A 144,179-nucleotide genomic window follows, 5' to 3' on the forward strand; every position below is an offset into this window, starting at 1 on the left:
AATCATTGATCTAAAAAATTTAATGAAAAAAAATAAACAAAAGCAAAACAACTCAATTTACATGTTCGAAAAGGAGTAGGAAGTAGTGTACACTTATTTAATCCTGCCCCTTTTCCACTACTCAAATGAGTACTAATTTAAAACCTTAGAAAACAAATATATATATATGCAAAACAAAAACTATATATGTAAAACATGAACGAAATTAAATAAAAATGTAAACACCCGTGAATGTCAAATCCCTTCCTCATACCTGTACCTCGTGAACACCTCTCAACAGAGACACATGCAGAGCGCGGCTTCTTTTGATTTGATTTATTAGACGATTGTAACAACACACGTCAAGGATAATAACACAATAAAGTCAGAGACTTGTTTCCATTGTGGTCCTTGGTCTGGCACAAACATGACACACCGTATCACAAAAAAACAGACATAGGTACAATGTGGAAATCATCTTAAGAAGAACTAAACTATTTGCATTGCATAAATAAATTAAATATAGCTACCAGAGATAAAATACAATGTGCTATACTGCAACATTTTCTAAGAGCCAGATTTTTACCTTTTTCTTAAAAAGGGTAGTGACTGCTGATGCTCTTAATGGTCAAGGGAAGTTTGTTCCAGTTCAAAGCTCCACTGTACTTAAAGGAGCATTTACCCATGTTGGTTGAAAACCGGGGCAGGTACAAGTCCTCAATACTGCCTCTCATGTTGTGGGCATGTACATCCCTATTCCTCCTAAAAACCCTCCAAAGATACTCAGGGGTCCTGGCACTTGTGAATGTTATGGACGATGTTGAGCTGGAGTTTGTGGAGTTTATCCTTCAGAACTTTGACTTTGGTCAGACCACTGAACCACAAACAGATAGTCAAAGCAACAAACAACAAGTGCATTGGCTAAAAGACGAAGACTAGCCGAATCTAAAAAGGGAGCTTTCCTGTCCAGAAATGTAGTCCTGCCGTTCACCTTGCTCATGGTCTTGAGAGCCATTGTTTCACCGCTCAATCCGTTGTCTAAGTGGCAAGGGATTGAATGCAGAGTGAAACCAATTTACATAGCCTGGGTTGGGACCCAAAGATGATATATTGGGTTTTGCCCAGGTGGAGAGATAGTTTGTTATCGGTGAGCCAAGATTTTATTCTGGAGAATTCTTCACTAAGAGTTGCTTGTATAATAATTATTATATTATGTCTACATCCTTGTCCTACGTACGACATCTGCGTACAAAAACAAGTTGACGTTACAGGCAGCTTGAAGATCATTTATATACATTAAAAATAGCAATGGACCCAGAACACTCCCTTGTGGAACTCCACAAGTTACTGGGGAGGCAGAAGAAAGATGGCCATGTATGTCTATCTTTTGGTCTCTATCTGAGAGATAGGATATATGAATCATTTCATGATTTCCATGATGAGTATTACATCATTCTGACCTCCACAGAATCCATGCAGTGATTCAAGTCTCTAAATTATTTCCGCACGTCGCTCCGTAAAACCACTTCCTTTCATGTCCAACAGCTGATTAAAGTTAATATTTTGTGATTGTGTTTACATTTGTTTATAATACACCTTTTGATTAAAGTGAATAAACGTGGATACAAAGGAAATGGCTTGAAGCGAGGGATGGGGGAGGGGAGGATATATTGTGATTGTTTACATTCAGCATCACCGTATACTGTTCATTAAATTTTATAAGAAATGGATCAAAAGAAAACTGATTGAAAGCCTTTCAGAAACATCAGGTTTATAGGTAAGAAGAACCATAAAAACCACTGAATTATAATACATTCCCTCTCTGCCTTTTTAACAGCATGTACTATGTACTATACTCTCTCTCCCTCTCTCCTCTCTCTGTCTCTCGCTCAATTCAATTCAAATGGGCTTTATTGACATGGGAAACATACGTTTACACTGCCAAAGCCAAACAAAACAGTCAAATGGAGAAATCAGAAGAAATCAGTACAGCACAGAAGGATTTTATTTGTGTGATTGACAGTCTTTTTTTTTTTTTTATTATTATTTTTTAAACAAACACATAAAAAAACATGACAACACACGATTAGATATACAGGCATTGTTAACAGTGCACATCAATTAAATCACAGTTTAGATAAATGTCTTATACAAGATATACCCCTAATACCTGCTATCTATTCCCCTACACACATATGCTCTTGCTCGCACCCCCCCACCCTGGAGCCCCCAATGGATAATCCATCCATTATCATTCGCTCCTAACCAGACACTACCATTATATGCTAGCTTTTATTCTCTCCACCACTTCTAACCACATTGTCAATTTGGATTCATTGAGACCCAAAATTCTTGCTGTAGATATTTCTAGATAAATCACATCGAGATATGTAAGAATCCAGACCTTTCGGCACATTTTTTCCGGTTGAAACCATCGTGATGCTATCAGTTTTTTAGCCACTGTAATACCAGATAAAACCAATCTCTTTAGCTGTATAGGTACTGCATACTCAAAAACATCATTCAGCAATAATACAGAGGGGTGTACAGGTATATTCAGAATTAAGAGATTTGATAATTGCTGGGTCACTTCTTTCCAGAATATCTTAACTGGTGGGCAGTCCCAATACATGTGCATAAATGTCCCCTCGTCCCCATTTGTACATAAGGAGCATTTGGAGTCTTGTTTAAGACCCATTCTGTTCAGTCTTATAGGAGTCAAGTATGTCCTATGAATATAGTTAAGATTGATTTGTTGATGGTCCGGGTTCCTTGATGCAAGTCGAACATTTGCCCAGGCTTCTTGCCAATCAAAATCTTTTTCCAGGTCTGGTATATCCCTCCTCCAAACAGAGTCTTTATGGTGGTTGTATTCCGTTGGATGTCCTTTTCTTGTCACAGCAGCTCACAAATCTTGCTGCTGTGTTCTCTCTTCTCCCGGGGATTGAAGCACTCAACAGAAAGAGCAAGTCCATTAAACAAATTTCGTTATTATACAGGAGACCCAGGGGTGACGCATCACTGAAAAACACTCTCAAAAAACACCTACGGGAGACTGCAATTCGAAACTGGCCCCTGTAAATGTCCTAACACAACCCCCTCCAATGTACAGTAAATTACCAAGTATGGTCTTGTCAATATTCCAATGTACAGTTTTGTTTGTACAGTTGTACAGTGTCCCCCACCCACCCCTCCTACCCAACCTCCCCCCCCCCCCCCACTCCTACCCAACCTCCCCCCACCCACCCAACCACCTCCAATGTACAGTCCCCCCCCCCCACCCCCCCCCACCTACCCAACCTCCTCCGATGTACAGTTTCTACGTCAAATGTATATACTTTTTCTTCTGGACTCTTTCTGTATCACAAACAGTACTGTATTTGCAAATCTGGTATGTCATAAATGTATAGATGTAGCAGTACTGTCTATCTGTATGTCATGTATGTCATATATGTTACGATGAATTGAAAATGGGGGACCCTGATGTAAACAAGACGAAAGCCTTTCTCTGGTCTGCATCCCCTTAACAATTGTATGTATTGAGCTGTACTGTACTGTACCCATTCTGCAATCTGTTAATAAAATGTTCATTCAAGTTTTCAATCAATCAATCTGCACAGTATTGAGCTGTACTGTACTGTACCCATTCTGCAATCTGTTAATAAACTTTTCAATCAATCAATCAATGAATGAACATTTTATTAACAGATTGCAGAATGGGTACAATACAGTACGGCTCAATACACACAATTGTTAAGGGGATGCAGACCAGAGAAAGACTTTCGTCTTGTTTACATCAGGGTCCCCCATTTTCAATTCATAATGAATTGTAAGTAAGGGTGCAACTTGCTCCGTGCAATCCATTCTTTGTTGATCTAGCCCTGGGTGTTGGTGGGTTAAGTGCCCTTTTTGTAGCTTGAGCCCCTGCCCTCCAAATTGTCTGTGCACGCCCCTGATTGTGACCTCTTGATAGTCAGGGTCAGATCTCTACCACACAGTCAGGAGAATTGGTCCTGATGGCGTCCGATATGACCTTTGCCCCCGACTGGCCGACGCCATTTCCCTGTAAGCTGGAGAGAGAGAGAGAGAGGTACGTTTTTACTAAGGCTGTCAAACGTGTTAACGCTAAGGCTGTCAAAGTTAACGCGCTATCGCCCGATTCTATTAACGCCACAATCTTTTTAAACTCACGATTAACAAAAAATTATTATTGTTATTTAATTTTTTATTTCAATTTTTTACTAGACTTCACTCAGGTGTATTATTGATGCTCTCATTGATACTATGTTTGTTTCTGAAGTGTGTGTGTGTGTGTGAGATATATAGAGAGAGGGGGGTGAGAGAGATGAGGAAGGGGCAAGAGAGAAAGAGCTAGGAGTGTGTGTGTGTGAGAGAGAGAGGGGGTGTGTGATTACTCAGCCCTTGTGTGGGTGAATGTAACAAGTTCGTAACATAACTCAGGTGTATTATTGATACTCTCATTGATACTATGTTTGTTTCTGACTCAAAGAGTGTGTGTGTGTGTGTGTGAGAGAGAGAGAGAGAGAGAGAGAGAGAGAGAGAGGGGGGGGGGGGTGAGAGAGATGAGGAAGGGGCAAGAGAGAAAGAGCTGGGAGAGTGTGTGTGAGAGAGAGAGAGAGAGAGAGAGAGAGAGAGGGAGGGGGGGGCGGGGGTGAGTCCTCAGCCCTTGTGTGGGTGAATGTAACAAGTTCCTAACGTGTTCTTTCCCCTATTGCACACGTTATTCATTGTTTTAAATTATTATTTTCTTAAAGTTATTTTGTGCATCACTCTGTTTTGAATTTGATGCAAATTTGCAATGCATGAGGGTCATCCTTTTGTGTTAAATGTCTGCATAAAGAAAGCATTTGTTGACTCTCATGTTGATAAGAGTATTAAAACGTATTACTCACTTTATGTACGTCAGCTGGTGGTTTCCCTTCAGGGCTGTGGCAATGAATATGGCTCCATCCAATTCCATACCCAGAGAGTTCTCCTGTAGACTGCATACACACACACGCACACCTCGTGAAATAAACGACATACTGGTGGCCAGTACAACTTACTACCATAGTGTCTTTATACCTGTATGTATCACTGTACATATTAATACTACAACTCTGTACATACATCTGATTAGCACTATTACTCAGTAGTACTCATTTATATATTGTATACCCAGTTTAATCACCTGTACCATTGTATATTACTACATTTGCACTCTGGTTGGACATCGAACTTATTCACGTTGTACTGTACTTGTTCTGTATGATGAAAATACATTTTAATCTAGGCTAATCTTAATTAAGCTGTGTGCTAAAATGTATTATGCAGAATTAGAATGTGAAATGAGCAGACTGTACGTGGCGCCCCTGGACAAATACGATGGCCCACCAGAGCAACAACCTTAATTAACAGCCTCTCAGTGGACTAGTTGTGAATCATCTGCATACAGTGACAACACACCTCCTGCTCGATGACAATGACACCATGTAACACACCATCAACTACACTCACAGCACACACATCCACACGTACACACTCACTTTAAATAAACACTCACCGTAACACTCACTTTACTCACTTTAGACACTTTAACACACTTTATATTTATTGGTAAAGAGATTTGCACTACAATTCATGCCTCTTTGCACCTTACCCTTGTAGTTGTACCTCATCCCATTTCTGCATTGTAATGTATACTGTATTGTACTGTAACTCACTGTTACTCTTTTTTACTCTGTATTGTACATATGTATATTGACTGAACACTTTTTGTTTACGTACTTTTAACTTTCTATTTTATACTTTTTATCTATTTTTATCCAGCTAGCACACTCCCAGGAGCTCATAACAGAAAAAAGCATTTAATGGAAAACTATTCTGTATTTTACTATGACAACTAATAAATAAACTCGAAACTTGAGGTGATACAGAGACACACCTTCTGAAAGGTGATACAAGAGACACCTTCTGAAAGGTCAAAGGAACTCACTTCAGACTGTGGTTGCTCTTCAGAGCGTTGGCCAAGGGCCTTGGCTCCATCCATCCCCAGAGCGTTGCCACAGAGACTGAGACACAGACACAGGACATGTACCACCTTCTGAAAGGTGATACAGAGACACACCTTCTGAAAGGTCAGAGGAACTCACTTCAAACACCTCAGGCTGCGGTTGCTCTTCAGAGCGTTGGCCAGGGCCTTGGCTCCATCCATCCCCACAGCGTTGCCACGGAGACTGAGACACGGCGGACAGAGAGCAAACGCCGTCAGGGACGATATGGAACGATGATTCACTGTTCATACTTTTAGTAGGTAGTAGGTTTTTAGTACTTTCTTTTCTCAATTGCACAGCCCTGCTAAATATTCCATCCCACTGTTTTGTTCTTTTTTTTATTCTAATTAATGTATATAATTGAGAGAGAGAGAGAGAGAGAGAGAGAGAGAGAGAGAGAGAGAGAGAGAGAGAGAGAGAGAGAGAGAGAGAGAGAGAGAGAGAGAGAGAGAGAGAGAGAGATTAAACTCACTCTAATGTGTTGAGCAGTCGGAGGTCACCTAAGTAGGCATTATGGCTTTTAAAATCAGAGCGAGCAAAGAGAGAGAGACAGAGAGAGAGGCTAAACTCACTCTAATGTGTGTAGAGAGAGAGACAGAGAGAGAGACTAAACTCACTCTAATGTGTGTAGAGAGAGAGAGAGAGACAGAGAGAGAGATTAAACTCACTCTAATGTGTGTAGAGAGAGAGACACACAGAGAGAGAGATTAAACTCACTCTAATGTGTGTAGAGAGAGAGACAGAGAGAGATTAAACTCACTCTAATGTGTGTAGAGAGAGAGACACAGAGAGAGAGACTAAACTCACTCTAATGTGTGTAGAGAGAGAGAGAGAGACAGAGAGATAGATTAAACTCACTCTAATGTGAGCCATTATCAAGCCCTGCAGTGCCAAGAGCTGAGGAGCATCAGGAACCCCCTTACCCAGCTGGTCCTGAGGCTGAGTCCACAAACCTGCTCTCTTAACACACCTCAGGAACAGAACACGTCACCAATCAGAATAAATCAAATTACTACACAGCTAAAACAAAACTACATCACCTATTGGAAAACACAAACAAAAGCACAGAGCAAAATGCAGTGCTATCTGGCTCTAAATCGACAGTACACCATAGCAGATTATTTGAGCATGGTGACTGAAAAGAGAGAGAGAGACTAAACTCACTCTAATGTGTGTAGAGAGAGAGAGAGACAGAGATAGAGATTAAACGCACTCTAATGTGTGTAGAGAGAGAGAGACAGAGAGAGATTAAACTCACTCTAATGTGTGTAGAGAGAGAGAGAGAGACAGAGAGAGAGATTAAACTCACTCTAATGTGTGTAGAGTCTTGTTGACCATTAGAGCTTCTGCCATCGCCATGGCACCTGCTCTACCTGCTGAGACACCCTGGAGACTAGAGAGAGAGAGAGAGAGAGAGAGAGAGAGAGAGAGAGAGAGAGAGAGAGAGAGAGACACACACACACAGACCACTTGTGAACAGGAAACCTTAAAGGAACTCGCCAACTTTTGGGGAAATTCACTTATTTGCCCTCTACCCCGGAGTTATACAAGCAGATACATACCCTTTTCTTCTCTGTGTATGCAGTAGGAGTAGGAAGACCCACACCGTTAGCCTAGCTTAGCATCATTCACTGGAAGTAGGTTGGTCCAGCTAGCCTAGTTTTAACCAGTGGACTTTTTTCTGCCTGGGCACAGTGATTTCACGCATCACCTGAAAAGCCCCAGCCAGGCTGAACATAGCTAATGGAGACACAAACCCAACCATAACATACCAGACCATGGCTAGCCCCAGCCAGGCTGAACATAGCTAATGGAGACACAAACCCAACCATAACATACCATGCTAGACTATGGCTAGCCACAGCCAGGCTGAACATAGTGTTGGATTTTCGGGTCCTCACAGCCATTAATCACCTTGTCACCTGTGGTTCCGTGAAGTTTCTGTGTTGTGTTTATCTCTTACTCATCGTACTGACTGATACCCTCTCTCTCCCCGGTGATGCATTTGACTCAGAAGAATTAACGACACACTGGAAACATGATACCTTTCCTTGAGGGTGATGTTTATTTCCATAAACATAGCCTCTGTACCAGATGTAAAACAGTTCTGAAAGGTCTTTGAAGGTCTATTGAATTCATTATCTCTACCGATCTCTCCTGCTATCTGTTCGAAGATGGTTGAGGCCTAGTGGTTAGCCAAAAGCCTTCCCTGTTAGCCGAAGCTAGCTAACTCCTGGCCTAGTAGGGTGGAGGAGCCCCACCACTCCAGCTCACTGGTGTCTCTCTGTCAACGTGTTTACGCGTCAGCTTCGTTTCCTAGTCTGACTCCAAACCGGAAGAGCTCCCATCTATAAGGTATAGTCCCTAGCAATGGCTGATAGCCCATAGCAACCTCGTCTCTACGTCTCCTGTCACCTCTGACCCACTCTTTCTCTATTTCTCCCCATAGCAACGGTGTTGACACCTCCCCTAACCGCGGCCTGCTATGTTGCCAATGACCTTGGCCCTATCTCTAGCACCCTGCCTGCTGCTCTCCCACCGTCTACCGGGGAAACACACACTCTGGCTGCCTCCACTTTAAGATCTATAGATCCGTCAGAGTAGATGCTGTCATCTACAGATATTTACATTATGTACACATTGAAAAACCAGTCGGATCTCACAATAGCTAATGGAGACACAAACCCAACCATACCATACTATGCTAGACCATGGCTAGCCCCAGCCAGGCTGAACATAGCTAATGGAGACACAAACCCAACCATACCATACCATGCTAGACCATGGCTAGCCCCACCCAGGCTGAACATAGCTAATGGAGACAAGGCACTAGATCAGGGCTGGAGCACGTCTGTCCTTGGAGTTATCAAGCGGGCATCTCCCGTCGCATATTTTGTTGAGTTTGTCTCACAAAGATTTTAGAGACGGTTTCTGTGGAATTGTGTTGCTAGGGAACAGCTTGAACCCTGGTTTATTTCCTGTCAGCTTTGATAGCAAACACTGCAACAGGATATAATGTTTTTGTTGTTGTCAAGTTGAAACCGTCTGCATGCACAGTGAATTCCAGCGTCCTGGAACCAACCTGCTCCCTGCGTACACACTCTGATCAGACCCAGAGTCCTGGAAGAATACCACCTCAACATTTACTTCTCAATCTATCTCAAAGTTATGATAGTTATGATTGGAGGATCAAGAAAAGAGGAGGCGGGGCTAGATATAGGTCAATTCCTACCTCAACACTATTGTACACATAACTATACTATACACACACACACACAAAACAGGGTCAATCTCATTTGGACATATTTAGGAGTATTTTTCTTTTTTTATTATCTTTATTAGTGTTTTTCACAGCTTTTTCTGGCCACACAGGACCGACAGAGGAGAGAGGGAGAACGGGAGGAGAAGCAGGGAGGACATGCGGCAAATGGCCACCGGGACTGGGAATCGAACCCGGGGTGAGCGCTTCGCGGCTCAGCGCGCTATATGGTGTGCTACTGGAGCACCCCAGGGCCCTCATTCATCAACGTGTCTTACGCACAGATATGTGCTTAACCTGTGCGTACGACCATTCCTAAGCAAAGAGTGGGATTCATCAATTTCAACTTGAACTTGACTTCGTGCTTATGTGTACGCACAGCTCGGAGCACACTTAGCTGACGCCCAGTGGTAGAATATATTATTACAACAAGGAAATGAGCTTCTGTGCATTAGTTTCAACACTGGCATGTTCTGTATGAACCGTAATTCATTATAGTTCATTGTAAAATAGCAACAGTAGTGTAATTATGGTCAAAACCCTATAAATAGCATTTGGAATAATAGATCTTTCTCTCAGAATGAATGCAGCATGGTTTATATAGCGTTATCGGAATATACGGGGTGTACTGACTGACTGCGCTCCGCGTAGCTCAACTCGTTATTATTTTGCGCACAGACCGCAGAAACACGGGAACATTTTGATTATATTTAAAAGGCTTTACGTTAAACAAAAACAAGTGGAATTTCGAAGCTGTAAGCAGAATACAAGTCATATGAACACCCACGATATAGTGTTCTTCCTAGGGATGCTCGATATTGGCTTTTTTACCGATACCGATATTCCGATATTGTCCAACTCCAATTTCCGATACCGATACCGATACCGATATCAACCGATACCGATATATGCAGAGTTTCCCCCCCAAAAAACGGAATAATTTCAGGTAACTAATAATTTCACTGGATGCATTCAAAAGGCTTTCTAAATGTAAGCATTATCTGTGCAAAATATGATCATTAAAAAAGTAAAAATGAACATTTTAAACCAACATGCATACTTTTGACAATAAATAAAATAAGAATTGGTTCTTACTTGCTTGCCTGGGTAAATAAAGGTTAAATAAATGTAAAAAAAAAAAAAAAAAAAAAAAAAATGTTATTGTTTTTTTTTTTTTTTTTTACCGATACCGATATTTTCCGATATCACATTTTACTGCCGATATCGGCCGATAATATCGGTCGGCCGATAATATCGGACATCCCTAGTTCTTCCCCCTTTTTACTGTATAAGAAAGAATAAAAAACGCATTGCAATGACACCAGATAGTGGACAGACTATGTATATGATGGGATTCAAGTTCGCGTTTTTGTTGATCATAGGCATGCTGTCAGAGTATGATATCTTAATCAAACATTCTAGAACATTTGTCGTCACAGATCATGTCACAATAGAACATAGGCTATGGCATGGTCCATCGTGATATTGTGTAGACTGTTATTACTGTACCGGTACCACCCATTGTGACAACAGCCTTGTGAGTCCCGCACACAAACATGATGGAATTCAAGTTCATGTATTGAAAGGCAGGCTACATCATACATGCAGTGAGATTCATTGTTCTTGTATATGCTCTCGTATTATTGTTTATATAGGCTACCCAATACTGACATCAAAATAGATTGTAGTATGCCTCTAGAAATCATATGCAGCAGGTAGAAAATTGACGGAGAATCCATCGCGATTTGGAATAAAATTGAGGAGAACTTTAATCCCTGGGTATTAATCAAACAACACGGGAAAAGGCAGTCATATTCCAGCACGGTCTTTATTAGTGTTTGCGCTGCCCAGGCAGCAATGGTTAATAGATATCATATCCGACATCACCGTTCTCATAACACGCTTCCCTCGGCTTAGTCCATTTTTCCACATTTCATGGGGGTATTCCATTACCGTATATGGTTAATCGGGGCGGTTCTGGTATGCAAATACTTAAAACAGTGCACGAGCTCAAACGTAGGATCAAAGTCATATCATCAAGACAGGTGTGCGTAGAACCTGTGTACGCACGTGTGATGAATCCCGTTTCTTTCGTGCGTGCACTGATTCTAAATTCTGTGCTTACGTGTGGAAATAGAACATATTCTATGCCACGTTGATGAATGAGGGCCCTGGAGTATAGCAATATTAACATTTTCCAAATATTAATATCCAAGTGGAGAGACCAACCATAAGGTACATAGAGATGTGTTGGTCTTCAGCGCTTCAGCGAGAGCTGTGACTCCTTCGTCCCCGATAGCATTCTCCTGTAAACTGTAGATGTGCACACACACACACACACACACACACACACACACACACACACACACACACACACACACACACACACACACACACACACACACACACACACACACACACACACACACACACACACACACACACACACACACACACACACACACACACACACACACACACACACACACACACACACACACACAACATGGCGTATATCATGCTAGTTAGGGTACAGATCCTCACCTGCATAGTTTACACTGTTTATTTTTCTCATATTTTTATATTCATATTTTATTTAATTGCCTATATTTATGTCTTTCTACTATTACCCTGCCCATACATGTACCTCCCCTCCCCCCTCCCCCCTCCCCCATGCTGCTATGACACCCGAATTTCCCCAAAGGGATCAATAAAGTAATATCTTATCCTATATTATCTTTTTTTCGAATTATCTTTTCCCCCCTTCTTTTTCCGTTTTTTCTCCCCTCCCAATGTTAGTCGTTATGCCAATTCCCAATCCCCTTCCTGGTCGTTGCGCACTCTACCCCCTACCGTCGGTCCGGGAGGGCGGAGACTATCACATGCTTCCTCCGACACATGTGTACCCAGCCCACCGCTTCTTTTCACCTGGCAGTGCGGACTCTCACTGGGAGAGTGTAACGTGTGAAAGGTCACACTACCTCTCTTAGATCCTTCCCTTGCTGTGCAGGCGCCCCGACCGAACTGTAGGAGTCGCTGTTTACAACGACCAGGACCCACCCTCGCCGGGTTTCCCACCTGCTAACACTGCCAATTGTGTTAGTATGGACGGTCGGCCAACCCGGAAGCACCACAGCTGTATTCGATCCCACTTTCTCTGTGGTGGTAGACAGACGCTTAGTCCGCTGCACTACCCGGCCGCCCTATCCTATATTATCTTAAACACACGCACACACACAACACATCATATGGTGGGCAGTTGGCTGGCAGAAACAGTATAGCTACTCTGAAGCCCAAATACAAAAATACAAAAACAAAACACACAATTTCATTACATTAAACAAGTCAAAGCCAAATACACAATCAAATTCAATTAATCTACACTACAGCATTCCCTTTAGTCCGTCTAATTAATAATCAAATCAAAGATCCATCTGTAAACCCACATTACACATCAGTTTTAACAACTCATCCTATCCTTCCTAGCTTCTATGAGATTCCAATAGAGGCAGACGCCAACCACTTTTTCAAAAGTCTTTCCGTAGCTAGTGCTTTGCAAGAGGTGCATAATTGGTTCCATAGAACTTTTAATCTTTCACACATTATATCCATCTGGCTGCCTCTCGTGGAGTATGTGTGAGTCACTCACCCAACTAAAATAACTGACCAGATATGCAGGGACGGTAGCATTCATTATTTTAAAGGTCAGCCCCAACTTAATCTGAGCCACTCTCTTTTCCACTGGTAACCAGTTCAGACCATCAAAGTGTGAGTCATTGAGTTGTGTACGGGGGAAGGTTAAAGCACTTCCCAAAATCTCTAACTTATTTTGAGATGTCTGTAATCTATGCTTTATTATTTTTGGTGAGCAACTATACCAGGATGTACACGCATAGTCAAAGTGATTGTGTTGGTGGACTTCAGCTCTGCCTTCAACACCATAATGGCGATTAAAGTAATCTGAATCTGAGTCTGCTGGTGTACAGGCAGGGTGTCTGGTGTCTGTCTGGTGGGTGTCTGCCTGGTGTCTGTCTGGTGTCTGTCTGGTGTCTGTCTGGTGTCTGCCTGGTGCCTGGTGTCTGGTGTCTGGTGTCTGTCTGGTGTCTGTCTGGTGTCTGTCTGGTGTCTGTCTGGTGTCTGGTGTCTGCCTGGTGTCTGCCTGGTGTCTGTCTGGTGTCTGGTGTCTGTCTGGTGTCTGTCTGGTGTCTGTCTGGTGTCTGTCTGGTGTCTGGTGTCTGTCTGGTGTCTGGTGTCTGTCTGGTGTCTGTCTGGTGTCTGGTGTCTGGTGTCTGTCTGGTGTCTGTCTGGTGTCTGTCTGGTGTCTGGTGTCTGTCTGGTGTCTGGTGTCTGTCTGGTGTCTGTCTGGTGTCTGGTGTCTGGTGTCTGTCTGGTGTCTGCCTGGTGTCTGTCTGGTGTCTGGTGTCTGTCTGGTGTCTGTCTGGTGTCTGTCTGGTGTCTGTCTGGTGTCTGTCTGGTGTCTGGTGTCTGGTGTCTGTCTGGTGTCTGTCTGGTGTCTGTCTGGTGTCTGGTGTCTGTCTGGTGTCTGTCTGGTGTCTGGTGTCTGTCTGGTGTCTGTCTGGTGTCTGGTGTCTGTCTGGTGTCTGTCTGGTGTCTGGTGTCTGTCTGGTGTCTGTCTGGTGTCTGTCTGGTGTCTGGTGTCTGTCTGGTGTCTGTCTGGTGTCTGGTGTCTGTCTGGTGTCTGTCTGGTGTCTGTCTGGTGTCTGTCTGGTGTCTGGTGTCTGTCTGGTGTCTGTCTGGTGTCTGTCTGGTGTCTGGTGTCTGGTGTCTGTCTGGTGTCTGTCTGGTGTCTGTCTGGTGTCTGGTGTCTGTCTGGTGTCTGGTGTCTGTCTGGTGTCTGGTGTCTGTCTGGTGTCTGTCTGGTGTCTGTCTGGTGTCTGGTGTCTGTCTGGTGTCTGGTGTCTGGTGTCTGTCTGGTGTCTGTCTGGTGTCTGTCTGGTGTCTGGTGTCTGTCTGGTGTCTGTCTGGTGTCTGTCTGGTGTCTGTCTGGTGTCTGTCTGGTGTCTGGTGTCTGTCTGGTGTCTGTCTGGTGTCTGTCTGGTGTCTGTCTGGTGTCTGGTGTCTGTCTGGTGTCTGTCTGGTGTCTGTCTGGTGTCTGTCTGGTGTCTGGTGTCTGTCTGGTGTCTGGTGTCTGTCTGGTGTCTGTCTGGTGTCTGTCTGGTGTCTGTCTGGTGTCTGTCTGGTGTCTGTCTGGTGTCTGTCTGGTGTCTGTCTGGTGTCTGGTGTCTGTCTGGTGTCTGTCTGGTGTCTGGTGTCTGTCTGGTGTCTGTCTGGTGTCTGGTGTCTGTCTGGTGTCTGTCTGGTGTCTGTCTGGTGTCTGTCTGGTATCTGGTGTCTGGTTTCTGGTGTACTACTTGCTCTACTTACTCCAGCAGCTGCATGGTCGAGTTAGACAGCAGGGCGTTGGCCAGAGCCTTGGTGGCAGAAGACTTGATGAAGTTCCACTGGAGACTGTGGTGAAACACAGTCAGTTACAGAGACAAACACAGTCAGTTACAGAGACAGTCAGTTACAGAGACAGACACAGTCAGTTACAGAGACAAACACAGTTAGTTACAGAGACAGTCAGTTACAAACACAGTCAGTTACAGAGACAAACACAGTCAGTTACAGAGACAAACACAGTCAGTTACAGAGACAAACACAGTCAGTTACAGAGACAAACACAGTCAGTTACAGAGACAGTCAGTTACAAACACAGTCAGTTACAGAGACAGACACAGTCAGTTACAGAGACAAACACAGTCAGTTACAGAGACAAACACAGTCAGTTACAGAGACAAACACAGTCAGTTACAGAGACAAACACAGTCAGTTACAGAGACAAACACAGTCAGTTACAGAGACAAACACAGTCAGTTACAGAGACAAACACAGTTAGTTACAGAGACAGTCAGTTACAAACACAGTCAGTTACAGAGACAGACACAGTCAGTTACAGAGACAAACACAGTCAGTTACAGAGACAGACACAGTCAGTTACAGAGACAAACACAGTCAGTTACAGAGACAGACACAGTCAGTTACAGAGACAAACACAGTCAGTTACAGAGACAAACACAGTCAGTTACAGAGACAAACACAGTTAGTTACAGAGACAGTCAGTTACAAACACAGTCAGTTACAGAGACAGACACAGTTAGTTACAGAGACAAACACAGTCAGTTACAGAGACAAACACACAGTCAGTTACAGAGACAGACACAGTCAGTTACAGAGACAAACACACAGTCAGTTACAGAGACAAACACAGTCAGTTACAGAAGCAAACACAGTCAGTTACAGAGACAAACACAGTCAGTTACAGAGACAAGCACAGTCTGGTGTGTGTCTGGTGTCTGGTTTTTTAAGTACGTTTGTGTTTAAAATGCACAATAACGTGTCATATATACTATATAAATCATTGTTTGTGCTTCCTGTTCATCCCCTCTCTCTTCTGGGGCGCTAGAAACCTCGCCCCAGCCAATGGAGAAATTACATAGCAAAATAAATGCACCTAGCAACGCAAACTTTGCCAATCAGCGTCTTTAAATATGATGCCTAAAGGACGATTAATTTAGCGCCCCAAGCACGTGACGTGATGACGACAATGATGAATAAAACAAATTGTCTATTGGCATTCGTGTAACATCACATCCGGGAAATAACTAACACGCGACACGCAACGGTTCTTCCAATTCGTTCTACCGGCAGCAAAAAAAAGTGAGTCTCAGCCTCTGCGTTATGATATTATGATATGAAAATGTAATTGTAGTGCTGTCAGACCCGGATAGATTTCTTCTCTGAGTGCTTCGTATACATGTTAAAATCACAATGATTTTCTTCATGCCCCCACACACACCCTTACAGGGGTTTGGTTTACAAACATGTCACCTTTTTCACCTCTTACAGTATCAGTTTGCAGGTCTGGTTATATACTGTAGTTACTGAAACTGAGTGAATATGGCACAACCCCACCTAGACATTTTTTTCACCATCCGCCAAGTGTATATCTCCAGTACTACTGTATGGCTATGTGTATATCTACAGTACTACTGTATGGCTATGTGTATATCTCCAGTACTACTGTATGGCTATGTGTATATCTCCAGTACTACTGTATGGCTATGTGTATATCTACAGTACTACTATATGGCTATGTGTATATCTACAGTACTACTGTATGGCTATGTGTATATCTCCAGTACTACTGTATGGCTATGTGTATATCTACAGTACTACTGTATTGCTATGTGTATATCTACAGTACTACTGTATGGCTATGTGTATGTCTACAGTACTACTGTATGGCTATATGTATATCTCCAGTACTACTGTATGGCTATGTGTATATCTCCAGTACTACTGTATGGCTATGTGTATATCTCCAGTACTACTGTATGGCTATGTGTATATCTACAGTACTACTGTATGGCTATGTGTATATCTACAGTACTACTGTATGGCTATGTGTATATCTCCAGTACTACTGTATGGCTATGTGTATATCTCCAGTACTACTGTATGGCTTTGTGTATATCTCCAGTACTACTGTATGGCTATGTGTATATCTCCAGTACTACTGTATGGCTATGTGTATATCTCCAGTACTACTGTATGGCTATGTGTATATCTCCAGTACTACTGTATGGCTTTGTGTATATCTCCAGTACTACTGTATGGCTATGTGTATATCTCCAGTACTACTGTATGGCTATGTGTATATCTCCAGTACTACTGTATGGCTATGTGTATATCTCCAGTACTACTGTATGGCTATGTGTATATCTCCAGTACTACTGTATGGCTATGTGTATGTGTAGCGGCTATACAGTATGTACAAGTACATGTGCAGGCTTGAGGAGTATTGGATTATATACATGTACTGTATGCACATGGTAATCAGATTCAGATTACAAGAAAATACTGTACTGCAATCCGTTACAGTAACTGGTGGAAAACCTTTGAAGAACGAGGTGATGTGGCAGCTGTGTCTACAGTGAACAGTGAAGCCAGACGGCATCCTTTTACAATACACACCTGCTCCCTTGAAGTGTGTGTGTGTGTGTGTGTGTGTGTATGTGTATGTGTATGTGTGTGTGTGTGTGTGTGTGTGTGTGTGTGTGTGTGTGTGTGTGTGTGTGTGTGTGTGTGTGTGTGTGTGTGTGTGTGTGACCTACTGTAAGGAGGTGAGGGCTTGATTGACCCCGACTGCTCCAGCTATAGCTCTCACTCCATCATCATGCAGCAGGTTGGCTGTGAGACTGGGAGAGGGAGAGAGAGGGGGGATAGGGGGGGGGGGGGGGGAGAGAGAGAGAGAGGGGAGAGAGGGGAGGGGAGAGAGAGAGGGGGGAGAGATAGGGGGGAGAGAGGGAGACAAAGAGAGAGAGGCAGAGAGAGAGGGAGAGACAGAGAGAGAGCGAGGGAGAGAGACAGAGAGAGACAGAGAGAGGCAGAGACACACAAGAAGAAAGAGTGAAAGAGAGAAAAATAGTGGAGACAGAGAGAGTGAAAGAGAGAGAAAGTGAGAGAGAGTGAAAGAGAGAGAGAGAGATAACTAGTTACTGACTAGTTACTGCTAACTAACTATGCTCACACACTGACACACAGACACACTCAGGTCTCCCAGTCCCTCCACTCTGCAGTAAACACAAAATAAATGTCCTGGTATCCCATTCCCACTTCATCCAATCAGGGAGAGAGATATATTTTATTTATTTCACAAAATCTTGTCAAGCCAAATTAGCTTACTGTACTGGCAGATTATTTGACTTGCACACAATTTTGCTTAACACTAGGTTTTATTTCTTAATTTTGTCAGACCATTCAGACCAGTTCTCTCTTCTGATTGGATAAAGTGGGAAAGGGATACCAGACAATGTATTTAGTGTTTACTGCAGAGTGGAGGGGCTGAGACCCATGTTGCTGACCAGACACTCTATATCAGTGATGGTTGTTGGAATGTTATTAAATAATAATAAAAAAAAATAAAAAATTACATGTACTATAGACCAATTACTTTAACAATAAAATACCACTTACAGCACCTTTAATGTCATTAACTACACCTATGTCAACCTTGCATGGGGGCGACAGTGGCTCGGGAGGTAGAGCAGTTGTCTGGTAATCCAGAGGTTCCCAGTTCGATTCCCGCTCCTCCCGGGCAGTGTGTTGAAGTGTCCTTGAGCAAGACACTTAGCCCCTAATTAGCTCCTGATTGCACCTTGCATGGTTGCCTCTGCCATCGGTGTGTGAATGTGTGAGTGAATGGGTCAAATGCGAGGAACAAATTGTAAAGCACTAGCGCTACTGTATATAAATGCAGCCATTTACCATTTATGTCAAAATGGTTGCTGTGAAAAGGGCCTATTTGATCAACTTTCTCCATAGAAGCACCCGTTACTGGGTTTATATCCCCCCTCCAACACATCACGGCCTGATTGGCCTACTCTTGAGCAGTGATGTGTTTCTGACAGTGCGATACTACCCACACCGCTGTTAGTTCAGATGGAAACATAGGTCCACTTTTTTTTGCATTTTCTTGTCCTGAAATAGAATCAAGATGTGTTTGAATCTTAAAAATAAAAATTTTACTGAATTCATTGGGTCAATATTGTTTAGGGAAATGTTTTAATTTGTCTATGTTGTTAACACTTTGATTGCCAGGAAGCAGGGGGCACTGTGGGCCTTCAGTGCCAGCGTTCTATTCAATGGAGAGAATGGCGTGTTTGCAGTGCTAAAAACTATATTAAATATTATAGCTATGGATCTAATAACGTTTTCGATTGTCAGTGAGTTTCTTCCAGTCAACATGCAAAAAACAGATCATTCTTTCATCCGTACATTTCCGTTTTATACCGTGGTGAGTGAGTGATTCTGAGTAATCCCATGAAAAGACGCGAAAACAGCGTTTTATTGGAATTCACGTATCATGTTGCCATTCCTCGCTTCGATCAACAATCAATCTGAAATCAACTCTAGATTATCGGTATTATCTTTCATCATGCACGGATGAAAGGGGGCTTGCAGCGGGGTGCCCATTCGTGCCGTGATGTGACCAACGGAACACGGCCCACACACATAAAACACAGACACGTTTCGATCGCAGGGGAAAAAATATCAGATCAACGCAAGATCGGTAATATAGAGTCCTTACCTTGTCTCTGATGTAATGCAAAGAGAATAATCCAATTATCTGATCGCCATTCCAGATATCCACAGCGATCCTGTCTCCGACATTATCCGGCATTGCACATGAACGGGCGGGCGGGGTCAGTTGTCCAAGCCATCCCTACAAGCGCTTGTTTTGCCGGAGTGTTTAGGACCCGGCCCCACGCCGCAGCTTGGTAGAGAAAAGAAACTACATTGTTTCAAATGGAGTGCAATAGCGGCCACAAAGGCGGTAGGCGGCGGTATTGACCGTCTGCGATCTCAGACACATTCAGTACAGCATGCACAGGCTGCCCCAATGAATTATGAATGGCAATAGCGAATAAAAGAAATACCGAAACAGAAACGTAGATCTACGCTTCCGGCACTCAACGGTCGGGCCACAGAAACGTAGAACTACGAGAACGGCACAGAAAGTGTTAACTTCAAAAGTTATGCTGTTTTCTTTTTCTTCTTTTTCAGGTTTTGGTTCAGAATAGGTGTAATAAAGGGTTAAAAATAAACCCCATGGGACATTATTTCAACCTGTTACCTGGCAGAATCTTAAAATAGACACTTCAAGGATTAAGAAAAAACAGGTGGTGAAAAGAAATCCATCCTATGCAGGTGGACCTATGTTTCCATCTAAACTATGTGTGGTATTAACGACCGCTAATGCCTAACGAGGTGACTCACTCCAGGTTCCGCAGGGAGCCGTTCTCACGCAGTGCCCGGGCCATGTCCCTCGCCCCCTCCACCCCAATGGAGTTCTCTCGCAGGCTGGGAACAGGGGAAGAATTCAGATAACAAGCTGTTAATTGGGTGCATAGAAATGCGGAGAACAGCGGTTACGTCTAGAACTACACATACAGTAGTTAAACACTTTTTTTTTTTTTTATCCACTTTTTCTCCCATTTTCTATATATTTTCTCCCATCCCAATTTCGTATCATCCAATTCAACCCTCCCCTGTCACGAACGCTGTTTCTTGCCTCCCACAAACCGGCTGCAATGTGGACTAAGTCATACATAGCACAAGTCCCCTCCGATACTTGAGGTAACAGCAGTCGCATCTTTTCACCTGCGCAGCTCGATCTCTCAGTGGCGAGGAGTAACGCGTGGGAGGCTCACGCTGCCCCCGACACTTCCTGATTCTACTGCGCAGGCGCACCAACCGACCTGTAGGAGTCGCTGTCCACAACGCCCGATCCCCACCCATCAGTTTCCCACCCCCTAATACGGCCAATGTGTATTAGTATGAACGACCAGCTAAACTGAAAGCAATGTGGAGCGCTGGGCTCGAACAGGCTAGCCCAGAGTCTCCGTCATTCGTGGCGAGCGCCTTGCCCACTACGCCACGTAGCCGCCCAGTAGTTAAACACTTTTAATGGTGGAAAGGTAAAATGGATGAATAGAATGATAGAATGAGTCATTACTGTTTGGTCAGTATTTCTCAAGTTTCCGTTGGAATCGAAAAAATGTAATACAAATTTATAAATGTCTTAATGGAAAACAATTTGGATAAAAAAAATACATAAATAGATAATAATCATTAAAAGAAGAACAAATATATAATTGTCAAAGGACAATCCTTAAAGATTTATCAGATAAATAAGGGAGAGTTGGTGCCATCCACATATTGTGGGCAGTGAGGGACACAAGCAGATCATTCAGGTGTGTTATTATTAAACACTGTCAGAGTCATAAGTGTGTTATTATTAAACTGTCAGAGTCATAAGTGTGTTATTATTAAACACTGTCAGAGTCATAAGTGTGTTATTATTAAACACTGTCAGAGTCATAAGTGTGTTATTATTAAACACTGTCAGAGTCATAAGTGTGTTATTATTAAACACTGTCAGAGTCATAAGTGTGTTATTATTATTAAACACTGTCAGAGTCATAAGTGTGTTATTATTAAACACTGTCAGAGTCATAAGTGTGTTATTATTAAACACTGTCAGAGTCATAAGTGTGTTATTATTAAACACTGTCAGAGTCATAAGTGTGTTATTATTAAACACTGTCAGAGTCATAAGTGTGTTATTATTAAACAGTCAGAGTCATAAGTGTGTTATTATTAAACTGTCAGAGTCATAAGTGTGTTATTATTATTAAACACTGTCAGTCATAAGTGTGTTATTATTAAACACTGCCAGAGTCATAAGTGTGTTATTATTAAACACTGTCAGAGTCATAAGTGTGTTATTATTAAACAGTCAGAGTCATAAGTGTGTTATTATTAAACTGTCAGAGTCATAAGTGTGTTATTATTAAACACTGTCAGAGTCATAAGTGTGTTATTATTAAACACTGTCAGAGTCATAAGTGTGTTATTATTAAACTGTCAATAGTCATAAGTGTGTTATTATTAAACACTGTCAGAGTCATAAGTGTGTTATTATTATTAAACACTGTCAGAGTCATAAGTGTGTTATTATTAAACACTGTCAGAGTCATAAGTGTGTTATTATTAAACACTGTCAGAGTCATAAGTGTGTTATTATTCAACACTGTCAGAGTCATAAGTGTGTTATTATTAAACACTGTCAGAGTCATAAGTGTGTTATTATTAAACACTGTCAGAGTCATAAGTGTGTTATTATTAAACACTGTCAGAGTCATAAGTGTGTTATTATTAAACAGTCAGAGTCATAAGTGTGTTATTATTAAACTGTCAGAGTCATAAGTGTGTTATTATTATTAAACACTGTCAGAGTCATAAGTGTGTTATTATTAAACACTGCCAGAGTCATAAGTGTGTTATTATTAAACACTGTCAGAGTCATAAGTGTGTTATTATTAAACAGTCAGAGTCATAAGTGTGTTATTATTAAACTGTCAGAGTCATAAGTGTGTTATTATTAAACACTGTCAGAGTCATAAGTGTGTTATTATTAAACACTGTCAGAGTCATAAGTGTGTTATTATTAAACTGTCAATAGTCATAAGTGTGTTATTATTAAACACTGTCAGAGTCATAAGTGTGTTATTATTAAACACTGTCAGAGTCATAAGTGTGTTATTATTAAACACTGTCAGAGGAAGTGTACAGGACGTGTAAAAGAAGTGTACAGGAAGTGTAAAAGAAGTGTACAGGAAGTGTACAGGAAGTGTAAAAGAAGTGTAAAAGAAGTGTACAGGAAGTGTACAGGAAGTGTAAAAGAAGTGTACAGGAAGTGTAAAAGAAGTGTAAAAGAAGTGTACAGGAAGTGTAAAAGAAGTGTAAAAGAAGTGTACAGGAAGTGTACAGGAAGTGTAAAAGAAGTGTACAGGAAGTGTAAAAGAAGTGTAAAAGAAGTGTACAGGAAGTGTAAAAGACGTGTACAGGAAGTGTAAAAGAAGTGTACAGGAAGTGTAAAAGAAGTGTACAGGAAGGTCAACAACGGAAGTAAAGAGGTGCTCACTTCAAGGACACCAGGCCACGGTTGCGTCTCAGGGCTCTTGTTAAAGCTGTCATCCCCCTGTTGCTGATGGCGTTACTCTGAAGGCTGATGACGACAACAACAACAACAACAACAACAACAACAAAAATAAATAAATGTTCTAGCTAGCTTTTGTAGAGATTCTTGTTAGATTCTGATGAAAGCCATGAAACAGAAGCTTTGACATTAGGGGAGGCAGGATGGCCTAGAGGTAAAGAGGCCGGCCAGTTAGCGGAAGGTCGCCGGTTCGATCCCCGCCACTGACCGGAGGTTACATTCCACCTGTGAGCTGGTGAATGAAGGGTTGCTCGTATTACATCTATGGTGCCCACCATCCTGCCTAAGTGCCCTTGAGCAAGGCACTGTAATTGGAGGGATATGAGGACTGTGTGTAACTAGGAGGGATATGAGGACTGTGTGTAACTAGGAAGGATATGAGGACTGTGTGTAACTAGGAAGGATATGAGGACTGTGTGTAACTAGGAGGGATATGATGACTGTGTGTAACTAGGAAGGATATGAGGACTGTGTGTAACTAGGAGGGATATGAGGACTGTGTGTAACTAGGAAGGATATGAGGACTGTGTGAGGAGGAAGTGAAGAGAATGTTTGTTGAGTGGAGGGATGGAATGAAGAAGAGGGGAATGAAGATAAATATCAACAAGACAAAGGTGATGATAGGGAGTGAAGGAGAGAGAATTCAGTCAGGAAGATACCAATGTGGAGTCTGCGGAAGAGGAGTGGGAGTAAACTCTGTGCGGTGTAGAGAATGTGACAAATGGTGTCACCAAAGATGTTCAGGTTTGGAAAATCTGAGGGGAGTGAGGGAAGAGGAGGATGTGGTTGGAGATGGTGGGACGGGAGGCGCTGGAGGAGGTGAAGCAGTTTCGCTATCTGGGAGATGTGATGGACTGTGAGGCGGGAGTGGAAAGGACGGTGAGGGCGAGAGTGGCGGCGGCATGGAGGAAGTGGCGAGAAATTAGTAGGCTACTGGTGAATCGAAACATAGAGGTAAAGATCAGAGGAGGGATATATGAAGCATGTGTGAGATCAGTTCTCCTGTATGGTTCAGAAACGTGGGAAATGACAAAAAGGGTGATGGTGGTGTTAAGGAGCTGCGATCGGAAGATGTTGAAGTATGTGGCGGGAGTCAGATGGCAGGACGGGAGGACCAGTGCCGAGGTGGATGAGATCTGTGGTGTCAGGGAAATTGATTTCAAGGTGAGATATGGACGTGTTTGTGATGGCATCACAAATTATTGTTAAAAAACAGGCATATATGATTAGCAACAATGGATTTTCAGTTTTTTTGTAATGTCAGATTGAAAATAATACAATCTTTTATTCAACTTCAGCCCTGATCATAACACCACATATTCATTTTATAATTCTAACCCTTTAAATGCCAGTGTGTGTGATGGCATATATTTACAATATATCAAATGCAAAGTAGATTTTTCTGGGGGGGATTATTACAGGCTAGCATGTGTCAATGATGAGCAACAACACTGATTTTGATGGATTTTTTGTTTTTTGTAAGGGTCCCGCCTCCACCAATCACATGTGGCTCCCTTTGTGTGTGTGTGTGAGCAAGAGAGAGAGAGAGATAGTTCTCCAACTTGTGTGAGTTGCTGTGATCTCCTGGTTGTTCCCCACCTAGGTTATCTAACTATTGCGCCGCTGCAACTAGAAACACTGGCCTGGCCTGCTTCTAAGTTCAGTGGCCTGACTGCATAAAACATTTTATTTTTTTAATTTCTTTTGGAAATCTTTTTTTTTATTTTTGTTTGGAAATCATCTGGCGACCCCCCCGCGGCGGCTCGCGACCCCCGCTTTGGGAACCACTGATATAGACTAGTATGCCCTCCAGCTGAGAAGCTATACTGACTGCAGGGAGCGGAGTGTGTGGTTATTATAGGGAGGTGTAGTCTGACAAAATGAGTTCCGTTCTATCACTAACATTATTGTCTAAGCATTTTTGGTTGAAATAAAATTCAACTATTTTTTTTTATGATTAATTGCGAATATTTTCATGTTGAGCTATAGATTGTGGATGAATACGGACAGAAAGGTACACAATGCAAATGTGAATGCTTTATTTGTTTTAAACAAGACGATTTAGAAATGGGCAATGGGGAAATACATTGCGTTGGACAGAGGGTGGAACACGGAAAAACCACTACACCTCCCTATATAGACTATACATAGCATAGTATAGAGAAGCTTTACTGACTGCAGGGAGCGGAGTGTGTGGTTGACCGTCAGAGCCCGAGCCAAGGCTGATGTCCCTCTGTCCCCCAGCTGGTTACTGCACAGGCTGCGAGAGAGAGAGAGAGAGAGAGGGAGAGACACAGAGAGAGAGAGAGAGAGAGAGAGAGAGAGAGAGAGAGAGAGAGAGAGAGAGAGAGAGAGAGAGAGAGAGAGAGAGAGAGAGAGAGAGAGAGAGAGAGAGAGAGAGAGAGAGAGAGAGAGAGAGAGAGAGAGAGAGAGAGAGAGAGAGAGAGAGAGAGAGAGAGAGAGAGAGAGAGAGAGAGAGAGAGAGATGATCATCAATGGCTCAGGAGGTAGAGCAGTCGTCTGGTAATCCGGAGGTTCCCGGTTCGATTCTTGCTCCTCCTGCACAGTGTGTCGAAGTGTCCTTTAGCAAGACACTTAACCCCTAACTGCTCCCGATGAGCAGGTCGGCACGTTGCATGGTTGCCTCTGCCGTCGGTGTGTGAATGTGTAAAATGTGAGGAACAAAATTGTAAAGCGCTTTGGATAAAAGTCCTATATAAAATGCATCATTTACCATTTACCAATGGAAATGGCATGTTAAAGACGTTTTACATTCATTGCTGGTCAATAAATCCCCATGACAACCAACTACTGCAGCCTAGTTATGTTGTTTATTACGTGCATTGCTCATGTGAGCTCAGCAAGGGTACATTCTTTACCCTGAACCACTAAGTGAGTCTGACTCTTAACCACCAAAACCTGCACAGACTACAACGTATAGAATAGAATAGACTTTTAATTGTCATTGCACACAAGTATACAATGAAATTTCAGGGGAGTTCCCACAGACCGTAGTACAATATGCATGTAACACATAACACTGTACATATAACAGAATATTTTAAATATTAAAGTGCATCGGGCGGCTGGGTGGCGCAGCGGACATTGCGCTCGTCACCAACGCAAGAGACACCGGTCTCGAATCCGGCTGTCAGCGTTGCCTCCGGCTTGGGCCGGCCGTCATACTGACTCAATTGGCAGAGTCAGCGGGAGGGGAGTCGAAGGGTGGTAGTCTGGTCGTTGTAAACAGCGACTCCTACAGGTCGGTCAGGGCGACTGCACAGCAAAGACAGGAAAATGACGGGGGCAGTGTGAGCCTCCTACACGTTACTCCTCGCCAATGAGAGTCCGCGCTGGCAGGTGAAAAGAAGTGACTGGCTGCCTCCACATGTATCGGAGGGGACATGTGATGGGCTTCTATCCTCCCTACGACCGGCCAGTGGGGGGTACATGCGAGCAACGATCAGGACAGGGGAGAGATAATTGGCACGAGAGGAAATTGGGATGGGAGAAAAATCACAGAAAAAGGGGGAGAAAAAGTAGATAAAAAAAATAATAAAGTGCATGATGAGCGGTAAACATAGTGGTTATCAAGTCCAGGTAAAGTGCATGGTGCACGTGAGGGGACAGTCAATGAGAGTTTAATAGTCTGACTGCTTGGGGGGAAAAAGCTGTTCATGAATCTTGAACTCTTGGCATGTATGGACCGGTATCTCCTCCCTGAGGGAAGGAGCTGAAAGAGGTGATGTGCTGGGTGAGACTGGTCCTTGATGATACACTTGGAGCGGTGTAGGCAGCGGGAGGTGAAGACGGAGGTGATGTTTGGTAGAGGAGTCCCGACGATCCTGCCTGCCGCCTTCACCACCCTCTGTAGAGCCTCTTGCTCTGCCTTTGTGCAGCTGGAGAACCACACTGACACACCGTAGGTCAGCACACTCTCAACCGCACAATGATAGAAGTTGACAAGGAGATTTCGTGGCGTATGACGTGTATCATGTCAGTTAGGGTACCTTGTGTTTACTGCACCGTGTGTATACTGTTTACTTTTACTCCTACTCATAGAATTTATTCAGATTTAAAAATGTTATTGCCTATATTTATTGTAACATATAATACAACCAATAGAGAATACATACCCTCATCTGCACCTTTGTTTACACTGTTTCTTTTTCTCATATTTTTATATTAAAAATGTTAAGACATTTTCTAAATTACATTTTATTGCCTATATTTATGTATTTCTAGTATTACCCTGCCCATACCTGTACCTCCCCTCCCACCTTAACTTTTTTTTGTATCCACTTTTTCTCCTTATTTTCAGCAAAGGTGAATTAATGCTATATAAAATTACATTAGTGTATGATGTCATCCACTTCAGCAAGGTGTATTCATGATATATAATATTACATTAGTAATATTACACGACACGATTGACCATGATATCCTAATAAATCGTCTAGAAAAGTTAGTTGGTCTTTCTGGTTAAACTGGTTCAGAACATATATCAAAGGGAGAAAATATTACGTCAGGCTTGGAGATCATTCTTCTGAGAAACATCCAATCCAATCCAATCCAATCCAACTTTATTTATAGAGCGCTTTAACAGCCACAGGGGCACAAAGTGCTGTACAGAGGGAGCATATTAAAAACTATAAGCAGCACTAAAAATAGATTAAAAAAACAAGAGTAGCAAAACAGAGAAGAAAACAAAATAGGTAAACATAGGCAGCAATACAAATTTAAATAAATCAGAGTACTTAAAAAGAAAAAGAAAAAAAAAAATATATATATATATATATATATATATATATATATATATATATATATATATATATATATATATATATATATATATATATATATATATATATATATATATATATATATATATATATATATATATATATATATTTAAAAGCAAAGGACACAGTAACAGAACGATAAAACAACAACACAATAAGACAATAAGATCATAAAATCAACAAGCTACATGGTGTCGAAAGCCAGAGAGAAAAGGTGGGTCTTAGAGGCCTTTAAAACGGGGCAGTGATGAGGCCTGCCTAATCTGCAGTGGCAGCTCATTCCACATTTTGGGGGCGACAACGGAGAAAGCACGGTCCCCCCATGACACCTACTTCGGAGTTCCACAGGGGAGCTGCCTTGGTTCATTATTATTCTCACTATACATGCTGCCACTCGGAGACATCATTAGAAAACACAATGTATGTTTCCATAGTTACGCAGATGACACACAATTGTACATCTCCGCTGAACCAAATGATCACACAGCTATAAACTCCATTTCCACCTGTCTCTTAGTAATAAACAAATGGATGACGAACAACTTCCTCAAATTAAATGAGGGCAAAACTGAAATCCTACTAGTCAGTCCTATAACAAAAAGAGAAATGTTACAGAGCAATATGGGGCAACTTACTCATTGGATCAAACCCGAAGTTACAAGTCTTGGTGTTATAATAGACTCAGACCTATCACACATCAACAAGGTGACAAAAACATAATTTTTCCACCTTAGAAATATAGCTAAGGTACGGCCCGTTTATAAATCAAAAAGACGCTGAAAAACTGATCCATGCCTTTATCTCAAGCCGACTTGACTACTGTAATGCACTCCTCACTGGCCTCCCAAAAGAAAACACAGAACGACTCCAACTCATTCAAAACTCGGCAGCTAGGCTACTAACTAGAACCAAGAGGAGAGACCACATCAGTCCAGTATTAGCTAACCTACACTGGCTTCCGGTAACATTTAGAATTGATTTCAAGGTCCTCCTCCTTATATACAAAGCACTAAATGGAACAGGACCAAGCTACATTGCAAATTCTCTAGTCAACTATGTGCCTCCTAGAACATTGCGATCATCTACTACTGGTCTATTGAAGGTTCCAAGCCACAGTCTAAGGAAAATCGGGGATGCAGCCTTTGCAAACTATGCACCAAAGTTATGGAACACACTACCTATGGACATTAGGGAAGCTAGATCTCTTAATATTTTCAAAAATAAGCTAAAAACGTACCTCTTCACCATAGCCTTCTAATACACTTCGCTGTTGATTGTACTGTAGCACTATTTTACTCTGTCCATTCTGTAGAGCATTGTGTTAGTCCGATACACAAGCTTGGTACGTGACGGCTTCCGTACTACTCTGACGTCACTCAGGAAGTAAACACCGGTCAGGATAGCAGCAATACGACTAGGCTGTATCGTGTCATCCCCTGTAAGCTATCTATATTAAATCACCATCTATGCTCACCTGCCTACCTCTCGTCTTTTCTACATGGTGTCAGACGTTGTGGACACAGTCGTCAACCCACGTCCGAAAGTGAAAAGTGAAGGTTTAGGAGGTAGCCTATAACTAGGCTATATAACGCGCGAGAGGCTCCCGCCAACCGGAGACTTACATTCAGCATGGCGGAAGGATTCTGCAAACCAGGTCCACTCGTATTTGACAGCCACGTTGCGGAGAACTGGAGAATATTCAAGCAAGAGTATGATATATTCATTGCTGCCGCACACTATGACAAGCCGCCTCGCTCTCAAGCCTTCATCTTGCTAAACCTGGCTGGCTCGGAAGCCATAGAGCGGGAACGGGCATTCATATATGCAGCAGCCGTGCGCGATGGAGAAGTGGGGGAGGGACAAGAAATAGTCCCCGCACAATCAAGAGAAGACCCAGAGTGCCTGAAAAGGAAATTCTGTGAGTTATGTAATCCACAAACAAACGTCACAATGGAAAGGCACAAGTTTAATACAAGGAGCCAGAAACAAGATGAGACAATTGAAGCCTATGTCAGCGATTTAAAAATCAAAGCAAAGAGCTGTCAATTCGGAGATTTGCGCGAAGAGCTAATCAAAGATAGACTTGTGTGTGGCATAATGAATGATGGCATGAGAAAGCTACTACTCCGTGACAGCAAACTAACTTTAACCAAAGCAGTTGAGATATGTCAGATCCACGAAATGACAGAACAACACACTAGGACACTGGCTGCACCAAAGCAAAGCACAACCAACGTAGATAGCCTACGGCACAGAATGAAAGAACGTGTTTACAAGAAAAAGCCAAATACAGAGCATTCAACTCAGTCCATAGCCAGCTGCAGCAACTGTGGAGGCAGCCACGAGGCCAGACGATAAATGTGCCCTGCATTCGGCAAACAGTGTCATGGATGTGAGAAAATGACTCATTTCAAGCAGTACAGCAAATCCACTCCAGGAAGTCACAGAGACAATCAACAGCACCAATACAGAAAAAAGCATGCTGTGAACCAGATTGACAGAACAGTATCGTCAGGCGACAGCGACGATTCGTTCTACTGTGATGGGGTCACAGTAGCGACGAACATAGTCAATACTGTGGGATCACCAGCGACACAAAAGAGTGAAATATTCTGCAGAGTCCAGGTCCACGGAATCCCCGTCGAGCTCAAAGTGGACACCGGAGCCAAGTGCAACGTGATATCTCGCAAAACGTTCAACCAAGTGAAATATAAAGAGAGAGTGGATCGCTCCAGAACAGCGAGGCTGATTGCTTACGGAGGAAATGAAATACACACCTTGGGGACAGCAACCCTAGCATGCTACATAACAGACAAGTCCCACTCCCTACAGTTCCACGTGGTGCAACAAGACGTTCAGATGCTGCTGGGTTTACAAGACAGCCTTAGCATGGGACTGGTCACACTCAGCAAGGAGATACACCAGCTACATCTGACAGACGAGGAACGTTTTTCACACAAGATGTTGTCGGACTATGCAGACCTCTTCAAAGACGAGGTGGGTAGACTCCCCTACACCTACTCCATGAAAATCGACCGAGAGGCCACACCTGTCGTCAGGCCAGCACGCCGGATCCCAGTCGCTATGCGAGAGAAGGTCAAGATGGAACTGGACAGAATGGCAAGCACAGGCATCATAACCCCAGTCTCAGAACCCACTGAGTGGGTATCTTCTATGGTAGCAACCCACAAGAAGAACTCAGACGACATACGCCTCTGCATTGATCCACGAGACATAAACGGCGCTCAAACGCCCACATCACCCAATGCGCACTGTGGAGGAAGTAGCAGCGCATATGCCAAACTCAACCGTGTTCTCAACACTGGATGCCAAGAGCTCTTTTTGGCAAATACCACTGGATCACAAATCATCGCTACTGACCACATTCAGCTCGCCATTCGGACGATTCCGTTTCCTCAGAATGCCCTTTGGCATAAGCAGCGCCAGTAAAGTCTTCCAACACACAATGGAGCAAATCTTCGCAGGATACCCCTGTGCAGTGATAGTCGATGACATCATCGTTGGAGGAAGCAGCGAGAAAGAGCATGACAAAAATCTCAAGAAAGTCCTCGACAGAGCATGTGAAGTCAACTTACGGCTCAACTCCAAGAAATGCAGATTCAGACTGAAGGAAGTCGGCTACGTTGGACACCTGTTCACAAGTCAGGGTCTAAAGCCAGACCCATCAAAGACGCAAGCGATCAGCGAACTGCCTGCACCAGAAGATGTAACGGCTCTGCAGCGGTTCCTCGGCATGGTAAACTACTTGGCCAGGTTCGTCCCAAACTTCAGTGAAATATCAGCCCCCTTGCGACACCTAACGCACCATGACACAGAATGGTGTTGGTACAAGCAGCACCAAGATGCATTTGACGCGCTGAAACAGTGTCTCTCAAACCCACCCACGCTGATGTACTACGACGTCCGCAAGCCTGTCACACTCACGTGCGACGCTTCCCAGTATGGCCTAGGCGCGGCATGTCTACAGGACGGTGTCCCAGTCGCTTATGCATCCCGCACCTTGACGGAGACGGAAAGGCGATACGCGCAGATCAAGAAGGAGCTTCTCGCAGTGGTGTTTGCGTGCTCCAAATTCAACGACTACATATACGGAAGGCACATCCAAATTGAAACGGATCATCAACCGCTGGTCACCATCCTGTCAAAGCCCCTACACACGGCTCCAGCCAGACTGCAGCGTATGATGCTTAGACTCCAAAGGTACGATTTCGAGCTGAGATACAAGAAGGGAAAGGACATGTATCTTGCGGACACGTTGTCACGTGCTCCCAGACAAACCACAGACCGGCTTAGTGGTGAAAAGACAGACTTTGAGGTCATGGCAGTGAGACACATTTCCTCATCACGCCTGAACGAGCTCAAGGAACACACAGAAAGGGACCCAACCCTGCAGAAAATATGCAACATCATCAACCATGGATGGCCTGCGAGGGAGTCAACGCTACCGGCAGGGGCTCGCCAATACTTTGCATTTAGAGATGAGCTCACAATCGACGATGGCGTCATCATGAAGGGCTCAAGAGCCGTCATTCCCAAATCGCTGCAAATGGACTACATCACGATCCTGCACAGAGGCCACCCTGGCACAGAGTCAACCAAGCGCAGGGCGAGGGACATTGTGTTTTGGCCTGCCATGGCAAAGGATATCGAGGAGAAAACGGCATCATGCCACGTCTGCAACAGCACAAAACAACACCAACAAAGTGAGCCACTCAAGCTGCATCCCATTCCAGACTTACCGTGGCGACCGACATCTTCGAGTGGAATGGACGGCACCACCTGGTGCTGGTCGACTCATACTCAGGTTGGTTCGAGGTGGACCTGCTGCGTGACATCACATCCAACACTGATAACAAAACTGAAAAGACACTTCGCTGTGCATGGAGCCCCACACAAAGTAATATCGGAAACGGGGCCCAGTACACTAGCCAGCGCATCAAGGAGTTCGCCTCGGCCTGGGACTTCGACCATGTGACCAGTAGCCCGGAGTTCCCGCAGGCGAATGGACTAGCGGAGAGAGCTGTGCGCAGCGCGAAGCAACTCATGGATAGGTCCAGACGGGACGGAACAGACGTCTTCCTAAATCTGCTCAACCTCCGTAACGTTCCACGTGACCAGTCACTTGGGTCACCGGCTGAGCGGCTCATGTCAAGACAGACACGTACCACCCTACCCATCTGCAAGACACTACTGGTTCCTAAGGCGAAGGACAACAAGATGATCAAAGCACAGCTCGAGAAGAAACGCAGCGTTCAGAAGTCGTGCTATGACAGATCAAGCAGGCCCCTCCAGCCACTGGCCCAGGGACATTGAGGTTACAGACTCCACATGGATTCGACCGGATGGGCACAATCAAGAGCATCTGTAAGGAACCAAGGTCCTACGTCGTGGAGTCAGAAGGAGGAGAGTACAGAAGGAACCGGAGACACCTTCTTCCCGTCTCGGAATCGGAACCGCCACAGGGTGACCTCAGCGACCCCTGTGACCCCAACATCACTCTCCAACCTCCGACTGGCCAACCCGAAGGCAACAGTCACCCCGTCACCAAGGAGGCAGACGCTCAACAACATGCCCGAATACAAGAGACTGTTCAAAAGACTCACCCGAGGGGAGCTCCCGTAGCTCACCGCATATCTCGGCGCTATTTCTGCGTCGGGGAAAACCGTGCTCGTCACGGATCTGGGGGACACGAGTTCGATTCCCGGACCCGCCGTCATTTCTCAGAATGTCTTCCCCTGCTCTACATCCCATTTCAACCTGTTTCTGTCGGTCATGCTTGACCAGAAAAAGCGATAAACGCTAAAAAATTAAGTAAAAAAAAATAAATAAAGACTCACCCGCACACTCAGTCTCCGCACATCTCACGGGCAGGCCGCGTCTGCAGGCCAAACAGTAGATATATGTAGTGTTTGCACAAGGACTGTTCAAACAAATAAAAATTTATAAAAAATTAATAAAAAAGAAGGAGTAATGATGTTCATACTATACACCTGTTGTGTATTACCACTTGAAGTACAGTTAACCTATGGTTTGTTCAAATAGCCACATGCTAGATATTAGTAGTAATCACTTTCATGGATTAATTTGTTATAGCCTACTAGCCTGTAGAGTATTGTTAGTATTTGCATTAGAGCACAACTTAAGAGGAAGGAAGTAGAGCATTGTGTTAGTCCGATACACAAGCTTGGTACGTGACGGCCTCCGTACTACTCTGACGTCACTCAGGAAGTAAACACCGGTCAGGATAGCAGCAATACGACTAGGCTGTATCGTGTCATCCCCTGTAAGCTATCTATATTAAATCACCATCTATGCTTTGCTTTTACTTTGCTCCCGACTATTGTCAGCGACTTCGGGTCATTGAGAAGCGCTATATAAATTAAATGAATTATTATTAGTGTGGGTGACCTGGCGAAGCCAGGTTGCCACCCACACTGTTGTTCTTGTTACTCTTTTTATTATTTCTTTCTTTATTCCACCGATTTTGCAAACACCGCTCGTGCCAGAGCGTTCGCGCCCCATACACGTGAAAGGTATCAAAACGGGCGGCTCGCCTATGGCAACAGCGGTCTCCGAACTCGTAAAGTTTCACCGCACCGTCTGGCTACGAATTGACTTTAAACGGTAAAATTTCGGAAATGCGTTGCAATTTAGAGTGCGAGATCCACCGAATTTTTCAAACACCGCTCGTGCCAGAGCGTTCGCGCACCATACACGTGAAAGGTATCAAAACGAGCGGCTTGCCTATGGCAACAGCGGTCTTTGAACTCGTAAAAGTTTCACTGCACCGTCTGGCTACGAATCGACTTTAAACGGTAAAATTTCGGTCCCATTGGAAATGCATTGCAATTTAGAGTGTAGCAGCTGAAATAATCTTTTTTCCCCTACCTTGGGTGAATTGCGAGTGTGATCTCAATTTTGGACGTAGAAATAAAACAAACACATCAAAACGATGACACGGCTGTCAGTCCGCTCACAAAAGAAAAATAAATGGAATTGGACATTTCTATCTCAACTGACGACCATTTGTTTGAAGGTTCTCCTCTCCATTGACCGCCATGCAATCGCACTCTAGAAATCACATTTTTCACACTATTTTTTAGCCTTCTGTTCCGATCGCCGAAGGAGTGCCACAATATCGCACGAATGCCACAATATTGCACACAACCCTTCGCCTACTCATTGTAGTGCTTCTGTGCGCGTCACAACGCTTCATCTCTTATAGTTTTCTTTTAATCAACGTGACAATGCAGTCATGCATCTGCCTCCATAGAAATGCATTGGATAGAAAAAGCAAGTCATAGTGATCACCTGTGTGGCTCGTGGCTGAGCTGCCAATGACCTCATCCACTTAACCCATCATTGCCCATCACTGTGTTGCAGTACTGAATTGCTGGACAGCGCCAGCTGTCTTGCGGGTTGTGTCATTGTACTCAGTAGGGATATCCTCTTTCATTTTTCATTGGTCGATGTTGACCACCTTTCATTGGTCGATGTTGACCACTCCCCCGATCCTTAGACCACGCCCCCTTAGGCCACACCCCCTCAGTGTATCTCTTGAACCGTTTGTCATAGAGACTTGCGGATTGTGCCATTGGTCGATGTTGACCACCTTTCATTGGTTGATGTTGACCACTCCCCCGATCCTTAGACCACGCCCCCTTAGGCCACACCCCCTCAGTGTATCTCTTGAACCGTTTGTCGTAGAGACTTGCGGATTGTGCCATTGTACTCAGTAGGGATATCCTCTTTCATTTTTCATTGGTCGATGTTGACCACCTTTCATTGGTCGATGTTGACCACTCCCCCGATCCTTAGACCACGCCCCCTTAGGCCACACCCCCTCAGTGTATCTCTTGAACCGTTTGTCGTAGAGACTTGCGGATTGTGCCATTGGTCGATGTTGACCACCTTTCATTGGTTGATGTTGACCACTCCCCCGATCCTTAGACCACGCCCCCTTAGGCCACACCCCCTCAGTGTATCTCTTGAACCGTTTGTCGTAGAGACTTGCGGATTGTGCCATTGTACTCAGTAGGGATATCCTCTTTCATTTTTCATTGGTCGATGTTGACCACCTTTCATTGGTCGATGTTGACCACTCCCCCGATCCGTAGACCACGCCCCCTTAGGCCACACCCCCTCAGTGTATCTCTTGAACCGTTTGTCGTAGAGACTTGCGGATTGTGCCATTGGTTGATGTTGACCACCTTTTATTGGTCGATGTTGACCACTCCCCCGATCCTTAGACCACGCCCCCTTAGGCCACACCCCCTTTCAAAAACTCGGAAAAATCCGAAAACTCGAAAAAATCCGAAAACTCTGAAAAATCTAAAATCCGAAAAAGTTCAAAAACTCGGAAAAATCCCAAAACCCGAAAACTCGGAAAAATCCGAAAAATCCGAAAACTCAGAAAACTCGGAAAAATTGAAAAAGTTCAAAAAGTTCTTGTTACTCTTTTTATTATTTCTTTCTTTATTCCACCGATTTTGCAAACACCGCTCGTGCCAGAGCGTTCGCGCCCCATACACGTGAAAGGTATCAAAACGGGCGGCTTGCCTATGGCAACAGCGGTCTCCGAACTCGTAAAGTTTCACCGCACCGTCTGGCTACGAATTGACTTTAAACGGTAAAATTTCGGAAATGCATTGCAATTTAGAGTGCGAGATCCACCGAATTTTTCAAACACCGCTCGTGCCAGAGCGTTCGCGCACCATACACGTGAAAGGTATCAAAACGAGCGGCTTGCCTATGGCAACAGCGGTCTTTGAACTCGTAAAAGTTTCACTGCACCGTCTGGCTACGAATCGACTTTAAACGGTAAAATTTCGGTCCCATTGGAAATGCATTGCAATTTAGAGTGTAGCAGCTGAAATAATCTTTTTTCCCCTACCTTGGGTGAATTGCGAGTGTGATCTCAATTTTGGACGTAGAAATAAAACAAACACATCAAAACGATGACACGGCTGTCAGTCCGCTCACAAAAGAAAAATAAATGGAATTGGACATTTCTATCTCAACTGACGACCATTTGTTTGAAGGTTCTCCTCTCCATTGACCGCCATGCAATCGCACTCTAGAAATCACATTTTTCACACTATTTTTTAGCCTTCTGTTCCGATCGCCGAAGGAGTGCCACAATATCGCACGAATGCCACAATATTGCACACAACCCTTCGCCTACTCATTGTAGTGCTTCTGTGCGCGTCACAACGCTTCATCTCTTATAGTTTTCTTTTAATCAACGTGACAATGCAGTCATGCATCTGCCTCCATAGAAATGCATTGGATAGAAAAAGCAAGTCATAGTGATCACCTGTGTGGCTCGTGGCTGAGCTGCCAATGACCTCATCCACTTAACCCATCATTGCCCATCACTGTGTTGCAGTACTGAATTGCTGGACAGCGCCAGCTGTCTTGCGGGTTGTGTCATTGTACTCAGTAGGGATATCCTCTTTCATTTTTCATTGGTCGATGTTGACCACCTTTCATTGGTCGATGTTGACCACTCCCCCGATCCTTAGACCACGCCCCCTTAGGCCACACCCCCTCAGTGTATCTCTTGAACCGTTTGTCATAGAGACTTGCGGATTGTGCCATTGGTCGATGTTGACCACCTTTCATTGGTTGATGTTGACCACTCCCCCGATCCTTAGACCACGCCCCCTTAGGCCACACCCCCTCAGTGTATCTCTTGAACCGTTTGTTGTAGAGACTTGCGGATTGTGCCATTGTACTCAGTAGGGATATCCTCTTTCATTTTTCATTGGTCGATGTTGACCACCTTTCATTGGTCGATGTTGACCACTCCCCCGATCCTTAGACCACGCCCCCTTAGGCCACACCCCCTCAGTGTATCTCTTGAACCGTTTGTCGTAGAGACTTGCGGATTGTGCCATTGGTCGATGTTGACCACCTTTCATTGGTTGATGTTGACCACTCCCCCGATCCTTAGACCACGCCCCCTTAGGCCACACCCCCTCAGTGTATCTCTTGAACCGTTTGTCGTAGAGACTTGCGGATTGTGCCATTGTACTCAGTAGGGATATCCTCTTTCATTTTTCATTGGTCGATGTTGACCACCTTTCATTGGTCGATGTTGACCACTCCCCCGATCCGTAGACCACGCCCCCTTAGGCCACACCCCCTCAGTGTATCTCTTGAACCGTTTGTCGTAGAGACTTGCGGATTGTGCCATTGGTTGATGTTGACCACCTTTTATTGGTCGATGTTGACCACTCCCCCGATCCTTAGACCACGCCCCCTTAGGCCACACCCCCTTTCAAAAACTCGGAAAAATCCGAAAACTCGGAAAAATCCGAAAACTCTGAAAAATCTAAAATCCGAAAAAGTTCAAAAACTCGGAAAAATCCCAAAACCCGAAAACTCGGAAAAATCCGAAAAATCCGAAAACTCAGAAAACTCGGAAAAATTGAAAAAGTTCAAAAACTCGGAAAAAATCCCAAAACTCGGAAAAATCCGAAAACTCGGAAACATCAAAAATCCGAAAAAGTTCAAAAACTCGGAAAAGTCCGAAAACCCGAAAACTCGGAAAAATCCAAAAACTCGGAAAATTCCGAAAACTCTGAAACATCAAAATCCAAAAAAGTTCAAAAACTCGGAAAAGTCCGAAAACCCGAAAACCCGGAAAAATCCAAAAACTCGGAAAATTCCGAAAACTAGGAAACATCAAAAATCCCAAAAAGTTCAAAAACTTGGAAAAATCCGAAAACTGAAACATCAAAAATCCGAAAAAGTTCAAAAACTCGGAAAAGTCAGAAAACCCGAAAACTCGGAAAAATCCAAAAACTCGGAAAATTCCAAAAACTCGGAAAATTCCGAAAATCCGAAAAAGTTCAAAAACTCGGAAAAGTCTGAAAACCCGAAAACCCGGAAAAATCCAAAAACTCTGAACATTCCGAAAACTCGGAAACATCAAAAATCCGAAAAAGTTCAAAAACTCGGAAAAGTCCGAAAAAAAATGTAAACTCGGAAAAGTCCGATCTTCAAATGGTCTATGTTGACCACTCCCCCGATCCTTAGGCCGCGCCCCCTTTTTGTATCCTTTGAACCGTTTGTCATAGAGACTCGCGAGAGACCCTCTCCCCCGTTGGCCGGCGGTGCACAGGCGTCACCCACACTTTCACAATTTCCCCCGTGCGGAATTGTCTAGTTATTATTATTATGCTCACCTGCCTACCTCTCGTCTTTTCATTCATTGCATAATTTTACTATCTATTCTATTCTACTATTCTATTATTGCACTGTATTATTTTACTCTGTCTATTGCTTTTTATTACAGGTTCAAAACTGTCAGGTATTAAACTGTGTGGGTATCAAACAAGAGACTGTCAGGCTTTAAAACTGTGTAGGACCCAGGCCTAGAACTGCACCCTGAGAGAGGGAACTGCACCCTGAGAGGGAGGTTTGCCCTGGGTGGGAGGTTCAAAGGGTCAAAGTGGGTATAAAACAGGAGGGAAGGCTGTCAAGTTTTAAACTGTGGATACCAAACAGAGAAGGTAAAGACGACTTTGACCTGTTGAACAGTAATCCAGAACTATTTTATTGCACTGTAAAATATATATATTTTTTAATCTATTCTATTCTACAACTTTATTGCACTGCACTATACCACTACCATAAACAAGGTGGCCTGTTGGGATGTTAGATCCTAATGTGAAAAACTGATTTTATATGTCTGCACTTTATGTGCTCATTTTATGCCTGTCTTTTTTCTGTTGTGAAGCACTTTGAGCTGCAGTTTCTGTATGAAAGGTGCTATACAAATAAAGTGTATTATTATATTATTATTATTATTATTATTAGTGTATGGTGTCATCCACTTCATCAAGGTGTATTAATGATATATAATATTACATTAGTGTATGATGTCATACACTTCAACAATGTGTATTAATGATATATAATATTACATTAGTGTATGATGTCATACACTTCAACAAGGTGTATTAATGATAATATTACATTAGTGTATGGTGTCATCCACTTCAACAAGGTGTATTAATGATAATATTACATTAGTGTATGATGTCATTCACTTCAACAAGGTGTATTAATGATATATAATATTACATTAGTGTATGATGTCATACACTTCAACAATGTGTATTAATGATATATAATATATTACATTAGTGTATGATGTCATACACTTCAACAAGGTGTATTAATGATAATATTACATTAGTGTATGGTGTCATCCACTTCAACAAGGTGTATTAATGATAATATTACATTAGTGTATGATGTCATCCACTTCAACAAGGTGTATTCATGATATATAATATTACATTAGTGTATGATGTCATACACTTCAACAAGGTGTATTAATGATAATATTACATTAGTGTATGATGTCATACACTTCAACAAGGTGTATTAATGATAATATTACATTAGTGTATGATGTCATCCACTTCAACAAGGTGTATTAATGATATATAATATTACATTAGTGTATGATGTCATCCACTTCAGCAAGGTGTATTCATGATATATAATATTACATTAGTGTATGATGTCATCCACTTCAACAAGGTGTATTAATGATAATATTACATTAGTGTATGATGTCATCCACTTCAACAAGGTGTATTCATGATATATAATATTACATTAGTGTATGATGTCATCCACTTCAACAAGGTGTATTCATGATATATAATATTACATTAGTGTATGATGTCATCCACTTCAACAAGGTGTATTCATGATATATAATATTACATTAGTGTATGATGTCATACACTTCAACAAGGTGTATTAATGATAATATTACATTAGTGTATGATGTCATCCACTTCAACAAGGTGTATTCATGATATATAATATTACATTAGTGTATGATGTCATACACTTCAACAAGGTGTATTCATGATATATAATATTACATTAGTGTATGATGTCATCCACTTCAGCAAGGTGTATTAATGATATATAATATTACATTAGTGTATGATGTCATCCACTTCAACAAGGTGTATTCATGATATATAATATCACATTAGTGTATGGTGTCATCCACTTCAACAAGGTGTATTCATGATATATAATATTACATTAGTGTATGGTGTCATACACTTCAACAAGGTGTATTCATGATATATAATATTACATTAGTGTGTATGGTGTCATCCACTTCAACAAGGTGTATTCATGATATATAATATCACATTAGTGTATGATGTCATCCACTTCAACAAGGTGTATTCATGATATATAATATCACATTAGTGTATGATGTCATACACTTCAACAATGTGTATTCATGATATATAATATTACATTAGTGTATGATGTCATCCACTTCAACAAGGTGTATTCATGATATATAATATTACATTAGTGTATGATGTCATCCACTTCAACAAGGTGTATTCATGATATATAATATTACATTAGTGTATGATGTCATCCACTTCAACAAGGTGTATTCATGATATATAATATTACATTAGTGTATGATGTCATCCACTTCAACAAGGTGTATTCATGATATATAATATTACATTAGTGTATGGTACTGAAGATGATATAATCATTACATCAACTCTGTCAGCGTGCGGTTGGTCTTCAGCGCTTCAGCGATCCTCCTGGCCCCGTCCGCTCCCACCGAGTTCTTCCGCACACTGAAGCAGCACACAACAGGTAAGAGAATGAACACACACACACACACAGACGTACAGTACATGTACACTCTATTTGTGGCAGATCTCACCCCCCCTCCCATGGATATATGTGAAGGATGGGAGATCCTTTTGCCACGGAAGGAGTAGAGTCAATTAGGTAGCTGATTAGTACCGACAGAACACACCTGCGCATCATTAGTCCACCCACATCTCACGTGCACACACCCAGACCCACACACTACAAAGCCACACGGTTAGTGAGGAGGTAAGTTGAGCGGAGGTGAGGTGAATACCACGACCTCAACACCAGAGGGAGTTCCACAAATCATGTTAAACCCAGATTCGGCTCAAACAAGGGACTAAACACGTTTCGCAATTATGCCACAACAAGGTGGAACGCCCTACCCACAGCCGTAAAAAAATGTGAATCCCTGGTGCCGTGTTGATTGGTGCTTTCCCCAACACACGCTTCTGGAGCAAGTATCAATTTCATCCCGCAGCTGTCACAGCTTGTAATCAGCGCCCTGTGGCTTTATATACTCTGATCCCCCCACTATCGATGTTGGATCGTTTTGAATATTCCTGCATTTGCCTCTCTTCCCCGTCGCTGTTCCCTGTCTGTTGCTCTCCAGGACTTTCGTGAAGAATCCCTGTGGAGAACCTGATTTCCCGTTCGGAGCTGCGCCTCGTTATCTGCCCGCTTTACGCGTTGCGCTCTAGTGAGTTTTTGGAAACAGTTCTTTTTGGATCACCAGTTTTTTGTGTGTTTGTGAAACACCGAAGGGATCCCGTTTTTGTTTATACTGTTCTCACCTATTTTTTGTGTTGGATTTACACTTTGGATTACCGTATTGTTTTTTCTCTGGACTCTGCTAACTGTGTGTGGAACACCGAAGATCAAGTCACTTGGATATTTATTGGATCAGTCACCTCTCTGTTTCTGTTGTGCGCTGGGCTAACTCAGATTTCTCTCTCTCTCCGTTTCCACCGGGAGTGAAAGCTGGGAGGATCTGCAGAGCGGCTTCAGACGTCACAAGCTAATTCCTCACCACCACCTACTGGGAGAATCTGCAGAGCCGCAACAATCTTCTCATGCCAGATTCCCCGTTTGTTCGGTTGCTCAACTTAATTCAATCTTGTAACTCTGAAAATAAATACGCCCTTGCTTTGGCTAACTCTGAAACAACTCTCTCTGTGCCGTTGCGCTTGAGGTCGGTTACAAACCCTAACACCTTACCTACTCTTACTAGTTACGCTGCTGGCCAGTATGACTTACCACAGTGTCTTCATACCTGTATCACTGTACATGTTAATACTACAACTCTGTACATATATCTGATTAGCACTATTACTCAGTAGTACTCATTTATATATTGTATACCAAGTTTAATCACCTGTGCATTGTATATTACTGTTGCACTTTACTGTTACATTTGCACTCTGGTTGGATGACAAACTTATTTTTGTTGTACTGTGCTCGTGCTGCATGATGACAATACATTTGAATCTAATGTAATCTAATCGTGTATCAGTGTTGTTGGTCGCTGATTGGCTGCCCAGCTCTTACTTCAGAGAGACCAGTTTGCGGTTGTACAGTAGCACGTCTGCCAGAGCTCTAATCTAATCTAATCTAATCTAATCTAATCTAATCTAATCTAATATAATCTAATATAATATAATATAATGTATCAGTGCTGCTCTTACTTCAGAGAGACCAGCTTGCGGTTGTACAGTAGCACGTCTGCCAGAGCTCCAGCGCCCTCCTCCTTGATGCAGTTATTCTGGAAGCTGTCGCAGAAGGTGAGAGACATCAACAACTTCCTGATAACATGTTGAATTGATTGAAGTGGATGTGAATCCAAGATTCCCAACCCTTTGCGCACAGAGCATCCGACATGAATGGGTTGATAATAAGGATTTACACTCACTTGATGGAGACCAGGGATTGGTTCATCTTGAGGGCCTCTGCCAGGAACCTGGCCCCTTTACAACCAATGCTGTTGCTACGGAGACTGAGGCATACATTGTTTTATTCTCCTCTAGTTGAATGGAGCACAGAACAACTCAGGGGGTTGGGAACGAGGCGTTATGTAACCACAAATTGTGAATGGCACTTGGTAACTCATTTGACTGAAAAAGAAAGTCTGTGTTATTATGGCATTCTGACCAATGGGATGCACTGAGCTGTATTGAATTATAGTCATCTTCACCAACCGGTATACAGACAAGAGCAGCTTCCCTGCTGTGAAACAGTCAAGAGCACTGGCGGACTCAGGGGTGGGGGGGGGCAGGGGGGGCGCCCCCTGGTGCCCCCACGGTCGAAAAACGCGCGCTTAAGTGCCCTTTTGAGTGAAAGAAATTAGAGGATGTGCTCTATTGGTGCCCCCACGGTTGAAAAACGTGCACTAAAGTGCCCTTTTGAGTGAAAGAAATTAGAGGATGTGCCCTATTGGTGCCCCCACGGTCGAAAAACACACGCTTAAGTGCCCTTTTGAGTGAAAGAAATTAGAGGATGTGCCCTATTGGTGCCCCCACGGTTGAAAAACGCGCGCAAAAGTGCCCTTTTGAGTTAAAGAAATTAGAGGATGTACTCTATTGGTGCCCCCACGGTTGAAAAATGTGCGCTTAAGTGCCCTTTTGAGTGAAAGAAATTAGAGGATGTGCCCTATTGGTGCCCCCACGGTTGAAAAACGCGCGCAAAAGTGCCCTTTTGAGTTAAAGAAATTAGAGGATGTACTCTATTGGTGCCCCCACGGTTGAAAAATGTGCGCTTAAGTGCCCTTTTGAGTGAAAGAAATTAGAGGATGTGCCCTATTGGTGCCCCCACGGTCGAAAAACGCACGCTTAAGTGCCCTTTTGAGTGGCGAAGAATTAGAATCTGGTGCTAACATGGTCAATAATGCTTATTTTGGACAGAAAAACATGTCTTAAACATTTAAATTGACCAACCATAGACCGTTTTTATTCCAATCAAGGCAAGAAGGCTAGTGGTATGTGCTATATGACATATTATTTTATAATACAATTATAACATTGTAGGCTACACTACAAATATTATATACAGTACAATTATATTACTATTATAAAACTAATATTATTTGCTCCACCTTAGATAAAGACAGTACAGACAATGAAGATGGAGATATTCACAAGGGAAATGGTGAAGAAGTGGAGGAAGGAGACAATGCAGATGATTGTATGGAGAGAAACGATGAAGAAGTGGAGGAAAGAGAGAATGCAGATAATGCTATGGAGAGAGATGGTGAAGAAGTGGAGGAAGGAGAAAATGCAGATGATTGTATGGAGAGAAACGATGAAGAAGTGGAGGAAAGAGAGAATGCAGATAATGCTATGGAGAGAGATGGTGAAGAAGTGGAGGAAGGAGAAAATGCAGATGATTGTATGGAGAGAAACGATGAAGAAGTGGAGGAAAGAGAGAATGCAGATAATGCTATGGAGAGAGATGGTGAAGAAGTGGAGGAAGGAGAAAATGCAGATGATTGTATGGAGAGAAACGATGAAGAAGTTGAGGAAAGAGAGAATGCTGATAATGCTATGGAGAGAAATGATGGTGACACAACAACAAATAACTTGAATGCTCTCCTGTTGCCATTAAAATATCCCACTGATCCAGCCCATGTTCAGAAGCACAGCATAGACCACCACTCTGATAGATTTGTTGAGTTTTGTTGCTCTATTGGACCTTGTTAACCAGTTCTAACTTATCCAAAGACAGAGGGGTGTTCATTCCACAGGGAGTGGTATCAAGATAATCACTGGCTAGAATATTCTATGGAAAGTGATTCTATGTTTTGTTTTGGTTGCCGACTTTTCTTGAAAGAGAGAAAATATGATAATAAAGCAGCTTGGAGAACAGGGGGAGTTAACAATTGGAGAAAAGGCTCAGAGAAAATTAAGGAGCATACACAAACAGAAGCACATATGGTAAGCATGGTAAGATGGAGCAACTTCAAACAGAGACCACTGAAAGAGGCTTTCAGGAGGGCAGACGTAGAAGGCCAAGCCAAAAGAAAACAGGAACGACAAAGAAACAGGGAGCTAATGACAAGAGTGGTAGACATCACATTGTATCTAGCACGGCAAGATGGGGCGTTCAGGGGTCATGATGAAAGTGGTACATCTTTGAACAAAGGGAATTTCCTTGAACTTGTACAGCTACTTGCAAAATATGATGACTCCACCATCAAAATGCACCTTGATCAAATCAATCACATCCAGTCTCAACAGAAAAAACCACAGACATCACTGTTGTCCTACAAGACACAGAATGACAATCAGTGCCCTTGCCACCTATGTCAGAAGAGTAATTCTCAAAGAAATGGAAGATTCCAAAATATTCTCCATTCTCTTGGATGAGACAACTGATGTTTCTCATGTCGAACAAGTGTCCTTTGTTGTTCGCTTTGTCCATCAGATGGAAATCAAGGAGAGATTTTTACAAGTTTGTGATGTGAGTGGAACAACAGCAAAAGAATTGGAGAATGTTGTGATGACATTCCTTGAGGAGAATGGATTAAAAGTGGAAGACATCAGGGGCCAAGGCTACGATGGAGCCGCAAATATGAGCGGAAGCTACAACGGTCTGCAGTCGCAAATTCAGAGCCACAATGAGAAAGCTTTATACGTGCACTGCCATGCCCACTGTCTCAACCTGGTCTTGGTGGAGAATGCCAAATCAAGCCAGCATTTTGTTCGGTTTTTCAATTTAGTTGAAAATTTGTACACTTTCATATCCAGATCTCCAAAACGTGACGCTGCGTTTGTGAAAATGCAACAGACCATGTACCCTGGCCAAAGACTCTGTGAACTGAAAAGGCTGTCTGACACACGGTGGGCGTGTAGAGAAGATGCTCTGAGATCCCTGAAGAAGGTCCTTTCTGCTGTGGTGAAGCTGCTTCAGAACATGGCTGATAGTGATCCACCAGACTCTGCAGCAGGTGATGCCCGGATGCTCTTGCGTAGCATAGATTTTGAATTTATGCTATGCATGGAGATTGCCACACCTGTCTTCAATGAGACTGCCATCGCATCTGCCTCACTTCAGAGAAAAGACCTTGACTTGTCAGCATCATACACCATTGTGGAGGGAGTCATACAAAGAGTGAAAGCAATGAGGAAGGATGAGGAGTTCAAGGTCCTTTTCTCAAAAGCAAAAGGGCAAGCAGAGGCAGCAGGCATTGAGGTGCCAGAAGAAATACCTGGACAAACAAGACGCAGGAAGGTACCTCAAAGGTACAGGTATAGGTCTCAATCTGCTACAGAGGACTACCAAGTCCAAGACTTGGAGGAGCACTACTGGGGAAAGGTGTTCTTTACCTTTCTTGACATACTCTCCCATGAGCTACACCGAAGATTCAAAGGGAAGGATGACACGCCTACTGGGTCAATCCTATCAGGTCTTCACTGCCTTACCATCTCAAGTCACTGGAAGGGCATGACAAACGACACAGCTGCTGTATCTGTCAGAGATGTGTGCCAGTTTTATGATGTAGAGGAAGAGAATGTTGTCACCGAACTCAAGGTATTCCACTCTTCATATGCTCTCCCATCCAACATGGTCAAAGCTACGCTTAAGTGCCTTAAAGACAATGATGTGGAATCTGTTTTCCCAAATATAACCATGCTCCTCAAAACATATGCTACAATACCAGTGACAACTGCTTCAGTAGAGCGATCATTCTCTAAACTGAAGCTGATCAAAACCCAGCTCAGAAACCGATGTGGGGAAAAAAGGCTCTCTGATCTTATGCTGCTTTCAATTGAGAGGGATATCCCAATTGATCATAATGAGGTCATTGACATAATATAAACAGAGGACCAAAAGACGAATTCTGCTATGACTCCCCCACCCCCATCTCCCTTCCATTGCAGCAATGGAGAGCCAGCACATACAAATCTGTCCATGAAAATAACCAACATATTTTCATTAGAGGTGATAGAGGAGAGGACAGAGGATGGCAGGAGGGAGGAGTCAGGTGGTACAATATAGTAAGTTTAATGGAGAGAATGGGGAAGATAGGGAGGGGGAGGGAGAGAAAGAGAGGGAGAGAAGGAGAGGACAGGAGGAGAGAAGGAGAGGAGAGGACAGGAGGAGAGAAGGAGTGGACAGGAGGAGAGAAGGGGAGTACAGGAGGAGAGAAGGGGAGTATAGGAGGAGAGAAGGGGAGTGCAGGAGGAGAGTAGGGGAGTATAGGAGGAGAGAAGGGGAGGAGAGGACAGGAGGAGAGAATGAGAGGAGAGGGGGAGTACAGGAGGAGAGGACATGAGAGAAGGGGAGGAGAGAGAAAGGAAGAAGCCCCATGGCACTCGAATTAACTTTAACTGTTAAACTGTTTTATGAAATACAAATTTTAAAGGTGTATTGTTCCCTGTGTGTTTTTATCATAGAGGTGTGGTTATACTATTAATCTGGATTGTCTATGTTATTCTAATGTTAATCTTAATCAAGGATGAAGACTATTTCATCATACATGACGCATCATAGCTTTTTGCTTACTGATGGGGTCCCATGTTGTGCAGTAGGTGCCTTTTTTTTCTTCTTTCGCCCCTGCCCTTCAAACAGCCTGAGTCCGCCACTGGTCAAGAGGATTCTGAAATGCAGAATGGTGTTCTGATGTTCTCACTTAAAATAAAGATGATTCTGAACTGCAGAATGATGTTCTGATGTTCTCACTTAAAATAAAGGCACAAAACCATACATGAAAATGGAAATTCAGTTAAAGGTGCTGTATAAGTGGTATTTATAAAGAAATATATAATTAATAAGTGGTCTAGGTGTTAAGATAATAGCTCTACATTCTGACAGCCATCACTGATATAGAGTGTCTGGTCAGTAACATGGGTCTCCCAGTCCCTCTGCAGTAAACAGCCATCACTGATATAGAGTCCAATCATTCAGTCCTTGGTCCAATCATTCAGAAGCACAACATCTCTTTTCACTGTTATGCTGACGACACACAGCTTTACGTTTCCCTGAAACCTAACAACCAGTCTCTACTTAACAGTCTCATGTCCTGCCTGGATGACGTTAAATGTTGGATGGCACAAAACATTCTACAACTAAATCAAAACAAATGCGAAATAATCCTCTTCGGTCCCCCAAACGCTTTCACCACCCTTACCAACAGTCTTGGCAACCTGTCCTCCCTGGTCAAGCCTTATGTCAAGAACCTAGGTCATTTTTGATCCACAATTTAAATTCGACAGACAAGTGAACTCAGTGGTAAAGGCATGTTTTTTCCAACTACGCACCATTGCCAAACTCAAAGCCCTTCTCTCCCCTGCAGACCTTCAGAGAGTCATCCACGCTTTCATTTCATCTAGATTAGACTACTGCAACTCCCTCTATATAGGCATTAACCAGTCTTCCCTGTCCCGCTTACAACTGGTACAAAACGCCGCTGCCAGACTGTTGACCGGAACCCACAAGAGAGACCACATCACCCCTGTCCTTGCCTCCCTTCATTGGCTTCCAGTACGCTACAGGATAGATTTGAAGGTTCTCCTATTTGTTTTTAAAGCCCTTAATGGTCACCCCCCCTCCTACATCTCAGACCTACTATCCCCCTATTCCAACACCAGGTCCCTCAGGTCAGCCGATCAGAGGCTCCTGACAGTCCGAAGATCTAACCTCAAGCTCAGGGGGGGCCGTGCCTTTGCTGTCGCAGCAGCCCCTGAACTGTGGAACAGCATCCCCACCTCCATTAGGCTTGCCCCCTCATAGATGCCTTCAAATCTAGGCTCAAAACCCACTTCTACCTACTAGCCTTTCCCGTTCACTGACTCATGCCCCGTTTTCCTGTGTGCTTGCCTGTGTGCCCTCCCATAAAACGGAGTGTGATTGTTGTCAATATGTATGTATCTACCCTCTGTACAGCACTTTGGTTGACACGTGTCATGTTAAATGTACTATATAAATAAATCTGATTGATTGATTGATTGATTGATTGAGAGTGTCTGGTCAGTAACATGGGTCTCCCAGTCCCTCCGCTCTGCAGTAAACAGCCATCACTGATACAGAGTGTCTGGTCAGTAACATGGGTCTCTCAGTCCCTCCGCTCTGCAGTAAACAGGAAATACATTTTCTGGTATCCAGTTCCCACTTTATCCAAATTGTCTGATAAGAATAAGAAAATAAAACGACTTTTAAGCAAATACTGTATGTGCTTGAAACAAGTAAAAAAAATCGGCCAGCAAATTTGGCTCTGTAAGACTTCTTGAAATAAGTTTAAATATCTAGGGTTCTCTCTCCTGATTGGATAAAGTGGGAAGGGATACCAGAACATGCATTTTGTGTTTACTGCAGAGTGGAGGGACTGGGAGACCCGTGTTACTGACAACACCAGTATCAGTGATGTCTGTCGGAATGTAGAGCTACTTAATTAACACTTATTTTAATAAAAGAAATACCACGTACAGCACTTTTAATTCAGTTGTGCGTTGTCATAGGATGAAACAGGTGTCACTCACTCCAGTGTGGTTAAAGTCCTGTTAACCAAGAGGGCTCGGCTGAGGGCTTTGGCTCCTTTGTTGCTGATGTTGTTCTCTGCCAGACTGGAGGGAAAGAGGAGGCGTTCACATGGTTCCGCTTAAAGCTGCGGTAGGCAACCTCAGAGGAGTGAGCAAGAGTGAGTTCACCTGCCCAGAGTGAGTTTAAAAGTATTACTTAAAAAAAGTATGAGATGCAAAATGCTGATTTATTTTGCACATAATCTCACACACCATCCCCAGGCCATCAGGATGCTCAATGACAATGAAAATGACACTATGTAACAACCCATCATCTACACAAGATGGCGCCATCATCTATCATCTACACTCACTGCACACACATGTACACACTCACTTTAAACAAACACTCACATTACCACTCACTTTACTCACTTTAGACACTTTAACACACTTTATATTTATCTATTATTAAAGAGATTTGCACTACATCCATACCTCATTTGCACCTTACCCTAACTTTTGTACCCCATCTCATTTCTGCATTGTACATCACTGTTACTCATTTTACTCTGTGTTGTATATTGTATATATGTATATTGACTTTACTTACTTTTACTTACTTCTTAATAACTTTTTTTTTTACTTACTTACTTTCCTTTTACTGTATGTAGCACACTCAGGGGCTCTTTCAGAAATAAGCATTTCGTATAAAGTATTCTGTATAGGGATGTCCGATATTATCGGCCGATATTGGCATTAAAATGTAATATCGGAAATGATCGGTATCGGTTTTAAAAAAAAAGATTACATTATTATTTAATTTTTTTACATTTATTTAACCTTTATTTACCCAGGCAAGCAAGTAAGAACAAATTCTTATTTTATTTATTGTCAAAAGTATGCATATTGTGTTAATTCCACGACAAGAGATATGTAATGTTAATTACCTGAAATTATTAAGTTTTTGGGGGGGGGGGGGGGGGACGACCCCGTATATATCGATATCGGTTGATATCGGTATCGGAAATTAAGAGTTGGACAATATCGGTATATCGGATATCGGTAAAAAAGCCAATATCGAACATCCCTAATTCTGTATTTTGTTGTGACATATAATAAACAAACTTGAAACTTGAACTTGAAACTTAGTTGAAACACATCCAAAAACTCCAAACAGTTTTGCACACATTAATTTAGTTATTGAGTAAAATAGCTTGAATATGGCCCCCAGTGATGTCATCAGGGACATTTGAATCCTGAGGTGGCAATCGACAGGCAACAAATAGGGCTTTAATTATATGTATATTGTATGAAAAAAATGCAGACCCGAGCCGCTAGATCAGGGGTAGGCAACCCTAGGCACGCGTGCCTGCATAGGCATGCGGGGGCATTTGCATAGGCACAGGGGGCAGCAACAAAAAAAAAAAAAAAAAGAAAAAAAAAATTTGCTTTGAAATATTATAGTGAAATATTTTGCACTGTTGTCACATTTATCTTGTTGAAATCCTCCCACAGGTTCTTTTTACTACCACATATTTAATTGAGACCCTTTATTTGTTTATTATTTCAATTGAGCTGGAAATACATTGCTACATCATTCAGTAACATTTGCAGAGCCTTATAACAAAAACATTATTACGGTCACCATTGTGACCAGTGGGATTAATCAACACATTTTATTATTTATTTTTCTATTTCATTGAACATTGCACATGTTAAAAGCCATTTTTTTAACTCAAAATGTGAGTATTACCAAGTCAACTTGTGTTCTCAAAACAATGACAATAAACATAGTTTTATTAGGTTGAAATAATGTGGTTGTGTACTTATTTTTCTGTTAACTTATTATGGATTGAAAACTGAAAACCTTAATGCACAGTAACTAAACTCAATATTTTTAAGTTCTGGTAACTTATTATTATTATTTTTTTACAGTGTAGTCTTGCGATCAATCAAAACGTATTTACACGATATACCTCACATTCACCCTCCATTCACATCCTGGTGTTCTCCATTAGGCCTGTAGGTGGAGCTATGACAGCACACGTTCAGTACACACACCGATGGTGTGTGATGTGTCCAAAAATGAATGGGCAAATGTGAGTGAAATGGTTGCACTGTATGCAGCTGTTTGTCTGCATTGCATCCCCCCCCCCCAACTCAGATTTAGGGTTGATACAACCATCATAATAATATTGTTAATAATAACAATAACAATAATGATGTAATAATGTAAAAATTATCATAAAAATACCTGATTATGAGAAAAAGAAATTACGATGCATGGAATATTGTTGAGGCACACTAGTTACAACTATATTTCAAACAGGCACTCCATGTCAAAAAGGTTGCTGACCCCTGCGCTAGATGCTCGCAAAGTGGCGCGTCGTGCCGGTAGGCAAATCGTCCTTAACACTTTGAATGCCCAAAACGACATAACACGTGTTATCAGCCCGCCCCCTGAATGCCCACCACGAAAATTAGCGTGTTATTTTTTTATTAGTGATCTGAATTCATATTTCATCAACCGAGTCTACCGTTGGTAAACCAGCCCCATCAGGAGCTCAGATGTGAAAAAACCGCCCCTATCGTCTCCCAGATCGTAAAAAGCGCCCTTTTGGAATGGACTCAATGAAAATGGATGAGAATCCGGAATCCACATTTTACTTCTCAGGCATGTAACCCGAGCCGATCGGATTCATTGTGAACCATCAGAAGTACAGCGTGGAATATCTGTTTACAGTATGTAGCGTTGGATCAATAAAAACGATTGATTTTTGGAATGGCGATCAGGAATTGGAATGATCTTTTTGGAGAACATCTATTTTACAAGTCTTGGGATAATCAGAGTTGTATTCGCTGAGCTCTCAGCGTTCGCCCTATGTGTGTGTGTGTGTGTGGGCGATGGCTTTGAGGAAATCAGAGAATACATTTTTCAGATCGCCTATATAGCGTGCATACGTACACATATACTATCGATAATCTAGCGTTTATTTGAAAACGATTCATAATAGGTCGAAAAATTTAAATGTTTTTGTGTATTCTAGAATATTCCAGTACAGGGCGTTTATTATGGAATCTTTTTATTTTCCTTGAAAACGAGGGCTTTTCAAAATGCTATAAAACTAAAATGAACCGATAAAAAAACAATCCGCTTCGACAATGTTGACTGGAAAACGAGTCATTGATAAGCGACGGGCAGATTAGACACATAGCCATAATTTAAAACATAGATTAGGCGTTATTAACGCTAACATTGAAGTGGATGGTGGGCATTCAAGCACTAAATCGTGCGCCCCCTGCTGGCACTGAAAGTGTTAAGAGGTCCCGGGGGCCGGGTCGGTAAGTAGCCCTGATCTAAGATCTAACATAATTTCATATATTTTTCTGGCTTGTTATTATGATATAATAATAATAATAATAATAATAATAATAATAATAATAATAATAATAATAATAATAATAATAATAATAATAATAATAATAATAATAATAATAATAATAATAATAATAATACAAAAAATATGATTTGTATTTATAAATAAATATTATTTTAAAATTGTAATTGTATTTATAAATATAATATTAGATAATAATAATATGCCTCGCAAGCCAGAACAATTTCCCTCTATTCTGTTTGAACTGTAAAGAGGTTAGTGTGCCTGACCTTAGCCTCTGGATGTGGCAGTCCTTGGCACTCAGCAAGCTTCCCAGCAATTCCATGACATCATCTTTAAAACCGTTATTCTCTAGCCTGCAAATGAAACATGAAAAGGTTGACAAAATATGCTGGGAATAAAGACAGATATTTCAGTTTCTTTGTGACTATCTATTAACATTTGGATCTGACAGTGTTGTGTTTAAATCCAACCACTGAGATGACCGAAGAACAAAACCTCCTATCTGCGTAAAAAAGAAAAGTGGGGGAAAACCTCCTATCTGCACTTTGCGAGGCACTAATACCTGGTCGGTATTGTTAACACATAATATAGTAATATAGTCCAAAAACGTGTGTTGTATTGGGTATCTTTTTTTTAAAGATTTATTTTTTTGGCGTTTTTATCGCTTTATCACCCCTTCCTGACAGGGAGCGACGCGAGCGAGCGTGATTGCGAAAATGATTAAAATGTATTCGTTTCAATCAGTCTATCCTGACCTACCACGAGCGACAGCGAACTGAGCGGCGATGTCGCTCCCCCCTCAAATATTCGCTCGCTGTGTCTCTAGTTGAGCGATTATGCGGCCCAGTCCCGCCCCTAAACACTTTTTATTGGTCGAGAATCGCAGGCTGCTTTGCCCCTGTGCTTCCAGGTAACACACACACACACAGACACACTCGGACAAGCGCCGCGTTATATCAGGACAGTGTCGCGCGCGATTTCGTCTCCAGTTCGCTCGCTCGCTGCCTGTCAGGAACCGGTGATTGCCACTGGGCAGTCCAGTAGAGAGAGACAGAGGAGGAATGGAAGACAGAGTGGGGGGAAGACATTCGGCAAATAACGACGGGTTCGGGAGTCGAACCCGGGTCGGCCGTGTCGCGGCTGAGCGCGCTATGTTGTTCGCCACTGGGGCGCCCCTGTATTGGGTATCTTTAGTTAATTATATTGTTTACACTGCCCATTTTTACTTTTCTACTGTACTATAATTGTATTGCCTGTATTTATGTCTTCTACTAAATGGCTGCATTTATATAGTGCTTTTATCCAAAGCGCTTTACAATTTGTTCCTCACATTTTACCCATTCACTCACACATTCACACACCGACGGCGGAGGCAACCATGCAAGGTGCCAACCTGCTCATCGGGAGAAATTAGGGGTTAAGTGTCTTGCTCAAGGACACTTCGACACCCTGCCCGAGAGGAGCGGGAATCAAACCGGGAACCTCCGGATTACCAGACGACTGCACAACCTCCCGAGCCACTGTCGCCCCGACACTTCTACTATTACCCTGCCCATACCTGTACCCCCCCCCCTTCCCCATGTTGCTATGATGCCTGAATTTCCCTAAGGGGATCAATAAAGGAATATCTTATGTTAACTTATCTTAAAAAATTGCATTCTGCAAGAAAACAACACGAAAACAATACAACAATACAAAACAAAACAATACAAAAACAACACTTTCTCAAAACAACACATTTGAATTTCTCAGATAGGAGGTTTTGTTCTTTGGCCATCGCTATGATTGTACGTTCATCCCATAATGATTGACTCATATCGTGAAGACCATTCGCTGAGGAGCTGACCTCAGAGAGCTGCAGTACAGCAGTTGCGGGAGCAGACATTTAACAGTGGCGTAGCTCAGGCAGGCGCTGAGGTTGGTCTCCTCCCGGCACTCTGGGGACACGTGCAGCAGGTAGGACAGGACGACGCAGTGTCCCCGCGTCAGCTTCCCCCCCAGGCTGCCGAGACGCAGGTCTTCCTCCACGCTCCGCTGCAGCTCCGTGTGCTGCAGCTCCTGCAGGCAGTAGGCCAGGTTGATGGCGCGCAGCGACACCGCGGCGCCCCCGCCGCCGGCCAACAGGCCCTGCAGGAACCCCGCCGCCCACGCCTGATGGCTACCGTCGTCTTTCCCGAGGGCCAGAAGCCCCGCGAGGGGTCTCGCTCCGACGGGACACAGCAAGCCCGTCAGGAAGCGGACGAACACGTCCAGGTGGCCGCCGTCGGCCTGCTGCGAGTGCTGCAGGGCGCTCCTGAAGTGGTTCTGGAAGCCGATCTTGGGCCACGACACGGCGCTCTCGGAGAACAAGTCGAACATGGCCCGCTTGGAGGAGGCGTGGTAGAACGTGGCCGCCAGGAACTCCTGTATAGTCAGGTGGGCGAATCGATACGCGGGGCAGACGGCGGACTCCTCCCGGACGAGAACTCCGGCGCCGAGGCCGCTCTGAGCGGACGTTGGATCCACTCCGTAGGCTCTGAAGTCCTGCTCGCTGAAGGTGTACTTGCGCCTGAGGAGCCCGTAGAACGCCAGCCTTCCCAGACCGCCCAGCAGCTTCCGGCTGCTCCCGTGGAGATGCTCGATCTTCACGGTCTCCCTGCCCCGGGGCTCTCCCGCCCCCGCCTTCATGGAGCAGAAGTGGGCGTAGAGCTCGGTGCAAGTCCTCGGAAGGCCTTCCTGGCAGCCGGTCTGCACAATGTACCTCAGAGTGTCGGCCACCATCCAGCAGATGTATGGCGCGTAGCACATCACCATTAACATCTTGTTGGACTCTAAGTATGCCCATATTTGGCGAGCGAAATCCATCTCGGAGAAGTAGTGGTCTAGAAAGGACCGGATGTCCTTGGGGCTAAAGCCTGGGATTTCAGTCACCCTGTCAACCAGTCCTCCGGGGATGACTGAAGCCACCGCTGGCCTGGAGGTTACCCACACAGCTGCTTCGGGGAGCAGATTCCCTTGTATGATGTTGGTGACTAAGTCACCGATAGACACTTCTTTCTTGGGGTCAGTGCAGGGAACCACGTCCGAGAAGTTCAAAGGGCAGCGGAATTCGTCCAAGCCGTCTAATATCAGCAATGTCCGACAGGAGCCGCTCAGCACCAGACCGGGGTCTGCCAAATGAGGAAAGGCCAGCTTCACCAGCCGCTCGGCGGAGAGCTTCTCCAGCGAGTTCAGCTCCCAGAAGGCGAAAGGCAAGACGAAGCTCACGTCCGTGCAGACGGCCCCTCGGCTCCACTGTCGGACGAAGTGGTGGACCAAGGTCGTCTTGCCTATGCCGGCCACTCCCACGGTGAGGGAGACCCTGGGAGGCGGGCCGGCCCGAGTCAGGGGCTCCAGGAGTTTGCTTACACCCAGCTGTCGGAGGTGGTTCCTCGCCGTCCCTCGGGTTGCTTCCACCTGCACGATGTCGTGCTCCTTCTGCTGGAGGTCAGAAAGCCCGTCGACCAGGAGCAAGGCTCTAGCGCAGAAGTTCAGGCTGGGGTGGCTGATTGTATGGCTGTCTCTGTGTGGCCCGTGTCGCTGCAATAGCACCTCCTTGTGCTCATTCACCATGGCGTCTGCAAAAGACAATAGAATCCGGCCATAGATAGGGATGAGTGATGAGTGGAAACCGGAGGGGTTAAGAATGCGCGTGGTCAAATCATCTTGGTTGATCAAATGCATTTGCTAAAACATGGTAAATCGAATACAAATTAGTTTAGCAGTTTGGTAGAGGCCTTGACGTTCTCTGGCCAGGAGAATTGAGTCAAGGACTCCGCCTCTTCTGTGAGGTCACCTTATAACCTACCTGACACACAAAGGGAGGGGCGGGGGAAGGGATGACTAGGTAAGAGGGTGAAGACAGGAAGGAGGGTGAGGGGCACAGGCAGGAGGGGGGAGGTGTTAGGGTTCAGGCAGGAGGGGGGGGGGGGTGTTAGGGTTCAGGCAGGAGGGAAGGTGTTAGGGTTCAGGAGGGGGGAAGGTGTTAGGGTTCAGGAGGGGGGAAGGTGTTAGGGTTCAGGAGGGGGGGAGGTGTTAGGGTTCAGGAGGGGGGAGGTGTTAGGGTTCAGGAGGGGGGGAGGTGTTAGGGTTCAGGAGGGGGGAGGTGTTAGGGTTCAGGAGGGGGGAAGGTGTTAGGGTTCAGGAGGGGGGGAGGTGTTAGGGTTCAGGAGGGGGGAAGGTAGGCGTTAACAAAAGGCCTATGAAAGGAATTTTCCACAGAACTTACAATACCTTTTACTCTTTCATGTCCAATAATTAAATTGCTTGAACCACTTGCAGAGCGTGAACTATTGTTCACTGTTACATGTCACTGGTTAAGAAACACCATTCCGCTCCGATTCCCCTTACTGTGCATAGTGATGAGCCGGGACACCTGGGAGTCTGAGTTCTTACTGTGCATAGTGATGAGCCGGGACACCTGGGAGTCTGAGTTCTTACTGTGCATAGTGATGAGCCGGGACACCTGGGAGTCTGAGTTCTTACTGTGCATAGTGATGAGCCGGGACACCTGGGAGTCTGAGTTCTTACTGTGCATAGTGATGAGCCGGGACACCTGGGAGTCTGAGTTCTTACTGTGCATAGTGATGAGCCGGGACACCTGGGAGTCTGAGTTCTTACTGTGCATAGTGATGAGCCGGGACACCTGGGAGTCTGAGTTCTTACTGTGCATAGTGATGAGCCGGGACACCTGGGAGTCTGAGTTCTTACTGTGCATAGTGATGAGCCGGGACACCTGGGAGTCTGAGTTCTTACTGTGCATAGTGATGAGCCGGGACACCTGGGAGTCGGAGTTCTTACTGTGCATAGTGATGAGCCGGGACACCTGGGAGTCTGAGTTCTTACTGTGCATAGTGATGAGCCGGGACACCTGGGAGTCTGAGTTCTTACTGTGCATAGTGATGAGCCGGGACACCTGGGAGTCTGAGTTCTTACTGTGCATAGTGATGAGCCGGGACACCTGGGAGTCTGAGTTCTTACTGTGCATAGTGATGAGCCGGGACACCTGGGAGTCGGAGTTCTCAACGAAGGCTCGGAGGGCGTCGGAGCCTCGAGGGTCCTTGCCGGTGAGGACGGCAGTGAACACGTCCACCTGGTCCGGCAGCCGGCCCGCCGCCTGGACCCTGGCCACCTCGGCTACACTCAGCAGATCCAGCCGCCTCATGTGAGACAGCGCCCCCTCTAGGAACGGGCTGGTAATGAAGCGCTGTAGCTGCTGCTGATGCTTGTGGATCCAGCCTACATCTGGGCCAAGAAGACAGATAAGTCTCCTGAGAAACCCGAGTTAATGGATGCGACATTATACTTTTAACGTGGCACCCATGGACGTTTGTTTATTCATGTGAAACTTTATGTTACGTGTATTTTATGGTGGAATTAGATAATTGTTGGGTTAAGAAGACAACCACATTTAAGTACATCTGTCAGACACAAAGAGCCGCTGCTCACAGGAAGAGAAATTACTTTTACCTGTTACTTCCCCTTTCGCAGAGAGACAGCAGGGTGTAGACTGGAGGTCTACGTAACAGTCTGCCTGCCTTGTGATGTGCTTGCTGCGGTCCAAGGATAGAGTCATAATGGCTCTTTCTCTCCATGAAGACGTGCGTTGATTCCCGTCCAGGGATATTCCTGTCCTCAGAACCTTGCCGAGTTTACAAGCAAAATGCAGATCTTCAGGCAAAAAAGACATCTTCACTAGATGGCCTCTACTGTCCCCCTTTTCAGTCAATACTCAAGATATTTAGATCACACAGAGGTCAGAGGGTCAATGTGATGACGGTCTGAAAGGAAGATGTGATTGGTCCAGACAAGATTGCAGGGGACAGGGCCATTTATCCAAACACGTCTTCCTCTGAGGACCTCAAGGTCTATTCATGAAGAGTCTAAAGAAAACGGAAGCTAAACATTTGAGGGTTGGTTATATTATACGTTACAATAAATATAGGCAATAAAGAATTTGAATCTAAATATATACTGTACTATGAGTATGAGTAAAAGTGAACAATACAAAATCAGGGACCATGATGGAAATAAGTGCTTGCACTTTCTCATGTTTTTAATCCCTTGGATGCTGTCTTTTACTCCACAATAAAAATCAATCAATCATCAACCAGTGTACACAAGGTGCAGTATACTCAAGGTGTATTATTTGGTTCTCATTAAATGTAAAAGGAAGTGATCCATTGTGGTTTTCAGAGACAGAGAAGAAAAGCATTCCTGTCTGATTTGTTCAACGCCCCCATTAGATCTCTGCGCGGAAACTGACTCAAGTGTATCACCTAAAAACCAAACCTCGGCGCGCTATTCTTGACGTGTGACACGCATCAGCAGTAGAGTGTTAAAGCGGCAGCGCCAAGCCGCCTAAACCACAGCCAGCAACATTCAGGTCACGGATATGCTTTTAAAAAACCACAACGTTACCATAGAAACGGGATGGGGGGGGGGGGGGGGGTGGTAATCAAACTGATGAGTAAATGTGTGAATGTGTGAGTGAACGGGTGAATGTGAGGCATACGTTGTAAAGCTCTTTGGATAAAAGCTGCTATATAAATGCACCATTTACCAGAATGCAGTCGATTCTTAATTGACCTGCCTGGTTAAATGAAGGTTAAATAAAGATTATTAATTGACCTGCCTGGTTAAATGAAGGTTAAATAAAGATTCTTAATTGACCTGCCTGGTTAAATGAAGGTTAAATAAAGATTATTAATTGACCTGCCTGGTTAAATGAAGGTTAAATAAAGATTATTAATTGACCTGCCTGGTTAAATTAAGGTTAAATAAAGATTCTTAATTGAGCTGCCTGGTATGAAGGTTAAATAAAGATTCTTAATTGAACTGCCTGGTATGAAGGTTAAATAAAGATTCTTAATTGAGCTGCCTGGTATGAAGGTTAAATAAAGATTCTTAATTGAACTGCCTGGTATGAAGGTTAAATAAAGATTCTAAGTTTCCCCTTGAGGCGCAAACGTCTCGTGTGATGGTTGAGGTCGAGGTACTTCCGTAGTGCGACGCAAAGAAGAGCCCGAACGTGGTTGAGGGGTCAAAAGGTCAACGCACGACACAAATAGATGGGAAACCTTTTACCGCGATCAACATCTACACGGGTCAAAGCGGCAACAGGAGCCAGGCAGACTCTTGGTAACATGGATAAGACGCCGAGGTCAGTCATCTTGTCAGGATAAATACTGTCGCTCACGCTATACTGACATTTTGTGTAAAAAGGACAACGTGCAATCTGCAGTTAAGATAAGATAACAATATAATTAACTTTGAATATAGAAATATGAGAAAGATAAACAGTGTAAGCAATATAATGAACTCTGAATATAAAAATATGACAATACTAAAGAGTGTAAGTAAGCAATATAATTAACTCTGAATATAAAAATATGAGAAAGCTAAACAGTGTAAACTATATAATTAACTCTTGAATATAAAAATATGAGAAAGATAAACAGTGTAAACTATATAATTAACTCTGAATATACAAATATGAAAAAGATTAAACAGTACAAACAAAAGGTGCAGATGAGGGTCTGTGTGCCCTATCAGTTATATTATATGTTAAATATATACTTGTCAGTATGCTTATCTGGTGCAGTAGTTTGTGCAATACTGACATTCTGTGCAAAAAGGCAACGTGCTAATCTACAGTTAACCCGGCGACCGTCGGTTGTGTGATATAGTAAAGGGTTAACCTTCTGTTGTGTGGCAGTGAAAGGGTTAACCTTCTGTTGTGTGGCAGTGAAAGGGTTAACCGGCTGTCGTGTGGCAGTGAAAGGGTTAACCTTCTGTGTGTTGTCGCAGTGAAAGGGTTAACCGTTTTGGTAGTGCGGCAGTGAAAGGGTTAACAGCGTGCAATTATTCTATTCCAGCACTTTACAATTCAAGTGCAATAAAATGAGCACATTAGCACTTTGTCACAAGCACCATGTCACTTTAACACTTGGTACATAAAGCACTTTAAACTTATAGTTGTCCTATTTCCTGGTTTGTTGCCACGTAACACATATTATATAATTGTCTGTCTGTTTCATCTATTGTCTGTTTTTATGGTTGTGAAGTTTGTGCAGTTTAGTAACTTGTACATGTAGTACTGTTGTCTGTTATTGTGGTTATGATGTTTGTGTAGTTTAGTAACCTGTACATGTAGGCTTCTGTTGTCTGTTCTTGTGATTAATACGTTTGAGTAGTTTAGTAACTTGTACATTTAGTAACCTGTACTGTAGGCTTCTGTTGTCTGTTCTTGTGATTAATACGTTTGTGTAGTTTAGTAACTTGTACATTTAGTAACCTGTACATGTAGGCTACTGTTGTCTGTTCTTGTGGTTAATACGTTTGTGTAGTTTAGTAACTTGTACATTTAGTAACCTGTACATGTAGGCTTCTGTTGTCTGTTCTTGTGATTAATACGTTTGTGTAGTTTAGTAACTTGTACATTTAGTAACCTGTACATGTAGGCTACTGTTGTCTGTTCTTGTGGTTAGGAAGTTTGTGTAGTTTAGTAACTTCTACACCGGCCAGTCCTTCATACCAGCGGCCATCAGGCTCCACAGACAGCGGCAGGGACTGCTGCCAGACATCCAACTACTAGTAGGAACCTAAAAGGACAATATACTACCTTCTGTGAATACTGTATACTTCATCAGATCATAATATTTTGCATTTAGCATTTTTAGATTATATATTAGATTATATTTAGATGATTGGATTATTAGATTATATATTGCATATATTTAGCATTTTAGCTTTGTTTAGATTAGATTCAGATGATTGGATTACTAGATTATATATTGTAACTATTTATTGTAGGGCAAATATAACTGAGAGGGCATACATACCCTCATCTCGCACCTTGTTGCCCATATGCACATGTCCAGAGTTAATTCTATTGGTTTGTTATATTGTTTACACTGCTTTTTTACTACCTGCACCTCCCCTCCCCCCTCCCCCATGCTGCTATAATGCCTGGATTTCCCCAAGGGGATCAGTAAAGGAATATCTTGTTCTTGTGGTTATGGGGTTTGTGTAGTTTAGTAACTTGTACATGTACTGTTGTCTGTTCTTGTGGTTATGAAATTCATGTAGGCCTACATTTGTAATTTGTCTGATCTGTTAGCGTCAACCTGCAAAGGAACTACAGATGGAAATTTGCCTCTGGCTATAATCTGACATATTAACATGAATATATTCATCAATATGTACTGTCCCTATTGTAAATTAATCAATACATGCACGATAAAAGAGTATGGGGTATTAGGTTGTAATAATCATAATAATAATCATAGCCTTGGTTTTCCCCGCCAGTTACAGTGTTTCTTTTTGAATTCAGAATTCATAACCTCTCAGATGAAATCAGCTGAAGGTTCCTCCTCCAATTGTGCATATTGAGTCGTACTGTATTGTACCCATTCTGCAATCTGTTAATAACATTTTCAATCAATCAATCAATCAATCAATCAATCAATCAATCAATCAATCAAACTCACCATGATGTCTCAGTGAACAGGTGGGACATCCTGGTACCCTGGCAGGGGTCTCAACACAGAGGAGACTCAGGTCGAAAGACAAACAAGCGACGTCGCGATTTTGAATGAAAGGCACCAACGTTGAGAACAAGAAGAGGGTGACGCTGCTCTTCGTCAGAGAGGTGGCGGCTTCTGTTGCCGCTAACAGTTGATACGTCTTCTTCCTGCCGACGGTCGTCTTCCTGTCGTGTGGCTTTGAGAGGAGTTTTGCATCCTTTTCAACATGAGGTTTGGTCACGTGGACAAGATTAGATTCAAATGTACAACCAAAAGAAGTCTGGCATCCCAACCAGAGGGCAAATGTAACAGTAAAGTGCAATAGTAGTATGCAATGTACAGGACCCAGTAGTTCAACATTTTTAATCCCTATCTGATCGGATCAGATTTGGATATTGGGTAGTTGAAAACCAAAAAACAGGATTAGGATCACTTTGATATCCAATCAGATCAGGAAATCAAATCCAAGCTTTAATCTGGATCAAATCTTCAAAACGGGTAGTTCAAACCAACAACACGGGATTGGGATCAGTTTGATCGCAAAAACTGGATTATCTTGATCCCACCAGAGGGGTGGATTTCCAGTGGATTACCAGAGCAAAATGTACGATGGAAGTTACAGACAATATATATATATATATATAATTGGTGGTCAACAGTCACAATCTTTACATACCAAATGTACTGGATGGTGAGTCACAGGTATGTGTGATTTTATCCTTGCAATAACATTTACTGTGAACATTCATGACCCCTAGAGCAAGAAACCACAGAGATACATAGAGTGAGCATTTCTGAAAAATACGAGTGAGAGATAATAAAAGCACTTTCCACAAAGGTGGATTCTACGTCTACTTGAACAGGTCACGGTTTTACTCTCTGTCTCACCACAAACAGCAGGCTAAACTTTGGAGAACACTGGAGAAGTTGGCCCAACAAGTACACACAGGTCAAGATGTCCAAGACAACAGTGGGGCATATTCATTCTGCTCAAGAAAATCTACATAAATTGAGAATATTCTACTAAAAAGTACTTCCCTTACGTCCTCGTAAACAGAATAGTAGGAAAAAAGTGAACTTCATTCTCAATTTCACCTCTAATTCACACACCAAACAAAGTCTGTCCTCCTCTGGGGTGGCATTAGACCTGCCGGTCTCTAGGACTAGTGGTGATGTCTGTCCTCCTCTGGGGTGGCATTAGACCTGCTGGTCTCTAGGACTAGTGGTGATGTCTGTCCTCCTCTAGGTGGCATTAAACCTGCCGGTCTCTAGGACTAGTGGTGATGTCTGTCCTCCTCTGGGGTGGCATTAGACCTGCTGGTCTCTAGGACTAGTGGTGATGTCTGTCCTCCTCTAGGTGGCATTAAACCTGCCGGCCTCTAGGACTAGTGGTGATGTCTGTCCTCCTCTAGGTGGCATTAAACCTGCCGGCCTCTAGGACTAGTGGTGATGTCTGTCCTCTAGGTGGCATTAAACCTGCCGGCCTCTAGGACTAGTGGTGATGTCTGTCCTCCTCTAGGTGGCATTAAACCTGCCGGCCTCTAGGACTAGTGGTGATGTCTGTCCTCCTCTAGGTGGCATTAAACCTGCCGGCCTCTAGGACTAGTGGTGATGTCTGTCCTCCTCTGGGGTGGCATTAAACCTGCCGGCCTCTAGGACTAGTGGTGATGTCTGTCCTCCTCTGGGGTGGCATTAAACCTGCCGGCCTCTAGGACTAGTGGTGATGTCTGTTCTCCTCTAGGTGGCATTAAACCTGCCGGCCTCTAGGACTAGTGGTGATGTCTGTCCTCCTCTAGGTGGCATTAAACCTGCCGGCCTCTAGGACTAGTGGTGATGTCTGTCCTCCTCTGGTGTGGCATTAAACCTGCCGGCCTCTAGGACTAGTGGTGATGTCTGTCCTCTTCTAGGTGGCATTAAACCTGCCGGCCTCTAGGGCTAGTGGTGATGTCTGTCCTCCTCTGGGGTGGCATTAAACCTGCCGGCCTCTAGGACTAGTGGTGATGTCTGTCCTCCTCTGGGGTGGCATTAAACCTGCCGGCCTCTAGGGCTAGTGGTGATGTCTGTCCTCCTCTGGGGTGGCATTAAACCTGCCGGCCTCTAGGACTAGTGGTGATGTCTGTCCTCTTCTAGGTGGCATTAAACCTGCTGGTCTCTAGGACTAGTGGTGATGTCTGTCCTCCGCTAGGTGGCATTAAACCTGCCGGTCTCTAGGGCTAGTGGTGATGTCTGTCCTCCTCTGGGGTGGCATTAAACCTGCCGGTCTCTAGGGCTAGTGGTGATGTCTGTCCTCCTCTGGGTGGCATTAGACCTGCCGGCCTCTAGGACTAGTGGTGATGTCTGTCCTCTTCTAGGTGGCATTAAACCTGCTGGTCTCTAGGACTAGTGGTGATGTCTGTCCTCCGCTAGGTGGCATTAAACCTGCCGGTCTCTAGGGCTAGTGGTGATGTCTGTCCTCCTCTGGGGTGGCATTAAACCTGCCGGTCTCTAGGGCTAGTGGTGATGTCTGTCCTCCTCTGGGTGGCATTAGACCTGCCGGTCTCTAGGACTAGTGGTGATGTCTGTCCTCCTCTGGGTGGCATTAAACCTGCCGGTCTCTAGGACTAGTGGTGATGTCTGTCCTCCTCTAGGTGGCATTAATAATAATAATAATAATGGATTAGATTTGTACCGCGCTCCACATTCGCGAGAATCTCAGAGCGCTTACAGGAGACAAATACAAAAGTTAAATGAATAAAACAATTTAAAATGAATAAAAACAATTAAAAAGACTAACAACCAGTAAAATGGAAGAACCTAAGAGTAAAATAAAATAAAAATAATAGTAAAATGAATAGAAGTAAAAAAATAAAAGTAAAAGAAAATTCAGGCAAAAGCCTTGTTAAAAAGAAATGTTTTTAGGCCCCTTTTAAAAACCTCGACGGATTGTGGTGCTCTCAGGTGGATGGGGAGAGCATTCCACAGTCTGGGTGCGGCGGAGCAGAAGGCGCGATCACCCATGGAGTGCAGCTTAGTCCTGGGGGCTTTGAGGAGGTAGGCTGTGCCGGAGCGGAGGGAACGTGAGGAGGACTGGGGGGTGAGGAGTTCCTTGAGATAGGCAGGGGCACCACCGTGTACGCACTGGTGAGTGAGGAGGGACACCTTGAACTCAATTCTGTGTTCCACGGGGAGCCAGTGAAGGGATCTGAGGGTGGGGGTGATGTGATCATATTTGCGCACCCTCATCAGGATCCTAGCAGCGACATTCTGAATGGTTTGCAGTTTTTTAATGCAAACCGGTCTGCCGGTCTCTAGGGCTAGTGGTGATGTCTGTCCTCCTCTAGGTGGCATTAAACCTGCCGGCCTCTAGGACTAGTGGTGATGTCTGTCCTCCGCTAGGTGGCATTAAACCTGCTGGTCTCTAGGGCTAGTGGTGATGTCTGTCCTCTTCTAGGTGGCATTAGACCTGCTGGTCTCTAGGACTAGTGGTGATGTCTGTCCTCCTCTGGGGTGGCATTAAACCTGCTGGTCTCTAGGACTAGTGGTGATGTCTGTCCTCCTCTGGGGTGGCATTAAACCTGCTGGTCTCTAGGACTAGTGGTGATGTCTGTCCTCCTCTAGGTGGCATTAAACCTGCCGGTCTCTAGGACTAGTGGTGATGTCTGTCCTCCTCTGGGGTGGCATTAGACCTGCCGGCCTCTAGGGCTAGTGGTGATGTCTGTCCTCCTCTGGGGTGGCATTAAACCTGCCGGCCTCTAGGACTAGTGGTGATGTCTGTCCTCCTCTGGGGTGGCATTAGACCTGCTGGTCTCTAGGGCTAGTGGTGGCATGTGCCTGACCGTATCTGTGCACATAGGGATCTTTGTCTTTTGTTTAAACTGTACTTACTACTCAACATAAGATTCTGCATTCTAACTCTTTCTTTTATGAGACAGTAAGTTTGTAATTTTTCATAATACCATATCAACTATATATGTAATGGATGGTACCGCGAAGCACAGTCCCGAAGGGCTGGGGTGAGTAGCGGTGCTATGGGTTAAACTCACTGTCATCCTCAAAAGACAGATAGACACGTTGCAAAGAAGTGAATTCACCTCTTGGTATAGAGGTCTGTGTTGTTGCCCGCGGCGTGGGAGACCCGGGTTCGAAACTCCCTCGGGGGGCATCGAAGATTAAGGTGACCCGGATGCCTTGGGTGGAGTGGAGTGAGTTTAAGGAGGGTGAGTGTAACGGATGGTACCGCGAAGCGCAGTCCCGAAGGGCTGGGGTGAGTAGCGGTGCTATGGGTTAAACTCACTCTCATCCTCAAAAGACAGATAGACACGTTGCAATGTAGTGATTAGTGAATTCACCGCTTGGTATATCGGTCTGTGCTGTTGCCCGCGGCGTGGGAGACCCGGGTTCGAAACTCCCTCGGGGCATCGAAGTTTAAGGTGACGATGTCACAACTGTTACATTATATATCACAACACTACATCTACTTTGCTGTGCAATTGACCCATAGATATCTATAGAACACTAGATAGCTTAAGGCGGAGTCACCAGCGTCACTGAACCGCCGCCATCTTGCCAGGGGCAGCCTTGAGTGAGAGTGAGTGAGCTGCACAGACAAAAATACTCATAACTCGCTGAAATATTGACGGATTTACAAACGGGTTGGTTTGCTATAAACATCAAAGATGTAGTTATGATACTGCATACTTTTACTTTTTTTTACAAACCGCTTGAATCATAGCCACGTTAATAATGCTTGTAATAAACCAAACCGTTTGTAAATCCGTCAATATTTCAGCGAGTTATGAGTATCTTTGTCTGTGCAGCTCACTCACTCTCACTCAAGGCTGCCCCTGGCAAGATGGCGGCGGTTCAGTGACGTCGCTCTCCATTGGCCGGCAGCGCGGGCAAGCTATCTAGTGTTCTATATATATCTATGAATTGACCTATCAGGGTTTGTCAATAGTGTAGGAGCACTTCCTCTAATCTTAACCAACCAGAGCCCAGTCAACTAGAGAGACACCCTGTGAGGATACATTTTTTAAAACATTTGAGGTCATTTTGGCGGCAATTAGAGCAGTGTGAACCATTTGATTGTGCTATTAAAATAGTCGAACTTATCGCTGTTAAGTCTCCCGACCATTTGAATTGTGTAGGGCAGAGAAACATTGGTCATGCAAGGAGAGGTTATTAAGTCGACAAACAACATAGAAACATACTGCAATTGCATTGCTCATCTGCAGATATTTTATTTCAAATTTGCTACATGACATTGAAGAAATTATTTTACAAAGTGCATAGGCCTACCATTGAAATATATTGTATTTACTAAACTCACAAGGATAAGTAGATGGTTTAAATAAAAGAACAAACAAAGAAAGACTACTTATGAAGAACATTATACATGATTTCAAAAGAGGGAATACAGAACAGTATCCAATTTGAAAACAAAAAATAAATCAATATAAAACATTGAATTTGTCTTCAACAGCTACGGTGAAATTTTCTCAAGTCGTCTTTCTGTTACGAAGGCTATTCTATATGATGTCTATGTTCTCAAAAGGAGCAAGATCAAAGGGCAGCTTAAGAATAAGAGCTTTGTGTGACAGACAATCCAACAAAGCAATAATGAGTCCATTCACACATTCAATTCTGAGTTCTGCTGAAGAGAAAGATGACTGTATTTACCAGGGAAGCCCATTGATTTTTGAATGAACAACACATGGTGTCATAGATGTGGAGGAGCTGAGGTCTGTGTTGTGCTTCTCTCTGGTGCGCAGATTTACCAGCACAACAAACACACATGAATACGTGATGCAAGAGTAATATCACTCATCCACTGAAAAACACAGTCTCTCTCTCTCTCTCTATTGGCTGCTGCTGGAAACACATGATCAAAACACACCAATGAGCATGGGCACAGATTTACCAGTGCCACAAACACACATGAATACTTGATTCAAGAGTAATATCACTCATCCACTGAAAAACACGCTCTCTCTCTCTCTCTCTCTCTCTCTCTCTCTCTCTCTCTCTCTCTCTCTCTCTCTCTCCCGCAGTGATTTTAACCTCAGGCTCCAGCCTTCTTATAGCCTCCCTGGTGAATAACTAGAATAATGTCTTATCATTCTAGGAACAAAAATAGGAAGTGTAACCAATTCATTTCTGACTTCCTTGAAAGGTGGAATGTACAGTTCTAGTATACGGATCACCAAGCATAGTGTGAAGCATATTCAGGACCTACTTAAAATACTTCTAAGGCAGTTGTCTCAGCATAATTCAGTTTCACTGAAAACCTCAACATGTTTCAATCTCTAATTCAACATTATTTGGAATCCATTATAAAATTAAATCAATCAAAATCAATGAACCGTATTTTAAAGGTGCAGTGCGTAGTTCTGGGGGAAGCGATTTCACCTCCTGAGTTGTGGAAACATTCTATGGTATATGAAAATATACATTACAATAAACTGGGTCCCTGGGACAATTGAAAGGTTACCATTTTAGTGCTGTTGTTTACAAACTGTTGTTTACAATTGCAGGGTCAGAAATTCTGTTTACAAACACATTTACTATTCAAAGAAGCATATTTTTTTTTGTATTCTCAATTAAAATAATTACATTACAATAGCAGGCTCTGCAAATGTAAACAATTATCTCAAAACTACATAGTGCACCTTTAAAAAGAAAGGTTCGATTATTTTCTCTGACTTTAGACCAAGACAGTTTCTGCATATTTTAAAGGTGCTATAGATAACATTTGTATGTAGACTAATCCTTAAAAAAATTTATATATATATATATATATAATACATCCAGAATTTTTAGAAAGGTGCAGAAAAAAATATTGCTTTCCTCCCCAAACTATTGCTTAATGAATTAATAAAAAAAAAAATTTGCAGGTTCAAAATTAATGTTGTTGTTTACATGTATCTCCTCCTTACCTCCCGTTTCCCCACACACCCGATTGGATAAATGACACGCCGGTGCTCTAGTGCGACACCTAGTGGCTGAATGTCACCTATAGCACCTTTAAATACATTGTTCATTTCAAACCTAAGACACTCAATAGCTTGTAATTGTGGTGAGAAATGCATTATTAAGCGCCTCCCCCCCTGAGAATACCAACATTATATTTACATAATACATCTGCTCTACATCTGCCTTGTGCTTCCCCCGATGGAGAGACTTCAGTTGACGGAGTAATGCGAGGAGAAAGACACAGCGGCCCTCTGCGAGCCGGCAAGGACACACGTAAAGAAACAAACAAAAAATACCGGTAGTAATGATTTCTCTTATTAACACAATCTCTCCCTTCAATACCCACAGGACTCATCCTCCACATCGCCCACCTTTCTTAAAAAGGAGCTGTAAGTGGTATTGTTTTGTTAAAAACAAGTGTTACATTCCGAGAGAGTGTCTGGTCAGCAACATGGGTCTCCCAGTCCCTCCTGCTCTGCAGTAAACACAAAATACATTTCCTGGGCCCTATTCCCCGTACCTGGTTCAACTAAGTCGATCAAAAGTCCCATTATCCAGATTCAATTAACCCGATGTTTGAATCCGGGCTTTCCCTGTTCCTCGAACGCTGATTCAGTCTTGTTAATTCGAACCAGACTTGATACTCAGGATAAGTGCGCGCGGCCGCCTCACCTGAAAAGACAGCAGGTGTCGATCGCAGAAATCCTGATTTTCTAACGGCATTGATTGATTGATTGAAAACTTTATTAACAAGATCGCCGACAAGTTAAATGCATAATCTATAGGCTAATTTTAAGTCCCTCATTACCCCTTATCAATCAGATTATATTTCTTGAAATGTGCCTGCTGGCAGTAGGCTTAATATAATGAATAATCAAATGAGATCTTGCTAGCGAAAATAATTAGTTCAACTCTTTCAGAATAAGGATAAAAACAAGCCCAAATAGTATATCTAATTGATACGAATTATATTATGAGGATATCTGTACTGTATGTGCTTAGGTATTATGTACTATATAAATATTATACATGGTTCCCAAAGAGAGGCTTGGAGGGAGGCTTGCAGTTACACTATTAATCCGGTTTTATTCTGTTTCGGAGATCATCAATTGATTAACCTTTGGTTTATACCAGTGACACCTCATGTTCATCATCAGATAACAGTGCTTGAAAAGATAAATGCATTTTCTCAAATTCATTCATCAAAAACGTCAAAGGCTCATTCAATTTATCAAGTCACGTCACGTCATCAAATCCATCAAACAGCGCATCTCCTCATATATTTTAAACCCAGTTACAATATCACAATAACGTGTGACACTGTCACAGGGACAGTGATACAATTAAACAATCCACAGATTCAGATTCCTCATAATTCATATCCACAATCCGCGCATAGACGCTTCAATGTATGCTTGAATGAAACACAATCCGGGCGCTCCGTTAAGCAAATACACAGCAAAGAATATTAAACTAATCAGAGCCAAACGCCGGCCCGTTTCATTCATTAAAAATAGCCCAGCGGGATTCACATTTGCAATGATCTGTTTAGTCCGCTATTAAAATAACTGTGTGTGTCGCGATCGCGAGCGCCGTATCCGTATAAATATGACGTGCATTATATAGGACAAAGTAAATTCATAGGCTGAATATGATTTATTATCAGCATTTTAGGTCTATTATTTTACATTTCAAAAGCCCCCTCTAGAAAAACGCAGCACAAAAACATAATTCAGAATGGTATATGGGATCTAGACTGTGAGAATTATTTCAGGAAGGGAGCTGGGATTTCTTTGCGAGGGCGTGGCCATGCAGGTTATCCAGCTAACTGAACTAAACTCTGCCCTCGACCAGGTTCAAACTTTCTGATCTGTTACCATGATTTAGACAATCCGACGTCGGGAAACGCAAAGGTCTGGCTTAAGTCAAGCTATGCTGAAAATTATCCGGCTAACTCAGTTAGCCAGGTACGAGGAACAGGGTGGTATCCCGTTCCCACTTTATCCAATGTGGAGTTCTCTCTCCTGATTGGATAAAGTGGGAACGGGATACCAGGAAATGTATTTTGTGTTTACTGCAGAGCGGAGGGACTGGGAGACCCATGTTACTGACCAGACACTCTATATCAGTGATGACTGTTTACTGCAGAGTGGAGGGACTGAGAGACCCATGTTACTGACCAGACACTCTGTATCAGTGATGGCTGTTTACTGCAGAGCGGAGGGACTGGGAGACCCATGTTACTGACCAGACACTGTATCAGTGATGGCTGTTTACTGCAGAGCAGGAGGGACTGGGAGACCCATGTTACTGACCAGACAGTCTATATCAGTGATGACTGTTTACTGCAGAGCGGAGGGACTGGGAGACCCACGTCGGAGTGCAGAGCTATTTCTAACAAAGAAATGCCCACTTACATCACCTTAACATTTTCCTAATCGAGGAAATGTAAACAATTTTGCTTTAAGCCAGCATACAAAAAGTGGTTACAGATTACACTCATCTCAAGTTGACGAAACACACATTCACGTAAATTCATGTACAAAAAATTCAAATAAAAATAAAAATCAAGCACCCTCAGTAAGTACAATATAAAATGGATGGTACCGTTAACATACAAAAAGAGGAAGTAAGCACAGTCACCAAACGAGTTACCTTGGTTACGGTACGTATAGGCTAGGAGTACATGTAGTGCAATACGGAGTTGGCAATTTGACGTGTAATGATGTAAGATACAAGTCCCTGCATACAAACAAAAGCAGGTAATACTGTGTCTTATTATTAAAAAGAAACAAACGCGTTCTCTGTGAACATCCCGATAGGCCCTTTTCAGACGCGTGTCATAGATGGGTAGCAGCTGATAATATTTATGATGGGTCCGCTTCCTGTCATTGCTTGCATTCTCAGGACGTGTCTTGCCAGACAATAATGGTGATACTTGTTGGCTTGTTTAATTGAATGATTAATCACCCGCTAGTCGATTACAATCACCTGTTGTCTCGCCAACCCAGATTATCTGCAATGGAATACTACGAATTCCAGGTAAATAAACGTTGGCGGTGTTTTGAACCTGGGAATGGCTACGTTCACACTGCAGATGGAAGTGGCCCAAATCTGATTTCTTTGCTCATAATGTGACTCAGATCAGATTTTTTCTTCTTCTTCTTCTTATTTTTTAACAGTGTGAACGGCACAAATCACATGGAATCTGATCTTTTCAATTGTCAATTTGGGCCATTTTCATAATGTGGTCTTCGTTGTTCATTTGCGCATGCGCGTCAGTTCAGGAGCAGTGACCAGTTCACACTGGAATCTGATATTGGCCACATTTATACATGCAATAAATCAGAATTGAGCACTAAGGCCTGCAGTGTGAACGTAGCCAAAATGTCCCAAGCGAGCCCCGATACACTACGAATATTCAGCATTTGAATAAGCGGGATTTTAAAACACGCTTAATGTAATAGAAAAGATTCACTCGACTGCATCTCAAATGGTTCCGTAGGGTGCCAGCTTTCTGATTGATAACCACCCATCTTAAAGCTCTCCATGGAAGCCATGCTGGCATGTTGTGGGGGCCTATCTTAAAGCTCTCCATGGGGGGGGAGGGGGAGGGCATGCTGGCATGTGGTGGTCTATCTTAAAGCTCTCCATGGGGGGGGTATGCTGGCATGTGGTGGTCTATGTTTTCGTTCTTCCTCTAAAGTCTTGCCGACAGTTCAGGTAGAAACAACTGGCAAGTAAGAACATGCCCAGATTTTGATAGACTCAAACTGTGACTGTTGACGGTCTTCATATGGTTTAATCTATGACAACTAAACCCATCTATGACAACTAAACCCATCTATGACAACTAAACTTGTCGCTGTAAAAAGGGCCTATAACACATTATCATATAACATGTTATTGTGGACATGACATAAACATGATCATATTATTGTTTCTATACAAATGATTTATGCCGATTTATCAAGTATTAAAAAAACAATAATAATAATAAAAAAAAACATTCACTTCCCTTTAAAAAGTAGCAACAAATAAAAATAAAAAAGAAAGCTTTTCAGGCACAGTTTTTGTTTTTGTTTTGTTGCATAGACCTCACTTTTAGGAATAATAAGAAATACTGAACGTGTATTTATAGAATTCTCCTCTATGCTCCCTGTGCGTCGCCTGCCGCCTCGAGGTCTGGAATGTCGTCCCAGGTGGCGTGAGACACGACGGGTGAACCACGCCACACAGAACGGACCGCTCACTTCAGTGTAACGCCACGAGAACCCTACGCCTGCAGTGGTCCTCTTCAAAAAAACACACAATGTAACAGTTCAAATACTGTATAACAACATCTTTACCACTCTCTCCTGTCCCCCCACCCCCCCCCCCCCCAACACACACGCACACACACACTTTGAGACACACAAACACACTCACTCAGGCGGTAGATCACTGGATTATAGTTCAGAGAGGCCCTCTGCGTGTTCGTTCAGCTCCATGGAGTAGTAGTCCAGCGGGCGCCTGGGAGGGAAGACAGTCATTACGTAAAGTAATGTTTAAATGTTTAAACAAACACACTGTAGCACCCACTCCCCACACTTTATATTTATTGATAAAGGATTTGCACTACAACTCGTACACCTTACTGTAAATTGTACCTAAATTGTACCTCATCCCATTTCTGCTTTGCACTATATAGTATTGTATATTAGTACACTGCATAGTATATTGTATATTATATGGTAACTCAGTTACGTCTATTCTGCATCGAACATTGTACATACCGGTATGTCTATACTGAACACTGTGACCTCATTTTCTACTTCTAATTTACATGCTATACTATGTTATTTGATACTTATCTTGTCTAGCACAGTCTCTGGAACGTAACAGTAAGAAGCATTTTGTATAAAAGTATTCTGTACTTCTGTATGACAACTATTAAAGAAACTTGAAACTTGAACTTAAAGAGGAGTTGGAGACTAAAACTAAAAGGTTCTTCCTTCTCTTGCTGCATCTCCGACCACTGTGTGTCAACTTGTAACTTTTCTCTTGTCGATTTTTTTTATAGTTTATTCTTATTTATTGTGTCTATATGCATGAAATTGCTGATTAACTGTTTTGTACAGTAAGCTCATCATCGCTGTGAATGAGGGTAACCTCAGTGTTATGTTTCATCTGCTGAGCGTCTCGCTCTAGCCTTATTGAGATATTCATCTTTCGTGCACATATTGTGCGCGTGTTGAAAAAAAGTCTACATGCACCTGCATTCGCCCGTGGCCACGCCTGCTCCCGTGTTTCCTTAAAACACAGGGTGTGGGCTGTGGCCACTCTTTTTTTCACGTGTGATTCTTGCTATATGCACCTATCAGCCAGTGAAAGCGTTATGAAGAGAAGAGAGAAATTAAAGAATGTCGGAAAAAAATATTTATTCAAAAAATATTCAAAAAAAAAGAATGTCGGACTAAACGCAGCTGTCGGGCAGCGTTTTCCTTGTATAAAGAGAGTTATGCAATTCGGGTGGTGAACACGTTTTTGAACAAACGTAGTCTCTGAAATCTGCGACTGGTGTTGCTATTTGTTAGCTTGCAAAGCTTGTACATTTAGCATGTAATTAAATCCCTCTCTTTAATCCGCCGGTGTTTTCACTTTACGTGGTTGAACCAGAGCCGTGGGTAAAACCGTCTTTTACACAGACGAGGTTAACGGCTGTACTTGGTCGTGCAAATGTGAAGCGAATACGCTTGTATGTGCTTTTCATTTATAACACCGTACGGCTGGCGGCCGCATCTCTGTCTTCATTTGCTTATTGTTTCGTATCAAATGTGGGGTAGATGAGGAGGGGTGGAGAATAAACCCCCCTGAATATGATCATCCTTTACAAAACTGACTTTGGACCGGGAGGTTGTGGTTCGAAAATCGAACGCCCCTCTCTATTGCTGAAAGCAGGGCCCGTCCTATCAGTCTCCTCGACGTGTGTATATCCTCGCTCGTCGCAGGAAGGGGGGGGGGGATTCCCCATTTAGCCCACACCGACTTGGTGGGTGGGATTGGGGGTTCCCTGGCCATTGAAGATGTCGCAGGCTTCGTGTTTTCTTATTGGCCGAGAGATATATCCGTGAGTTACAACCTACAATGCCGCTATGACATTGAAAATGAGAGATAAAGCTGATGCAGTCAAGGCTGTTGTCTTTTCTGATCTGCTTCCTCTTAACGGTTGTGTGTATTGGGCTGTTGTGCCCGTTCTACAATCTGTTAAATGAACATTTTCATTCATTTATTCACTCACGTTGAGGTCTCTCTGGGATAAACCCGGCGTCTTCCCCTCTCATATAAAGAGCGGAATTACACACAGTTTCTGTGTGTCCGTAATGCAGGGAGTAGAGTGAGGACGTGACGCCAGTTTCTGTGTGTCCGTAATGCAGGAAGTGGAGTGAGGACGTGACGCCAGTTTCTGTGTGTCCGTAATGCAGGAAGTGGAGTGAGGACGTGACGCCAGTTTCTGTGTGTCCGTAATGCAGGAAGTGGAGTGAGGACGTGACGCCAGTTTCTGTGTGTCCGTAATGCAGGAAGTGGAGTGAGGACGTGACGCCAGTTTCTGTGTGTCCGTAATGCAGGAAGTAGAGTGAGGACGTGAACGCCGGTCTGTTCCTACTCCAGCTTCTGTAGCTCATTATTCACTCAACATTAATTATTTAGTTCATTAGTTAATTGCCAACCCCTCCTTTGTTAGCACCGCTGATTACACTCAACGCACACACTCAATGCACGCACACACACACACACACCTCAAAATTAATGCTACTTTTAAAGTGCTCAATTAAGATATTTTAAGAAAGACTACTACTTGGGGTGATTACATTAATCAGTGCAAAGATGCTTGACCAAGGGCCATTACCATTAGAGGACAAATTAAATCATTGGGCTTTTGTGAACAGGGTTCAATAATTGGTAGTATTTTGGGGGGGGGGGGGTTGCAGAGAGAGAGATATATATACACAGAAAGAGAGAGAGAAAGAGACAGAAAGAGAGTGAGTGTGTGAAAAAAGAGAAAACTCGTGAAAGAGAGACAGGGAGAGAGAGACAGAGAGAGAGACAGAAAGAGAGTGAGTGCATGAAAGAGATAGAGGGAAAGTGAAAGAGAGAGAGAGACAGAAAGAGAGTGGGTGCATGAAAAAGAAAGAGGGAAAGTGAAAGAGAGAGAGCAAGTGAAAGAGAGGTAGAGAGAGAGAGAGAGAGACCCACCTCTTCTTGTAAAGATATGAGAAGAGAGCAGCTCCCAGGGCCAACAGAAACACGACTCCTGCTACCAGACCAATCTGCAGGCCCAGAGCTGAGGACACAACACAACACAATACAATATAACACAATACAACACAATACAACACAATACAATACAACACAATACAATATAACACAATACAACACAATATAACACAATACAACACAATACAATATAACACAATACAACACAATACAACACAATACAACACAATACAATATAACACAATACAACACAACACAATACAACACAATACAACACAATATAACACAATACAATATAACACAATACAACACAATATAACACAATACAATATAACACAATACAATATAATATTACACAATACAATATAACACAATAGAATATAAGTATAACACAATACAATATAACACAATACAATATAACACAATACAACACAATACAATATAACACAATACAATATAATACAACACAATACAATATAACACAATATAACACAATACAACATAACACAATACAATATAACACAATATGTTATACCTTGTGTTGTACCTTTTATGATTCAGGGGAACCTACACTTTATTTCTCGTGCGGTGTAAAGTCACCATATCATACATACCGTTGTGTGAGCAGCATAGAATATTTGACGTAAAAAAATCTCTGAAAACAAAATATAGGGCCAATTTGAAAGGTTGCGATATTGGTGTTATTTCAATCAATTTAAACATGGCCCATTTCATGACTATTTTGTTGGGGCGAGGGGGGGCCTGACAGAAAAACTTTGAGAAGCACTGCACTAAGCTAAAGGAGACCCCACCAGGAGAGAGACCATCATGTCATCCCTGGATGGGAGCCGTTTCTTCTATTGTTCAACATCGCCATCTTGTGGAGGCTGCAGGGATTTCTCCTCCTCTCTGTGTTGAAAACATGATTGTCATCTAGGAGGCCTGAGGAGGCAGGATGGCCTAGAGACGTAAAGAGGCCAGCAGGTAACCGCAAGGACGCCGGTTCGATCCCCGCCACTGACCGGAGGGTGGATTCCAGCTGTGAGCTGGTGACTGAAGGGTGGCTGGTGTTACATCTACGGTGTCCACCATCTTTGAGCAAGGCATTGAACCCCAAAACTGCTCCAGGGGGCGCTGCACTGCGGGCGACCCTGCACTCTGACCTCTCTGATGAAATGCAAAATGTGTGGAGGACTGTGTGTGTGTGTGTGTGTAACTAAGAGGGATATGAGGACTGTGTGTATGAGAGAGAGAGAGAGAGAGAGAGAGAGAGAGAGAGATAAAGAAAGAGAGAGAGAGTGGGTTTCATTAATTCTGTTCAAGATCTATTGTTTTGACGGGCAGATAGCCACCATGCACTCACCCTCCTCCTCCCACGTCCAGGAGAGACATCCAGGGGAGACATCGTCTAGTCTCACCACCGGACGTTGGCAGCTGCTCTGTTCAGCTTTATTTATGTATGGTTATTTTTTATTTATTACGCCCATAATCTCACACATATCCCAATATTGGCTTTGAGAGTTGAGTTAAATAGTTGGAATGTATGATGTCACATGTTCCAGGAAGTATTAAAGGAATGCGCTTACCATCTTCTCCAGAGTCAGACAAGAAGATAGATAATAATAATAATAATAATAATGACTTGGATTTATATAGAAGCTAGCCTAGCTTAGCACAAATGAATGAAGCGGATACGGACCACTAGCCTAGCTTAAAACCGGTGTTTTGGTCAACGGCTAGGTTAGTGGTCCGTATCCACTTCCATTAATTTGTGCTAAGCTAGGCTAGCTTTCTACTGAGCACAGGAAATTAGGTATTTATCTACTTGTGTGACTCTGGAGAAGACGGTAAGGCGCACTCCCATAATGTTGGTGTGTTCCTTTAAGTACAGCACAGCGGAATGATGAAAATTAAGAGAATATATCAAGACCTTAGTGTGAGTGATTAACAGCACCTGGAAAGGAATATACAAAAGAAAAAAGAAATTCTTCCATTTTCATAATTCCACTGAGCTGTATTTACTGACACGCTCCAACTCTGTCACTTAATAAATGGTCATTTATATAACAGTTTTTATCCAAAAGCGCTTTACAATTTGTTCCTTACATGTCGCCCATTCACTCACACATTCACACGACACCGATGGCGGAGGCGACCATGCAAGGTGACGACCTGCTCATCGGGAGCAGTTAGGGGTTAAGTGTCTTGCTCAAGGACACATCGGCACGCTGCCCGGGAGGAGGGGCTTCTACTTATCTTCAAGACTCTTCTAGGAAGACACCTCAATTCCTCCCCAGCCTCCTGCACTTTTCCCATAACAAATACCACGATCTCATCACTCTATCTATTCCCAAGAGGCCAGAATTCCTTTCATTTTTCTGCAGCAGATGACTGGAACTCTCTCCAAAACCCCCTTAAACGTTCATAGCTATCCTTCATCGCATGTGTTTAAGCTGAAACTGCAACAGTCCCATACTGTTGCACACATTGATTCCCCTTCTCCTCTCTATACAGGGCCGTTTTCTTGCCACATGCGGACTATGCAGTTGCATAGGGCCCCCGAAGCCACCAGGGGCCCCCCATAGCTGCCCCCCCCCCCCCCCCCCGAGATTAAAATGACCAGTCTCTTTATATATTACACACCTGCCACTGTCACCCAGCCTTTGAACTGTCATTTGATTTGGTCCATGACAGGTGGGGGAGAGAGAGAGAGAGAGAGAGAGAGAGAGAGAGAGAGAGAGAGAGAGAGAGAGAGAGAGAGAGAGAGAGAGAGAGAGAGAGAGAGAGAGAGAGAGAGAGATGAGAGAGAGAGAGAGAGAGAGAGAGAGAGAGAGAGAGAGAGAGAGAGAGAGAGAGAGAAGAGAGAGAGAGAAAGAGAGAGAAAGAGAGAGATATGTATGTCATTTTCATTTGGTTGTTTATTTGATGCGTGTTTTGACTTTTCCCCGTACCTCTGTGATGTTTGTACCATCTGTCTCTCTTCTATTTTATTTGATTTAAAAAAAAAAAATGTTACCCTTTCCTGTTACCATTTCGAGGGGACCTTTTTTCCTCTCGCCAGGCCATCACTGAAAGAAGTGAATATATAATTCTTCACCGAATAAGAATTTGTTCTTATTTGATCTGCCTGGTTAAATAAAATAAAAATAATAAACAAAAATAAAAAAGCCCGGGAGGAGCGGGAATCGAACAGGTTACCGGACGACCGCTCTACTTCCTGAGCCACTGTCTGCCGCCCGTACTCTCGACAAAAAACAGATCACTTGGGTACAGGAAGTGGCGATGCACCGACCTTGGCTGATGCGCGGCTGGGGGGTGCGGGCGGGGCAGACGTTGTCGTCCCCCTGGGCCGGGGAGGGGTGCGTGTGGGACGTCTGCAGGATGAGGCCCCTCTGGTGGTCCGACAGCGCCTGGATGTGCCCCTGCACGCGGAGCCACCCCGACACGCAGGAGAAGTTGGCCCCTGGGGACACGACGGGGACGAGGGACGACCGGTTACATTTAGTCGTTCAGCTGACGCTTTTATCCAAAGACACTTACAGGTTTCTGTACGACAAGTCAGCAGGAAGGGTACAACTCTGGCAGCTGAGTAACAAGGTGCATCAAACAGTGTTGAAACCTTGGGTGCTGCAGTGTTGAGTGCATAGTAGTAGAGACATGTTAGTATAGTAGGACGAGTGCATGGTAGTATAGGAGAGTAAGGAGATTAGTGTTTTTTGTTTTTCATTTCAGGTATTAAGTGTTTGATGTGGACTGGACTGTGGTAATGAAAGGGTTAACCTTCTGTAGTGTGGTAGTGAACGTTTTTTTTTTTTTGATCCACTTTTTCTCCCATTTTCTATATTTTCTCCCATCCCAATTTCGTATCATCCAATTCAACCCTCCCCTGTCACGAACGCTGTTTCTTGCCTCCCACAAGCCGGCTGCAATGTGGACTAAGTCATACATAGCACAAGTCCCCTCCGGTACTTGAGGTAACAGCAGTCGCATCTTTTCACCTGCGCAGCTCGATCTCTCAGTGGCGAGGAGTAACGCGTGGGAGGCTCACGCTGCCCCCGACACTTCCTGATTCTACTGCGCAGGCGCACCAACCGACCTGTAGGAGTCGCTGTCCACAACACCCGATCCCCACCCATCAGTTTCCCACCCCCTAATACGGCCAATGTGTATTAGTATGAACGACCAGCTAAACTGAAAGCAATGTGGAGCGCTGGGCTCGAACAGGCGAGCCCAGCGTCTCCGTCATTCGTGGCGAGCGCCTTGCCCACTACGCCACGTAGCCGCTCGTGTGGTAGTGAAAGGTTAACCTTCTGTAGTGTGGTAGTGAAAGGTTAACCTTCTGTAGTGTGGTAGTGAAAGGGTTAACCTCCTGTAGTGTGGTGGTGAAAGGGTTAACCTCCTGTAGTGTGGTAGTGAAAGGGTTAACCTCCTGTAGTGTGGTAGTGAAAGGGTTAACCTCCTGTAGTGTGGTAATGAAATGTTAACCTTCTGTAGTGTGGTAGTGAAAGGGTTAACCTCCTGTAGTGTAGTAATGAAAGGTTAACCTTATGTAGTGTGGTAGTGAAAGGGTTAACCTTCTGTAGTGTGGTGGTGAAAGGGTTAACCTTCTGTAGTGTGGTCATGAAAGGTTAACCTTCTGTAGTGTGGTCATGAAAGGTTAACCCCCCCCCCCCCAATGTTGAAATCAAACCTACATTAAATGTATGGACATATTGAGCGCTAAAGATATGTTTAGAGTAGCCCTTTTGTTGCCGACCAAAATTGTGAGATTTTTCAATGGTCGTAGAAGGGACTGTTGATTCACAGAGAGCGTTTAGCTCGTCCAACGATGTTGGCGTGATTTAGTCCCGAAAGGGGCTATGTTTAGGGCTGTCAATATGTTTAGCTCAATGGTCAATGGTGTGTGTGTGTGTGTGTGTGTGTGTGTGTGTGTGTGTGTGTCTCACCCTGTAGATAGAGTGCTGAGATGCCACAGTGACATTTCTGCTCCAGATAACCAGCCACCTCCATCACTCTGCTGCCCTGTATGAGACCACTGCAGTCTGAGACACACAGAGGGACAGACAGACACACACACAGACAGACAGACAAGACGGACAGACAGACAGAGGGAGGTACAGACAGACACAGATAGAGGGGCAGACAGACAAACAGACAGAGACAGACAGAGAGACGGACAGACATACAGACAAGACAGGGAGGGAGGGACAGGGAGGGAGGGAGGGACAGACAGACAGAGAGACAAGATGGACAGACATACAGACAAGAGGGATTATTAATATTCATCCAGGTATATTGTCAGCTATATATCATTGCCCAGCAGGTTCTAAGACATTGCAATAATTAAGAATGAGAACAGTCTGAACCCTTGCAACGAAGAACAATTACAAGTCTGTTATTAAATATTTTGGACCATGTATTTGCAGTTAATCCTGACATTTTTTAGTGTGAATAATGAATATGTGTCACTTTTTCACTTTCACCAGCATCATCACCACAGCTCTGGTTTCATCACACAAGCCCCCGACAACCAAGCTCTAACGTCACATGACACAAGAAGGGCTTACTTCCTGAGTGCTCCTGCCAATCAGTGGACAGCGGCCCCAGGCATAGGTCGATGTGACTGGAGAAGGCGGAGCTGGGGCAGAGGTTGGTGGAGCGAGGGGTGGGGGAGGAGCTTGTCCAGGAGGAGGGGCTTCTCACCTCGCAGCAGGAGCAGCGGCTGAGGGAGACCGGACCATCCTCCACCGACCTGATTTTGATTTTATTTGATTTTATTTGACATTTAAAAAAAATACAAGATTCCAGAAAAACATCAAGGATGCTACACAGAAAAATCAAGACTTATTTCCATTGTGGTCCTTGGTCTCAGAGAGACAAGCAATACAAAACATGACCACAAATAACAATTTGACAAACTACACAGACATGAACATTTTAAATGCAGTACAAACGTAGCCACAGACAACAATGTATCAGACAACATTTTCATGCATTTTTAAATCTAGTTGTCGAGGAAGACACTGTCAAATGCAGGAGGCAACCGGTTAGGCTATGTGTCCACCAAAAGCCTTTTTTTCAAGGCGGACCGCTTAAAAAAGAAAAAAAAAAAAAAAAAGAAGTTCAGAGCGCCGCGGCTCCGCCCCTTCCTCGATGAGTTACCTTGATGAGCGCGCTCCTTTCCAAAAGTTTAACTAGTTTCAACTTTATGAGCTGGGAGCGCTCCGACCAAAAACGTTGCCGCCGAGAGCTCATAAAACGCGAGGCGCGGTGCTGGGAAGAGGAGCGCGCCTGTCGCTTCTCCAGCATAGAAATGAATGACAGAAAGGAGCTGACAACTCATAAAACGTCCCTGGTGGACACAAGCCCTAAAGCCCTTCTGTGTGGAGGTCATGGATCCAATGATTCACCCTGTTGGTCTGGGGAGGGTGTAGACTACCACATGCTGCCTTACTGTCAGTCTGGGGAGGGTGTAGACTACCACATGCTGCCCTACTGTCAGTCTGGGGAGGGTGTAGACTACCACATGCTGCCCTACTGTCAGTCTGGGGAGGGTGTAGACTACCACATGCTGCCCTACTGTCAGTCTGGGGAGGGTGTAGACTACCACATGCTGCCCTACTGTTGGTCTGGGGAGGGTGTAGACTACCACATGCTGCCCTACTGTCAGTCTGGGGAGGGTGTAGACTACCACATGCTGCCCTACTGTCGGTCTGGGGAGGGTGTAGACTACCACATGCTGCCCTACTGTCAGTCTGGGGAGGGTGTAGACTACCACATGCTGCCCTACTGTCAGTCTGGGGAGGGTGTAGACTACCACATGCTGCCCTACTGTCAGTCTGGGGAGGGTGTAGACTACTGTACCTCCGATACATGTGGAGTCGACAACCGCTTCTTTTCACCCGAAAACGAGGAGTTTCACTGGGAGAACGTAACGCGTGCTGTGAGGTTCACACTATCTCCCCCAGATCCAGTAGCACTCGCTGTTTGCAACGACCAGGACGCTTCATTACTTGCTTCATTACTTAAGGCAACCTTCTTGTGTTCAGCGCCCCACGTGACCACGCCTAGCACGCCCCCGCGGCAGCGCCAGAGCGGAGCGGCAGGCGGCAGCGGCGCGCAGGTTGCTGCACGCAATCCCACCTGTTTTAACATCGACGGTTAACTCAACTCGTTCGCCAGCTTGCTGTGGAGCCTGCGGTGCGTTGGTGACAAGTTCGAATCACTTCAATTTTTTTTTCTTTTTTCTTTATGTTTAATTAATTTATCGCCTCTCTACAGTATATAAACGTCTTTCTTTCGCCGGTTAAGTTTAGGCATTCTTTCGGAGTTGGTTAAGGTTAGGGTTAAGTTTAGGCATTCTTTCGGAGTTGGTTAAGGTTAGGGTTAAGTTTAGGCATTCTTTCGGAGTTGGTTAAGGTTAGGGTTAAGTTTAGGCATTCTTTCGGAGTTGGTTAAGGTTAGGGTTAAGTTTAGGCATTCTTTCGGAGTTGGTTAAGGTTAGAGTTTGTCGCAGAGCATGGCAATAGAATGCCTGTCTTTCTTTCGCCGGAGCAGCAGCCTATTTCCGCTCTGCCGCTCTGCCTCGGTCACATGGGCGTCGTGGTCAATCAGAGAAACGCTGAACGCAAGTAGGTTGCCTTAAGTGTTCACGCGACCAGGACTCATACCCTCACCGGCTTCCCACCCGCGAACACAGACAGTTATGCTCGTAGGGAAGACTGACTGTCGCTCCCCTCTTACCTGAGAGCAGGCATCACTTGCTGCCCCCTGGTGGCGGAGAGAGTGGAGAGCAGCTGTTGACTCTCGCTGAACACCAGCGTGTCTCTGAGGCTGCTGTTGGTCAGACCGGTCCCCGCTCGGCACACGCTGAACAGGTCGTAGCAGAGCACCACCGCACCCCTGGTGGGGACAGCGGAGCCTTCTGGAAACACCTGGTCTGTGTAGGGGAGGGAGAGAGGGGGAGAGAGAAAGAGAGAGAGAGATAGAGAGAGAAGATAGAGGGAGGGGGAGAGGAAGCACAAGAGAGCAAGAGAGAATGAGGGATGGAAAGTGTGGTAGTGAGAAGTAGGGCTGGGCGGTTAATGTCCCACGATCATGTGTCATGGTTTTTACTGGGTTCTGTGGATTTATTCCTGTGGCGGACAGCTGTCAATCACTGGACTCTGTGGTTAATTTCCCCTTAGGAGGGCAGGTGTGTGGGCTTGATTGCACCTGATTCAGTGCAGCTGTGCCTAATGGTAGCTGAGCCTATTTAAGTTTGAATCTTGCAGGGTTGTCTGCTTTCTCATTCCCTTTTGTGTTGGCTATCTTTACGGTCAGGCTTTCGTATATTTAAAGTAAATGGAGTGTAGTGCTGTTCTCTGCCCTGTTCAGCATTTAGCCTTTATCTGTAGCCATTTTGGTTTTACACTTTGTTTTCTAGAAGCTGATCCTTTTATTGTAGTGTTTCTTTTCATGTTTTCTTTAGTTTTTTCTGTCTCTCTGTCCCTCTCCCTCTCCCTCTCCCCTCTCCCTCTCCCCTCACCTGCACCGGTGACGTTTCCGACCACATAGAACCCGTCCTGGTCGGTGGCTCCGGTCAGAGGGAGGGCGATGGTGGTCCCGCTCCGCTCCTGGTCGAACAGGGTCAGCACCAGGCCCCTCAGGGCCGTCCTGGGCCGTCCGAAGAGCTCTACGAAGGCCCTCTGCTGGCTGTGATTGGTCCAGCGGCCCCGGCCACCTCGCTGATGACCACGCCCTCGGGGGGCGGGGGCGGAGGGGGGCAGTTGTTGTCCCTCAGGGGAGTGGGCGGAGCCACCTGGATCGGTAGGAATGCAGGTTTTATGTAAATGGTGCATTTATATATAACAGCTTTTATCCAAAACGCTTTAAAAAAAATTGTTCCTCACATTCATCCATTCACACATCGACGGCGGAGGCAATCGTGCAAGTACCAACCTGCTCATCGGGAGCAGTTAGGGGTTAAGTGTCTTGCTCAAGGACACTTCGACAAGCTGCCCGGTAGGAGTGGGAATCGAACCGGGAACCTTCCGATCGCCAGACGACCGCTCTAACTCCTGACCCACTGTTATGGTTTTACACTGCAACATAGCTTGACACCAACTATCCGCACATCTGCCTCCCCCTCCCCCCTCCCCTCCCCCCCTCACCGTGAAGGCAGACAGGTCGGCGGGGTGCAGGCCTCCCCCTCTCCCCCCCCCCCCCCCCTCACCGTGAAGGCAGACAGGTCGGCGGGGTGCAGGCCTCCCCCCTCCCTCTCCCCCCCCTCCCTCACCGTGAAGGCAGACAGGTCGGCGGGGTGCAGGCCTCCCCCCTCCCTCCCCCCCCCCCCCCCCCTCACCGTGAAGGCAGACAGGTCGGCGGGGTGCAGGCCTCCCCCCTCCCTCCCCCCCCCCCTCACCGTGAAGGCAGACAGGTCGGCGGGGTGCAGGCCTCCCCCCTCCCTCCCCCCCCCCCCCCTCACCGTGAAGGCAGACAGGTCGGCGGGGTGCAGGCCTCCCCCTCCCTCACCGTGAAGGCAGACAGGTCGGCGGGGTGCAGGCCTCCCCCCTCCCTCCCCCCCCCCCCTCTCACCGTGAAGGCAGACAGGTCGGCGGGGTGCAGGCCTCCCCCCTCCCCCCCCCCCTCACCGTGAAGGCAGACAGGTCGGCGGGGTGCAGGCCTCCCCCTCCCCCCCTCACCGTGAAGGCAGACAGGTCGGCGGGGTGCAGGCCTGCCCCCCCCCCCCTCCCCCCCCCTCACCGTGAAGGCAGACAGGTCGGCGGGGTGCAGGCCTCCCCCCCCCCCCCCCCTCCCCCCCCCCCCCCCCTCACCGTGAAGGCAGACAGGTCGGCGGGGTGCAGGCCCCTGCAGCGGCTCAGCGCCTCGTCCCCCTGCAGCGCCTCGGGGTCCTCCAGCAGGGGGAGCTGTCCCGGAGTCAGGGCGTCGCTCAGCTCCTGGGCGTCCTTGTCGGTGCCCCTCAGCCGGTACACCAGGGCGTCCAGCAGGCCCCGCGTGGGGATGCCCGTCTGCACCGAGGACGGCGGGCCGAAGGGGCTGCGGTACAGCGCCACGGCGTCGGGCCCGTTCTGGATGGTGTTGGGCGGCAGCCGCAGCTGGGGCGCGGGCACCAGGCGGTCGCTGCCCAGCAGGAAGAAGCCCTTGGCGGTGGTGAAGTGGCCGCTCAGGCTGATCTCGCGGTAGGGCCGGCTGTCGTGGCCGCTGAACAGCAGCACCCACACGCCCTGCAGGGAGACGCGGCGGCCCGACGGGTGCCACAGCTCGATGTACTCGCCGTCCTCGGCGGCGCCCGGCGTGTCGCTGTTCAGCTCGTTGATGAGGAAGTCGCCGCGGCCCCAGGGGGGGAGGTGAGGCGGCACGTCGGTGCCCCCTGGTGGCCCTGCGGGGGGGGTTAACGCAAGGAAACCCATAAATACATAATACTACTAGTGGTAAATATTCACTAGTATTTCACAGAGGCTCGGGAGGTCGAGCGGTCGCCACTACGGCGCCAGCAATATGTCAACAACAACATTCATTTTAGACCTGCGAATTTTTTTTTTTTATGAAAACATTAATCAATGTTTTTTGGGGGAAAGCAATACTTTTATTCTGCACCTTTCTAAAAGCTCTGGATGTATTATTCAAAATAAATCATCAGTCTACTAGTTGATCTGTAGCAGCTTTAAATGTTAAAATGTCTTTGTTTATTAATGTGTCCTGCATATAGTTCCCTAAATCCTGACAGATTTCTTCCCCTTTACATCATCTCAGTTATTTTAGACATTTCACAAACTGCACCAGATTAACAGCTAATCAATCACCTCGGGTGACGGAAAGAATGCCTCGCATTTCATGCTTCACTTTACACATTCACTTTAAAACACTTTTTAACACTATTACTTTAATCTATGTATTATTACTAAAAGATGTGCACTACATCTCTACCTCATTTTTGCATTGTGTTGCATTTTGTACTTTAGTCTTGTATTGTATATTTTGTGTAGTGTTCTTTGGTGTTTTACTGTATGAAGCACAAACAAACATTTCACTGTAACGTACATGTACATTGCCTACCCTGGTATGTAACAAATCACACAGAACTTCAGACGGATGCAGAACAGGACGTGGAACAGGGGAGTGGTATCACTCACCAATAGTATGAGGGCAGATGGTGGGCCAGGGGCACTGGTTGGGTTGCCCCGGGGTCTGGGGAGCCTCCCAGAAGACACCTGGGTCTCGCGTCCAGGTGGCCAGACCGCAGCGACTGAGGTAGAAGCCTCCCTCCTTGAAACTAAGACACATAAAAGGAGCCAATAAGGTGTGGAAGCTTTTCTTCCGAGTCCCTTACTGTGGTGGGTTACATCATGTCACAATTACAGGGTGTTAAGATTCATCAGGAAATGCATCCCATCCGTATGGTATAATCATCCGCTGTGTTGCCACTTTTGTTTTTCCACCTATGATTGGCAAAATACCATAGCAGCAGTTGGGTGTTTTCTAAATTAACCCTCTTACTGCCGCACTACCAAACGGTTAACCCTTTCACTGCGACAATACAGAAGGTTAACCCTTTCCACTGCCACACAACAGCAGGTTAACCCTTTCACTGCCACACTACAGAAGGTTAACCCTTTTTACTATCACACTACCTGACGGTAACCGGTCGGTAGTGTGGCAGTGAAACGGTTAATAGGATTCTCTTGCGTGTCACTGAGTCTGTACGGCAGTCTGCCTGGTGTGAGTCGGTAAGGCAGTCTGTCTGGTGTGAGTCGGTACGGCAGTCTGTCTGGTGTGAGTCGGTACGGCAGTCTGTCTGGTGTGAGTCTGTACGGCAGTCTGTCTGGTGTGAGTCTGTAGTACGGCAGTCTGTCTGGTGTGAGTCTGTAGTACGGCAGTCTGTCTGGTGTGAGTCTGTACGGCAGTCTGTCTGGTGTGAGTCTGTAGTACGGCAGTCTGTCTGGTATGAGTCTGTACGGCAGTCTGTCTGGTGTGAGTCGGTACGGCAGTCTGTCTGGTGTGAGTCTGTACGGCAGTCTGTCCGGTATGAGTCTGTACGGCAGTCTGTCTGGTGTGAGTCGGTACGGCAGTCTGTCTGGTGTGAGTCGGTACTGCAGTCTGTCCGGTATGAGTGTTTTCTAAAGCAATAGGGTTCTCTTGCCTGTCGGGTATGAGTCGGTACGGCAGCCTGCCTGGTATGAGCGTCTCGGTGAGGTTGGCACTAGGCGGGTGTCCCGGCCCGGCAAACACGAAGGCGTCCAGGGGCTGCGTCTGGCTCAGGAGACTGCCCACCGGGAAGTCTGCGGCGCCGCCGCTGTACAGGGCCACCGCCCCCGAGTCGTCTCCTAGCGGGAAACACATCAAAAAGGCCCTATCGGTTACTGGTGGGAAACGCATCAAAAAGTCCTATCGGTTACTGGTGGGAAACGCATCAAAAAGGCCCTATCGGTTACTGGTGGGAAACGCATCAAAAAGTCCTATCGGTTACTGGTGGGAAACGCGACAAAAGGCCCTATCGGTTACTGGTGGGAAACGCATCAAAAAGGCCCTATCGGTTACTGGCGGGAAACGCATCAAAAGGCCCTATCGGTTACTGGCGGGAAACTCATCAAAAGACGCTATCGGTTACTTGCAGGAATTAATGAATGAATGTAAACTTTATTTAACAGATTGCAGAATGGGTACAATACAGTACGGCTCAATACACACAATTGTTAAGGGGATGCAGACCAGAGAAAGACGTTTGTCTTGTTTACATCAGGGTCCCCCATTTTCAATTCATAGTGATATTTATGACATACACAACATACATGTATGACATCATGACATTTATGGCATAGGGACATGCATGACATACAGGTATATAGTACTGTTACATTTGTGACATATACGATATGTGTTACGAAGGATCAGATTAAACCGAATATATATATTCATTGATTGATATATATTGCATAATATTTGTATATCGTTTGAAGCTGACAATAGACATGGAAAGAAGAAGGAACAGGTTCCAAAACAGTTAGCTATATCTACAATAGGAATATTATGTATGTATGTATACTAAGCAGTATGCACAATAGGAGAAAAAGAAAAAAAGAGATATATATAATATATATATATATATATATATATATATATATATATATAAATAAAGTGTGTATATGTTTTGTACATAAAACTATGAAACTTTTGTAACCTTTTGTTTTTGCAAAATGATTTACTGAATTATGTTTCTTTTTTTGTATTATTTTTTATGTGTAAATAATGTAATGTAAAAAGGGTAGGCAATTATAAGCCTCGGCTTCAGCCTACACCTTTTCGGTCATTTTTTTTTATTTTAATATTCTACTACTATGCTTTGTAAAAGAAGACTGAAATAAAATCATTCATCATCATCATCATCATCATCATCATATCCCTTGTATATTCCTTGTACATATACACGGAATATCCCTTTAGCCTAGTACAGACCATAATATTTCATTCTCCTATTGGACAGCGGTCCACAGGCGCCATGGCCATACCTTCAAGGTCTGGTTCAAAGTCACCGCCGGGGACTTGCCTGGACATGAACGGTATTGCGCAAGGATATGAGACAGGAATAAAGCTGGTACTAGTTTGTTCACCTAAGCGTATAAATACGGCGCAGGTGAATACAGAAGCACTTAGTAACTAAAGTTGAAGCCTCACCCACGCTACAACGTGCGGTGAAGTATGGCCTGTTTGGCCCCAAATAGAGCATTGAGACCGCGTGCAAATTAATAACTGAAGTGTCAGAGTTTAACGCTGTACCGTCGAGTTCGACCTATTCTATTAAGTCAGTAATAGTCTATTTGTGTATAGTGTATCGTGCGGCTAAAGTTCTACAGTGACCAGCATCACCAACGTTTTCCTCGTATCAGCTAGAGTGCTTATCCAGGCTGGGCTGCTTACCATGGCGCTTTCACCCGAGGGGCCCTAGACGAGGACCGTGTGGATTATGTACACTGGATAACCTACCGACGACTGCATAGCCCTTTTCGGCTGGATTATATTTGCTTTTGGTCCTGTAATTGATGGAGCGGAGAATCGCCGACACCCACAATTGTGTGGGATTTACCCTGTGAGGAGCCACGTCGAGTCTGCCTCTCAGAAGACTGAGGCCGGCTAGCTTTCTTCCATGTGGAGCTACATGCTACGGAGAACAGCTGTATTCGTCTGCGGATCAAGATCTTATTGCACCGTCTCCTGTACTTGGAGTCTCCTTATCATCGTTGACCCAGACTCTACTACCGACAAATCCTCTACCCTTGCTGGCTTACAACCGGGGGGACCCTACCAGTATCACCATAGATATAATTCCTAAGATTCAGGTTGTATTATTATCTCCTGCGTAATATGAGAATGGACATTCGTTATTGATTTGCCTACGCACATTCCTTTGCCTTATAAGCGCATCCAAAGTAAAGTAAAGTAAAGTATATTATGTACCTTTTGCTGCTAATAAATACTTAAATCCAGTTTTGTGTGGAACCGAGTTATTGTGGGAAGTGTTCATCATTAGATACCTGTGTACTGTATGGCCAGTAGGAATGTACATAAGACGGTAGTGGTTTAATGATACCATACTTATCAATACAGTCAGGGAATTGTACCCCTCAGTTACAATATGCAAATATAAAGTACCAGGGACGTGCACAGGACTTTAGAGGGGCAGGTGCTCAAAGGCTGAAAAGGGCACTACACTTGTGTGTATATATTAACCGAGCGCGCGTAGCGCGCAAGCACGATTTTTAAGGGCCCTTTTCGGGCGGGGGCCCCCTTTTTATGCTTTTTGAGGGGTTTTGGTGATCAAATATTGAATATTGAACTATAATAATCAGTGCAGGAGCTCACTTATCCTTGAAAGACACTTTTATCACTGACTTAAAAGGCCCATACATCTCCATAAATGTTCAGGGGGGAGGGAATAAGTGCTTACCCTACAGACCCCAAGAAGTGCTGTATATTCTGTATTGTTTAATATAAATGCATTTTTTATTCCAATCCCGATTTGTATTTGAGATTCCCAAATCCCATCGGACTTGACTTCTTCGTGTCCCTCAATGAGTGAAATACCAGCATTCAACAGCGGTTTCTATCATCATCATCATCATCACCACCCACGCTATGCATAAAATATATAGGTCCGCGGAGAGGCACGGTGAGGAGGCCGTGCAAACTGCAATGGAATATGGGGCATCTCTCTCTCTTTACCTAATATTTTGATTCTATCCTGACATTTTTCAGTTGGAAGGGCAGTCTATATGCGTAATGGTAAAAAAAAAAAAAAAAAAAAAAAAAAAATCAAAAAGGGCACTTTTTTGATGAGGCTCAAAAAGGCAGGTGCTCAGGCACCCCTTGGCCTCTATGTGTGCACGTGCCTGTAAAGTACTGTTACCCAGAGATCCTAACAGGGAAACACATCCAAAGGCCCTATCGGTTACTGGCGGGAAACTCATCAAACGGCCCTATCGGTTACTGGCGGGAAACTCATCAAACGGCCCTATCGGTTACTGGCAGGAAACGCATCAAAAGGCGTTATCGGTTACTGCCGCACCTCCTTTCTGCCAGGACAACTGGATCTAGAGTGGCAGGTGACACAGGTGCAACAAAAACAAGTTTAAACTTGAGTGTGGATTGAATCTGACCTAGAAAGTGAAACATGGGCTACATTCACACTGCAAGCCTTTGTGCTAAATTCTGATGTAAGATAAGATAAGATATTCCTTTATTGATCTCCTTGGGGGAAATTCGGGTGTCATATCAGCATGGGGGAGGGGGGGTACAGGTATGGGCAGGGTAATAGTAGAAAGACATAAATATAGGCAATACAATTATAATAGAAAAATAACCGGTGTAAACAATATAATTAACTCTGAATATAAGAATATGAGAAGGTAAACGGTGTGATCAAAGGTGCAGATGAGGGTCTGTCCCATCGGTTAATATTATATGTTACAATAAATATGGGCAATAAAGAATTTTAATCTGAATATATACTCATCATCATCATCATCAAACCTTTATTTGTATAGGCAGGTTAGTTAAGAACAAGTTCTTATTTTCAATAACGGCCTATTTGGGGGTAAAAAGACCCCTAGGGGAGAGGGGATGGGGATAAAATAAATAAAAATAAAACACACAAAGGAACATTATTAAAAAGGCAGGACATACATACAGAGCAACAACTGAACTGAACAACAACAAATGACAGACAACAGAACAATAGTGGCAGCATGGTGTTAGCTCACAGAGAAGCATCTACATGAGTGCTCTAGGCAGGGAGTTTGTTAAAGCTTCCTTAAACAATCGAATTGAAATAAACTTTTCCATATTTAAGGTTTTTTGTAGTGTGTTCCAGCCATCAGCTGCCGCGTACTGAAAGGAGGAACGGCCTTGTGAAGAGTTGGCATGGGGGGGGGGGCGTTTACCAGGATATGTGTGGCTGACCGGGTGTGGTAATTCGGGAGTGGACGAGGGTGGACGAGGGTGGACTAGGCGAGTAAGGTAAGGGGGAGTACGGCCTAGAAGTGTAAAGCAAACCGTATACACAGGTGCAGTAACTATGGACTACTTTATAGATCTGATTTTTTTGATTCGCTGTTCACATTTTTAAAATGTGGCCAATATCAGATTCCAGTGTGAACTGGGTTACGCTCCTGAACTGACCCGCATGCACAAATGAACAATAAAGAAGATGGATTTAAACATGGAGGACACTGAAGTCACAGTTTATAGTTACATTTATAAGTTGATGTGCAGTGGAGGCTAATTCCTGAGCAGATGATAATGAGGTGAGGAGGAGGTGAAAGAGAGACGTTTCTTCTCTCAAGATGCTTTCAAACAGAGTGGTCATGTACGTCCCCTCAAGTGTTGCTTGTACAGAAGTATCACCCCAAATACTTATAAGGTAAACTACACTTCACTGTCCCTCCACTGACCACCTCCATCACAGCTGTCTTCCATGTTTGTATCCACTGACCACCTCCATCACATCTGTCTTCCATGTCTGTATCCACTGACCACCTCCATCACATCTGTCTTCCATGTCTGTATCCACTGACCACCTCCATCACAGCTGTCTTCCATGTCTGTATCCACTGACCACCTCCATCACAGCTGTCTTCCATGTCTGTAATCAGAGTGACTCCCGCTATAGAATTGTGATGAATGTTAAAAGTCACATGAACTCTGCCATGACTGGATGGTTTCAGCTGTCTGTCCTGACCGTGATGGTTTCAGCTGTCTGTCCTGACCGTGATGGTTTCAGCTGTCTGTCCTGACCGTGGTGGTTTCAGCTGTCTGTCCTGACCGTGATGGTTTCAGCTGTCTGTCCTGACTGTGATGGTTTCAGCTGTCTGTCCTGACCGTGATGGTTTCAGCTGTCTGTCCTGACTGTGATGGTTTCAGCTGTCTGTCCTGACTGTGATGGTTTCAGCTGTCTGTCCTGACTGTGGTGGTTTCAGCTGTCTGTCCTGACTGTGATGGTTTCAGCTGTCTGTCCTGACTGTGATGGTTTCAGCTGTCTGTCCTGACTGTGATGGTTTCAGCTGTCTGTACTGACCGTGATGGTTTCAGCTGTCTGTCCTGACCGTGATGGTTTCAGCTGTCTGTCCTGACCGTGATGGTTTCAGCTGTCTGTCCTGACTGTGGTGGTTTCAGCTGTCCTGACTGTGATGGTTTCAGCTGTCTGTCCTGACTGTGATGGTTTCAGCTGTCTGTCCTGACCGTGATGGTTTCAGCTGTCTGTCCTGACTGTGATGGTTTCAGCTGTCTGTCCTGACTGTGACGGGAAGTTGGTTCCACCGTTGTGGAGCGAGGACCGAGAATAGCCTGCCTCTCGGGTCTCATAATTCACTGTGTGGCTCACTAACCTTTCATGTAGGTCTTCTCGATGGTGATGGAGATCATGCCCCTCCTGGAGGTGTCCACGTCCTCGCTGACGCTGACCCGGTCCGTCCTCCCGTCCAGCACCACCAGCACCAGAGGCCCCGCGCCGGGCCGCGCCTCCGTCAGCTCCGCGAACCCGTCCGCCAGCCCCCCTCCCAGCTTCAGCTCGCTGATCATGGGCGGCGCGGCCGGCGGGGGCGCCGGGGCGGTGCAGTTGTTCCTCTGGCCCGGGGAGGGCAGGGCCACGCGGAAGCCCCAGCGGTCCCCGGACAGCAGGCACCTCTCGATGGACTCGTCCCCCTCGTGGGCGCCCTCGTCCTCCACGAAGGCCGGCTCCCCGGGCGTCAGCGTCTCGGCCAGGACCTCGGCGCCGCCGGAGCGCCGGGTCATGTACACCGCGGCGTCCACCAGGCCCACCGCCGTGGCGTTCATCTTCTCGGCGTAGCGCGCGGCCGTGGTGTGGTAGAGGGCGATGGCGTCCGGGCCGTTCTGCACGGTGTTGGGCGGCAGCAGGATGGCGGGCTTGGGCAGCATGTCCACGGAGCCCACCAGGAAGAAGCCGCGGTCGTCCGTGCTGTGGCCCTTCAGGTCCAGCACCTTGTAGGCCACGTTCCCGTTGCCGTTGTAGAACACCAGGGTGTAGCTGTCCAGCGAGGCCCGCTGCCCGGTGGTGTGGTACAGCTCCACGAACTCCGTGGTGTCCAGTTTGGGGTTGTCTGCGTTCACCTCGCTGATGATGAGGCAGGGGTCGCCCGCGGCCAGCAGCGCGGCCAGGGACAGAGACAGACAGACCGTGTACAACAAGGTGACCGGAGCCATGATTCACCGCTTCCTCAAAAGGGCACACAGGCACGTGGACGGACGCGGGCGGGCGGGCTCTTCTGCAAGATAAGGGAAATGACAAGAGAGACACGTTGCTGACCACGACTCGTGTCCATAATCACCAGTTCTTCAGGTCTGAAGAAATGTTATAGACAGCCGTTTTATACTCTGTCAAGTAAATAGAGGACTGGGGGGGGGGGGGGGGGGATATGAGCCTCAGAATCAGTTTAATTACGGTTTAAAGCCCCAATCTGTAATTTTATAATATTTTTTTTTTTTTAAATGGGAACTTCACCGGAAAAACAGCAGCGAATAATCTTAATCTCACACATATCCCGAGGCTCTAAAATGTTTTGCACGCATTAATTTAGTTTTGACAGTTATTGAGAGTTAATGAGTTTGAATAATGGCCACCGGTGATGTCATCAGATGCAGATGAGAAAACAGAGATGACAGGATTGCAATACGGATCGCTATCTTTTCATCTAAATAATAATTTCCCTGAGCTGTGATTGACACACAACACAGGGACCCAGTGTTCTGCGATGATATCATCACCATGGTGGCCACATTCGAACTCATCAACTCTGAATGTGTGAACAACGGTTCAGAGCCTTGGGATATGTGTGAGATAATGTGCGAAAAATAAATCACTGTTTCTTTTTTGGGTGAAGGAGGATGAGGAAAAAGCTAGAAGCCATCCTGGAGAACCCCCTCTCTCTACGAGGAGCTATAGCCAGAATGAAGAGCACGTTCAGACTAAGCCCCCCCCCCCCCCCCTGGACTCTCATCACTGGACTATCTTGTGTTTGTACTTTATTTTATTTTATATGGTATTTGCATCTATACTTTAAAGTGTACCTATAGTAACTATAGTGTATAATAGGACTGTGAAGCTATGCATCCACACCCCTGTACCCCCCCCCCCCCCCACCCCATGCTGCTTTGACACAGGAATTTCCCCAAGGGGATCAATAAAGGATCATCTTATCTTATTATCTTATCATCATATCTTAAGTGACCCTTTAACCGCATCAATGTGGGGCACATTCTATACATTCTTGAAGGGTTTGGTCGGTAGATGGACCACCAGTGAGCTTTTCGGATCTTTCACAATAAAAATATAACGCATAATAAAACAGAATACTCCATATGTCTTATTATTAGAATGCAATGTTTACAAACATGGCCTGATTGATTGATTGATTGAAAACTTTATTAACAGATTGCAGAATGGGTACAATACAGTACAGCTCAATACACACAATTCTTAAGGGGATGCAGACCAGAGAAAGACTTTCGTCTTGTTTACATCAGGGTCCCCCATTTTCAATTCATCATATCATATATGACATACACAACAGCTGTGATTGACACACAACACAGGGACCCAGTGTTCTGCGATGATATCATCACCATGGTGGCCACATTCGAACTCATCAACTCTGAATGTGTGAACAACGGTTCAGAGCCTTGGGATATGTGTGAGATAATGTGCGAAAAATAAATCACTGTTGCTTTTGGGTGAAGGAGGATGAGGAAAAAGCCACAGTAGAAGCCATCCTGGAGAACCCCCTCTCACCCCCCCCCAAGGGGATCAATAAAGGATCATCTTATTTTATTATCTTATCGTCATATCTTAAGTGACCCTTTAACCGCATCAATGTGGGGCACATTCTATACATTCTTGAAGGGTTTGGTCGGTAGAGATCCCCCCCAACCTCCTCCAATGTACGTCAAATGTATATACTCTCTTTTCTGGCCTCTTTTTGTATCACAAACACAGTACTGTATTTGCAAATCTGGTATGTCATAAATGTATAGATGTAGCAGTACTGTCTATCTGTATGTCATGTATGTCATATATGTTATGATGAATTGAAAATGGGGGACCCTGATGTGAACAAGACGAAAGTCTTTCTCTGGTCTGACTGCATCCCCTTAACAATTGTATGTATTGAGCTGTACTGTACTGTACCCATTCTGCAATCTGTTAATAAAGTTTTCAATCAATCAATCAGATGGACCAGTGAGCTTTTCGGATCTTTCACAATAAAAATATAACGCATAATAAAACAGAATACTCCATATGTCTTATTAGAATGCAATGTTTACAAACATGGCCAACATAAACAAACCCTTTACAGCCTCGAAATGCCTCAAAATTACCATTTCAAAAACATCATATTTACCTCAGTCGTCTCGTGTTTGGGTCCTCGTATCGTATCAAGAATGGAAGCACTACTTTAATATGTTTTTTTTGTAGTGGGGGGCTACCCACTTGTTTGCATTCGGATCGGTGATCGGGCCTTTAACTGTTGTGTTTAACCTACTTTTTAACGAGAGCTGGCGCGTTTGAAACGAAGGCTCTGCAACAACAACAACCATATGGTGCAAATGTGTTTTCTGTGCAAAGAGAGACTGACAAGAGACAACGATCCCAACGGGAGGAGGAGGACCTCGTTATGAATATGAGTCACGCAGAACGCATGTATTATTTCCGATGTCACTGTACGTGACTCACACTCGGACTCATTGGAGTACATGTGTCCAGCGTGAGTCATCATAGCATTTGTTGCAGCATTTCGGGGGAAAAGCACATGCAAACTTTGAACTAAAGAGCTTACAAAAAAAAAACGCAATAGTCTTCTACAAATTCGGGAGTGAGCGAGTAAATAAATCGCAGGCCCGCGATCGACACACACACAGACACATGTGATCAAAGATGTGCATATTATGCATAATGAATAACGTTCACTCTCTCGTTTCAAAGTGTTACAACAACGAACTTCACCTCTCGAGGAATCTATAGGTTTGATCTCGAGTTCTATATTCCTCCAAAAGTCCTAAATGTGCGCAGCCCTAATAATAAAATTGACGACATGTCCTCCTCCCGAAAGATCCCGAAAACGACGTTCGACAAAATAGTTGATGAAAAACATATTCTTTTTTTTGGGCCAGAAGGGGTGGCTTTTATGAAATGCAAAAAACGATCGAGTTGAAATCTTTTGGGGTTCTCGGGGGGGAATCATTCTGCAGCCCATCTGATCTTACCCTGCTCTCTCTGGAAAACCACCACAGTTATTCCGGTCACGGTAGGCTGCTCGCCTGTGTTATCTCTTCCCCAGTTTGACCAGTTGCCACACACACCACCAGGTCCTCCTGCAGAGACGTGACTTGCTGTGTAATCCCAGTGCTCCCAGTGATGTTGCAATCGCACCGTTTCAAATGCATCTGCTGACTGCTGCTATGATCCGAGCTGGAATATTTCGAAACTTTTGTCTCTATGCCCGCCGCTCCCAGCGCTCTCTCTGTGTGTGTGTCTGTGTGTGTGTGTGTGTGTGTGCCGTCTTTTCATTGACAAAGCAGCACTTTCTCCCCCCGTGCGTGGGCGGTCACAGGGGGGGGGGGGGATGCTTTGGGTGTCCTTCTGGGTGCTGCGTAATAACATTCCTGCAGAGACCATCCAAGTTCAGCAGCTGGAAGAAATACTAATAATTTATTTTAGGTTTCGTTTAACTAAGCGAGAAATGCTGGGAGTGGGACACTGGAAAAGTACCTAATTTGCAAGGAGCCCTCCTCCGTTCAAAATGCTACACATATATAAAACGAATCAAAAGTAATAGCACATTATATTATATTAAAATGTATTGTCAAAAAGAAAAGTTTGTCATACCAATAGTAATATACAATGTACAGGTGACCGTGTATACAATATATAAATTAGTACTACTGAGTAATAGGGCTGAATGAATGAATGAATGAATGAATGAATGAATGAATGAATGAATGAATGAATGAATGAATGAATGAATGAAAACTTTATTTAACAGATTGCAGAATGGGTACAATACAGTACGGCTCAATACATACAATTGTTAAGGGGATGCAGACCTGAGAAAGACGTTTGTCTTGTTTCCATCAGGGTCCCCCATTTTCAATTCATATAGTTCATATATATAGTTCATATAGTATAGCTAATCAGATGTATGTGTAACGGGTGTAAAACTCACTCCCCAGAGGCACACAAACTGAGCGCTTAGGGGGGAATTCCTTTCTTGGCGCAGCGGTTTGTTATGTCGCCCGCAGTGCGGACGCCTGGGGTTCGACTCCCACTCAAGGCATGGTCGAATTTGTGGCAGGGGCGAGTTGCCTCTGTTACACTGGTGCCGTAGACCCGGATGCCTTGGGTGGTGTGAGTTTAGGGGGGGTGAATGTAACGGGTGTAAAACTCACTCCCCAGAGGCACACAAACTGAGCGATTAGGAGGGAATTCCTTTCTTGGCGCAGCGGTTTGTTATGTCGCCCGCAGTGCGGACGCCTGGGGTTCGACTCCCACTCAAGGCATGGTCGAATTCGTGGCAGGGGCGAGTTGCCTCTGTTACATATGTACAGAGTTGTAGTATTAGTGTATTACTATTAATATACAGTGATACAGGTGTATAAATACACTATGGTAGTAGTAAGTCATACTGGCCAGCAGCGTAACTAGTAAGAGTACAGTTATAGATCGTATAGCTTTACGCTCTGCTCTATTGGAACCAGGCATGCGTTGTTCACGGGACGGGGTTGCACTCCGTGCAAGCCCACATAAGTACTCGCTATTTGCATATCAATAGCGCCGGTCGTCAGGTGTGTTAAATACGTTCTCAGATACATTCACACCTAACTTTTTGTGAATGACATGTGTTACATTCCATTCGTAGAGGCAATTAGGAACTGTCTGTAGTCTGCTGCTCAAGCAAGGGGACATTTATGGGCATTCGCGGGAGCGCGCGCACGCGCCGGGAGCGCGCGTGCACGTGGCACCATTAGGTGCGTGCAATCCCAGTTGATTTCAATAACGCACCACTGATTGGAACTATCCCTTTAATCCATTCTAATAATGAAAAAACATTCACATGTACACACCCACCTGCCTGGCCACACCCACATCCGCTCCTATATAAGCGGGGTCGTGGCCACACAATCAGCTCCTTCCCTACTTTCACCACCGAGAAGTTTTGTGTATACACCACTTTAGTTTAGTGCTAAAAGTAGTTAGTTAGTAAAGGAGCTGCGTTGACATTGTATCTTTGTTTTTTCTCTCTCACTATTTTTCGAGAAAATAAAGCGATAATGTCTTCACCACGGAGAGTCTAGAACAGTGGTTCTCAACTGGTCTAGCCTCGGGACCCAACATTTTCCTTAGTCATTAAGTCGCAACCCAACATTTTTAACCACTATGATTTATGTAAAAAAAAAATTGCAGTAATACGCAATCTTTCAAAACATGAAATAAACACAAAAAAGTGCAACAAAAGTGCAACTATTGCTAAAAACCCAATGAAATAAAAGAATAATAAATAATATATGCTTCTTAGCAGATTTCTTAGCTTAACATAACATACCTAAATTTGGGGGAACTAATGGGATAACTGAGTTTGCAACAAAAGTGCAACTAGGGCTAAAACCCAATGAAATAAAATAATAATAAATAATATGCTTCTTAGCAGATTTCTTAGCTTAACATAACAGACCTAAGTTTGGGGGAACTAATGGGATAACTGGGGTTGCAACAAAAGTGCAACTAGGGCTAAAAACCCAATGAAATTAAATAATAATAATAAATAATTATGCTTCTTAGCAGACTTCTTAGCTTAACATAACAGACCTAAGTTTGGGGGAACTAATGGGATAACTGGGATTGCAATAAAAGTGCAACTAGGGCTAAAGACCCAATGAAATAAAATAATAATAAATAATATGCTTCTTAGCAGACTTCTTAGCTTAACATAACAGACCTACGTTTGGGGGAACTAATGGGATAACTGGGGTTGCAACAAAAGTGCAACTAAGGGCTAAAAACACAATGAAATAAAGTAATAATAATAATAAATAATATATCCTTCTTAGCAGAATTCTTAGCTTAACATGCAGGGGACTAATGGGATAACTGGGGATGATGTTTGCTCCTGACAAGAGTCTCAAAGTCTGGGGTGATTGTAGACAAAGCAACTCTGAGGTCATGCTCAATGTCCAATCTGTTCCTCCGCTTTGTCTTCAGCTGACCAGAGCTGAGAAGCCACTTTCACAAAGATAGGTAGTATAAAAAAAAAAAAAAAAAAAAAAAAAAAGTAAAAAAAAAAATTTTTTTACTTTTTTTTTTTTTTTTACACACATCCGCGACCCACTCAAAATGGCCCCGCGACCCACTTTTGGGTCGCGACCCACCAGTTGAGAAACACTGGTCTAGAAGATGATGATCATTCTGACCTCCACCGGCGCTTCGCATTGGGGCGCGCGTCGCTGAGCAATCCCCGCCGGCATTGTCTCCGGCTCTGCAGCTGGATGCTATGCCTCGAGAGGCGGTCGGCTGTGTGAGAGCTGACTGTCTCTCTGGGCGGGTGGTGTTTTGCGACGCGAGCCTCAGGTGTGTCAGTTGTGAGGGGGCAGCTGCACAGCTTGCGTAAGGTCGGCTCCAGGCTAGAATCCCTTCGTTGCCTCTCATAGCGGCGCGGAGGGGGTTCTAGTTTGATGCCCCACGATAACACAAAACGTGTGTTGATTCACTATATTTTTGGGGATACGGTGTAAACCCTCAGCTACTGCTGGGGTTGCGCTCTTGCTTAGGGAGTGGTGCAGTTTTCTCTGAAAATTGTTTTGGTCGCTATTATGTATGACCAGTGTTGGGCAAGTTACTTTTTAAAAGTAACTAGTTACAGTTACTAGTTACTTCTTCCAAAAAGTAACTAAATTACTTACTCAGTTACAAATTATAAAAGTAACTAGTTACACTACTGCGTTACTTTCAAGTAATTTTTTTTTACATAAACAACATACACAAATCTAAACTATTTTAATGTTGCTGTGGGACAAAGTGAGACTAGCCTCCAATCAAATGCCATGTATGTAGATATTATTATAATTACTATGTTTATATAGTGGATCATACAAATACAATAGATGTTTTGTAACTTTTGATATCATGTATTGCCCCTCAACAGGCCACAACTGGGCAACATTAAATTATGCTTGTTAAGCACTATACCAAAAATAAATAACAAATATATACTGATTGATTGAACATTTTAATTAACAGATTGCAGAATGGGTACAGTACAGTACAGTATAGCTCAATACAGACAGGGGATGCAGACCAGAGAAAGACTTTCGTCTTGTTTACATCAGGGTCCCAATTCATGACATTTATGACATACACAACATACAGATATAAGAATCTAATCTAATCATCTAAACAAATCTAATCATGACATTTAAGACATATATATATATATATCTCTGACTCTGAACACCTGAAGACTGTGCTATTAAACCAGGAAGTGCAGCACTATGTCAGCAGAGTAGAGCCTCCACTACTGCAGTGCAACACACAACTAACACAAGACTAGAGTGAACAAAAACGCTCATGGACCCGTGTCTGTCATTGAATGCTCGCGTGTGTTGTTCGTTGGATTCGTTTTGGATTATTTGGCCACCAAAACAACTATCAAAACGTACACGGACCGCGGTCTCACGTCGACTGCAGGGGCGGATTTAGGATTGTAGGAGATCCGGGGCTTAGCCCAGATGGGCCCCCCTTTTTTTTTTTTTTTTTTACTTTTTTTTTTTTTTTTTTTGTAATTTTTGTAATTTTTTTTTGGGCAGGCAAGGGGTGGTTTGGAGGGGGTCAGACACGACCCCCTCCACGCCAGATTTTTTTTGAATTTAATGAACCTGTACGTGCAATTTCCTGCAATATAGAGCCTTCAATCTTGACCAATAAAGCTGCTCTTTTCACTATAAAACTCAGTTAACCAAAACGTAGTTATGGTTAGATTTATATATTGGGGGGGATATATCATATTTTTCATATAATCAAAAAGTGGTGGAGCAAGATCATACCTTTGCTCCCCCAAGTTCAATAGTGGGAGAGCAGAGATGCTCCGAATGCTCTTATGGCCAGGCGTCTATGATTCACTGATACAAAGTAAAATAGTGCAGTGCAATAAAATAGTTAGTAAAATAGAATAAAATAATGCAATAGTGCATTGCAATAAAATAGTTATCATCGTATTTTTTCGGGAGGCCGGTAAGGAGTGCATTACAGTAGTCGAGTCGGCTTGAGATAAAGGCATGGATCTGGTTTTCAGCGTCCTTTTGATTTATAAATGGCCGTACTTTAGCTATGTTTCTAAGGTGGAAGAATTATGTTTTTGTCAACTTGTTGATTGTGATTTAAAGCTTAGGTCTGAGTCTACCATAACACCAAGACTTAACTCACTCAAATACAGTTAGCAGCTGGATAGACCACAGATGGAAATTAGCTTCTGCTAAATCTGGTGCAAACATATTTTCATGTAACAATGATGAATTGTAAAAAAAAAAAAAAAAAAAAGCAAAAAAAAAAAAAAAAAATTTAAATAGATTCGGGGCTTTTCAGAATACATCCGGGGCTTGAGCCCAGGTAGCCACCCCCTAGCTCCGCCCCTGGTCGACTGGCTTGTATTGTCGCGCTGTATTTCAGACTCTGGATGAACCCGCCCACCTCTACCTTTGATTGGTTTACCATGGCATTTTACTCAAGCTCAGCCAATTGCGCGCTGAGGTTGGCTGAAGGACTAACCTCGTTCCCAGCTTTATAGAATGCCTCTCGTCGCAGAGATCTTTCTGATGAAAAAAAAAAGACAGTATCATAGACAGTAACGCGCGGCATTTTTTGCCAGTAACGGTAACGGCATTATTAAGATTGGATGAGTAATCCGTTAGATTACTCGTTACTGAAAAAACTAACGCCGTTAGTAACGCCGTTCTTTATAATGCCGTTACTCCCATCACTGTGTATGACTTAGCAAGGCCTGTAGCTAGCACTTGGTCGAGGACTTATGTCTTCTCTCGTCATAAAAGACGGTGTTCCTCTTGCAGTAGTGAGAGTGAACTTTTGCCTTTTTTATTGTGTGAAGAGGGTTGTGTGTGTCATGGAAAAAATAGTATACGAACAGATCGAAAAATACCTCGCGGAAAAAAATCTAATCTACGAATTCCAATCTGGCTTCAGAACATCCCACTCCACTGACACATGCCTTCTCTACTTGAACGACCACATCAAACAAGAGGTGGACGCGGGCAAATACTGCGGCATGGTCATGCTGGACCTACAAAAGGCCTTCGACACTGTCAATCACACCATTCTGATTGACAAGCTAAAAGCAATTGGTTTTGATAGTTTATCAGTGAGCTGGATACAATCCTACCTGGAGGGGAGGGAACAGATGGTGGAAGTAAACGGTACCCTATCCCCCCCCCTCACAGTGAGCTGTGGTGTTCCACAAGGAAGCATACTAGGACCGCTACTATTCCTAATTTATGCAAATGACATGTCGTCAGCTTGTGACTGCAACTTGTTCCTGTTTGCGGACGACTCAGCCCTGCTGGTCTCTGACAAGAACAAGTTACAGGTTGAAAAAGCCCTCAGCTCGGAACTAGGCAAAATCTGCATATGGCTCGCCGACAACAAACTATCATTACACATGGGCAAAACAGAGTCCATTCTCTTCGGTTCAAATAACAAACTCAGCAAGACTGACGACTTCTCGGTTACAGTGGGTGACAATATTGTCACAAGGAAAGATGAAATTACCTACCTGGGTTCCATCCTAGAGGCTAATCTTTCCTGTGACAAAATGGCATCCAATGTAATAAAAAAAGTCAACCAACGAACGCGATTCTTGTACCGGATCTCCTCTCTGGTAAACAAGAATACCCTGAAGACTCTAGCAGGAGCACTCATTCAAGGGTACTACGACTATGCTTGCACCTCATGGTACCAAAGCACCTCAAAGGCACTAAAAAACAAATTACAAACATCTCAAAACAAGCTAGTCAGACTACTACTTGACCTGACTCCTAGAACCCACCTCACCCCTGCCCACTTTGACAACCTAGGATGGCTTAGAGTAGACGACAGAGTACAGCAACTTGCAATGGGCCTGGTCTACAAGATACACTACGCGACCAAGGTACCCATGTACATGTCAAAATACTTCCCAAAGGTCAGTGAATACCACGATCACAACACCAGAGGGAGCTCCACAAATCATGTAAAACCCAGATTCGGCTCAAACAAGGGACTAAACACGTTTCGCAATTATGCCACATCAATGTGGAACGCCCTGCCTAAAGCTGTAAAGGAATGTGAATCACTACCCACCTTCAAAAACACTCTCAAAAAACACCTACGTGAGACTGCAATTCGAAACTGGCCCCTACAAATGTCCTAACCTAGTTGTACAGTAAATGACCAAGTAAGGCTTTGTCAACATTCCAATGTACAGTGTAAAATGTGTGTGTGTCCCCTACCCAACCCCCCCCCCCCCCCCCCACCTCCAATGTACAGCCCTCACCCAACCCACCCAACCCCACCCCACCAACCTCCTCCAATGTACAGTTTCTACGCCAAATGTATATACACTCCTTTTCTGGACACTTTTGTATCACAAACAGTACTGTATTTGCAAATCTGATATGTCATAAATGTATAGATGTAGCAGTACTGTCTATCTGTATGTCATGTATGTCATATATGTTATGATGAATTGAAAATGGGGGACCCTGGTGGAAACAAGACGAAAGTCTTTCTCTGGTCTGCATCCCCTTAACAATTGTATGTATTGAGATGTACTGTACTGTACCCATTCTGCAATCTGTTAATAAACTTTTCAATCAATCAATCAATCAATCATACAGTTGTACAGTTCCCCCCCCCCCGCCTACCCAACCCCCACCCCACCCACCCAACCTCCTCCAATGTACAGTTTCTACGTCAAATGTATATACTCTCTTTTTTAGACTCTTTTTGTATCACAAACAGTACTGTATTTGTAAATCTGGTATGTCATAAATGTATAGATGTAGCAGTACTGTCTATCGGTATGTCTTGTATGTCATATGTTGTGTTGAATTGAAAATGGGGGACCCTGATGTAAACAAGACGAAAGTCTTTCTCTGGTCTGCATCCCCTTAACAATTGTGTGTATTGAGCTGTACTGTATTGTACCCATTCTGCAATCTGTTAATAAAGTTTTCAATCAATCAATCAATCGTGTTTACGTTTAAGTAAACGTGGCATTGAGTCCACAACTGGGTTGGGTGTTAGCCTACAGAAGTTTTACATATATAGCTCTTGTACCAAGGCCTTTGGCCCCTCTCTTTGGTCTGTGTTTTTTCTTTACTTTAGGGTAAAGGTGTAAAGATTCAGGTGGCAAAAGATTCGCACATAAGCGTGAGCTGTGTATAAAGCCAGTTTTTTGCACAAACGAGGTTATCGTCTGTGGCTGGCGTGCAGCATGTGAAGCTGTTACCCTAACAGGTATATGCGCTTTCATGTAGCGCGCTACAACTGGTGTCATGGCTCTGCTTTGTTGTTGTATCGTATCAGGGGTGAGGGGTTATAAGGGGTGGACTAATAAACCCCTCCCCCCTTTACTGATTGGCCAGGAGGTTGGGCCTCCTGCCTGTCAGTCTCCCTGTCGGCTGAGGGGTCAGCGCGTCACAGGGAGGGGGAAGGGGGGGGGGTTCCCTGGTTCCACTCCATATTAGGATGGGTGGGTCACAGGATTTCCCCCGGCCATGGAATACGTCACTGGGCGCGTTTTTCCTATTGGCCATGAGACATCCGTGAGTTTTTCAGGCTCTGTGCTGCAGACCGTTGTCATTGTCAAAGTTGGATGATGCGATGCATTCGAAAACTGTTTCTGTGTTCTGCTCTATTAAAGTGTGTATTGGGTCGTTGGTCACTTGGCCCAATTATTACATATATCTTTTTCAATTGCTACTCACATAGAGGTCTCTCTGGGGGAACTTCTGTCTTCCCCTCTTATGTAAAGAGCAGAATTGACAGGGTTTACCCTCAGACACGTCATATGAGACCCGTGTCTTATAGGCCGGCTTCCTGCTGCTCGTCCCAGACAGCATGGAGAAAACGTTGTCTGGTGTTTCTTTCGCCATCGATATGTTTCGGGTTCTCGACGTGCATATAGCGCTGGCCCTGGGTGTTTCAATGTGGAACTACTTTATGGCTGGCTTGGTTGCCCAATTCATAGAAACAGCGTTTTTTATGCGGGCGGCTGGGAAGGAGATTTTAATCTCTACCGAGCACCAGTGCACTAGGTTAGACTCGATGGCTCACATGCATCTCTGGGGGGAGATAGATCAAGTAGATCAAGGGAGTAGATCAAGACATGGGCGGAGGGGTCTCACGCCCATGAGGTGGGCCACCAGGAGCAGTGCGTTTGCGTACTGACCGTCCTGGTGGCGCCCTCTGTGATGTTTTGGATCGACACGCGTACCTACCCCCCTCTTAGGACTGGGGATGGTGGCGTGACTAGGACACGGGACTGGTTCTGGTCGCGCCAGACCAGGTCAGTTAACCTGTTGCCCGCCGGGGCGCAGATCTGCAGTTCTGGTACCCCGAAGGACTTTGTGCTTTTCCGGGGGGAAAATGCCGGGTCGGACCGGGCGTCGCAGGGATTGATGTCGTGGATGTGTGTGTCATATGTATGCCACCACGAGTTGCCCTTAACAGTGACGTGCTTGGTCCATACTGTGTTGTACTTTGCGCTGTGTTAGGGGGCTTGGTCCTTCTCCATTTGTTTCACCCCTCCCTCCCTGCTAGGACGGGGATGGGAGGGGGCTGTCGGGGAGGTTGTTGTCAACTCCTCTAGGCATCCCTGTGTAGGTCCCGGTCCGCCAGGCCCAGGTCTGAACTCGTTCTCGTCGACCTGTTGGCCTGGGTTAACCCTTTGAAAACTGAAACACTTGTACTGCTTGTATAGCCTGTGTATACGCGCAGTTATGTTTCTGAGCTTTCTTTGTGGGTTAAGGGAACAACCGCCTCCTGTTAAACTAAACATAGGGGGGTGGTTGGTTCCCCGGTGTGTTGGTAGCAGAGTCGACTCTCGGGTTGAGGCCGGGCCTGACCCCGTCTGCCCGAGAGTATGCCCCCGCATCTTTCATGATGTCTGCCAATTGTGTCAGCCTCTTCTTTGAACCTTGAACCCGCTGGGATTGGCGGGGTCGGGTTTGTGGAGGTTGTGACATGGTGCACAGCATACCGAACACCCCTTCCGCCGGGATACTGTTCTTGCAGTAAACCCTTTAAGCACCTGTCTAGTCCGCAGTGCTCCGGGCACAGGTCGAGTTCTGCTCTTGGGGCCTGTTGCCTGGATTGAGGGATCAACCTCCTTGGAGGGTTGTCTCCCCGGCCCGCCGACTGGCCCCACAGTGTTGTGGGAGGGTAGCCTCTTGAGGAGAGTGCTTCAGAGCGGCGTGCCAAAGGGGGGAAGGGCCTTCACTTGATTTGGGCCCTGTCCGATACGCTGGCAATGTGGGGGGTGGTGTCACCAGTGACCGTCTGGTGGGGTCTCGATGCCGCAGCCTCGTTGGCCTCACCAGGCCCCTTTTTCAGGGGGTCCTAGTCCTCGGGTTGTCCTAGGACTGGGACTTCCTCCGCGTTCCGCTGCTGCGGCCTTGCCACAGGGTTGGGTTCTTGATCTTCGACCCACGTGATGTTGGGGGCTGTGACAGGGTTTTTTGCTTCACGTCCATTCCCTGGTGGCATGTGGGATGCGCGCTTGAGTGGTCGCGGGCCCTTCTGAACGAAGGTAAGTCCCACGGTCTGCTCACCCTGTGCGTTTGAGGTGCTAAACCCTCTTCGCACAGTCGGATCCGATCTCCCTCCCGTCCTCCACTAGGGGGGGCCGGGGGGGCTCGGATCCTCCCCTATTCTGATGGTTGTAGGGGGCCTCAGCGGGTACATCTGTCGAGCTTTTCTCTCTGCTCAGCTCCTGTGTTCCAATAGAGCAGAGCGTAAAGCTATACGATCTATAACGTAAGGTTATTCTATAACCCTAGTTATATGAGTATAGCGAGCGCTCTGCTCTGACTCACTGAGGACCCCACGGTCTTCTCCTTTGGTGGTGAAAGACTTGGGAAGGAGCTGATTGTGTGGCCACGACCCCGCTTATATAGGAGCGGATGTGGGTGTGGCCAGGTAGGTGGGTGTGTACATGTGAATGTTTTTTCATTATTAGAATGGATTAAAGGGATAGTTCCTGTTATGTATTGGGTTAGGTTTGTCCCAGGGCGATTGCCATACTCGCCCTGTATATGTACGTGGTGATAGCGCACCTGGGGTTGTTGTGTTTACCTGCTACCAAGTATAAAGCCTCGCCACGTCGGGGTCACCAATTGTAGTGGCTTAGTTGTGTTGACACAGCAGGAGACGTTGTTCCAATTTAACAGGTGTTTGTAATTTATTCAGGAATAGAAGTTAACAGAAGATTGGAAGAAAGACAGGTCTATGGTTTACCAAGTCGGCATGCCACAACGAAATATTCACTCTGCCCCCTCAACTCAACGTACACAGATAATATCTCCTCCAGCCCCGCCCCAACATGACAGATATGATGACTTCCAATAAGCCCACTTCCCAGAATCTCACCCCACTTTACACTTCCAAAAGTGAGGTCGAATGCAATGAAGCGAACTGTCATGTTCCGTGGTATGCAGGAATGGAACTCTCTTCCCAGACATGTTAAGCAGGAGAATAGTAAATGTCGTTTCAAAATCGTGGTAAAACAACATTTTCAACCAAAGAAATTGACATTCCCTAATAGATAGTGTGTACGTATGTGTCTGATAAAGAGATAGGTATATATGGATGAAATGGCATGTGTCTAATAGGGATATATTATTAAAATATTGTATAATTGGCTGATATGAACATAGATAATGTATGTAAAAGCTAAATAGTATATTATGCTGTATTGTATTATGAATTAATTATGAGTAGGTATTATTGTATTGTATTATGAATTCATTCATAAGGAGTATATATTTTTATATTGTATTATGAATTTGATTAGGGTTTTTATTGTTGTTTTAATTGTCTGTATGACATGTAAATGTTGTGAGTGTATAAGGGTTTTTATTGTTGTTTTAATTGTCTGTATGACATGTAAATGTTATGAGTGTATAAGGGTTTTTATTGTTGTTTTAATTGTCTGTATGACATGTAAATGTTGTGAGTGTATAAGTCTGTAACTGTATTTTATGTGTTATGGACCCCAGGAAGAATAGCCCCAGCACTGCTGTGGCTAATGGGGATCCAAATAAACTTAAACTTAAACTTTACCAAGGTCTCATCGACCTTTATCTGGCCATCCTGTCCCTCCTTTCGTTATTTATCTTCCCCGGGCAAACCAACAGACCTTGGAAGTTTGAACTAACCAAAACACACATTCTTACACATCATCCGACGCTTAACCCTTTCCTACCTCTCCTCTTTATCCACATTTTCTACTACAGTACCTCCGTGTCAGAGTGATTATTCATTGTTATATTACCAGGATCAGATATAACAAATTGGCGACGTGGACGACGGAACTGCGCTGCATCCTTGGTTGAAAGAAAAGTTGGACTTTGGAACTAAGTGGAGGACATTTGGTTGCCATTAGCAACGGAGCTAATACGAGCGGCTAACGGAGCTATGCGTGTGCGGCGGACTGGTAACGTTGATGTGTGTGAGTATCGGCCCCTTTGATGAGAGCGTGGAACAATGGAGTTCATATACGGAGAGATTTGATTTCTTTGTGCTCACAACGGATGATGTCAATAATCCTTAAAGGTCTGTCGGGGGTCCAGTGCTATCTCGATGACATCATTGTCACAGGTACATCAGTGGAGGAGCACGACAGGAACCTGATGGCGGTGCTGCGACGCATAGACGACGCGGGGCTCAAGCTCAACTACTCCAAGTGTCACGTCAGGAAAACAGAGCTGACTTTCCTGGGGCACACAGTGTCAGCAAAAGGACTACAACCTGACGCATCTCACGCTGCTGCTGTGTCTGAGCTACCCCCACCTACAGATCTCATCAGGCTGAGGTCATTCCTGGGGCTCACAGGGTGGTATTCAAAATTCATCCCAGACTACGCCGTTGTCGTGGAGCCGCTGCGAGCGCTGCTCCGAGGGTCAGCAACATTCGACTGGACTCCTGAGGCTCAGCAGAGTTTTGAGGCAGTTAAAGGACTCATAGTTGATAGCCCTGCACTCTCACTCTTTGACCCTGAGCTGCCCACGGTCGTCACTACAGACGCATCGGACTACGGTCTGGACGCCGTCCTCACCCAGATGCATCCGGACGCCTCAGAAAGGACTGTGGCGTTCGCCTCCCGCACGCTGTCCCAGGCAGAGAGAAAATATTCTACTGTGGAAAAAGAGGCGCTGGGCTGTGTGTGGGCAACGGAAAAGTGGAGGACATACCTGTGGGGAAGACACTTCACACTACGGACAGACCACAGTCCCCTGACCACACTGCTCTCTTCAAAAGGTCAAGGTAGAGCGGGCATGCGCGTGGCCAGGTGGTCCGCTTGGCTAATGTCATTCTGCTATGACATTCAGTACAAGCCCGGCAGAGAAAACGTTACTGCGGACTGCCTGTCCCGTCTTCCACTACCCGGCTCAGAACCTAGCCAGGAAGAGGACGTGGAAGTGGTAGCCCTTGTCTCTAATTTCTCAGCTATCACGGCGGTGGAGTTCAAAGCTGCATGCACTGCCTGCCCGGTGCAACTGAAACTACGTGAGATACTCACCTCCAGGTGGCCTAAATCCGAAAAGGATCTAGACCCGGACCTACGGATGTTCTTCAAACTACAGAACGAACTCTCTCTACACGAGGACTGTGTCGTGCGAGGCCCATATAGACTGCTCGTCCCAGAGAGTCTACAGCCCAAACTGATCTCCCTGGCTCACGACACTCACCAGGGAATCGTGAGGACAAAACAGAGACTCAGAGAAGTATACTGGTGGCCTGGCATGGATGCCCAGGTTGAGTCGGCTATCAAAGCATGCAACACATGCCAGTCACATGACAAGTCGGCAGTCACACGCACCTCTCCACTGCAGCCTGTGCCCTATCCTACTGGGGCTTGGGAGAAACTGGCAATTGACGTGGTGGGGCCCTTTGATAGAGCGCCCCTGGACTGTCGCTTTGCAATCACACTAATAGACTACTACAGTAAGTGGCCTGAGATAGCTTTTGTGCCACAGGTTACATCACGGACTGTGACAATATTCTTATCTACAGTTTTCAGCAGAGAGGGCAATCCGAAAGAGCTCGTCTCTGACAATGGCTCTCAGTTTGTGTCTCGGGAGTTTGAGGCGTTTCTCCAAGACAGGGGCATAGTGCACAGGAAGTCATCTGTGTATTATCCACGGGCAAATGGGGAAATAGAACGCTTTAACCGCAGTTTGAAAGACAGCTTGCAGACGGCCTCGCTGGAAGGCAAGCAATGGAAGGAGTTTACAACAGACTTCTTACAGGCCTACCGGTCTACTCCTCACTCTGCGACACAGCACTCACCAGCAGAACTGTTGCATGGTAAGCCTATGCGCACCAAACTCCATATGGCTGGATTTCAGATTCCACAAGCCACACCACACTCGTCGGAGGACATAGCCGCCAGAGTAGCCGTGCAACAGGACAGAAGCAAGGCGTACACGGATCAAAGGCGAGGTGCGAAGAGTGTGTCATTCCCATGTGGCTCATACGTTCGGGTTAAGAAACCTGGCATTCTTCCTAAGACTCAGTGCAAGTTCTCCAAGCCACTACACCTACATGCTGGCTGATGGACGCTGTTGGAATGCGTCCCATCTGGCACCGGTCTCTCTTTGGGGAGGAGAGGGGGACGGCAAGGGGTCGCCTTTGGACGGTGACATTACAACAGTGCCACCTTCTGACACACACACAGAACCTGTAAGACAGGCCAGGCCGAGACGAGCACCTGTGTGGACTCAGGACTTTGTGATGAGCCACTGAGAAAAGTGTTATGTAATATTGATATTAGTAATGCTGAAAGGTGAAAGAGTTAACAGTTCTGGTTAATTATAATTGTGGCAGACTTGAATGCTAGTAATGCATAGAATTGAAATATGTATACAAATGTTTATTCTGTTTTTCATAGGCAGGAATAAGAACAGTAGAGTAAATGTTCTTTACTGTTTAGCCTTAATGGATTCTAAGTTACTGTTATAACCAGCCATGTAAGTGTTGTCTTATTGAGAAGGATATGTGGTGTCTCCATTAGGCCTGTAGGCGGAGCTCTAACCTAGAGCATGGGTTACACCGGGGTGATGTGCCCGGCGTGACACACCAGTTGGAGTGAAGGACTGAGCAAGTGAGCTCTTGGTATGAACGTGAATAAAGACAGACGCTGGTACTAAAGTGTCCATTACTTATTCTTACTACGACATAACAGTGTGTCAATGGAATTGGCAGCCAGAGAGGCACAACAACCGAGTGCGTCTGCCAAAGTGCATCAGGTTTTTAATGTAAACCAAAGACAAATGTCAGGACAGGGCATGTGTCTTCGGTGTGGCAAGCCAGGGCATCAAGCGACGGAATGTTGGTGCAAGGAGTTAGAGTGCCGGGGGTGTGGCAAAAAAGGCCACATTGAGCGGGCATGCCGTAATAAGAGGAGCGAAGCACCGTCGCAGCACAGACAACCTAGGTTTCAAAAAGAGGCATTCAAACCTAGGACCAAGAGAGGCGTATACCAGGTGGAACACAAGGCTGTTAGTGACTCCTCGGACGAGGAGTATCCACTACACATACTAACTGTTGCGGGTGGGTCTAGTGGCTACTGGGTGTTACCTTCGCTAGAGGGGAAACCAGTGCGTATGGAGATAGACACCGGAGCGGCGGTGTCACTGGTGTCAGACAAAGTGTATCGACAAACACTGAAACACCTACCACTGCGGCCTGCCCGAGTGGTGCTGAAGACCTATACCGGAGAAGCGGTGGCCCTAAAAGGGGTCACAGAGGTCAAAGTGGAGTTGAACGGACAGCACGCTAAACTACCACTCTATGTGGTGCATGGCGACTACCCCTCCTTACTGGGACGTGCATGGATGGAGAAAATACAATTGGACTGGCCCGCAGTGCGACTCGTGACACAGGGGGACACAGGGTTACCCGCAGTTCTTAAGAAACATGCTGATGTTTTTTAAAAGGAGCTCGGAAGCATGAAGGACATTACGGTGAAGCTGAGAGTTAAACCAGGCAGCACACCTAAGTTCTTGAGAGCGCGGCCAGTGCCCTACGCCATCAGGCCCAAGGTGGAGGTGGAACTGGATGCTCTGGTGAAGAGTGGGGTGCTGGAGCCAGTTAGCGTCAGCAATTGGAGTACCCCCATCGTGCCCATTGTAAAAAAGGATGGGGAAATAAGGGTATGTGGTGATTTCAAGACGACGTTGAACCCAGTGCTGGAAGTGGAGAAATACCCCTTGCCTCTTATCGAGGACTTGTTCGCTGGCCTGTCTGGCGGCCAGAAATTCAGTAAAATGTACCTCCGCCATGCGTACCTGCAGAGTGCAGATGCACGTGGATCAAGACTCCAGAGAGTTTCTGACGGTTAACACCCACAAAGGGTTGTTCAGGTACTGTCGGTTGGCATTTGGGATAACCTCAGCCCCTTCTCTGTTCCAAAGGGTGATGGATCAGATTTTGTGTGGGTTGCCCGGGGTACAATGCTACCTAGATGACATCCTGGTGACTGGGAAGGATGACAAAGACCATCTTCAGAACCTGGATGAGACCCTGCAGAGGCTGCAGGATTATGGACTGAGAGTCCACAAAGGGAAATGTGAATTTTTTCAGTCTTCCATCGAATACCTCGGCCATGTGATTGACGCTGCAGGGCTACACAAGGCTCCTTCAAAGACTAAGGCCATTGTGGAGGCTCCTACCCCCCAAAATGTGGCCCAACTCCGTTCATACTTGGGACTACTGAACTATTATGGACGATTCATGAAGGGTCTCTCGACAGCGCTGAAGCCGCTACACCAACTGCTCTGTCGTGAGAAGCCATGGGCCTGGACTGAGGAGTGTCAGAAGGCTTTCGTAGCATCAAAAGAGACGCTGCTGAGGTCAGAGGCCTTAACGTATTTTGACCCGGCATTGCCGATACAGCTGGCCTGTGACGCATCCCCATACGGGGTAGGGGCGGTTATCTCCCATATCATGCTGGATGGGGTAGAGAAACCCATTGCTTTTGCGTCCAGAACACTGAACAAGGCTGAATCAAATTACGCTCAAATAGAGCGTGAAGCACTAAGCATCGTGTTCGGCATATGGAAATTTCACCAGTACCTGTTCGGGAGACGATTCATGCTCCTGACCGACCACAAGCCACTCACGACCATACTAGGTCCGCATGTGGGCATCCCACCGCTCGCAGCGAGCAGGATGCAGAGATGGGCATTGCTCCTGTCTGCCCATGACTATGCAATTAAATATCGGAAGTCAGAATTGCATGGTAACGCAGACGGCCTCTCCAGGCTTCCATTACTTGTGTCAAAGCCAGGCCCGGGTCAGGTTGAAATTTTTTTCAGTCAAGTGGAAAATGCACCAGTCACCGCGCAACAGGTGAGGAGGGCCACTAATGGACTACATCGTGAAGGGGGGGAGAATGAAGGACACACCCGAGCTCAAGCCTTTCATCTCTAGACAACATGAACTGTCGACTCAAGCTGGGTGCCTGCTCTGGGGAAGAAGAGTGGTCATCCCTCCTTCGCTGCGTAAGTCCATGCTACAACAACTTCATACGGGACACTGCGGCATGGTCCGTATGAAAGAGGTCGGACGTAGCTATTTTTGGTGGCCCGGGCTGGACAGCAACATCGAAGAAAATGCTAAGACATGCCCCACCTGTCAGCGGGTCCGTAATGCACCCCAGCCGGTACCACTACACCCCTGGGAGTGGCCAAGTGAGCCATGGAAACGGCTACATGTTGATTTTGCTGGGCCGTACGAAGAGAAAATGTTCCTTGTGGCAGTAGACGCCCACAGCAAATGGCCCGAAGTGGCAATAATGAAATCCACAACGGCTGAGAGGACCATTGAGAAACTGGGGGAAATGTTTAGCCGTTTCGGGTGTCCAGAACAACTGGTGAGTGACAATGGGCCCCAATTTATCTCTCAGGAGATGGACACTTTCTTAAAGGTCAACAGAGTTAAACACATTAGATCTGCACCCTACCACCCAGCAACTAATGGGTTAGCTGAGAGATTTGTGCAGACTCTGAAACACAGCCTAAAGGCATCACAGGGGCAAGGTAGTCTCCACCAACGCCTTCACGGTTTCCTCTTAACCTACCGGAACACCGCACACGCAACCACTAAGGCATCCCCAGCAGAACTGCTCCTTAAGAGACCGTTGCGCACCAACCTGGATCTTTTCAGACCACCAGAGGAAGCAGACATTGTGTGGCATGAACAAGATAAGCAAGTAAGAAGAAGAGCATTGAGAGCCAAGACCAGGGCCTTCAGTGCTGGTGACCACGTACTGGCACGGAACTACCATCGTGGACCGAAGTGGGTGCCCGCCACTGTAGTCCGACAGACAGGACCGCTGTCCTATACAGTACAGACAGACAGCGATCTGGTGTGGAAACGGCACACAGAGCAGTTATTGGGGAGTGTAGAGACCCCTAGGGAACCCCAATCCACTGCTGGAATTACAGAGCTGTTTTTGAATGACACTCCAACTATGCAGCCGGTGTCAATTGACCAATTACCTTCCCTGGAAGAGCCTACAGTGGCCCCACCCACCCAGGAGGGTGATGATGACGCCGACACCCCGGCACCAATGTCCATGCCACCGACGCCACAAATGGACAGTGGTGACCGCCGATATCCAAGTCGGGAACGGCGGCAACCCATTCGTTTGGATCTATAGACTTACCTAAATGAAAGACTTATAAAAAAAAAATATGTAAAAAAAAAATGAAAAGAAAAAAAAGTCTGTGTCCAAAATGAGAAAGGGGGAGAGTGGACTGTTAGATTTTTTGGAATGTTGTTGACCTGGCAAATGGAAAAAGAAAAAAATATATATATTATTATGATGTTGTATTGCCATGTGGGCCGTTGCAACTAGGGGTACCATTATGCTAAGTGGGGAGGAGATGTTATGTATTGGGTTAGGTTCAGTGGCGGCCGGTATGAACTACACTTGGGTGGTCGCAATCATCTGACCAAGCTGGCCAAGCGAATTCTGACTCATAACGTTACCAACATTAAGTTGAGTTAATTGATTCATACTACATTAGTACACGCATGATCATCAAATCAATAATGAACACATATATATAGGCCTATCTATCTTGTCATTTTAAACAAGTTACCATTCATTCATTCAGCCATTATGCAATACCCGGCCACAGCGAAATTAACACGCTGTGTTGAGAGAGCGAGAGAGAGAAGAGAGAGAGAGAGAGAGAGAGAGAGAGAGAGAGAGAGAGAGAGAGAGAGAGAGAGAGAGAGAGAGCGAGAGACAGACCGCATTAACTCATTAACTTACTGTAGTTAGTTGAAACGTGGTCCGGAGGGCTTGATAAAGTGTATAATGTCCACTGTACCACAGTCCCAGTCTCCCAGACTGTTGTTGTCGATATATATCCCCACTGTCCAGAGTGACTGCATCACAACACAACACAGCATCGAGTAACTAACTTACTAACTTCCTAACCAGAAACAGGCGTTGGCCAATCAGAGAGAGCGTCTCCGCGAAATGCGGCTACAGAAAAAACTGACGTCGGCCAATCAGAGAGCGTCTCCGAGAAATGCGGCTACGGAAATTATAGACGCTGCTGCTTAGACCGCTTCAAATCGCGCCCAACTTCCATCATAATACATCATATTTCAACGCACAGCGCGTTACGCACTGATTGGCTGTGACGGATACAGCGATGAAACAGTGCACGGCGTGCACGCGCACTCAGAGCGCTATTGCGTCTAGCCCGAGAGAAATACGGCGAGGAGAAATGCGGCTACGGTAACGGAACGTATTCTCTATCAGACAGTGAGTCACTTCCTGTTCAGGAAAACGATTATTTATATTTGATATATTAACGTTATATTGTGCATTGGAAACACAAACATACTTAAAATGAGTAAATATTATTCATTTTAAACATGTTTATATTATTTATAGGGCTATAAAACAAAAAACAAAAAAAAATATTTCTTGTTCTGCTCTCTTTTAACCAGGGTTAACCAGGGGGGGCGGCGCCCGAGCGCCCCTAGTGGCCAGCCGCCACTGGTTAGGTTCGTCCCAGGGCGATTGCCATACTCGCCCTGTATATGTACGTGGTGATAGCGCACCTGGGGTTGTTGTGTTTACCTGCTACCAAGTATAAAGCCTCGCTACTGAGTAACTCCGTGTCAGAGTGATTATTCATTGTTATATTACCAGGATCAGATATAACAGTTCCAATAGAGCAGAGCACTCGCTATACTCATATAACTAGGGTTATATAATAACCTTACGATATAGATATAGTTCTGAAATATAGTTATTCTTAATGAGACTATGTTCTTAATGCCATCAGGGACAACCCCTCCCACCCACTATACACAGACTTGGAGGAGCGTGTTCAGTGCTAGACTAACACTCCCAAGATGCAGCACTGAACAGCACAGGAAGTCCTTCATTCCGACAGCCATCAGACTTTACACTGCATCACTGAGCACAGGGTGACAGACTTTTACTTTTAAAACAACATTGTTCAATATTACACTTACTGTACACTTACTGTAGACTTCTGTATATTTTTACTGTATATTTTATACTAGAATGTATATACATAACATACGAAATGTGAACACCGGACCGTACTTTATTATTATTATCTTATTTCTTAGGCTTATTTTACTCTTTATTCTTAGGCAAATTTTTTTGTTATTCTTATTCGTGACTTTGTTCTGTCTACCTAAATGTTTACTGTGAGCGATTTGTAGTGCCAAATTTCCCTCGGGATGATTAAAGTATTTCTATTATATTCTATTCTATTCTTCTATTAAAGGTGCTATAGATAACACTCAGCCACTAGATGTCAGACAAGAGCACCCGCATTTATCCAATCAGGTGCATTACACGTGGGGAAATGGGAAGTAATGAAGGGATACATGCACAACACAACAACAACAACAACATTCAGATTTTTCAGATTCAGAGTTTTATTTGCCACATGGAAACAATACAATCATAGAGGTTTTCTTTTTTTTATCCACTTTTTCTCCCATTTTCTATTTTTCTCCCATCCCAATTTCGTATCATCCAATTCAACCCTCCCTTGTCTCGAACGCTGTTTCTTGCCTCCCACAAGCCGGCTGCAATGTGGACTAAGTCATACATAGCACGAGTCCCCTCCGATACTCGAGGTAACAGCAGCCGCATCTTTTCACCTGCGCGGCGCGATCTTTCCGCCCCCATCGCTTCCTGATTCTACTGCGCAGGCGCACCAACCAACCTGTAGGAGTCGCTGTCCACAACGCCCGATCCCCACCCATCAGGTTCCCACCCCTTAATACGGCCAATGTGTATTAGTACGGACGACCAGCTAAACTGAAAGCAATGTGGAGCGCTGGGCTCGAACAGGCGAACCCAGCGTCTCCAGTATTCGTGGTGAGCGCCTTGCCCACTGCACCACGTAGCCGCCCTAATCATAGAGGTTTTCATACAAAATCATAAATACCATACCATGGGCAAAAGGAGCAGGACGAAGAAGAATTCTTATAGTTACCTCCCCCTTATTCCTAAACTAAACAAGTATTACTTGATGGTCGGCGTACAACCTAATTTACACAAAATAATAATTTATACCATATACAAAGAAACAAACAATCCACAGTTTAAACAAGAAAAAATTGAATGATAATAATAACAGATTCAGATTTAGCCCCTTACGTGACTGAGATCTGCAAGCCAGGGGCTTTTGTAACCGCAGTCACTCTCAGCTATTTCCGCCATTGGTGTCACAGCGCATGCGCACCAGGCTATTTGGCTGCCTGGTGCGCATGCGCTGTGACACCAATGGCGGAAATACACGGCTCGCTCTGTAATTACCACTCGTTTTGTAACAATGATTTAAAAGGTTTATTAGCAACTCCGAGCTTTCAGACCCCAGCGTTTCGCTGTGTTAAACCCATATTGTACGCTGGGTATCTTTGAAATTCATATCTGATATATTTTTGACACACCCCCAGCTCAGAAGCAGCACTTGTTACTTAATACGAGCCTGGTAGCGGCATAGCTGAGAGTGACTGCGGTTACAAAAGCCCCTGGCTTGCAGATCGCAGTCACGTAAGGGGCGAATTCAGATTCTGAGTTTTATTTGCCACATGGAATCAATACAATCAGAGTTTCTTCATACACAATCATAAATATCATACCATGGACAAAATAATCATTTACTACCCAGAATGCTCTCAATATCATACCATTATTTATTTAGCAAAATGTATGATAAATCTCTCCACCTGTCATGGACCACTGCCTCCTGTCCTTGACCACTGCCTCTCTCTCTCTCTCTCTCTCTCTCTCTCTCTCTCTCTCTCTCTCTCTCTCTCTCTCTCTCTCTCTCTCTCTCTCTCTCTCTCTCTCCATCTCTCTCTCCATCTGTCCTTGACCACTGTCTCTCTCTCTCTCTCTCTCTCTCTCTCTCTCTCTCTCTCTCTCTCTCTCTCTCTCTCTCTCTCTCCACCTGTCATGGACCACTGCCTCTCTCTCTCCACCTGTCATGGACCCCTCTCTCTCTCTCTCTCTCTCTCTCTCTCTCTCTCTCTCTCTCTCTCTCTCTCTCTCTCTCTCTCTCTCTCTCTCTCTCTCTCTCTCCCCCTCCCTCCCCCCCACCTGTCCTGGACCACTGCTGCATAGTATCCCCTGTCTTGAGATTAAAGAAAAAAGGACCAGAAGTGTCATCCAATTCAAAGCTTTATCATACACCTGTAGATTGAACTCGTCTTACTCAAAGTGCCATGCCTTTGAGCCGCCACAAGGGGCAGAGTAGTTAACCGCGAGGGAGTGATGGATGGCCTATTTTCACGCCTTGGTTTTGCTGGACCCCAGAGGTTAAATCTGCATTTTGTTATGATGCCCCACTAGCTAATGGAATAAACTCCAACAGTCCTTAAAGCTTGAGATTCTCCCCTCTGTTGCAGAGTTTAAAACCTTGATCTCCAACCTTTGTCAATAAAGCTGTACATGTGTTAATTGATTTGCTATCCCTGCTCTTTGCCTCGTCTTGTTGTCTCTTTGTTATTATTTGACATGCTGTGTGATTTGATATGTTTTAGTAATTTTTTGCTTAACTCTGCATGTACACCAGACGTGGCGGTAAACGAGGGAAACCTCAGTCGCCGTTTGAGTTTAAATAAAGGTTTAAATTAAACATAATAGTGCAGGATGGTCAGCTAGCTGAGGTTAAGGGCAGTATGGCAGGAGAGCAGGGTGTCCTGAGCTGGGATATGGTGGTGGGGGGGGGGGGGGGGGTCCTGAGCTGGGATGTGGTGGTGGCCGGGGGAGACCTGAGCTGGGATGTGGTGGTGGGGGGAGTGTAGCGGAGAGGCGTTGCCACATTTTATTTAATCTTGAATGAATGAATGAATGAATGATCATTACATTTTATATATCAGCCAATTAATGGGATTAGGTGGCCTTGATTAGCCTGCCACTTTTGCTGCTACTCTGGACTTTTCATAACATTTCTTGTCTCTTTTATATTGCACCTTGTTTCTTGTTTTTGTTGTTGTACAGTACCTTTTCTGTAATTTTGGTGTATTTGTACTTATTACTGTAGTGTATGTGTTTTTATCATGTACCTGTAAAGCACTTTGGTTTGGCTTTTGTCATTTGTAAATGTGCTATAGAAATAAAGATGACTTGACTTGACTTGATGTCAGAGACCTGATTGATTGATTGATTGAAAACTTTATTAACAGATTGCAGAATGGGTACAATACAGTACAGCTCAATACACACAATTGTTAAGGGGATGCAGACCAGAGAAAGACTTTCGTCTTGTTTACATCAGGGTCCCCCATTTTCAATTCATCATAACATATAACACACACATGACATACAGATAGACAGTACTGCTACATCTATACATTTATGACATACCAGATTTGCAAATACAGTACTGTTTGTGATGCAAAAAGAGTCCAGAAAAGGGAGTATATACATTTGATGTAAAAACTGTACATTGGAGGAGGTTGGGTGGGGTTGGGTGGGGGGGGGGGGGGGGGTTGGGTAGGAGGGGTTGGGGGGGGGAAACACTGTACAACTGTACAAGCAAAACTGTACATTGGAATATTGACAACCATACTAGGTAATTTACTGTACATTGGAGGGGGTTGGGGGGGGGGAAACACTGTACAAACAAGCAAAACTGTACATTGGAATATTGACAAAACCATACTAGGTAAATTACTGTACATTGGAGGGGGTTGGGTTAGGAAATTTACAGGGGCCAGTTTCGAATTGCAGTCTCCCGTAGGTGTTCTTTGAGAGTGATTGGGAATTTGGCCAGGAATGTCAGGGAACCCCCTACTCTTTACGATAGACATCCGGGAATCTTCTGTCTACAATCTATAACCATAGTCAGACAGTACTGTAGTTGCAGGCAGCTGGCTTTGCAAGATCATGTGAGAATCCTTGAACCAGAACCAGCCTTTCCTTTGATTAGTAGGAAGAGAGTTGTCGAAGCAGCTTTCTTATCAGTCCTGGACTATGTAAGGGATAATGTATAGCTACGAGGTCATTGTCGCAAAATAATTGACCGACACAGAGTTTAAAATACAGAGCCGCCTCGGCGAGGTGTTTTAAACTTCAGTGAAGGTCAATTATTTTGCGACAATGATCGAGTATAGCTATACATTATCCCGCTTATTACATGGCTAACTTACTAACAATATACCTAATTCATTTTACATCGACTCGCAACACTGGTTCTGGCTCCGCTCGTCGCTCCGCCCCCTGTCATCGCCGGCAGCTTCCCCGGCAGCAGAACACCGGCAGTGTCTGATTGCACTGATGTCAGTGGGCTTGATTGCGAACAGCTGCGCACAGCGGTCATTATTGTTCCATAGCGGTCATTATTGTGTGATAACGGACCTCTGACGCGCGCTATTGACCAATCACAAGCAAGCATTTCGGCGAATGTGAAAACGCCATGTAATAAGGTGATGTAATTTATAGGCTGCGGCCTCAACCCTTAAATCCTTGGACTCTGTCTGTCACTCTGCCCTCAGATTCATCACTAATGATAGATACGACACTCATCACTGTGTCCTTTATGAGAACGTTGGTTGGTCCTTGCTGATGGAGACGCGCAACAAACACTGGTATTTGTTAATTTTTAAGGCCCTTATTGGTAAGTTACCTCCTTATACTATATCATTATTGGTAAGCTACCTCCTTATACTACATCATTATTGGTAAGCTACCTCCTTATACTACATCATTATTGGTAAGCTACCTCCTTATACTACATAATTATTGGTAAGCTACCTCCTTATACTACATCATTATTCGTAAGCTACCTCCTTATACTACATCATTATTGGTAAGCTACCTCCTTATACTACATCATTATTGGTAAGCTACCTCCTTATACTACATAATTATTGGTAAGCTACCTCCTTATACTACATCATTATTCGTAAGCTACTTCCTTATACTACATCATTATTCGTAAGCTACTTCCTTATACTACATCATTATTGGTAAGCTACCTCCTTATACTACATCATTATTGGTAAGCTACCTCCTTATACTACATCATTATTGGTAAGCTACCTCCTTATACTACATCATTATTGGTAAGCTACCTCCTTATACTACATCATTGTTGGTAACATCGGCGTATTTAGACCACTTTTACTGGGGCACGTGCCCCAGTATTGATCAGTTGTGCCCCAGTAAAAATGTCCCCAGAAAAATAATAATTATTATTATTATAATTCTTTTTTACTTTGCTTTGAAATATTATAGTGAAATATTTTGCACTGTTGTCGCATTTATCTTGTTGAAATCATCCAACAGGTTCTTTTTTGTAAGTCGACTGTTTTGCACACCCCTATGACATGGTACATACCATGGTGCTCAGCTGTCAGCAGTCAGCTGGCTTCCCGCGCCCGCGCACAGTTAAAGCAAAGGAAATTTGGGCATTCCAGCCCTCGTGGACAGACGACTACGGGTTTGTGTGTCAGAAGGACCGTGCTGTGTGTACTTATGTTTAGAAAATGTAGTTTGCCGAACGTCAGGTGTGAAACGCCATTTTGAGACGAAGCATCAAAAAAGTTTCAAAGATCAGGCGGATAAGGCAGAATCGATTAAACGTGCCGTGGCCAGGTATGGAAAGCAAGCCAGCACCCTCAAAGTGTTCACAACTGCTAAAAACCACGCAACTGAAGCAAGCTATCGCATTGCTCATTGCATTGCGAAATGTGGAAAGCCATTCACTGATGGCGAGTATATCAAGGAGGCTTTTCTCTGTAGCTCAGATGTTTTGTTTGAAGGCTTGCCAAACAAAGAGACAATCAAATCAAGGATAAAAGATATCCCCATGTCAGCTCGAAGTGTCGAGCGACCGAAGTGTCGAGCGACGCATCAACGAAATGTCCGAAAATATCAGAGAACAGCAAACAGCTGGATTAAAAGATACAGCCCCCAGATAACGGAGCTCAGTAAAGCAAAACAGGGCCAGGGATCTCACTGACAGTGACAGGTAGGCAGCTGTTTATTTTCCTACACATGGGGCTGCATGTTAACTTGAATCTCTCTCTCCACCTGTCATGGACCACTGCCTCTCTCTCTCCACCTGTCATGGACCTCTCTCTCTCTCTCTCTCTCTCTCTCTCTCTCTCTCTCTCTCTCTCTCTCTCTCTACACTACACATATTTAATTGAGACCTTTTATTATTTCAATTTAACTGGAAATACATTGATACATCATTCAGTAACATTTTCAGAGCCTTATAACAAAAACATTATTATGGTCACCATTGTGACCAGTGGGATTAATAAAAAAAAATTATTTATTTTTTTATTTCATTTTAACATTGCACATGTTAACACTTTGCATGCCACGCCCGAGATTTCTCGGGTTTACCCCCGCGGGTTGAATGCCCACTCACGAGAATTCTCGTATTTTCTCTTTTTTATTTTTTTTAGCGATCTGAAATCATATTTCATCAACCAAGTCTACCGTTGGAAATTCAACTACCTCAGGCGCTCAGATGTGAAAAAAGCGCCCCCTATCGTCTCCCAGGTGGTAATTCACCCTTTTGGATTGAACTCAATGAAAATGAATGAGAAAAAAAAACCCGCACTCCACATTTTACTTCTCACTCACGCAGTCGGCATCTACCAGCTTCATGCTGGACTCTCGGAGCCGCAGGGAATATGTGTTTTACTGTATACACAGTGGATCACTAAAAGGAGCGATTTTTTCGAATGGCGATCAGGAATTGGAATAATCCATTTGGATACCATCTGATCTCAGGTAAGGAATCTATGTTACAAGTCTAAGGATAATCAGACCCGTTTTCACGGATATAAGTGCATATATAAGTACATATGTGATTATGTGATATCGCTGTTTGACTGTGCGCGGCGTCAGGAAATAGGAGAAGCGATTTTCAGCGCGCGCCACGAGCGTGCATGCGTACACATATACTATCGATAATCTAGCGTTTATTTGAAAACGATTCATAAATAGGCCGAACAATGACAACGTTCTAGAATATTCCAGTAAAAGGCGATTATCATGGAAACCTCTTTTTTCTCCGTGAAAACAAGGGGTTTTCTAAATGCTATGAAACAGAAATGAACCGATAAAAAAACAATCTGCTTCGACAATGTTGACTGGAAATAGGTCATTGATAATGCGATGGGCAGATTAGACACATAGCCATAATTTAAAACATAGATTAGGCGATATTAACGTTAACATTGAAGTGGCCTTGGGCATTCAAGGGGGTAAAAAGGAAAACACGGCTGGCTCTCAAAAAAAACAAGCTCAATCAAAATATTCTACATGATTCCAAAATAGTGAAGAAAATGACTTTAGGAAGAACAAAGGCAGAGGCTCTGGTCAAAGACATCCTTGCTCCAAAGGCAGTGGGTGATGTTCTCAAGGCCTTAACATCAGACAAACCCCTCCCATTCTCCATACAGATGGATGCATCTAACCTAACCCTAAAACCGAAATAAAGTTAAAAATAAAATAGTTACAAAATCTGCCCATTTTCGCCCAAAAACCGGCCAAAACCGGCAAAAAAATTTATTCTCGTGCGCGCTTGGCATCCCTAAGTGCCCCCCTGTGCCCCAGTACAGTGCTTGGTCTAGATACGCCCCTGGTTGGTAAGCTACCTCATTATTGGAATACAATGTTGGAACCTATGGAACCCGTTCTAGTGACTGGCTGGTCCTTAAGGTCCCCTGAGTTTGCTCAGAACAGGGTACATCTGCATTTTGCTATGATGCCCCTCTAGCTCATGAAGAGTTTATAACCTTGATCTCCAATCTTTGTCAGTGAAGTTGTACATGCTTTAATTGATTGTATGCTTACTTGTCTTATAAATGGTAAATGGTAAATGGCTGCTTTTATCCAAAGCACTTTACAATTTGTTCCTCACATTTGACCCATTCACTCACACACCCATTCACTCACACATTCACACACCAATGGCGGAGGCGACCATGCAAGGTGCCAACCTGCTCATCGGGAGCATTTAGGGGTTAAGTGTCTTGCTCAAGGACACTTCGACACGCTGCCCCGGAGGAGCGGGAACCGAACCGGGAACCTCCGGATTACCAGACGACTGCTCTACCTCCCGAGCCACTGTCGCCCCCGTTGTTGTGATCTGATATGCCTTCTTTAGCTTAACTCTGTATGTACACTCAACGTGACTGTAAATGAGGGAAACCTCAGTTGCCTTTTGAGTTTAAATAAAGGTTTGAAATATGAATCCATCTGGTCAGCCATCAAAATTATGCATTTAATTGTGCCCCAACCATAGTGGTTCCGTTCCGACCAATCGGCGTCCTTCGAGGAACTATGGGGGCTGTAATATGTTTAGATCCAACCACCTGCAGAGTATAAACTCTTCCCCCTGCGGCGCGCGAGACTCACTAATCCACCCGGTCACGGGCGATCTGTCTGGGACGTTTTGACGGACCCAGCGCTGCGGGTCGGCACGGTTAACGGTTTCCTGCTCGGGGTAAAGTTCTGGCCCGGGTTCAAAAACGGCTTCAAAGGACAGCTTGCCAGACGGTTCTGTGTAACAGAAGTCCCCCTCTTCGGAAATAGCACTACAAAACTGAGTGAGTGAGTGAGTGAGTGAGTGGGGGGGCCTCCATTCAGAGTTGAGGACTTCATTTAGATTTGTATTCAGATACCTTGAGGCAGGGTCTGTTTAGTTTAGTTTAGTTGAGTTTATTATTTAGGATCCCCATTTAGCTACAGAATTACAGTAGCTATTCTTCCTGGTGTCCACAAAACATTACATTGTGACCATGCAACATAATACTGACATCATAACATATATTATTACAGGTAAACATGACAAAGGACTAGTACACACACACACACACACGCACACGCACACGCACACACACACACACACACACACACACACACACACACACACACACACACACACACACACACACACACATAATACTGACATCATAACATAATATTACAAGTAAACATGATAAAGGACTAGAGACTTGGACTAGTACACACACACAAGACGAGCTCCAATATCCAGTAATCATGTGAAACGGATAAGAATACGTAACTGTACATAACTATATGCCCCGTGCCTGGGACAGAATGATTCCACTGACCCCCCCCCCCCCCCCTGTCAAATCATACGTTTATGGACCATTAAAGGGCCCTCCTGGGCCCATCCTGGCCCAGGGCCCGGGACAATATACCTAGCCCCCCCCCCCCCCGCCCCTACGGGTTCCTTTTGATCTCTAGTCTCCACTAGCTTCATGCCAGTTTAGGAAATGAGACTAATAGAGCCTGTGAACTGTGGTAATGTCAGCTGATGCGCTCGTAAAAACAAGACTAGGCAAGCCTGGTTAAACCTGACCTGGACACGCCACTCACACATGCGTGTTTCAACAAAAATATTATTTACAACAATACAATTGTAATATCAACACACGAAAGCTTAAACGTATTCATATAAACAATAAATAGATATGTAAGTCTGGATAACAGTTTCTGGCTAGCCAAAGAAATCAGTTTGACCTTTATAAACTGGCAGCTACTTAGTCAACTATAGACATTTCATTTTTACCTTAACCTTAAACCATATCATTCTATACCTTCAACAGTTTAATATAATCTTTCATATGAAATGTGTACATTTGAATTTAAAACAATATACTTTTTTTTTTTAAACTTTGACCAGTCACCTGGTTCTTTTAGCGTTTATCGCTTTTTCTTCTCATTCATACTTGGTCAAGTTCGACCGACAGAAGCAGGCTGAAAGGGTTCAGATGGGGGGGTAGACACTCTGGGAAAGGCACGGCTGCCGTCCGGGATTCGAACGCGCTCAGCCCCAGATCCGCGCGAGCGCGGTTGTCCACGGCGCTGAAATAGCACTTGCGGTACGTGGTGAGCTACTGGAGCTCCCCAAAACAATATACTTTTAATGTTGTCTAGTATGACACGAATTTGTATCATAGTGCACCAGGTCAAAAGGTCAAATTATCAACATTTTAGGAGAGACTTTCCAACTCTGCTCTACAATCTGGGGGTGCATCAGAATCTTCTTGATGATGTGACTTCCTGTCACATGACTACCACCCTTTCTTACCAAGCCCATGTCAGTTCTTTCACCAAATCCGCCTTCTTTCACCTCAGAAACATCTCCAGACTCCAACCATCACTTTCTGACTCCACAGCAGAGACCCTCATCTATGCCTTCGTCACCTCCCGCCTGGACTACTGCAACGGGGTCCTGTCCGGGGTTCCAAGCTAAACCCTGGACAGGCTCCAGTACGTTCAGAACTCAGCTGCCAGGGTTCTCACCTGCACCAAACCCTGGCAGCACATCACCCCCACCCTCATCCACCTCCACTGGCTCCCCATCACCCCCACCCTCATCCACCTCCACTGGCTCCCCATCACCCCCACCCTCATCCACCTCCACTGGCTCCCCATCACCCCAACCCTCATCCACCTTCACTGGCTCCCCATCACCCCAACCCTCATCCACCTTCACTGGCTCCCCATAAAGTATCAACTAAAAAACCCTCCTCATCACTTATAAGTCCCTCCATGCTCTGGCACCTCAGTACCTCACTGACCCCCTCCACCCCCACAATCAGTCACGGTCCCTGCGATGATCGGACAGTGGTCAGCTCTCCATTCCCCGAACCGGACTGCGGATCTTTGGGGACAGAGCTTTCAGCGTGGCAGCTCCCACGCTCTGGAACTCCCTCCCCGCAGAACTCCGCAATGCCCCAACTCTGCATTATGGGATAAAATCGCTACTGAATGTCTGTTGTCCAGATTAGCATTGAGTGAAATATCAGTGTTGACAAAAGTGTTTCAAGCAGAACAATTAAATAAGAATACAAACCTTTTAAATATCTATGCAAACACTCTCACAAGTATGCCCACAGGTTGAATTGGCTTAAAAAAGAATTATAGCAGTTTTGCTATCGGCCTTTTCAGAAGAATGTCTCTGCTAGGGGACCAGCTGGGCCCAGAGTTTTAACTTCAGGGGAAGATTTATCTTATTTTTATCATTTTAAAACAGCCTCTAAATGTTTATCTCTCGTGAGTTTTGACAGCCGAATGGAGACAAGTTTTCAACAAGAATTCGCAAGTTAGGCTATTCTTCTTTTATTGTTGTTTATTATTGTTGTTATTTGATTAGAGATTGATTTAGATGAAAATGTATTGTCATCATTCAGCACAAGTACTGTGTACAGTACAATGAAAAGAAGTTTGGCATCCAACCAGAGTGCAAATGTAAGAGTAAAGTGCAATAGTACAGTAATATACAGGTGATTAAACTGGGTATAAAATATATAAATTAGTACTACTGAGTATAGTGCTAATCAGATGTATGTACAGAGTTGTAGTATTAATATGTACAGTGATACAGGAATAAAGACAGTACTGGTAGTAAGTCATACTGGCCAGCAGCATAACTAGTAAGAGTAGGGATATGTAGAGATATAGATATAGTATCTACAGATATGTAAAAAGGATTATGTGTAGGTACAGTATGTACAGACAGATGTGGATATAGCTGCAGCAATCTTTGGGTTGATACCATTTGTTACACCGATTTGGTGAAAAACGTAACCATTTTCGACCACTGGAGAATCGATAAAATCCCTCCAAAATATCCCCTAAAGTAATTATAATAAAGTTCAGAATTCTGAACCCCAAGCCCTGTGTCTTACTGACAGACCAGGCTGCAGAAACAAATTAGTGGGGGGGCATAAAATGTTCTCGGGGGGGCACAATGGTTTTTCAACACAGGTTCCCTTTTATACGTTTCAGCTGGGACAGCGGCGCTGTGGCTTGCTTGGCGCTGCCCACGGTGCTGAACTAAACAGCAGATAGGCAATTGAAAAATCTAATTTCTCTCTATCTTAAGAACATTCACTTATACAAAAACAGACTGAACGGATATATATAACAGACCTGCTGGGGCAGCGGACTGAGAGAAGGGGACACAAACAGGCTGGATAAGATGGTCAGGAAGGCCAGTAGCGTGGTTGGGGTGGAGCTGGACTCTAGCAAGGGTGGCGGAGAGGAGGAACCTTGCTAAGCTCCAGGCCATCAGGGAAAACCCCTCCCACCCACTATACACAGACTTGGCTGACAGGAGGAGCATGTTATAGGCTCACACTACCTAAATGCAGCACTGAACGGCACGGGAAGTCATTCATTCTGACAGCCATCAGACTATACAATGCATCACTGTGCCTCACTGCATCACTGAACACAGAGTGACAGTTACTGTACCATCTTCCTGGGCTCTTACTGTATCTTTTATTCTATTTTTATTCTATTTCATTTTATTCTATTCTTAGGCCATTTGTTATTCTTATTCGTGACTTGTTCGGTCTAAATGTTTAATGTTGAGTGATTTGCAGTGTCAAATTTCCCTCAGGATAATACATTTCTATTCTATTCTATATCTTTGAAAAGTCTCCATTTATTCAACACTTCTGAATTCACTGAAAACTGAACTGAACTGACAAAAATAAGGTGCATAAAAAAGCAAAGAAAATTCCTCCACAGGCTACTCACCATCATTAGTAGAGCGGCAAGCGGCGTTTGGGGACAGAGTGAAATCTTCTTAAAACCCTGCCCCTCCACTCATTCCTGAACTTTTTTGTTAAGTCCTTCTCAAATGCCAACTGAATTAAATTGGCCTTGCGTGTCATAATCACAGCACAGGCCTACTTCACTCCCCCTCTTTTTCCCCTCACGTCCTCCACACGCTCCTCTTCATCCCCCTCTCCATCCACTGCACACTCCTCCTCATCCTCTCCTTCTCCAGCCACCCCTTCCTTTACCCTCATACGCCCAGCTGTACTCCATCCCCCTAATTCGCACGCGGTCAGGCACCCCACTCTCCACAGCTGCACTCAATCCTTCCCTGATGGGGGGACTACTTCTACCCCTCGACGCTGACCAGAAGCTGTCGTGGTATTAATTACCACTGCCCAGGTACGACGTCTCTGCCTGAAGCTCTGCTGGATTCCAACCTTGTATTTGCCTACTCTAACCTGTTCTCTCCTGTGCCCCAAAGGACCGCCGTCCCTGCCTGGACGTCTCCTGTCCCCGAAGAGGAACACTTGTTCTCCCGCTGCAGCCCAGCAGCTTCCAAGACAAGCACAAGGACCGCTTGCTCGCTCGCTGCCGCCACGGCAGCCACAAGACAGAACATAACCCTGTTCTATTCCCCCCAATTCCTGTGTTGCTCATTTGACAATTAAACACCCTTGAAACCGCTCCTATCTCCTCTTGTGTGTTCAGCAATTGGGCTGTGCTCCAGACCCCAGTTCTCACATTGCGTCGATGAAGCATACTAAGGCGATGTTCTGTAAAGACGTTCTTGAGGGTAGAAAACTAATTCTCACAGAGTGCCGTGCTAGCTTCAGTAGTGTTGTTGTTGACATCAGTGCCCACTAGGGCTGTCCCCGACTAAGGATTTGGATACAAATTATTTAATTTTTTTTACCAGGGTGGGCACAGCTGACTCTGTGGGCGGGCCTGGCCCCCTAATGCCCGCCCATGGCGCCGGGTCTGCTTACTGACCAATGATGTTGTTGAGTCCTTTCTCAGCTCAAACCGTGCTGCTCCTCTCACCGGTAGAGTCCTTTCAATAGAGTCCTTTCAGTAGTACACCAGTAGTGTAACGGCCCACAGTGTGGCAGACAAGAACCCAACAGCAACGACACGGTGACAGTTCAGATGTGGCAAAAACTGTTTTATGAGTAATGCAGGGGTAAATACCAGAATATCAGTCCATGTAGCAAAGACATAAGGGGGCAGGCAGGATGAGCAGTCCAAAATCCAAGAATACAACAGGGAGGTTCAATAGCAGAAACAGGCAGGATGAATCAAGATAGTAAAACGCTGGATAGCTAGGTAAGACGCTTTAACCAGAGCCGGAAAGAACCCAACAGCAACGACACAGGGACAGTTCTGCCTTTCTGCAGACATGGGAGAATTTTTGAACCCCTGTCTTTGTCTCTGAGTGAATTTATCGATATAGACATTCCAGTGACCTTCTACCTCATACTGGACATGGGCACCACCGGTCCCATGGAACAGCTTCATACCGCCTTCTGTCTGACCTGCAGCGTTGAACCTTACCTGCTCTGCCTTGACCTATATGGCCCTGAGCGATCGTCTTGTATGTCATCCTGTTTACCTACACTTACAGTATTTCTTAGTTCTATCCATTACTTAATTTCACAATTCACCATGTATGCAATGCATATATATGCCCACTACATGTATTTATTGCTCCAACTCCGCCCACTACAAACATGGGAACTCTATAACCCCTGCCCCCATCTCTCTGAGTGGTTGTCTCGTAGTGTTGACCAAGGTGGTGGATGTCTCGGTGTGATGGCCAAGATTACAGTGACTGTTCTACCCCCACATTGGTTATGTGCACCATTGATCATGATCACTGGTCATGTATCAGCTTCATACCGTCTTTTGTCCGACCTACAACGTCTAAACCATGCCTGTTCCTAGTTCATTGCTGGGTTAAGTACTTCTATTCTATTCACATATATGCTTACTACATGCATCTATTGCTATGGCCGCCCATCACAAACACGCAAACTGTCTTAACGCCTGTCCCTGTCTCCCTGTGAGTGGATGTTTTGTGGTGATGACCGGAGTGGTGGACGTCCCGTGGTGATGGCCGGGAGGATGCGATCCTCTCTACGCCGCCCCCATACCTAAAATGGATCCGTCATCAGCTCTATTTTCAATCTTTCAAAATGTTCTTATGTACCCCAGTTGCTATTGCATGCACTTATTTGTGTTTCATTACACGTATATGTACATGCTTACCAACTGTTTCGCCTGTTTTTATAGCAACACTAATATCACCGACATCTAAGAAGGGAGATCCCCCCTTGAACGGCCCTTCTAAGGTTTCTCCCCTCCACATTGCCTGTGGTGCTTTTTTCCTATTGCTAGGTTTTTAGTGAGTTTTCCCTTACCTTCGCGTGGGGTATGTCTGGGAGTGTTGCATTCATTTATTAATTTAACATTTTATTTTGGACTTCATGGTGTTTTTGTTTTGTTCTTGATTTATTGTGATGTTTCTTCTTGACTTGTTTAAAGAAGACGTGTCCGGCCCGCGTAATTATTTAAGGTAACCAACTTGCGTCTAGCCACGCCCCCGCGGCGACGCGGTAGCGGCAGAGGTTGGCTCCGCTCTGCCGCGGAGCTCTGCCGCGGCAGCATTATGTAGCAGTAATTCCCCCTCTTTTAACATCGATGGCTAGCTCAACTGTTTCGCCGCCTTGCTGTAGATCCTGCGGTGTGTTGGTAACAAGTTCAAATCCCTTCAATTTTTTTTTTATTAAATTTTTTTTAACATGCATTCTTTCGCCGGTTAAGTTTAGGCATTGTTTCGGAGTTGGTTAAGGTTAGGGTTAAGTTTAGGCATTGTTTCGGAGTTGGTTAAGGTTAGAAGGGTTAAGTTTAGGCGCTGTTTCGGAGTTGGTTAAGGTTAGAGTTTGTCTTAGAGCATGGCAATATTCTTTCGGAGTTGGTTATGGTTATGGTTAAGTTTAGGCATTGTTTCGGAGTTGGTTAAGGTTAGGGTTAAGGTTAGGCATTGTTTCGGAGTTGGTTAAGGTTAGAAGGGTTAAGTTTAGGCGCTGTTTCGGAGTTGGTTAAGGTTAGTGTTTGTCGCAGAGAATGGCAATAGAATGCAGCCTATTTCCGCACTGCCGCTCTCTCACGCTGCCGCGGTCACATGGGCGTAGTGGCCAATCAGAGAAACGCTGAACACAAGTTGGTTGCCTAAAATATTCACGCGTCCGGCCCATGTGTTGTCGGGCCTTACAAATAAATTTGATTTGATTAGCTAACGAGGGGCAGGTGTGTGTGTGTGAGTGGAGCAGGCCAGGTGAACGTGATCAGCAGGTGATGTAATGCAGGAGAGAGTGTCCAGGTCTGAAATGACAGGAGAGTTAATATCAGCAAACAAAGAACATATTAAAAAACTGACTGAAGTTGTGACGAGTAGAGTCCTTTCTCAGCTCAACCTGTGCTGCTCCTCATATTTACATTTACATTTAGTCATTTAGCTGACGCTTTTATCCAAAGCGACTTACACGTTTTGTACAACAAGTCATCAGGAAGGGCACACCTCTATCAGCTGAGTAACAATGTTCATCAAAGTGTTGAGTGCTACAGTGTAGGTTAGTTTATTAGGACAAGTGCATGACAGTAAGGTTAGTTAGGGTTAGATATAAAAAAAAAGATTGTATTAAATTTAAATTTAACTTCATTTCAGATAATGGTTGAAGAAGTGCGTCTTTAGTCGACGGCGAAAGATTGGACGGGTTTCGGCCATCCTAACTGTGGTGGGCAGTTCGTTCCACCGTTGTGGGGCAAGGACTGAGAATAGCCTGCTTCTCCTTGATGACCCTCCCGGAGCTCGGATAGGAGTGGGTCTGAGGTGGCCAGAAGATGCAGAGCGGAGGGGTCTTGAGGGTGTGTAGTTAGAGACCATTGACCGGAGGTAGGCGGGAGCGGTTCCCTTTGCCGCACGGTATGCCAGCACTGACTAGTCACCAAGTTCCAAGTTTCTAATAGTTGGCATAAAAAATACAGAATACTTCTATAGGAAATGCTTTTTTCCGTTTTGCCCCTGAGAGTGTGCTAGGTAAAAATAGATAAAGTATCAAATAGAAAGTCAAGTACAGTACGTAAACAAAGTGTAAACAAAAAGTGTTCAATATTACAATGTTACAATTAGTGCTGTCAGGCGATTACATTTTTTTATCTAATTAATTACAGGATTTGTAATTAATTAATCGAATTAATCGCATTTTAATCTCATAACCATTTTATGCCTGATATTCTATATTCTATAATCATATTTCAAATAGCATGTGTCTGGATGGCAGAATTCAGTAATGTATCTACAAAACCTTCTGTTTAATCATCTTCCATCTATTAATTAGCTTAGATTTTTCAGGTCTGGTCAATTTGAGCATGGTGTTATTCACAGTCAAAGATAAAAAAAATAATTGATATTCTCATTTGGTTCATTACAATTTACTCAAGCCTAGTAACAGACAGTATTTCTGACACTGGGAATACATTCCCTGAGATCCATAGAATCAGATACCAAGAACATGCAAATGGACCATATTAAAAAAGTCTGTAAATGTGTACCGGTATTCTACGTTCTTATGGAATGAATGAGATTTAAAAAAATATATATATATATGTAACGGACGGTATCGTGAAGCGCAGTCAAGAAGGGCTGGGGTGAGTAGCGGTGCTATGGGTTAAACTCACTCTCACATCCTCAAAAAGACAGATAGACACGTTGCGAAGTAGTGAATTCACCTCTTGGTATAGCGGTCTGTGTTGCTGCCCGCGGTGTGGGAGACCGGGGTTCGACTCCCACTCGGGGCATCGAAGTTTAAGGTGACGTTGTCACAACCGTTACATATATATATATTTTTTGTAATTAATAAATTTTTAGTTAATTTTCATAACGCGATAATTTGCTGTGTAATTAATTAATCTAATTAACGCGATAAACTGACTAGTTACAATACAATACAGTATACAGTACAATGCAGAAATGGGATGAGGTACAACTTAGGGTAAGGTGCAATGAGGTATAAATTGTAGTGCAAATCTCTTTACCAATAAATATAAAGTGTCTAAAGTGGGTGCTACAGTGAGTTGTTTATTTAAAGTGAGTGTGTACGTGTGGATGTGTGTGCTGTGACTGTATTTGATGGTTGTTGCATAGTGTTATTGTCGTTGAGCATCCTGATGGCCTGGGGATAGAAGCTCCTTCTGAGCTGTACTGGCCATGAGACTCCGGTATCGCTTGCCTGACCGCAGCAGTTCAAAGAGGCAGTTGTTTGGGTGACTAGAGTCTTTGATTATTCTCTTAGCCTTACCCCTGCAACCCTTGTTGTACTTTGCACAAACCAATGCAAAGTAACAAGGTTCCGTCTGTACAAGACAACTGAAATCTACTCTACACATAAACACGAATGACTGCATTGCACACAAAGAGTCACTTTATTCATGTATTCTGTAATTAATATAGCTCAATGATGAGCGATTACTGACGCAAGTAATTTGTAATAACTCTTTGTAATAGCTATTTTATATGATCAAATTAATAGAATGTTAAACGTATAATATAACCCATAGGGCATACAGACCCTCATCTGCACCGTTTATTTTTCTCATATTTTTATATTCAGAGTTAATTATATTGCCTATATTTATATCTTTATACTATTACTCTGCCCATACCTGTACCTCCCCTACATATGAAGCCTGAATTTCCCCAAGGGGATCAATAAAGGAATATATTATCTTATCTTATCATAAAACGTAATGGCTATTTGAATTGCAAAGTGTAAAATAGCCTTTTGACAAAGTAGTATATTGATTGATATGCTTATTTTCTACTACATACAGTTCCTCCAAAGCACTGATTTAGAATCAATATGAGAACATGATGGTGGACGAACGAGCGGCAGTTGATAGAAAGAAACATCAACGTTCTTAACCACAAAGAAGGAACTGGAAACTATAATATGAGTAAATGAATAAACGGAAATCAGTGCATTCACAGTTTCCTCTATTTCAGAGTTTCTGTTTTTCGCAATGCCAGCTCCGTTCAAGGGCACTGAGTTCACGGTCAACATGTATTTATGATGCCAGTCTGTTTGTACAAACTCAAATTCATAGTTAGTATTTGTTGTATGTTAACTGAAGCTGTGTGTGGAGGGTTGCCAGCTATACATCATTCTTGTTGTGTTGAGGACAAACATTCACTTAACATAACCTGTAGGACCAACATTCACTTAACATAACCTGTAGGACCAACATTCACTTAACATAAACCGAAGGACCAACATTCACTTAACATATAACCTGTAGGACCCACATTCACTTAACAAAACCTGGAGGACCAACATTCACTTAACATAACCTGTAGGACCAACATTCACTTAACATAACCTGTAGGACCAACATTCACTTAACATAACCTGTAGGACCAACATTCACTTAAGATAACCTGTAGGACCCACATTCACTTAACATAACCTGTAGGACCAACATTCACTTAACATAACCTGTAGGACCCACATTCACTTAACATAACCTGTAGGACCCACATTCACTTAACATAACCTGTAGGACCAACATTCACTTAACATAACCTGTAGGACCCACATTCACTTAACATAACGTGTAGGACCAACATTCACTTAACATAACCCGTAGGACCCACATTCACTTAACATAACCTGAAGGACCAACATTCACTTAACATAACCTGAAGGACCCACATTCACTTAACATAACCTGTAGGACCAACATTCACTTAACATAACCTGAAGGACCAACATTCACTTAACATAACCTGTAGGACCCACATTCACTTAACATAACCTGAAGGACCAACATTCACTTAACATAACCTGAAGGACCAACATTCACTTAACATAACCTGGAGGACCAACATTCACTTAACATAATTGCCTCAGACTTGAACACTCTTCAAAAAGAGAAGATTTAAACTTTAAACTTTAAACTATCCTCAAGTATTATTATTATTAATAATACAAGCTCCAGTGTTATTTTGGCCATTCTGTCATAAACAACTAATTTTCTTTAAATGGTAAATGGCTGCATTTATATATATATATATATATATATATATATATTTTTTTTTTGCACCATTTCAACAAAACAGTAAAAACATTGACCATGACAGCCAGGAAGTATATAAAGGTGCTGAGTAGAGGCAAGAGACCCAGATGGTCCGATACGGGGCCTCAACTCATTAAATGATCGGATTTTAAAATAAAAATAAACAAGAACAAAAGTAAAGTGAAATAAGTTCATAAAACAATTTTCATAATATTAAGATAATAATAATGATAACAATAATAATCAAAGTAATAATAATAATAATAACAAAAACAACAACATTAATAATTATTGATTGATTGATTGATTGATTGATTGAAAAGTTTATTAACAGATTGCAGAATGGTACAGTACAGTACAGCTCAATACACACAATTGTTAAGGGGATGCAGACCAGAGAAAGACTTTCGTCTTGTTTACATCAGGGTCCCCCATTTTCAATTCATCATAAAATATATGATTTATGACTCACATTCACCCATTCACTCACACACCGATGGCGGTGTGTGTCAATGTGCTCATCAGGGGCAGTTAGGGGTTAAGTGTGTTGCTCAAGGACACTTTGACACGCTGCCCGGGAGGAGTGGGAATCAAACCGGAAACCTCCGGATTACCAGACGACTGCTCTACCTCCCAAGCCACTGTCGCACCACTTTATACCACATAAACTTTTAATGTGGCATACTGTAAGTAGGAAAGCATTTCTACTTGAGTGTTTCATGATGAATGCTCCGATTCAGCGACTTCGGGTTATTGAGAAGCGCTATATAAATTAAATGAATTATTATTATTATTATTAATTATTATTATTATTATTATGTCAGTGAATTGTGAATTCTTTATTATTTAGGGGAATTCTAAAGAGGGGAAATTATTTACCCCTTAGTGCCACAAGATGGCACTATATGCATGGAGGTGTTTCTGGGTAACATTTGAGCTGAGGCAGATATAATTAGGCCTAGGCATAATCCCAGTGGACACTGCCTCGTGAGAGAGTGATGAATCAAGATTTTGTTCAAAGGTCTTTTACATTTTTGTTTTTGGGGAATTTTATAATATATATATTATATTGTTCAGTTCTCTCTCTCTCTCTCTACGTCTCTCTCCACGTCTCTCTCTACCTCTCCCTGTCTCTCTCTCTACCACTCTCTCACTCTCTCTACCTCTCTCTCAAGATTTTGTTCTGACCACAAATGTCTTTTACATTTTATTTTTTGGGGAATTGAATTATATTGTTCAGTTAACACGTCTACTCTCTCTCTCTCTCTCTCTCTCTCTCTCTCTCTCTCTCTCTCTCTCTCTCTCCCTCTCCCTTGTTGTTGTTGCACAGACTACAAAGCCTCTTGGATGTGTTGGGCTATCTGGGAGAGCGCTAAGGATAATTCATTAGTGTCGGAACGAAACAGAATATTCTGGAGTTTGCAGAAAGAACATCTATTATTACGATGTTAGGATAGACGGTCCCCCGGTCCCTTCACCGCGTCAACAGGACAACGTCCGGTTTAGGGGCAGCAGCGGTGCCCTCTCTCTGGCCCCGCTGGGCCGCTTGTCTGGACCGAGCGCCGAGCTTCCTATCTGCCATGAATGCAAAACACCGTTATTACCCTGTCCTGCCAAAGAGGGGACCCGGAGACACAGTGCCGCTCAGAGGCCCCCGTACGAGGTCCCTGGTCCCCAGCCATCTAGTTATAACATCACATTAGAGTCATCTAGTTATAACATCACATTAGAGTCATCTAGTTATAACATCACATTAGAGACATCTAGTTATAACATCACATTAGAGACATCTAGTTATAACATCACATTAGAGACATCTAGTTATAACATCACATTAGAGTCATCTAGTTATAACATCACATTAGAGTCATCTAGTTATAACATCACATTAGAGTCATCTAGTTATAACATCACATTAGAGACATCTAGTTATAACATCACATTAGAGACATCTAGTTATAACATCACATTAGAGGGTTATAACATCACATTAGAGACATCTAGTTATAACATCACATTAAGACATCTAGTTATAACATCACATTAGAGACATCTGTTATAATATCACATTAGGCCCTATATATAACTATAACATATAACTATCATGGTTCACCTCCTACCTCAGTGAGGTAGGAGTTTCCGTTAACATCGGAAACTGCTCCTCCCCCTCTGCCTCTCTCTCTTGCGGGGTTCCACAAGGCTCCATCCTTGGCCCTATCCTATTCTCCCTATACATGATGCCCCTTGGTCTGATAATTAAAAAACACAACATCTCTTTCCATTTTTATGCTGACGACACTCAGGTCTATCTCCCCATGAAACCCAACAATATAAACAATCTTGACAGTCTTCGTTCCTGCCTAGACGACATCAAATGCTGGATGGCACACAATTTTCTACAGCTCAATCAGTCAAAATGTGAAATCCTCCTTTTCGGCCCTCCGAACCAAACCAGTGTCATTGCCAGCAGCCTGGGTAACCTGTCTCCCCTAGTCAAGCCCTTTGTTAAAAACCTGGGCGTGCTCTTTGACCCTGAGTTTTCCTTCAATAGGCAGGTAAACTCGGTGGTGAAGGGGTGCTTTTTCCAGCTCCGGTCCATAGCCAAGATCAAGGCCATTCTCTCCCCCTCAGACCTGGAAAGAGTAATTCACGCCTTCATATCCTCACGCTTAGACTACTGTAACTCCCTGTACCTGGGGCTAAATAAATCCACCATAGCCCGTCTACAACTCCCCCAAAACGCTGCCGCTAGACTGCTCACAGGTACCCGGAAGAGAGCTCACATCACCCCTGTACTTGCCTCCCTCCACTGGCTCCTGTGCGCTTTAGAATAGACTTCAAGGTCCTCTTATTGGTTTATAAAGCCCTAAATGGTAAAGCCCCTGCTTACCTAGCAGACCTCCTCACCCCCTATACCAACGCCAGGGGGGGACGTGCTTTTGCGGTCGCAGCCCCTGACCTCTGGAACAGCATCCCCATGTCCATTAAATCTGCCCCCTCCACCGAGTCTTTTAAATCAAAGCTCAAAACCCACCTATATCGCCTGGCCTTCCCTGACTCACTTTGACTCTTGCCGTACTTGTTGACGTGTTGTTCTGTTTTTACTTTGTCTATCCGTTGATTTTATTTTATTTTTCGGTTTATTTTACACTTTTCTTTGTACTTAGCTTAGCTATGTGAAGCACTTTGGTTGACAAGCGTCATGTTTAAACGTGCTATACAAATACATTTGATTAATTGATTGATTGATAACATCACATTAGAGACATCTAGTTATAACATCACATTAGAGACATCTGTTATAACATCACATTAGAGACATCTGTTATAACATCACATTAGAGACATCTAGTTATAACATCACATTAGAGACATCTAGTTATAACATCACATTAGAGACATCTAGTTATAACATCACATTAGAGACATCTAGTTATAACATCACATTAGAGACATCTAGTTATAACATCACATTAGAGACATCTAGTTATAACAGAGAGAGAGAGAGAGAGAGAGAGAGAGAGAGAGAGAGAGAGAGAGAGAGAGAGAGAGAGAGAGAGAGAGAGAGAGAGAGAGAGAGACAGTGAGAGAGCGCGCCTGAGAGAAAGAGAGAAATGGAAAACAAGAGAGACAGAGGGAGATGGAGAGAGAGAAAGAGGGAGAGAGAGAGAAAGAGGGAGAGACAGAGAGAGAGACAGAGAGAGGGAGAGAGAGACAGAGAGAGATGGAGAACGAGAGAGGGAGAGGGAGAGAGAGAAAGAGGGAGAGAGAGAGAGAGAGAGAGAGAGAGAGAGAGAGAGAGAGAGAGAGAGAGAGAGAGAGAGAGAGAGAGAGAGAAAGAGGGAGAGAGAGGGGCACTGGAAGCAAAACTGAAAGTGTCAAACACACTGAGTGGCTCCATTGTGATCCTGCCAAAAAGGTAAATTAAAGTGTCAACCAGGAGGGGGAGACGAGAGGACATGTCTCCCACAGCTGAGGTGGTCCCCTGGGGGGAACCATATCCACCGTGTTGATGGGTGCTGTTGGTGAAACCCGATCTCAGTATTCACACCGCCGGCGCAGCGAGCCACCAAACCGCCGATGCCCACCGGTGTGTGCACGGCACGCAGTTCGATTCGATGAAAGTTATAGGTGGCATTTGCCGCCGGTGACACCATATTTTGACACGGAGAAAAGGGCAGTTGAAATGTTAATGACGTACTTGGCACTGAGATCTCTTGCCCTCGCGCTCGTGGGTCCTCTGGCTTTTTCAATTGTGTTCCTGTCCAAACACGGCTCTCTTCCCCAGCCAGGCTTAATGACAACCCCCGTGAGCTCTGAGTTTCCTGACAGCTCTACGCTCCCCTCTCTCCTTCTCCTCTGCCCCCCTCCCTCACCTTCCTCAGTTTGTCCTTCACGCCACACTCACCAACAGCCAGGCCGTGGACTTCCCATACCTGTGTGTGCTGTGGTCTTGTGGTTATGTCCTTATACTATTATGCTAATATGTATAACTATATGTTACCAGTCCATACTTATACTACCTATCATGCTAATATGTATATACAACTATGTTACCATACTTATACTACTACCTATCATGCTAATATGTATATACAACTATGTTACCATACTTATACTACTACCTAATTATCATGCTAATATGCATATAGAACTATGTTACCATACTTATACTACTACCTAATTATCATGCTAATATATCTATACTACTATGCTACTATACTTATACTACTACCTATCATGCTAATTATGTCTATACAACTATGCACTCAGAGTGTAGCACTCAGGATGGACACTGTTTAACGAACAATGCCACTGACCCTTAGCTGCAAGAGATGTACCCTTCCTGCCGAAATGTCCGGCAGCATGGCTACATGAGTAGAGCTCCGGACTCATGATCGGAAGATCACCGGTTCGAGCCCCGGTCAAGACCGTCGGAAAGTGGTGTTGTTGTCCAGCAGGGAGCACTCTGTCCTCTGGACCTGGTGGTGTTGTTGTCCAGCAGGGAGCACTCTGTCCTCTGGACCTGGTGGTGTTGTTGTCCAGCAGGGAGCACTCTGTCCTCTGGACCTGGTGGTGTTGTTGTCCAGCAGGGAGCACTCTGTCCTCTGGACC

At 44.4% G+C, this 144,179-nt stretch overlaps 2 protein-coding genes across 2 annotated transcripts; both read right to left on the minus strand.

Moving 5' to 3' along the window:
* Positions 1-3,958: 3,958 nt before the first annotated feature.
* Positions 3,959-58,875, minus strand: nlrc3 (NLR family, CARD domain containing 3; the record flags this gene model as incomplete). Its single annotated transcript, XM_084323806.1, is given in 19 exon segments — positions 3,959-4,049; positions 4,893-4,982; positions 6,132-6,215; positions 7,342-7,425; positions 11,521-11,604; positions 14,677-14,760; positions 17,469-17,552; positions 20,134-20,217; positions 22,844-22,927; positions 25,095-25,178; positions 41,307-41,390; positions 43,095-43,178; positions 43,319-43,402; positions 49,881-49,964; positions 53,530-53,616; positions 55,110-56,859; positions 58,262-58,525; positions 58,751-58,844; positions 58,846-58,875. Coding segments are annotated over 19 exon segments (3,414 nt in total).
* Positions 58,876-74,137: 15,262 nt separating this feature from the next.
* On the minus strand, positions 74,138-85,917 carry LOC311235453 (uncharacterized protein; the record flags this gene model as incomplete). Its single annotated transcript, XM_084322914.1, has 8 exons — positions 74,138-74,271; positions 76,996-77,083; positions 80,309-80,479; positions 81,963-82,058; positions 82,584-82,768; positions 84,760-84,955; positions 85,544-85,816; positions 85,908-85,917. 8 exons carry the CDS (start codon positions 85,915-85,917, stop codon positions 74,208-74,210), a joined length of 1,083 nt encoding a protein of 360 aa, XP_084179040.1. The 3' UTR covers positions 74,138-74,207.
* Between the last annotated feature and the right edge of the window lie 58,262 nt (positions 85,918-144,179).

Source organism: Notolepis coatsorum (assembly GCF_963971535.1).
Source record: "Notolepis coatsorum genome assembly, chromosome: 10".
NCBI classification, from domain to species: Eukaryota; Metazoa; Chordata; class Actinopteri; order Aulopiformes; family Paralepididae; genus Notolepis; species Notolepis coatsorum.